Source organism: Onychomys torridus, chromosome 13 (assembly GCF_903995425.1).
Source record: "Onychomys torridus chromosome 13, mOncTor1.1, whole genome shotgun sequence".
Lineage (NCBI taxonomy): Eukaryota > Metazoa > Chordata > Mammalia > Rodentia > Cricetidae > Onychomys > Onychomys torridus.
The window spans coordinates 49782686-49902411 of record NC_050455.1 but is presented as its reverse complement, the minus strand read 5'-3'; the positions used below and the strand labels follow the sequence as shown (position 1 = coordinate 49902411).

The following is a 119726-nucleotide window of genomic DNA, read 5'->3' as shown; positions in this document are numbered from 1 at the left end:
CCACTGGGCAAATGATACAGATCTAAGATCCTTCTACTTACCTTTTAGCTTATATAAAACTCACATTTTAATATTTTTAAAGATTGTTTAGAATTTCAAGTGTATATGTGTGTGTACACATGTTTAATTTTATTTCTTAAAATTAACAAAATGGCCATTGTTCTGTCTTGAGATATGTCTTTTCTTTCCTCCTAATGATTTGTTGGGTGATAAGGTCCCATATAACCAGGCCTCTATACTATCGCTTCTAATGTCTATGGAAATACGTATGGTATTGATGGAACATTGAACCAAACTCAACTGAGCACTCTGATGTTTCCCTGACGTTTCTAGTATAAACAAACAATGCTATGATGAATATTACTGTAGCTAAATATCTGTTATCATGCAACATTAATTGGCAAGAATATATTTCTAGAAACGCTGCTGGCCTGAAAACCCCCGGTAGCATAATCAAACAGGTTCAGCAAGACTGAGTCCATATTGACACAATCTGCACTGATTTAGTTCACTCAAGGGCTAGTCTAGCTTCTCACTTAAATTTATAATTAAATATTTAAATTCAAATCTTTTCATTTCATCTCCAAAGGGGGATGTTAGGTCTTCTTTTCTGACTAACATATTGGTAGAAAAACCTACTGAATTTTAATTTTGAAATCCCTTTATTTCTTCACCCGGTTTACAAGCCAGCTGGGGAAAATGTCCCCCTTTGACACAATGACAGGGCTGAGAACGCATTTGAGTTCTACAGCGGTTTTGATTCATTTGAACAGGACAGGAAAATGAGTTTGCTGGGAAGGAATAGAGACCAAAGAACCTCAGCAAAGCCTGAGGGGGTGGCCGATATGGTGCAGTGCACCTTTAATCCCAGTCAGAGAGAATTCGAGGCCAGCCTGGTCTAGAGAGTGTTCCAGGACAGACAGAGATATACAGAGAAACCAACACTGACTCAAAAAACCAAACAAACAGAAAGAACCTCGGTAAAGACTTATAACGATGACATTTACTTGTGATGGACACATTCAGGAGCTGAGGCAAGGATGCTGCAAGCTTAAGATGTGGGAGACATAGCGAGGCCCTATCTAAGTATATGTGTATTTAATTAAAAAAAAGAATACACTCATGTAATCTCATATTTTGCATGAGCTTATCTTCCTACACATATATGTATACATATATTTGTGTATATATGTAGATAGCTTAGTAGCATGAGAAGCAGAGTTCAGATTCATAGTTCAAAACTTCTGTGAGGGGTTGGGGATTTAGCTCAGTGGTAGAGCGCTTGCCTAGCAAGCGCAAGGCCCTGGGTTTGGTCCTCAGCCCCGACCAAAAAAAAACAAAAAAAACAAAAACAAAAAAAAAACTTCTGTGAAAGTCAGGCAGATATGACAGGCCATCTGTACTCCCAGTGCTTTGGAGGCAGGACAACAGAGGATCTCTGAAGCAAGATGGAAAATTAAACTAGTCAAATTGGCAAGCTTTGGCTGCAAGTGACCTTGCCTCAGTAAATAAAGTAGAAGGCCGTTCATGAAGACACCTGGAACCAACTTTTATCTCCACATGCATCCTATCAAAGTATGCCCCCACACAGAGTGCCAGAAAACTAGACATGGGAAGCCTTGGAGATGGGGGAGAGTTCCATTTGTTGCTGTTCTAAAATGAGGTTCATTCACACCTTAGGGCAGAACACGTCAGTACTTGAGTTAGACGGTTCAGTAAACACTGTTAAGTGAGAAGGTGTGCTCTTGGGCCTGTACAATGAGGAGGCCAACCGTCTCCTTTCAGAGAGTGGAGAGGACAGGCAAGGGTTTTCTAACTCAGGAGAAGCCTGGGAGATAATGCTCGTGACAACTGCTTTTTTTTTGGTCAAAAGGAGTTTTGGGGAGTTGGGGAGATGGCTCAGCAATTAAGAGTGCTCTCTGGAAGACCCAAACTGGGTGCATAGCACCCACATCAGATAGCCCATAACTGCCTGTAACTATCTCCAGCTGCAGGGGATCTGATAGCATCTTCTGGCCTCCTCAGGTACCTGCACATGTGACATATACATAAAGACAAACACACATACACATAAATTAAAAACAACAACAACAACAAAATTTCAAGTAAAAAACAAAACAAAACAAAACCAGCCGGGCGGTGGTGGTGCAAGTCTTTAATCCCAGCACTCGGGAGGCAGAGGCAGGTGGAACTCTGTGAGTACAAGGCCAGCCTGGGCTACAGAGCAAGATCCAGGAAAGGCGCAAAGCTACAGAAAAACCCTGTCTCAAAAAACCGGAAGAAAAACAAAAACAAAACAAAAAAAACAAAAACCCATAGATTTGTTTTTCGTGAGTAAAGAAAAACCAAAAAATGCATTTGTTGTGTATTTCACTCATAGGTTAAATATAAGGAAATGTGTTTGACCTAAGAAGTCCTCATGAGCTAGGTCCTGGATTCAATGGCCAGCCCAACAAAAGCAGAAACAAAAGCCAGAAGAAAGATTACATTTAAGCTGTGGCTTTACCTAACCTTGCATATTTTCCTAACTGTTCCTGCTGTAATCTCCAAAAAGAGAAGTTGTAGCTTAAAGTTCTAGCTAGCTTTAAACATATTGTTATTTGCAGGCTTTCCGGATGATCGTATGGAGCCCTTCACGCACCTTCCTCCTACAGCGTCTTTTATCACTACCTTTTCATTGTGTGCACTCGGGGAGTCAGGCTTGACATCAAGTGCCTTTGCCCACTGAGTCACCTCTCTGTCCCCTTCAACAGCTTCTTAAAGTCGAGGTACAACAGAATTCAGGGGGCTAGATCCTCATCCGTGATCTTCAGCCCTGAACTGTCAGAAAACCACCAGGTCCTCCGACAGGAGCTAGAGCAGTAAGTGGGAATTAGAGGGGATGGGGAAGTCTGCTCCTCTCCGGACATTTAAGAAAGACTGCAATTGTAACTTCTTTTTCAGTATAATTTTCCCTGGAGGTGGGAGAGGGACACGGGTTAAACAACCTCTAAAAGTCCTTTTTGTTTTTCTTTTTGCCTAAAAATATTGCTTAATACAGAGGGAAGGAGAAAATGACTTTTACCGCTTAACACAATAAAGTGATGGAATTCAACAACGGAGATGCAGCCAAGTCTCTCCCTTCCTTCTCAGGATTATTCTGAAACAATGCCGGAGGTTTTGACTTGTTTGTCTGAAATGAATGTTCTGCAGTATAATACACAAAAGCTGGAAATACATGCTGACAACAGGGAGGTGACCTTCTCTGCGTCCTCCCTGACCGAAGTTAGGACTTGAGAGCATCGGATAACAAAGGACAGTGTGTGGTCACTGGGTAACTTGCTCTACCCTGCTCCCATAACTGCTTACACAGGACCTGACAATATTTGGATTATCAAATTATATTTTTAATAGTTTGACTCTGTGTATATGAGCCATTAATTCCTGGGAGTGTACTGCCTGGCACTTTGGGATGTTTGTTAGCAATTTTTATTGGGAAGACTATCTTTATATTCTAGAGTGTCTATGAGCCTTTCTTTCTTCAGTCCCTATTCTCTTCCATGGCATTGTTCACGAGCAAGGGCATGAATCTGTGCTCCCCCAGGACCCATGGCTCACTCTAGTAATCCACTCTTCTTTGTGAGACTAAATTTGGAGACGCTTGAGTTACCATTCCCGGAGAGAGCTGGTCCTAAAGCCACATCCTGTTAACTCTCAACTCTCCATGCTAATGCCAGGAGGCATTGATGTTTATCACAGGAAATGGAATGACGGCTCCATTTGGTGCCAGCTAAGATCAACACAGTTACAAGACGACTTTGTGCAGTGAGCACAGTCAGCGTGGTGATGTGGGTCTGTGGTGGTTTGGGTTGTAGGACCCTAATCCACCAAGACAAAATAGTCAATTATATTGAAATAGTCCTTTACACTGAAGAGTGTTTTGTAGTTTACAAACCCCTTACTTCCTGTTGGGCTCTGAGCTTGGTCATAACTCCTAAAAGTAATTCTTACCTATGCTGTCTCAGTGGGCAAATGAGAGACTTTCTACTTACCTGGTAGTCCGTTTAGCCCACATAAAACTCATATTTTGGTATTTATTAAAGGTTACTCAGAATTTCAAGTTCTATTATCATTCTTTCTTAGCTTACTTTTTTATTGCTTGCCCCCAACTGTGTCATGGACCACATCGCTCTGCATCTATTGAAATAAGATACTTGAGAGCACTTTGTCTCAACCATAAACCTCACAGAAATATGTGCTGCTGTGGTTATTATTAGACCATTCAACAAGCCAAAGGTGACATTCTCTAACCTCCTGGTGGGAGGAGACAGGCTGCCAGCTAAAAAAGGAATGCTACAATTTTGTTTGGTGTCTGAAATGAGAAAAGGCAGCAATGATGACATTTCCCCACCTTGCTGTCCACATAGACAATTCTTGTTGACAAGGTCCTTGTAGGTGTTTAAATGTGTCACAGGAAACAGAAACGAGAATTTTCAGCCTCTTCTAAAGGCCTCTGAACCTTTTTTTCTACTCAGTGTGATAATACTGGGTGTTCACATGGCCTACACCTGGACTGATTTTTTTTGTCCATGCTAAGGCAACCATTGTTTGCAAATACTTACCGCATTTTTTACAACATTTAAAAACTTCATACAATATTGTTTTACTGTTATGTTTCTTAGGCAAGGTCTCACTATGTAGTGGTTGGCCTGGAATTTACTATGTAGGTCAGACTGGCCTCAGACTCACAGAGATGCTCTTGCCTTTGCCTCTAGAGTGCTAGGATTAGAGGCATTTGGCACTACATTCAATCTATGTATAATGTTATTCTTATAAACATTAATTTATGCCATAAATATTGTATTTATTTATGGAATTATTATTATTTTTATGCACATTATCTTATGCCATAAAAACTGCATAGGAAAATACTTCCAATGTATAAAATTTTTTGATAGGACAGCTGAGGCTCATCTTCTACTTGAATTTAATTTTTTTTCCACATCAAAGAGCATGCTTTTCATTACTCAAGTCCCTCCATTTCAGGATTGCAGAACATACAAAGGAAGCTTGCAAATTCATGTGACAATTGAGTGAAGCTACAAAATCAGACATCTACTTAATAGATTCTAGAAATACACCACAAAAGGGACTCTTCAAGAACCCACACAGTGCCTTAGTTTTCAACATTTATACAATGCTGCCATCTTGTGGGTATTTACGATAGCCAGTCTTCCAGGACATGCATCACTAGATTGCCTAGCCGTACCTGAAGTCAAACATTAAATGCACAGATACGGGGCCGTTTGCACCCACTGAGAAGAAATGACCCCTGAGGAACTATACAGTGTTGAACTCACTTGGGAAGAAAATCATGATGTTTATAGAACAGGATAGACGAAAAAGACCACGTCAGAGCACAATGAAACACTATGCAGGAGGAGGAACCCTTTCTTCCTCTTAATGCAGTACCATCATCCCACTGTGTCATAACTACTGTGAAGTGCATTCTGTCTCTCAGGAGACCATGACTGATGAGAACGGCTGTCAAGTCTGTTTGTATTTTGTGACTTACATGAATGACGGACATAGACAGCAGAGGACCAATTCAAAGTCAGAGCTGAGCTAGTTTTCCAGACTCCAAGGTCAGTCAGTACTCTACCCACTAGACTACATATATTCATGACTAATAAAAGCATATTGGTGACTAAGAAGAATTAAAACATACTCAGCCTTCTAGGTGGCCACTAAGGAGGGTGGCCATTAGGCATGTGTCTTTGGCTGTGAGCACTGAGTTTATTTACCAACTATCACTGTGGACCAGTCACTATACTAAATGATAAAGCTCTAATTTCCTTGCATTTAGGAGGTTTCCAGGCTGGATTTAGACTCTTCTATCAACTAGATGGAAGCTTTCATTATTTGCTGAGAACATCTTAATCCAAGATATGGTCTGACTAAGAAATGCCGTTTTGTCTATGGCTTCAGAATTGGTATAAACTCAATGCATCCCACAAATACTATGAGGCAGCTTTATGATCACTCCATTTTGTAGCATTCTGAAGTTTATATTTTCCTTATACGTTACTTCTTTTTTTTGTCAATCAACTCTGTGAAAGACAGATTTAGCAGGGTGTGGTGCTGCATGCCTTTAATTCCAGCATTCAGGAAGCAGAGGCAGGTGGATCTCTGTGAGTTCTCTAGGCTAGCCTGGTCTAGAGAGCAAGTTCCAGGACTGCCAGGGCTACACAGAGAAACCCCATCTCTTCATCCTTTCTGTATTTAGTTGTTCGCTCAACCCTTAAATGTCCAGAGGATGGTTTCAGAATTACTAACTTATACCATGATGAAGCACAATCCTAATCCTAATTAGTCTTATCAATAAAAACCAGGAGTCAGATATCCGGGTGAAAGTTGAAAGACCAGAGAAGCAGAGCAGCAGCCACTAGAGATTTCTTACCTCTATGAATCCTCTGATCAAAAGGGGGCTGAGATCCTGTCTCCACCTCCTCAGTGCTGAGATTAAAGGTGTGAGCCTTCCAAGTGCTGGGATTAAAGGTGTGAGTCACCACCATCTGGACTCTAGTGGCTAGCTCTGCCCTCTGATCTCCAGGCAAGTTTTACGAGTCAGAACACAAACAAAATTTCACACATTTCCCCTTTTGTCTAAGCAAAAAGAAAAGGTTTTTAACTAACATAGAAAAACTATATACAATAAGTACAATAACTATATACAGATATATACAGGCAATAATTACATTAATAATGTCTAATTCATTGGCATTTGAAAAATTCAGAGAAAATACTCCATTATTTATCTTATCTTGGTGAGTCCAAAGTGTTGTACCTAATTCACCTTCTATCCTAACTTACATTACCAACCCCAAACTATCTTTTAATGTCTCTCAACCTTATACACTTTACACCTCTTTTGTGAGAGTCTTTTCTGAATTTGTTAAAAAAAAAAAAGAGAACTATAACTATGAAGTCTTGAACTCCATTAGAGACATGAGAAAGATGTAATAGTACCTGTGTAAACAGGAAGAGTAGAGTAAGCCACTTCCAAAACTAAGAAATGACAGAAACAGCTGGCTGCCTGGATAGTCACCCAAGGCTCCTCTGTAATGTTGGGGCATCCATCTTCAGCCTGCAGGTTTAGCATATCTGACAGACTTTATTGTGAAGCAGAATTTTTGAAGAACTGTCCCACCTTGTCTTGGTAAAGTTCTGCAGTCACTTTCTTTTCTGTCCTGCTTGTCCAATTAGGACAGCATACTGTCATCAGTCGAGGCAAGGATAACTTTTGCCACAAAGAAAGTAAACTCTATATGGAGTTTCTTCTATGCCCATCATCTTCTCTGTAGAGTAGATTGGTGCTACCAGGACCAGACATGTCTCGTCATTAAAAAAAAAGTTATTAAAACTTCTTAAATGCCATATTCTGTAGATCTCTGAAGTGTTTGAAGACCACTTGCCTATTTAAATTATATATCTGTCTGACCTTGAAAACATGCCTAACATGACTACAAGTTTGATTGTAATAGGTGACTAACTACTAACCTGCATTTCTTTATTATCCTAAATAGTTCATAATAATAACTTTCAAGGATTAGAAATTTACATTACATTGTTAGATGAGCTGTATAGGTACAATACCTTGAACAAGAGTAGAAACTTATGTACAGTATGTTCTTGCTGTAGTTAGAGTTTTTTTGCCTGGCCCAGTCAGGACAAATCTCTCTTACCCGCCAGTCCCATAGTCGCTCAGACCCAACCAAGAAAGCACATAGAAACTTACATTGTTTACAAACTGTATGGCTGTGGCAGGCTGCTTGTTATCTACTTCTTCTCTCTTAAATTAACCCATTTCTGTTAGTCTATACTTTGCCACATGGCTTGTGGCTTACCGGTGTCTTTACATGTTGCTTTTCATGGCGGCGGCTGGCGGTGTCTCTCCTGCTTTCTACTCCCCAGAATTCTCTTCTCTCTTGTCCCGCCTATACTTCCTGCCTGGCCACTGGCCAATCAGAATTTTATTTACACAGAGCGATATCCACAGCATCTAGCCAAAATAACCTTAAATTTGTATCAATATACACAAATCCATATAAATGTAAAATATTTAAAACTAATAGTTGCTTTTTTGGTTTAAAAGTAGATTCAATAATCTACCTTTTATCCTTTCATTTCTATAACAAATATACAGTGTAACAAAAATAAACCTCAAAATTGTATCAATAAACAAAAATCCAAGCCAATGTAAAATATTTAAAACTAATAGTTTCTTTTTAAAAGTAGATTCAATAATCTACCTATCTACCTTTTTTTTTTTTTTTTTTTTTTTTGGTTTTTCGAGACAGGGTTTCTCTGTAGCTTTGGAGTCTCTCCTGGACTAGCTCTGTAGACCAGGCTGGCCTCAAACTCACAGAGATCCACCTGCCTCTGCCTCCTGAGCGCTGGGATTACAGGTGTGCGCCACCACCACCCGACAATAATCTACTTTTTAATTCTATTTTTATACCCCCCCTTTTCTCTTTAGAATGAGATCCCTGAATCTAATCTCTTTTGTTCAGCTTTTTCTTGACAACAACTTGTAAACAACCCCCTCTAAATGATGACAAATATCCATAATTCACTAAACAACCAAAAACTGCCCACCCCACCTCTTGGGAATATGGGCACCATGTTCTTAAAATTACTCCCTGCTGTCTGGGAACAACAGCATCTTTAGAGGACCCCTGAAAAAACTGGGGTAATTGTCAAGTCCTGGGAGAGCTAACTGTATCATTTTATGTCCGGTCTCTGTGTGATGGGAAAGTGCAGGGCTTGTCTCAAGTCCTGGCTAGAGTAGTCTGTGAGGCTGGATCATCTCAGCCAGCCACCTTGAAATTGTCCTGAGCAGTTTGTAGAAAAACAAACCTACTGATTAGAAATTTAGTTTTTAAGACTTATTCATTTTATTTGATGTGTGTGAGTATTTTGCCTACATGTATGTATGTCTGTGCATCACAAACATGCCCAGAGGAGGTCAGAAGAGGACACCAGGTGCCCAGAACTGGAGTTATAGATGCTTGTGAGCCATGATGTGGGTGCTGGGTATAGACAGGGGTCCTCTGAAGAGCAGCCAGTGCTCTTAACCTTTGTGGCCATCTCTCCAGGCCCCCTCAAATTGAATTCTTTATGTAAAATAAATAAGAATATCCATCTTATCATCATATAAATTTACTTTCGTCATTAGCAAATGGTATGAAGTTTATACTATTAAAATTTATGCCATCTGATTTCTGACTGTGTTCATAGTGTGACTAGCCAGAGTTCTGCTACTGTGGCCATACCTTCCTCATCATGATGGTGTGTATCCCTTGGAACTATAAGCAGAATAAACCTCCCTTCCCTTCTTCTCTTTAACAAATTTATACCAATAAAAGTAAACGTAAACTAGGGGCTAGAGAGATGGCTCAGCAGTTGAGCACAAGCTGCTCTTCCAGAGGACCTGGATTCAGTTCCCAGCACCCACATGGCAGCTCACAACTGTCTGTAACTCCAAGATCTGACACCCTCACATAGACATACATGCAGGCAAAACACTGATACATGTAAAATAAATAAATAAATGAAAAAGTAAATGTAAACTAAAAGAATTGTTTTAAACTAAATTTCTTTATGATTTGTTAACCCATACATGTTCGGTTTGTGTAACTATTTTGTATATCTATATATCAAATATTTTAGGAGAAAGGGAGCCCTGCTTAAGATTCAGGCTTTGTGGCACATGCTTTTAATCCCTGCACTCTGGAGGCAGAGGCAGGCTGATTTCTACCAGTTCAAGGTCAGCCTGGTCTACATATAGAGTTCCAGCCCAGATGAAGGCCCAAACAGCAATGACTGACCTTTACCAACCTGGAAACAATTGCTTGGGCCAAAGCTGTAAGGCTTCCCTGAGTCTCAAGCCTACTAGCATACACTGAAAACTTCATACTCACTAAATCCCCACAATTGTGTGAGCCAAGCTGTTGAAATAAATCTCCTTCCTCCCCCCCCCTCTCTCTCTCTCTCTCTCTCTCTCTCTCTCTCTCTCTCTCGTGTCTGTACTTAATATCTACTGGATGTTGTCGTTTGGAGAATTCTGATTAATACATTGTTTTTAACCTTTTTTTCTTTTTTCTTTACTTTGTTTTCTTTTCCTTTTTTTTTTTTTTTAAGATTTATGTATTTATTATGTATACAATGTTCTGTCTGCATGTATGCCTACTTGCCAGGAGAGGGCACCAGATCTCACTATAGATGGTTGTGGGCCACCCTGTGGTTGTTGGGAATTGAACTCAGGACCTAGCAGTCAACAGCCACTGCTCTTATCCTCTGAGCCATCTCTCCAGCCCCTTGTTTTGTTTTCAAGACAGGGTTTCTCTGTGTAACAGCCCTGGCTGCCCTGGAATATGCATTGTAGACCCGGTTGGCCTCGAACTTACAGAGATCCACTTGCCTCTGCCTCCCGAGTGCTGGGATTAAAGGCGTGCACAACCACTGCCCAGCTCTTTTTACTTCTTGCAGATCACTGATAAAATGTTTTCTCCTTAGGGATACTCCCCCTAACATGATGCTTGGGCTTGATAGTTTGACAGGATTCCCAGTCACCTAGGAGACACACCTCTAGGTATGTCTGTGAGATTGTTTCTACAGATGACTAGTTGACAGGGGAAGACCTACTCCCCTTGTGAGTGACACCCTACAAAGTGTGGCCCAGATATAAAGAAGTCTGAGGAAAGAACAGTGTGAGCCTGCCTGTCTATCTTGGTTGCCGCCCTCCTCTGCTAACATCAGAATTCAGCGTTGTCAGCCTTCCAAAGTGGGTTCAATACCAGCTCCTCTCCAGAGTACTTTCCAGCTTTCAGCACTGGATAAGGACTTCAGAGACACCCAGCTTTGTGTTCAGGAGCAACCCATCATTAAATGGATGTGCTAGATACATGATCAGGTTCAAGTACGTCCTGAAGGCAGGAGTGAAAAAGTGGAAACGTGGCCCAAATGCTTATGGTTCCTCTTCCTGTGACGGCATCTTCTACCCCCAAGTCTGTGCCTATGTCCCCATGAGATGTGCGCTGTTGATTACTGAGGAAGAAAAGACTGGACTATAGATGGTTCTGAACACTACACAGGCACAGCTTGGAAATGGGCAGCTGCAATATCACAGAGTGTGTTGTGGTTTCAATGGGAAATGCTCCCTTACCATTAGTGCTCATGTTTGAACACTCGAAGCCACCACGCCCCCCCCCCCCCATAGTATTGTTTGGGAAGGTTATGGAACTTTTAGGAAGTGAAGCCTTGTTGGAGGCTGGGCAGTTACTGGGGACCTTGAGGCTTCATAGCCTAGGCCCCACTTCCTGCTCACACACTGCTCCCTGAGTACAGAGGGAAGGTAGCCAATCATCTTCCTGTTTCGGCCACCTTGCCTTCCCGTGCCCTGTCATGCCTTTCCCGACATGATGGACTGTACCTCTCCAAAACTGTAAGCCAAAACAAACTCTTTCTCCCATGAGTTGTCAGAATATTTTACCATAGCAACTATAAAGACAACATGAAACCACACTTCTGTTTTTAATAGGGGGGTAAATGGATCCCAAGAACACTGACCGCCTCTGTGGATTAATCCACTGATGAGTTCGTAGAAGAAGGGGCTGTCAGGAGGTGGGGTCTAGTTGGAGAGGGTGGGTCTCTGTTCTCGCTCCCCGTCTCCCTTCCTCTCTCTCTTTCCCCCACTTTTTCTTCCTCTCCCTACTGGTTTCTCATAGGTGAGCAGCCTTCCTTTACCATGAACTTTCCTCCATGATGCTTCTACCTTACCATGGGCCTAAAAGCAATGTAGTGAACAGCCGTTGACTTAAACCTCTGAGATCGTAAACACATAAAATGTCCTCTCTTAAGCTATTTGTCACAGCAGCAGCAGCAACAACAAACCTAATACACAGTACATCTTAGATTGTGGTGCAAGAGAGGGGGAATCGAAGAGAGGGAGGCAAGTCATAAAACGATTCCATCAACTGTACTGAATTACAATGAAGGGGTCATTTGGTGCATGTTCGCAGGATGACAGCTGTGTCAACTATGACAGCTCATCACCAGAGCCAGAGCCTGGTGATGGGATAGCCACACTGCCAGTGTTCAGATTGGAAGAGCAGAAAGTTTCTTCCTGTGGTGTGATTTCTTTGTGGACCTGATCCTCTGGCTTAGTGGTTCTCAATCTTCTTAATGTTGTGTGACCCTTTAATACAGTTCCTTATGTTGTGGTGACCCCCAGCCATTAAATTATTTTGTTGCTACTCTGTAACTGTAATTTTGCTACAGTTTAGCAGGTCCACCATTTCTAGGTATATTTAACTCCAAAAAAAGTATGATCTTGCAGTTTAAATATCTCTAAATGATACCATAGCTAATTTTGCAACTGGTTTGGGAGTTCTGTCTGGGTTCCTTTTAAGTTTCATATGCCTCAGGAAAAAAGAAGAAACAGCAGAGAATAAGGTAACTGTCTTTTGATTCTCAAAATATGTCCCATTTCAAATCACATCTCTCCCCGACTTCCACAATTCTTACTTTGTACTCTCTTATCCACCCACTCAACAAACACTAAGTCAGCACTCACTGTGTCTATGGCAGTATGCCAGGTACTGAAGAAATCCAAAGATCAATGAGAAGCAATCCTGAGAACATGCTTTTGAATTTTGAATGAGACAAGTGTATTTTTCAGTAGGTAAAATTTAAAGCTTGATTACTATTGAAGAAAGAAGTAAAGGAGAATTCTTTTTATCTTTGGGTTACTGTCAGTAGGGGCAAGGCGATGTTTTTTTTTGTTTGTTTTTTTTTGTTTTTGTAAATGTTCAAGAAATCACTAATAAACAAAAACAAAACACCCCAAAATTTGGGCCAAGTGTATCGTGCATACCTTTAATCCCAGCACTTGGGAGAGGCAGGCAGGTCTCTGAGTCTGGGACCAGCCTGGTCTACAGAGTGAGTTCCAGGTTAGCCACAGCTCCATAGTGAGATCCTGTCTTTGGATAAATATTACTAGGTAGAGCTGGTAAGTGCCATCTCCACACACAAGCTCAGGTTAGCCTGGTAATGTTCTGTGGTTTCACAGTAATTTGCGCTTCCAACTATGAGTTCGATGTCTAGGACAGGAGGCTACAGCTACCGGGAACCCTGTCTGTAGAATTAACTTCTGAGTCTTCAGTGTCTAGAAGGGACTCTTCTCACTGTGATATGAAATAAAACACCAGCATGTCCAAGAAGAGACTACTGGTAGCTTTGCAAGCACAGAGCCTTGGGGCAAGAGCCAGTGGTGTTCCACAGGGGGACCTCACAATTCAAGTCCCAGCTGGTTAGGTTTTTGGTTGACTTGACACAAACTAAGGTCATCTGGAAAGAGGGAATCTCAACTGAGAAAATGCCTCCATCAGATTGGTCTATAGGCAAGTCTGTGGGAGCATTTTCTTGATTAATGATTGCTGTGGGAGGGCCCAGCCCAGCCCTGTGGGCGGTGACATGCTTGAAACCCGGGGTTGTAGGAGAAAGCAGCTGGGGAGAAAGCAAGTAAACAGCATTCCTCTAAGGTCTCAGCTTCAGTTCCTGCCGCCGGCTTCCTGCCCTGCTTGAGTTCCTGCCTTGACTTCCTTTGAAGGCAGCCTATGATCTTGACATTTAAGTCCTCTCCCCAAGTTGCTTTTGATGCTGGTGTTAATCGCAGCCGTAGCATGCAGCATGCAAACTAAGACACGGCCCTCAAGCTCAGTGATTTGGGTCGCAGCACAGAGACCCTTTCCCAGGAGGAGCAGGCTCGTCCTCCCTGTGTGTGTGTGTGTGTGTGTGTGTGTGTGTGTGTGTGTGCGCGCGCCCGCGCGCGCCCGCGATCCGGCAGGTGAGTAGGCAGGTACGCCGCTGCCCCGCCCTCAACCGGCAGAGGCGAGGCCGGGGCACGCCCTCGGCTGCTGGGTGACTTAGGGGACGCGCGCGGCAAACAACCTGGCCTCAGAGTGGCAACTGACAAAGGCGGGGGCGCGCCCTGCGCGTGCACGGCAGGCAGCAGAGCCTCCCAGGGCCGTGCAGCCGGAGCCCGGCGGGCGCCGAGTGACACCGGAGGGCAACCGGCGCGTGCGCGGTGAGTCCAGCCCGGCGACAGGACGCCGCCAGGAGGGCTGCGGGGGGCGGTGGGGAAAGGAGGGTGGGGGGAGAGGGGGGGAGAAACAGCTGCTGGACAGATGAGGAGCGCGAGGTGGGGGGCAGAGAGGCGGGGTGCGGCCGGATACCAGACCCCAAGGTGCTGGGTCTCTAGTCTCTTAGGAGCTCAAGCCACCCGATCCAGGTGGCCTCACCGCGCCCCTTTCTGGGTGGGAAACAGGTCCAGGAAGGTATGCTGGGCTAGAGCAAATGATTACTGTTTCGCATTTTTTTTTTTTTTCTTTAAATCTCGTTGCCTGTATTGGATGTGAGGCGGCTTTTCATAAGACCCCATTCATTAAAACAAAGGAAAATCCAGGAAATCTCAAAGGAATCCAGGCTAAAAACTATACTTTTGAGTAGACCGGCAAGGCCAGGGACGAAAGGATCAGAAATCCGAGATGGGTTGACTGAATTGGCCCGATAGAAAAGTGGTATCAGAACTGGGTCCAGGAAGCAGAATTGTGGGTCCAGGAGGCAGTATTGTGGCTCCCGCGTGCTGGCCAGTTGGAGGAGGAGAAGCCCACCCCAGGCGCAGGTGCTGGTTCTTGGCCCTCTGGAGGTCAGTGGTCCAGAGGAACAGCTGTCCACTGAACATTCAGGCAGAACTTCTGAGAACAGTTCGTTCCATTGCAGAGAGGGAGCCGGTGGCGGGGTCGGCAGCATTCAGATCTCCTATGTGAACTGGGAAAGCCCAGTTCGCCCTTTTCCAGGCCCAGGGCCTTGCCTTCCAGGCTGTTTTGAGTGGAAAGTCTGGTCACCTGGCACGCAGTACATGCTCAACAGAAGGGCTGATGCTGATAATGCTGTCAAACACGACTGTGCCAGTTAGGAACGACCTGGAAGGAACTGGGCTTTATCCAAAGTAAAATACCATGAAAACTTTAAAAAGTGTGTACATGAGGAGAGCCGAGGAGGTCGCGCAACTCCGAAAGCCTTGCAAGCCTGAGAGCTTGAAATCGGATCCCCAACATCCACTTAAAAGCTGGCCCTTTTGGGAGCCAAGGGGTGGGGCAGGCAGAGATAAAGGGCTCCCTGAGGCTTGCTGGCTAACCACCCTAGCCAAATCAGGTTCAGTGGGAGATTGCCATAAAATAAGGTGGAGAGAGACCAGGAAGACATCCTACCAGGACCTCTAGCCCCCACTCACATGTACCACCCCAAAGACAAAAATGTACCCATGAAAGTAATAATAAAGTCAACACTACCGTGACTAGCAAAACACTGCACACACCCCGGTGAAAGTACCTTAAATAAGGGTGCAATGAAGAACTCCATTCATTATTTTTAATTATGTATGTGTTATGTATTTATTTAATGTATGTATGTATTATGTATTCATTTTAATTATGTGTATGTGTGTCTGTGCATTGGGTCTGTGCATGTCGGTACTCTCTGAGGTCAGGTGCCTCCTATCCACATGGAGTTACAGGTGGTGGTGAGCTGGATGCCATTGGCCAGAGCAACTGAACTCAGGTCCTCTGGAAGATCAGCAAGCATTCTTAACCACTGAACCGCCTCAGTGGGCCCTCAGTTTCCTCTATGACCCAAAGTCAAAAGTGAAAATGGAAAAGTACCAGATACTCTGACAAGGATGGTTCCTAGGCGTCGCTTGCCTCTTTCCAATGGAGCCAGAACCTTATGGTGTGTTTTTAAATGAGGAAAGGAGGACATGAACTGGGACCTGGCAGCACCATTCTTATTCAGACACACAGGCTCATTGAATTTCTTCCAGGGCACAGGATTCACCAACAGCTGGCTCGCATCTCCCTTGGCTCAGCGGATTACTGTGGTAAACAGTGCCTGGGTTGATTCTGCTCCAGCTCAAATCAATGGCTTTTTATTTAACTACGGAGGAGGGGGTGTGTCCGAGTGCTGTCACCAAAGCAGCATGGCATTTATCAAGCTTGACACTCCACAGCCTTATGCTTGTTTATTGACGGGCTGAAGAACTTTAAATCTGTGGATCTAGAATTATGAAGACACAACCTGGACAGACCCACTGATCTATAAAAAAGATCTGCTCTTAAAAAAAAATATACTGTATGGTCTCCTTTCTCTACCTTTCAGCCTTCCAAGGAGAGCCAGGAAAGGGCAAATAGCTGTTGTTGTTTAACTTGGGTTAAGACACATACCACCTGTCTGCCCTGTATTTACAAAGGAGAAGAAAGTGTGTGTGTGTGTGTGTGTGTGTGTGTGTGAGTGTGTGTGTGTGTGATGTCTTTGCTCTTTCCCACCTCTGTATCACTGTTTCCTTAACTCACAGGGGTCCCTTTTTCTTTGGCATGGTTATTTTGGTAACTTATGCTGTGATTTTGTTTCACGGTTGTTTTATTTTACTATGTTGTGTATATGGATGTTTTGCCTGCCTGTATGTCTGTATACCACATGTATGCAGTGTCCCCAGAAACCAGAAGAGGACACCAGGTCCCCTGGAACTGGCTTTAAAGCTAGTTTCGCACTGTCATATGGGTGCTGGAGATTGAATGCAGGTCCTCTGGAAGAGCAGCCAGTGCTCTTCATAACTGAACTGTTGCTCTAGTTCCCCCACCCCCCCCCCCACAGTTGTTTCTAACATTTTCAATTTTCTTTAGAGGACAATCTATAGCAAATATGCTTCGAGTTTCAACAAAAGTCCCCTCCTTACTTGATAACAGCTGTGTGCTCCACCACCCCTCCCCAAGACCCACTTACTCCATTCCCAGCAGAACAGAATTTCTCAAGAAATGATTTATAGAACACATACATCAAAAGCTCCTAGACATTTGCTAAGTTGCTTCAGCCTAGCCCACTGAATCAAAACCTTCTAGAGGGAGTTCTGTGCCTAATATGTATGTGTTTCTGATGATTCTCATACCCTGCGGTGACCTGTGTGCTGTGGGATGGTGGTTAGTGTGGAGGACTGTGCCCTCTTCTCTACATCCCTCTGTGTGGTTTACTTACTTCTGTCATGAACAAGCGCCTCTTCCATAATTTAAGTATTAAGAATTTAAATATCATACATTGAAATGATACTTAAGTTTTCAATTGTATTTTATAATTTTATTATAAATTTATTTAATTAATTAAATTACTATATAATTTAATTTTAAAGATGTTGTTCAAGAAAATAGACGAGTAGCAGTTATGTGCTTGAGAGGGTACTCACAGTTATCAACCTCAGAGAAAGGAAAAAAGATGGACTGTGCCAATGGTTACTAGGAAGCAGAGCAGATGAACTCACCACTGGCGGGAATGTCAAACCAGAAGACTTTACAAAGAGCTTAACATAGGGGTTGGGGATTTAGATCAGTGGTAGAGTGTAGAGTGCTTACCTAGCAAGCGGGAAGGCCCTGTGCTTGGTCCTCAGCTCTGGCAAAAAAAAAAAAAAAAAAAAAAGAAAAAGAGCTTAACATTTCCGTGTAAGTTAAGGAACCCTACCATGTGACCCAAACATTCCACTACTAAGTCCAGCTCTGTGGTAAGAGATGAACAAGTTAGGTAACAGGAAACAACAGGTTGTTTATCTAGTATGTTGGTAATCATACTGTACAAACATACCCATAACATATGTATATCCATATCAACATATGTATGTCCATAGCAGAATATTATGCAGTTGTAAAGAGTGGTGAGGTATGATTACATGCTCCTGCATGGTCAGATCTCAAAATAATTTTTCTGAGAGAAAGAGACAGATGCTGGGCGGTGGTGGCGCATGCCTTTAATCCCAGCACTCAGGAGGCAGAGGCAGGCGGATCTCTGTGAGTTCGAGGCCAGCCTGATCTATAGAGTGAGATCCAGGACAGGCACCAAAAAACTACAAAGAGAAACCCTGTCTCGAAAAACCAGAGAGAGAGAGAGAGAAAGAGAGAGAGAGAGAGAGAGAGAGAGAGAGAGAGAGAGAGCGAGCCAGAGAGAGTATATAGTATCTAGTTCCCTCTTGTATAAAATTCAAGGGGAATTGCTATTCCTTTTCTGACCTCAAATTTTCCAGTGTCTTCTGAGAAGCACCAAAGACTTGTATAAGGTCATATTAGTCTAACTCTGCTTGTAGCATGTCATTGACAACTTCATCATGGTTCTTTGTGTTCATCTATATCACTTATTCAGTTTATTAACAGCACACATATCATATGCTAACTCTAGAGCAGACAATAAATGATATGCTAATGAAAAAAAATAAGACACGGTCCCCTGCCCTGGAGAAGTTTATGTTTTGTTTTATGAACCACTGCATAATAAAACAAATAAATACATTTGTTATTGAGGACAGAGTGACTCCTTGGAAAGGGCATTGGAGTCAAGGAAGACTGGTCTAGATTTTGGCTTTTAATATCTATTATTATGTGTGTGTGTGTGTGTGTGCATGCACACCTACATGAAAATGCCCTGGTATGTATGTGGAAGTCAGGATATTACTTTTGGGAGGCAGGGTCTCTTGTTTCTGTCTCTGCATTATGTATGCCTGGAAACTCCCAGGACAGTTTCTTTATGTTGGCCGTCCTGGGAGCTTCCAGGTGATTCTCCAGGCTCCACCTTGCATCTCAACATGGGAGTACTGCGATTACAGATGACATGGGTTCTGGGGATTGAACTCGGATCACCAAGCTTGTGAGGTGGACTATGTTCCCAACCCCTCCTCACCTGTCTTTTAGGTAGAGGAATAAGGTGACCAATATCATGGTTTTCTGTTCTATGGGGTGGTGTGTGTGTGTGTGTGTGTGTGTGTGTGCTGGGCATCAAACTCAGGGCCCTGCACAGGCTAGGCACAAAACCTCCCCTTGAGCATACAGCCCAACTTCAATTCCCCCCTTAAGATTTTATCGAAGATGTATCTACTTTTACATTTTATTTATTTTTATTTGTATGAGTGTTTTGCCTGTTTGTATGCCTATACACCATGTGTGTACCTAGTGTCTAAGAAGGCAAAAAGGGGTGATTCATCCCTTGGGATTAGAGTTACAGACAGTCGTGAGCTGCCCTGTAGGTGCTGGGAATTGAACCGGAGTCCTCTGGAAGAACAGCCAGTGCTCTTAACAGCTCATCCATCTCTTTGGCACCTATTAAAGATATTTCTCAAAAATGAGTCCTAGCTGTCCCATTTAAAGACCATGGCTGCCATGCATCCAGTCAGGAGTCTGTCACACTCCTCCAGGAGGAAGGTGGAATTTGACCTCAGATGGTCCCTGAGGTAGGAAACATTGGAGGAATTAGTGGATATTGGTATATAGGACAGAACTAAAAAGTTTTACCAGTTCTTTTCTTTAAGAACTAAAAAAAAAAATAAAATAAAAAAAATTAAAAAATCTAATTCACCATTTCATAGGTGCCTACAATGTATCTTTTTTCCCCCTACAATGTATCTTGATCATACACACACCTAACTCTCCCTTCCACTCTCTAGAACCCAAACCCTTTTCCTACTTCATGTCTCCCTGGGTTTTTGGTTTTGGTTTGTTGTTGTTGTTTGTTTTGTTTCGTTTTTCAAGACAGGGTTTCTCCCTATTGTTTTGGTGTGCCTGTCCTGGATCTCACTCTGTAGCCCAGGCTGGCCTCAAACTCACAGAGATCTGCCTGTCTCTGCCTCCCCGAGTGCTGAGACTAAAGGCGTGCACCACCACGGCCCGGTTATCTCCCTGTTTTTTAATACTCCGTGGAGTTCAGTTCGTTGTGCCTGCAAGGGCATGGGTATGGAGCCATCCGTTGGAGCATGTGCAACCTGCCAGTAGCCACACCCCTGGGAAAAAGGGCAACAATTGCCAATAATTCTTCTAAGGGTGGGGAATGTTGACTGTTTTGGTCTTGAGCGGGTGGCCCACACCTGCTGTGAGTTTGTGAGTGCATATCATTCAGGCCCTTCCTGTCCAGAGGAGACTTTTCACAGCACTCCCCCCACCTCCAGCTCTTACTCTCTTCTGCAGAGGAGACAAAGCCCAGTGTGATAAGGATGACCCACTTAGGACTCAGCAGTCACTTATCCTCAGTGACCAGTGATGAGTCGCTGCGTTCACTTTGGCCCACTTGTAGAAAGAAGCTTCTCTTGCTAAGGTTGAGAACAGCACTAATGTATGGGTATAAACGTAAATATTTAGAAAGCAGTTTGACAACATGTTTATTTAATAAAGCAAAAGTAGTGGGTTCCCCACTAGAGCTTATGACCTTCTTAGCCATGGGCTTTTGACAGGCTTACCGTGCCAGGCCTTAGTTCCTATGGGGCAGGTATCACAGGCAATCAGAAATCAACTGGTCGCTCACTGTCACACCGCTGTTGCACCAGGGGGCACATCTTGCTTGGCAAGTTTTATCATTTTCTTTTTCTTTCTTTCTTTTTTTTTTTTTTTCAAGACAGGGTTTCTCTGTGTATTTTTGGCGCCTTTCCTGGAACTCACTTGGTAGCCCAGGCTGGCCTTGAACTCAAAGAGCTCTGCCTGGCTCTGCCTCCCCAGTGCTGGCTGGGATCAAAGGCATGAGCCACCACCGCCCGGCAAGTTTCATCTTTTTTTTTTTAGTGCACATGACTGCCTTTCACTGCATTTTTCCCCAGCTTCCACAACCACATTTTTTTTCTTTCTTGTTTTTAAGGATGTCCTGAGAGAATCACAAGACCTGGCTGGGCTGGATTGCTGGACTACATAGGCTACAGCATTCCTTTGATCTCCTGATGTGGCTGACTGTCAGGAAGGGAATGAGGATAGTCCGGCATGACCTGTTTTTTTTTTTCTTAAACCTTTTATTAGTCCGTGCTGACTCCCAGTGACCTGTTTCCTTTCAAGGGCTAAAAAACCATTTGTTTTAATCAAGTGGCAGAAATCTAGTTCAGTGTGCCTCAAGCCAAGGTGGAAGAAGAAGAGAAAAATGTATTAGCTCTCTTGACAATAAGACACAAAAAGAATCAGTCTCCATTATGACTGCATTGAGTTACATCCCCAGCACTCAGTCTCTCTCTCAATCTCTCAGTTCTATTTTTGAGGCAATAGTTGGAGTTTCAGGTTATAGCTCATAGTTCTTATTACCAGTAATGATGCTGCTGCTGCTGCTGCTGACGATGATTATCATTTTAGTCATGAGTAGCTGTTCTGGCTCTGTTTACCTGAATCTGAATGGTTACAACTAAATCAATCAGCAAATATCCTTATATAAATTTTCATCCACCTGGCCAATGATAATAACTAGTTTTCTAGTTTAACCAAAAAAACTAGAAAAAAACAAAAAAACAAAAAACAAAACAAACAAACAAACAAAAACAACCAGACGAGAGCTTATTATGTTCCAGGTACTCTGCTAGACATTCTGTAATGAAATCTTCCAAGACCCAATAAGGGCGGTTGGAGAAGCATGCTGGGAAAGCCAGTAAGTTGATCACAGAATCAAAATTTCAAATCAGCAGCTGGGCGTGGTGGAGCAGCACCTGTAATCCTGATTCTTGGGAGGGGGAGATGGAAGGAAGGATCAAGAAGTCAAGGCCAAGAATGGCTGTGTGGGAGCTCAAGTCAGCCTGGGCTATGTGAGACCCTGACTCAAAAAGCCTTAAATTTTTTTTTTTTTTTTTAAATTAGGTTTTCTTGGCTCCAGGCCTGGGCTCTGAGCCTTCAATAGTACCTCTCAGACAATCATTTTTAGGACCATGAAGACAGAGCAGGAACCCTCAAGTCAAGTGCCTGTTTGGAAGTATAAATATTTTTCTCTTTTATTGAAAATAGATTTTGTTTCTCTCATATGATGTATCTTGATTACGATTTCCCCTCCCTCTGTTCCTCCCAGTTCCTCTCCACCTCCCCTCCCATCCGGATCCACCCCTTTCCTGTCTCTCTTTAGAAAACAAACAAGCTTCTAAGGGATGATAATAAAATATACTGTAATAAAGTAAAACATAATAAGAAAAAAGAAAAACTACTGATACATTGGAATAGGACCAAACAAACAATAGAAAAAGGGCTCATTCACATACTCAGGAATCCCACAAAAACACTAAACCGTAAGCCATAATGTATACACACAGGACCTGTGGAGAAAGAAGAGAGAAACAAATATAAATAAAATAAGAATTAAAAATAAGATAAATTTAAAAAGAAAGAAAGAAAAAGGAGAAGCCCTGAGGTGACATTATGAGACAAGGAACAGACCTTCGCGTCTGTTTTCTGTTGTCCCTCTGCTGCCGGGCACAGAGCATGACTCTTAAGAACAGTTTTAGTTGTGGGACTTGAGAGATGGCTCAGCAGGTAAGGGCACTGACTTCGCCTTTACCAAGCCCAGTGGCCTCAATTTGACCCCCAGAACGCACTCAAGAAGCTGGAACAGCACTCATTGGGAATGCCCGCACTTCTGTGGTGGCTGGAAGGTGGAGATGGGAGACTCTTTGGAAGCTCAAGGGTCACCTAGCTTGATGTACAAGGCCTAGTATCCAACAACAGAGGCCCTGCCCCTCAAACGAGGTAGAAGGCAAGGACTGACAGCCGAGGCTGTCCTTTGACCTCTTTACCTGCGTGCACCTGTGTATACACACACACACACACACACACACACACACACACACAGGAATACACTTGGTAGTCATAACTGGGGTAGTTGTGTAATTTTTTCAGTCTCAGACCCTTCTGAGTTTGAGAGCTGGAAGCTTCTAGTATAGGATGTGACTTCTGACAGCTCTGGGGATCTTATCAACCATGCCCTTTAGCCAGGGTCCCCACCTGGCCACTTTTGTTTCTATAGGTGTTCATTCCCGTTATTCCTCAGTAGGTCTGTGTGAGGATGTCAGATTCCCTGAAACTGGAGGTATGGACAGTGGTGAGCTGCCATGTTGGTGCTGGGAATTGAACCCAGGTCCTCTGTAAGAACAGCCAGTGCTCTTAACCTCTGAGCCATCTCTCCAGCCCCTGCACACCATTTTATCATGTGATGGATTGCATTACCTCCACCTCAACCTGGATACAGGATTCCACCACTGCATAACGTTCCCTCATGTTTGTGGTAGTCCCATTCACTTGCCTTCTTGCCCTGTCCCTAGCCAGGCAGCCACTAATCTGTCCTCTCTCTCTGTCATTTCTGTGTCATTAGGTGGAATTACCCAGTACAGTGACATGCTAGGTTGTTCATTTTTTGCTTTTGTTTTTGTTTTTGGGGTTTTTGTTTTTTTGGTTTTTCAAGACAAGGTTTCTCTGTGTAGCTTTGTGCCTTTCCTGGAACTCACTCTGTAGCCCAGGCTGGCCTCAAACTCACTGAGATCCGCCTGCCTCTGCCTCCTGAGTGCTGGGATTACAGGCGTGCGCCATCACCGCCTGGCCTGCTAGGTTGTTTTTAACAGTGCCATTTTCTTGAGAGCCGACCAAGCCAATGCTATGCGTCAGTAGTTCATCCATGTTCATTTCTGGTCGTTCATTTCTGTCATTCAGCAGTACTGATGTACCAGTTTGCTCAATCATTCAGCTGTTAAAGGATTTTTTTTTTTGGTTTTGTTTTTGAGACAGGGTTTCTCTTTGTAGCTTTGCACCTTTCCTGGAACTCACTTGATAGCCCAGGCTGGCCTCGAACTCACAGAGATCCGCCTGGCTCTGCCTCCCAAGTGCTGGGATTACAGGCGTGCGCCGTTGCCGCCACCACCACCCAGCTAAGGACATTTTTATTGTCTTCAGTCACTGATATTGCAAATAAAGCTATATGAGTATTCACATGCATATTTTTGTATGATCTACACTTACTTTCTCGGGGTTAGGTACCTGGTGTGTGTGTGGGGGGGTAATAAGTAGATGTTTCATTTTAAAAGAAACTTAGACGTTATTTTCCAGAATAATGTACCCAGGAGGAGTTAGAGCCATGAGGAAAAGGCAGATGAAGGGTACTTGTGTTGGAATGTTCTAGATCTTGGCTCTGTCAACATCAGCAGACTAGACTAGTAGCTGTGTTGTAACTAGTTTTGCAACTGAACATGTGAGACATTGTATAAAGGGCCCATGAAACTTCTCTTCGTGTTTCTTTTTATAATTTAAAAATTACATGTATTGCCGGGCGGTGGTGGTGAATGCCTGTAATCCCAGCACTCGGGAGGCAGAGGCAGGTGGATCTCTGCGAGTTCGAGGCCAGCCTGGTTTACAGAGCTATTACAGGAGAGACTCCAAAGCTACAGAGAAACCCTGTCTCGAAAAACAAAAAACAAAACAAAACAAAAAAATTACATGTATTTATTGCATGCATGTGGAAGTCAGAGGACATCTTGTAAGAGCTGGTTCCCTTCTTTCCTGATACGTGTCCTAAGCATGGAACTTCCATCTTCAGACTTGGCAACAAGTGCCTTTACCCACTGAGCCACCTCACTGCTCCTCGGTTTCTTTGTCACTGCATGTGAATTTGAGCTACAGATCCAGCTCATAAGTTGTTGTTGTTGTTGTTTATTGTTAATTTACAGAAAAATTGAAAACTTTTCATTTTTTTCCCGTTAATTTTCAGTTTGCATCCAAGTTATGAGACTGTAACTTGGGCTGAGAAGTGGCTCAGCTGGTAAAAAGCATTTGTCCCCAGGCCTGACAGCTTTCGTATTTCCCCTCGGAAGGTTTGACATTTGAGTCTTCTGAAATAAATTGCCAATGGATCAACAGGAGACAATCTTCGCAGGTGTATTTATTTGGTCACAGTTTTAACCTGACATGGAGGCTCCAGATAGGGAAGCTATCTGACGTTGATACGCATGTCAAGATATGACTGGAAAGAACAAGACATGAGCCAGTAAGAGCACACCGAAGGGGAACCCCAGGAGGCTTGTTCAGGCTCAAGCTCTATGTGCACAATATTTCTCTCTCCAGAAATGGGACCAGATTCCTTTGCCTTTTCTGCACGAAAATTGCTATAAAATATTTTGGTTTTATTGGTTTCATAGTTTTCTTTGGCTTGTCTGGTGCAAATGCCCCCAATTAAATACCGAATTCAATACTAAGGTAATAAACCTATTCTCAAGATATTTTTGAACCTTCCGAACTTCTCTAGCCCTGACTGTTTTCCATTTTCATGGAGCCAGCTGTCAACTCTAGTATCCCTGCACCCCCCTTGAGGATCCCTTTGGCTCCTCTCCAGTATGTCAATCAATATTCTCCAGCTTTCTCTTTCTTGATTTCTTTCTTTGGTGGGTGAATTCTCCCCAGGACTCATCATTTCACGGAAGGAACTCGTTTCCTGCTAAGTTCCCGGTTGGCTGAGATTGGCCGCCATCATTTCCTTGTCCCCCCTCCACTGTGGGCCACAATGGCACCAGCTCACTCACCCCTGCTCTGATTTCGTTCCCTGGAGACTTCTCCCATGCTTTTGTAAGCCCTGCCCTGCAGTTAAAGTTACATCTGTTTCTGGCATCTCTAAGTGTTTGGTAGTAGAAAGGTTTTTCAGGTCATCTTGTTCATATGATTGCCCCATTTATATAGTTTTAAAATCTAGAGACAATGAATAGGGAGGAGTTTCAGAGACTCCAAGGGTGAGGATCAGGAATGTGTTTAGAAAGGAGGAATGCTGTAGGGTGGTGGCTTGGGGCGGGGCACAGCAGGTGTAGAAGCACAGGGGTGTAGAGACAATCACTGCCTTCTCTGGCTGGAGGGGAGAGTGAGAGGCTGAGCAGGAGGGAGCTGTGAATGCTGTGGGCATCAGGGAATGAATGCCATGAACACAGCTTGCTTCGGGGACTTTAACCCGGAATCACATCCTGGGCAATGAAGAGAGATCTCCGTTCAGAAAATGGTCCTAGAACCTTTCAAAACCACCTGGCAAAACTGGGCATGGTGTCTTACACCTTTAATCCCAGCACTCAGGAGGCAGAGGCAAGTGGATCTCTGAGTTCCAGGTCAGCCCAGTCTTCATAATGTGTTCTAGGACAGTCAGAACTTCGTAGAGAGACCCTGTCTTGAAAAACCAAAAAAAGAAAAAGAAAGAAAATCACCCGGCCATGGGCTTTATGTTGTGACTGAGAATGGGAGCCAGGAACTAGGGGGAACAAAGGGCAGAGGACTTAGCTGGTCCAAAAGAAATGTAGGTCAACAGCTACGCCACTCCTGGGCATTCACCAACAATACTCCGAGTCAGCACCTCCCAGAGATCCGTGCACACCAGTGTTTAATGTAGCACTTTTCGTGGTAGCTAAGTTATGGAAACAAGCTACATGTCCACCAACTGAGGAATGGCATGGCTTGGATACGGTAGGATTTTTTTCAGCCCGAAGGAAGAATGGAGCTGTGACGTCTGTAGGCAAACGAGTGCACCTGGGGCTATCACGTTAAGTGGGTCTCAGAAAGAAAGGAATCACCGGCATTCACTCACTCATGGGCCTTAGGTTTCATATAGGTACAAAGGGAAAGACACAATAGGGAAGGGTTGCTTGTTACTGTTTAAAATGATAAGTGGCGCTGGTTACCGTGCGGAAAGGTCAAGAGGCGCGAGCCGTGACAAAACCCAGTTTCAGAGCTTTATTGGGGGTGGGGTGGTGGATCAAAGAACCAGACCTGGGGAAGAAGCACATGCAGAGAGCGGAGAGAGGGAAAGAGAGAGAGAGAGAGAGTGGGGGCAGGAGAGAACAGAGCAGAGAGGAGGGGGAGTCTGTGTCTGGCTCTTCAAGGATTCCCGTGCACATGCTCAGTTAGGCTTATGGAGCTATGCCATGCATGCGCTGATTGCTGATTACTGATTGCGTGACCATCTGCACGCACGTAATCACCATTGCACACTGATGACGCAAAACCCCTTGCTTGGCTCCTGAATTGGCAAGTATAGTCATGCAGCTGGAGTGGGGGCAGAATCCTAACAGTTACGAGGAGGAAATGTGATCAGAATACATGTACATATCTGCACAGGCATGGCCTTATGAACCCAGCATAATATATTTTTAAAATTAATAAATGATTCTGGGTCAAACTGGGGGGAAAAATAAGAGAAATTTCAGGGAAGCACGTTGCCTGGGTCCTGGGAAATGAATTTCAAATGTCAGCAACGACCCGAGATGTTGTTTATCCTTTCATATTGTCAAGACACTGCCCACAAATGCCAACAGTTCATTGACTCTGTTTGCAGCTAATGATGTTTCAGCCCACTTGATGAGTAGTAGTCTTCAAGTTAGGGGCAGCATTTCCCAGGAGATGTAATGAGGAGACCTACCTTATAAGTGAATGGTTTGGTTTGTTTTCCCTAGAACCTGTGAACATGGCTGACTCTGAAGCAGAGGAGCCCTCCTGCAGGTCAGAGAGCCCTGAGGTGGAGGGCAGGAGCGCTGAGGACAGGTCACTGCTCCATCAGAGGCTGGCCATCAGAGAGCTCATTGACACAGAGTTCTCCTACTTGCACATGCTCCGACTCTGTGCCTCTGACATCAGGAGCCACCTACAGCAGGTACTGAGGCAGACCCTACCACCTATCTTTATAGGAGCAGGTGTGGCTGCCTCTGAGATCTCTCATTATTCCTGGGCGGGATTGTTGGAAAGGACCCTTGGTGGGTGGGAGCCTGACAAGCCTGGATATAAGCCCCAGGACTTTATTTATTGCCCCAGCAACCTTCAGCAAGCTCTTGAATGACTTAAATATGTCCAACTTATAGCCTATTGGCCATTTGAGGCCAAGGATAGCTGTGAACACAGCCCAACATAAAATGGTAAACTTACTTAAAACATGAAAATATCACTGTTGTATGCTTTTGTGACTCGATTTTATCATTTTTTTTAAGATTTATTTTTATATGTATGTGCTGCGTGCCATAGGAATATATCATAAGAACTCAGCTGATTATGGCAAAGTCACTACCTGGAGGGATCAAGGAATTCCTCCAGAGGAAGCCAAATTCCAAGGAGCTTTTGGTGTTATTTGGCTTGTTATATATCAGCTGTGTTCTGTTATGAGAATCTTGTGTGCCTTCATAGTTTTCCCAGTTGATTTTTTCCCTAAGAAGGGCTAACAGTGTGGATTGATCACTCTCTGGACATACACATTCAAGGTATTTGGAGAACAGCCCCAGGAAAGGATTTCTTTGGAATCAGATATCTCCCTTAGCCACTTTCAAGGACTAGCAGTAATTACAGCCCATATGCAACTCTCCTGATTTAAGGTAAATTCCACAAAGAGACACCGCCTAGGTCAGGTGGACGTTAAGTAATAGCTTTACACAATTTAGCTCAGACCCTCCCTTCTTACAGCCTTACTAACTTTATAGACCTCTAACTCCTTACCTAACCACTTCTAGGAGTATTTAGAGAACCTGTGCGCTAACAGCTATGCTCAGCCAGAACCCCAGTTCAAGCCCCCCTGTAATTATCATCATTGGCAGCATCCGGCCAGATCCATCCCCAGTTGGAGGAAAGTACCTTATCAGAGACACCTCTGTACTCTCTAAGAACAGACTTAAGCATCCAGGCTACCTGTTTGAGAAGGCCTGGCAGATGTGCCAATTAAGCTTAACTTCCTCCTTTCCCAAACCTTATCTCTAGTTCCAGATCTCCCTTTAACTATCACCAGAGGCATCTAGGTTTCCCAGCGACGGAACATACTTTCCCCCACCCTGCAGACAAAAATGGCAGATAGCTTGGACAGATATGAGCCACAGGAAAAAAGAAGTCAGTTTTATTTTCTTCCATTGACCTAGCAACTTACAGATTCTTAACATTTTCTACCAATCACGTTTAAGGTTATAGTTGAGTACATAAGATCCCTCTTCTTAGATATTATCCAAATTTAGCCTTTAGTTAATTCATTCCCCATTGGTCACTTCCCTTTGGGGTTGCAAATGATAATTAATGCTTATTGCCCCTCTATGTGATTCTTATCACCCCTCCATTTGACCCTGGAAGCCTGGCTTTGCATTGCCAAGGGATTACTGCTTGTAAGTGTATATATACTGGGATTCCCAGGGCACATGAAGAACAGAGAGAAAGAGAACAAGGAGGAATAAGAAGGATTTTGATCAGAGAGTACATGTGGACGAGATGGAAGATGAGGAAGAGTCAGATGGGGAAGTCCTATCTGGGTAAGAACAAGGTGAAAAGGACCTAGATGAGGCAGAATTAAGACGAGAGAATTAAGATAGAACTTAGAGGGAGCAATAGATAAGTATAGAGAGAAATCAGGCAAGAAAGGAGCTAGACACGAGAACAGAACTGAAGCTGTGTATATAGGATGTTATGCCAGAGGAATTAAAGCAAGTGGACTATAGAGCTTGGTGTGCTGAGATTCTATTTCCCGAAAATAGTCCTCGCTGTTAGGAGTTCTCTCTCTTGAGCCCCTGGGATGTTTAACAGTAAGGCTGGTCCCTCTATAATATTATACAAGATGTATGTGTGTTTACTATGTTTGTGTATTATTCCTTGTGTGTGCCTGAGGAGGCCAGAGAAGACATGGGATTCCAGGAGCCAGAGTTACAGATGGTCATGAGCCACCATGTTGGTGCTGGGAACCTGGGTCCTCTGCAAGAGCAGAAAGTGCTGAATTAAATGAGCTATTGGATAGGCGGGAAAAAAAAAAAAAAAAGAGTAGGAAGAAGCCCATAAAACCTTCAAGTCCAGGTTTAGCTCAGTGGTAGAGTGCTTGCCTAGCAAGCACAAGGCCCTGGGTTCGGTCCTCAGCTCCACCAAAAAACAAAACAAAACAAAACAAAACAAAAAACCCTTCAAGTCCACCTCCAATAACCTACTTGCTCCAGCAAGGCTTATCTCCTAAAGGTTCCATAGCCTTTTTAAATAATGCCCCCAGTTGGGGAAGAAGTGTTTAAACATTTGAGCCTTTAGGGAACATTTCACATTCAAATCACAACTCCCCCTGCCCCCCCTCCCCCATCATCATCAGCTTTCCTTCCATGCTGGACTTGATATCTCTCCTTTTATTGTAGACTAACGAAAAGGACTAACTTACAAGATTCCCAAATCTTTCCAAACATTGCATTGGGCAGTCAGTCTTGCCAAGAGCAGTAGGACCCCAGATAGCTGCGTCAGGATGGCTCCCTAAAGCCACCCCCCCCCCCCATCAGACCTCCAGTCTCTGCCCATAGCATTGTTGTTGCTTCCAGCTGCCACCAGGAGATCTGGATGTCCTGTTCTCAAACATTGATGACATCATCCAAGTGAGCAGCAGATTCCTTCAGGGACTGCAGGAGACGGCCTGCAAGGAAGAGGAACAGGCATACCTGATCGGTAAGCAAAAGGCCCGGTGCTCACTGCCTAGCTTTCCCTCAGCTTTGATCTTAGCTTGAGCTTACTGCAGAACTGGCCGGAGCTCCAGGGAAAAGCAGCAAAGCGGGAGTCCGGCATGCCAGAGGCAGCAGGGCCCTTGTAGGGTGTCTGGTCCTCTCAGCCTACTCAGCTCTCCCTCAAGATGAAGCTTTTAACACATGAACTTGGGAGGCTGCGTTGAAACCACGGTGCCTCCTAGTTTAGTCTCAGTATGGTACTGATTTATTTTTGTTTTTTTTTTTGTATGTATGACTATTTTGCCTGCATGCATGTCTGTGCACCACTTGAGTGCCTGGTCCCTGCAGGGGGGTGGCGGGGGGAAGAAGAAGGCATGGAGAATCTCCTGGAACTGGAATTGGAGCTACAGATGGTTGTGAGCCCTCATGTGGGTGCTGAGAATCGAACCCAGGTCTCTGGAAGAGTAGTAAGTACTCTTGACTGCTGAGCCATCTCTCTAGCCCCTAATTTTTGTTAATTAGCAGGTTTTATTTTTTAGCGCATGGTTAGGCTTATAGAAGAAACAGCCACGGTAACAAAGAATCAGAATTATACTATCCATTTACTTTTTTATAATTTATTTATTTTTATTTCATATACAGTCATATTTTGCCTGCATGCACGTCTGTGTGAAGGTGTTAGATCCCCTGAAACTGGAATTATAGACAGGTGTGAGCTGCCTTGTGGGTGCTGGGAACTGAACCTGGGTCCTCGGAAGAGCAGCGCAGCCATTGCTCTTAACCACTGAGCCAACTCTCCAGCACACACCGCCCCCTCACCCCGAACCTTGTTTTTAACAAAGCCATCTTCTCTGTCTCTATAGCACCACCCCTAATCCTTTATTCTTCCCATCCTGTTCCGGCTGCTCCCTGTAAGTAACTGGTTTCATATTTAAAGACACAGAACACTTTAGGATATTGCTCTGGGTCTGTTTCATCCCTCTGTTTTAGCTTTACTGCATTCGCTCTTGAAATTAAGCTTATGTGAGAACCCAACTCAAACCACGCCCATGGCTTCCCGCCACCATTGGTATACAAGCTGAGTGCCTGGCTGCGCCCCATTTACTCTGATGCCCCATGCGACTTGGCCTTAGCGTCCCATTTGTTTCCTTCCCTTTGTGCCTGGCCTACTCTGTTCCAGACACACCAGGGTCTGTGGCTGTCCTTGGGCCAGGGTTACCTGACTCTGGGCCTTGCCATTCCTTGCCCCCCACAAGCTTGGGAGTTGCCCCTCCTCCAAGCTTCCTGGGGCAGATGGTCAGTCACATCCTCTGTGGAAGCCTTCCTGGGGTAGACACCCTCCTCTGCCAACGCCACCCAGTCTTTGGTGTTTATCTGCCTTTACTCTGATTCCTGTAATATAAGTAATATAAGTCATCCTTTGGTGTCTGTAAAGGATGGTATTCCACGATACACACACACACACACACACACACACACACACCAGATGTTCAAGTAAGTCCCTTGTATAAAAGGCATAGTATTAACATACCTCCTGAAGTTCTCTTGTATACTTGAAATCATCTCTAGACCAGTTATGACATTTAGCACTGTGTAAGAGATGTACAGAAGGTTGTTATACTGTATTGTTCAGGGATTAATGATAGCAAGAAAAATCCTCACATGTTCAATACAAACACTCTTTTAAAGGTTGTTATACTGTATTGTTCAGGGATTAATGATAGCAAGAAAAATCCTCACATGTTCAATACAAACACTCTTTTATTTATGTGTCTATATGTGTCTGTGTGTGTCTATGTCACATGTGTTCAGGTACCCCCAGAGGCCAGAAGAGGGCATTAGATTCCCTGGAGCTGGAGTTACAGGTGGTTGTGAGCCATCCAGTATGGGTGCTGGGAACTCAGCTCAGGTCCTCTGAATGAATAGCAAGTGCTATAAATTGCTAAACCATTTCTCTAGCCCTGGCAAGTAGAAAACACTAAAATCGGGTGTTCTAGCACAATGTAATGCAGACACACTAATGTAATGCAGGAAAATATCAGAAGTCTTTGTTTTTCAGAACTCAGCCATTCTGTTCCTCTAAGAGCAGAAAACTTACTACACACAGTGAGGACACTGCAGTGTCTATCATGCAGTAGTCTCTAATCTGTACCAAGGTGTTGCAGGCAGTGTTCACTGGAGTTATGTGGCAAAGTGGGAATGTTGTGTGTTCAGAGCCAAGGCTATAGGGACGTTTCATGATGCAACACAGGTGGGTGTGTCCAGAAACACCTCAGATTCATTAGGGGTTTGCTTCAGAATTAGTCTCGGGCTGTCCTGTGTTTGGAACCTTTTACACTCCCCAAACTTTTCTAGACCCCACTTTCAGGTCTGTAGCCAGCCCCATCTGGGATCATGACCTACAGTTTAAGAACCTGGGCTCAGGGGTTGGGGATTTAGCTCAGCGGTAGAGCGCTTGCCTAGCAAGTACAAGGCCCTGGTTTGGTCCTCAGATCCTGAAAAAAAAAAAAAAGAACCTGGACTCGGCCTGGCAGTGGTGGAGCACACCTTTAATCTCAGCACTCAGGAGGCAGAGGATCTCTGTGAGTTCGAGGCTAGCCTGGTCTACAGAGTGAGTTCCAGGACAGCCAAGACTGTTAAATGGAGAAACCCTGTCTTGAAAAACAAAAACAAAAACCAAACAAACAGACAAAGAACCTGGACTGTTACTCACCCACTCAGCAACTTTATGAAACAGATGAAAAATAGAAACAGGAAGGCTAGGTAGCTTGTACACAGTGACAGGCTGGCAGCCTCCCATTCCAGGCAAGGGAGTTGAACAGTTTCCCTTGGTAACGCTTGCTGCTTGTTCGCCATCAGGTAACTTGTTCCTGGAATTCCAAGAGGAGTTTGAACAAGTCTACAAAGTCTACTGTGCCAACTACGACCAGGCCCTGCTGCTGGTCAAGGCGTACCGGGAGGAGCCGGAATTGCAGAAGATGATCCAGAGCATCATTGAAGCAGCAGTGTGAGTAACATGTCTGGAGACAGCTCCCAACTGGATCCTGCTCAGGTCTGCTGCTTCGGGGTTGTGTCAGCAGCCAGGCCTTTCTCAGTCAGAAAGGCCTTAACTGCCCAACAGTGCTCACATGGTCTCAAACAAGGCTCCACATCTTCCTAATGCTCCTGTACATTACAAGTAGTTACAAATACATAATCTTATTTTCTTTCTCTTTTTTAAAATTTCTCCCCTCCCCCTTGAGACAGTGTTTCCCTGTGTAGCTCTGGCTGTCCTGGAACTTGCTCTGTAGCCCAGGCTGGCCTCAAACTCAGAGACTCGCCTGCCTCTGCCTCCCGATTGCTGGAATTAAAGGTGTGTGCCACCATGCCTGGCTAAACGTCTAAACGGAAGCTGATTACTTCTATCTCTTTCTCAGAGGTCCTTCCATTTAAACACCTGTCATTCATCATCATTTGACCCTCAGCATCCTCTTCCTCCATGTGGTCATGCCAATTTGTTTAACCATGTCTGTGGGTAGACATTTGGTCTGTTACCATTCTCTCAATATTCTAAGCGGGGCTAGAGCATTTTTTTCTGGATCTGCAGTCATCTTACTCTGCTGCAAGGTACATTTTTCAGAAGTGGAATGGACACATTAAAGGAGTTATGTATGGATAATTTTGATCATTGAAACCTCCCCTGAAAGGCATGGCCTTTTCCGTTCCTGTCAACAGCAGTTGCCTGTCTCCCAGAGCAGTGTGCTCACCACCAACCTCGGGATGCTTGCCCTGGGTTAGGCCAGCATGGGATCTCTGTCTGGTTTTATTTTGCATTTATCTTATGACAAGTTGGCCATTTCTTTGGACATTTGAGGGTCCTTTACGGATATTTTCTTGTAAATCTTTCTGTTTCCTTTTCTATATTAAAAATGTGTGTGTGTGTGTGAAAAACAGGTTCTCAGCTGGGCAGTGGTGGTGCACGTCTTTAATTCCAGCACTCAGGAGGCAGAGCCAGGTGGATCTCTATGAATTTGAGGCCAGTCTGGTCTACAGAGTGAGTTCCAGGATAGCCAGGAATATACAGAGCTGCTCTGTCTTGAAGAAAACAAAAACCCAAACAAAACAAAACAGATTTCTCATTGTTTATTTGATTTATTTATTGTTGGTTCTCATCTGACCTTTTTCCTTCTATCACAAATTTAGTAATCCTTTTTTAAAAAATTTACATTTTTTTGACAATTTCATACATAAGTGTTGTATTTGCATCATTTCACCCCACCTTCCCCTGCCTTCAGCTTGTTCTGGGTCCCATTTAACTTCCTGTCAAACTCATGACCTCTTCTTCTTTATTATGGTTACATATATATAACACATATGTTACATATATGTATTATATATATGTAACAATAATATGTTTATATAACATGCATATAGATAACAATATGTATAGATAACAATAAAATAACATATGTATGCAATACACATCTATATCTATCTATCTATCTATCTATCTATCTATCTATCTATATCTATATCTATATATATCCTGCTGAATGGATTTAGTGTTGCTCATATGGATATGAGTTGAGATCATATGTATAAACAAGGGGTAAACTCTTGGGACTGGACAACCTATCAGAGGTTCACACCTGGAGAAGTCTGATTCTTCCTCTTGGCAGCCATTGGTTGCCTCTATCTCCTCATCTAGAGGGTTTTGGTTTTTTTAACGGAGCCAAGGCAGGATTGCTGTGAGTTCAAGGCCCACCTGGGTTACATAGCAGGACCAAAACTTGGCTGGGTATGTTGGCACACACTTCTCCTCCTCCTCCTTCTCTTCTTCTTCTTCTTCTTCTTCTTCTTCTTCTTCTTCTTCTTCTTCTTCTTCCTCTTCTTCATTTTGTTTTTTGGAGCTGAGGACTGAACCCAGGACCTTGCACTTGCTAGGCAAGTGCTCTACCACTGAGCTAAATCCCCAACCCCTGGCACACACTTTTAATCCCAGTACTCAGGATGCAGAGGCAAGAGGATCTCTGTGAGTTCGGTTCGAGGCCACCTTGGACTACATACAGAGTTGCAGGCCAGCCAGGGTTATGTAGCAAGACCCTTTTCATAAACAAAACAAAATGAAGGCTACAAAGCCAACAATGAAACCCCAGAAACAACCACAAACCTCCAAATAAATTTTAAAAAGCTTGCCAAGTGGTAATTGGTGGTCAGTTTTTAGAAACCAGGCTGGTGGAGGGAGGACAAAGGGGTCATCATTACCTTCCTCAGGTGTTCCTTTATGCCTGAGAGAAAGGAGAAAGAGGGTCGGAAACACTCGTGTGCAGGTGACGTCATTTCCTGTGAAGCCCCGCCCGCCAGCCTTTCTCATTCCTTATCTTCCACTTTTTAACCCCTGTCCTGCTATGAGTCTCTTTTTCAAGAACCCATGTCCAAAAAAAGAAAAAAAAAAGATATTTTCTTCTCATAGGTCTCGAAAATGTCGGCTTTTGCAGGGCCGTTATAGGAGTGAGGCAGATTACAGAAGCCGGGAAGCTAGAGCCCAGTGTAAGGGTAGTAGAGACTGTGGGAAAACAGAAACACATGACCCTGTGTAGAGCATGGCATGGCCTTAGGAGATTGTTGCTGTCAGTAGCTGTCAGATAACCACCCGGAACAGTATCTTAAAACAACATGTACTGGGCTAGTAGGGTGGCTCACTGGGTAAAAGGCATGTGGTGGTTTGAAAGAAAAATGGCCCCTATTAGGAGGCATGGCTTTGTTGAAGTGGGTGTGGTCTTATTATAGGAAGTGTGTCACTGTAGAGGCAGGCTTTGAGGTCTCATATATGCTCAAGATACTGCCCAGTGTCTCAGACAACTACTTCCTGTTGCCTGCAAGATGTAGGACTCTCAGCTCCTTCTCCAGAACCGCGTCTGCCTGCATGCCGCCATGTCCCACCATGATGATAATGAACTAAACCTCTGACACTATAATTGAGCCACCCTAATTGAATATTTTTCCTTTATAAGAGTTGCCGTGAGGGTTGGGGATTTAGCTCAGAGTTGCCGTGGTTATGGTGTCTCTTCACAGCATTAGAAACCCTCATGAAGACAAGGTACTTGCCTGCCGCCAAACCTGACTGCCTGAGTTCACTCTCCAGAATACAGTGGAAGGAGACTACAGACTCCCACAAGCTGTCCCTCTGGCCACACACATGCTATGGCTCACACATGCCCGCATACATGCACTCACAAATAAACACAAAAATATTAAAAATAAGACATTTACTTAGCTTACACTTTGCATATTATCAGTTTAACTGGGCTCAGCAAATGAGCCTTCCGCTCCTGGCTGAACATTCCCGTGTATCTGCCATCAACTGCAGGCCCGCTTTGCTGATTTTGCTGGGCTCCTCCAAGTATCTGAGACACAGGTCTGGTCATGTGGCCTGGGTGCTTCTTGCAGCTGTTTTGTTGATGGTCACAGGGCTCTAGGGCAAGGGGAAGGGCAAGCCATTGGAAGTCTCGGCCATTGAGATCAGTTTTAGAGCCAGCCCAGAAAGGACTAGGGAAATGGACAGCACGGGTTGAGGGGACTTCAAAGTCACAGGAAATGCAACATGTGAAGCCCTGTTCCTTTGCAAACCATCTGTGTATGTTGTGTCTAGGAATGTGAGTTCCCTCTGACCAGAGCCGCTGATGTTTCCAAAGCAGCAGAAACTTAGGTGGGACGCTTCCCACGTGTTCTGTTCAATCCAGCCATGCGAGAAGCAATAATGAGGTGGCGATGAGGCTGCTGTTTGCCCCGTTTCTGCAGGTCTGGAGCCAGGCTCGCAGGGTGGCAGATCTGGCTCAGCCCCTTCTTGTGAGAGCCATTTCTCATCTCCAACCCAATTTCCTTATGGGTCTTGTGGGAGTCCTAACAGCACTTGGTGGAGCGTAGACACACGGCGCTGGGGACACTAAATATGTCCCAGCTATTCTAGTCAGCTCAGCCAGGCAGGAACTGTGTCACACTGCAGTGCTCAGTCTTGTCTGCCCCAATGCCTCCTCCTTTTATAACAAATATCAGATAGATTTATTATCCTGCAATACATCCTGGAAAATGGACCCTACCTGTATTTGTGAACCGGGAAAAGTCAATATAACAATGACTATGATATGAAGGAGGAAGAGATGGAACGCATTCTCTGGTAAATGTGGGTTTCAGTGGGCACTCAGGTACCACAACTCCAGAAGCTATGAGGAAGCACTCTAAAATTAGCTTGCCTCTGTGCGTAGCAAGTTAGCTTGGAGGTCAGAAGAGAAAGTCCTGAAGCTGTTCTGCTTCAGAAGAACAAGCAAATGAAGGAGCGGAGGGGGTGTGTGCCCAAGGACGGCAACCCACAGGGCAGGCAGTCCTGACTTCCTTGTGTAGGAGGCACTAAAGAGAATACTTTAATAAATAGTATTCCCATGGCTTGCCCACCTGGGAGGTAGGGAAATGAGAACAGATGATATCCTTGCCAATAGCCCGAGTCTCACGTATAAAAGGCAACATCAGAATTCTGCCCAGTGTTGTGTTGTAACATGAATCCTAAAGGGTCTTATTAATAAAATCAAACCTGGAGCCAGGTATTGGGGTCAACTGTGAAAGATCAGAGAGACAGAACCAGCTACAGCCACCTCACCTCGTCAATTCCTCAGCTGATGCTGTTTCCTCAGACTGGAAGCCTCTGAATCCTCACCCAAATGGATTGAGCTGCACTGCTGCTCAAAAGCTTAAAAGTTTAGCCAAGCTCTAGTTCCTGGTCTTCATGTCTTATATACCTTTTTGCTTTCTGCCATCACTTCCTGGGATTAAAGGCATTCCTGGCTGTTTCCAGTGTGCCCTTGAACTCACAAGAGATCCAGATGGATCTCTGTCTCCCAAGTGATAGGATTAAAGGCGCATGTGCCTCCATTTTCTGGCCTCTGTATCTAGTGGCTGTTCTGTTCTCTGACCCCAGATAAGTTTATTCGGGTGCACAATATTTTGGGGAACACAATATCACCACATTGTGTTGTGTGACTGGACAGAGTCTGGAGTCCCAGAAGTATTCCGTTCTGGAAATCACAGTACATTTTTGAGGCCCTGTTGGGGCGCTGAGTGTTTAGAGGGACATATGAGATCCCAGGCTACTCTCTGTAGCACAGGTCTGTATGCAGGGTGTTGCCACTCCCAATTAGCTCTCTCTCTTTGCCTCCAACTTGCGGATCAAGTTGTGAGTTCTCAGACTCTTCCTGCTGCCATGCCATTGTTCTAACACTCTGTGAGCCCCAGGTTAATTTTTTTATCCCGTAATTTGCCTTGGTCGTGGTGTTTTATCGCAGTAGTAGAAAATTAAGACAGTGCTCAAGATTCTCTGATTTCAGAGTGTGTACTGATGCCTTTTCACCTTTGTGTGGATTAGCAGTCGGGGTAGCCTGTGCTTTAAGACAGAAACACAGACTAGGCAGGGAGCACTGTATTGGGAAGGACCTTTCACAGAGTGGTGTGGGAAAGGAGGCTGGGCAGAGGTCACTCAGCACTGGGAGCGCCAAAGTTTTAGAAGGCTTCCTGGTGCAGCGGTGTTTGCAGAAGGCAAATCACCTCTGTTTTCCGTTATCAACTAGCTGTATTTATTTTAAATATAAAAGTCATATTCAAATCATACTCAAATACGTGAAGTTTTCCATTGGCTAAGGTATTACCAGCCTCTGTTCAGTTTTCTTCACACACAAAGGCAGGGAGAGAAGCAGCTGGGGGGGTGTTGTTACTTTTTTGTTGTTTTTCAGAGACAGGGTTTCTCTGTGTAGCTTTGCACCTTTCCTGGATCTCACTCTGTAGACCAGGCTGGCCTTGAACTCACAGAGATACACCTGGCTCTGCCTCCCAAGTGCTGGGATTAAAGGCGTGTGCCACCACCACACGCCTTGCTGGTGTTGTTACTTTTAAAGAGACTCCTAAGCTATTCTAGAACTTTCATTTAATGGGAGCTGTGAATATTGTCTTATGACAGTGTAAAAAATTCTGCCATGGTCCTTCCAGGACAGCTCACACAGACTCTACTGACCCATTCTTTTATTGTTAAATATCTATCTATCTATCTATCTATCTATCTATCTATCTATCTATCTAAATCATAGAATTGCTGAACAGCTTACCTCTATCCTTGTTCACTTGAGCCAAGATTTCTGTGGGTAGATGTCATCTAGGCTGGGGTTGGTAGAGCAAAGGATTTGTGTATTTCAAAAATTGCCCAACTGTCCAAGATCTCAGCCAGTGACACTCCCATGAGAATGTAAGAGGCCCTCTTCTGTCACGCTCCCCCAGCCTTCCAGGGGCTGTTGTGCCATTTTTATCGTCTATATGAGAGACTGCATACAGTTTTCCTCCAAGTTACTTTAAGAAGGCTACAGATGTGAGTGGCTTTTTGTACTGGCTCCTTGATAACATTCAAAAGAAATGCAGGAGCCGGGCAGTGGTGGTGCACGCCTTTAATCCCAGCAATCGGGAGGCAGAGGCAGGTGGATCTTTGTGAATTCAAGGCCAGTCTGGTCTACAGAGTGAGATCCAGGAAAGGTGCAAAGCTACACAGAGAAACTCTGTCTCAAAAAACAAAAAACAAAAACAAAAACAAAAACAAAACAAAAAAGCAGTCATCTCTCTAGGGACCCCTTGGCCTCTGATTTGTACTATGGTGACATTTGTCCCTGGGAGGCAGCTGGCTCTTCCCCATGGATTGTCAGCATAGAATGGAGTTTCCAAAATGCCTGCCTGTAGTTAGAGTTTTCCTTCCTGGCCCACAGTCAGGACAAATCTCTCTCACCCACCAGTCCCACAGTCGCTCAGATCCAACCAAATAAGCACACAGAGACTTATATTACTTATAAACTGTATGGCCGTGGCAGGGTTCTTGTTATCTAGTTCTTCTATCTTAAATTAACCCATATCTATTAATCTATACTTTGCCACTTGGTTTGTGGCTTACCTGTACCTTACATCTTGTCATGGCAGTGGCTGGCAGCATCTCTCCACCCCCAGCCTTCCACTTCCCAGAATTCTCTTCTCTCTTGTCCCACCTATACTTCCTGCCTGGCCACTGGACAAACAGCATTTTATTTATACAGAGCGATATCCACAGCACCTGCCCACAGTTATCTGAGCTCAGGACACCCTTGGGGAGAGCAGATGGACAGTGCAGGCACAGGCCACCCACTGCCACCCTGGGGCTCCCACCTGCCATGTCTATTCTTGGCCTCTGAGCAGTCTCTTTCCAGAACATTTGGTCAGAAGGTTTTCCCTTGGAAAGGAGTTGAGGGCTCCATTATAGGGTTCTGGCGGCTGGCCCCTAGGAGCATTTGTGGGGCTTGTAGGAAGCACACTGAGGCAGTTAGGGGGTGGAGCTGGACAGTTATATGCCTGATGGAGCTGCTCCCCAGTTGCCCTTGACCTGGGGAATCCTGATGAAACCCCAGACACCCAGCAGTAGGAATCTGGTGGTGACCCATGCATTAAAGCCATTCCTCACAGTGTTTTTTAAAAAACATTTTATAATAAAAATTCCAAACTTACAGAAAATGAAGATGATGTGGTGAATATTCTCACACCTACCACCTTAAATGAGAGTTAACATATAAGCATCTATTTTTATATTAAACTATTTAAAGGAAATTGTGAGTTTTCCCCCATATATTCTAAACATGTTCCCGTGGTTTTTCAACACATTTTTAGATTAAAAATTTTACACTTATTCATTTATTTATATTTATTTAGTGCACGTGTGTGTGTGTGTGTGTGTGTGTGTGTGTGTGTGTGTGTGTGTATACATATATATGTAGAGATCAGAAGACAACTTGTGGGAATCAATTCTTTCTTCCACCATGTGAGCTTTGGGGATTGAACTCAGGTCCTCTGGCTTGGTGGTAAACACCTTTACCTGCTGAGCCATCTCGCTGGCCCTCAAATCTTTGAAAAGCAACAATCTATTTTGTTAAGTAAAAAATCAAGTGGATGACCTTTGAGAGTTGTTCTTGGGATGTTATCTGAGTAGAGATATAAAGTCACAGTTGAGGGCAGTTGAACATGTGAGTCTGGAGCCCTGGGGAGCAGATAGAGATGGAAATGGGGGCTGGGGTACATTAAAGCTGTAGGACCACATGAGGTCACCAAGGAAGCATGGGGAGGAATGCTCTAGCATCCAGCAGGAAGAGTAGCCCATGGAATGAGAAGACACTGGACACAGGGTCTCTGGGTCCTGCTGAGTAACACCTGCCGAGGAAGAGCATGTGGTCAGCCATATTTGCTCCTGAGAGAGAGAATAGTCCTTATAGATCACTAGATTTTTTATAGACAGGGAATCCAATCCCAGGAATGGTCTCTAGACTCTGTAAATTACAGAAAGGACCACAGGGAGACAATGAACTGCCTGATCTCACACATTGAGCTAAGGGCTGGGCCACTACCCCAAGCCCCCTAGTCCCCTAAAAGATGGTTTTTACCTGCCTAATAGCAACCTTCTCCCTCAGGCCTCAAGCTGGACCTTCAGGTCTCAGTTTCTTACTTGTAATTCCTCTGCAGAGGATTACCAAGTACCCCCTCCTGCTGCAGAAAATCCTGGAGAACACACCTATGGATGCCAGTGCCCACCCTGTCCTTCAGAGAGCTACTTCTGCCCTCCAGGATGTGAACAGCAATATCAACGAATACAAGATGCGCAAGGAAGTGGGTAAGGACTTGTGTGTAGGGGTGCATCAGGGACAGGATTTCTAGTTCCAAAACTCATCCTGCCATAGCTTCATCTAGAATGAGAATGTGGGGCTTAGGTGAAGTTCAGCTGATGGGGTGCTTGGCTAACATGTGTGAGGCCCTGGGTTTAATCCCCATGACTGCTGGGAGGTAAAATGGTGTGTATAAATGTGTGGGGTGCATCCACCTCTTAGGTTGCCACAGTAGAAAAGTTTGCAAAATGAAGCAGCGTAGCCGGACGGTGGTGGCTCACGCCTGTAATCCCAGCACTCAGGAGGCAGAGGCAGGTGGATCTCTGTGAGTTCAAGGCCAGCCTGGTCTACAGAGCGAGATCCAGGGCAGGCTCCAAAACTACACAGAGAAACCCTGTTTCGAAAAAAGAGGAAGAAGAAGAAGGAGGAGGAGGAGAAGGAGGAGGAGGAGGAGAAGGAGGAGGAGGAGGAGGAGGAGGAGGAGGAGGAGGAGGAGGAGGAGGAGGAGAAGAAGAAGAAGAAGAAGAAGAAGAAGAAGAAGAAGAAGAAGAAGAAGAAGAAGAAGCTACCATGCACCAAGAAACTCAGTTGCCCACTAAAAGCATGATCCTGGAAATTTAGCTCATGCTCACTTCTTAAAAAGTATTTTTTATTTTTATTTGTGTGTGTGTTTTGCCTACATGAGTGTCTGTGCACCATATACTTGCCTGGGAGGCCCAAAGAAGGTGTCAGATCCTCTGGAAGTAGAGTTACAGGTGGTTGTGAGCCACCGTGTATGTGCTGGGAACCAAACCCAGGTCCTCTGGAAGAACAGCCAGTGCTCTTTCTGTCTCTCCAACCCTCATGTTTAGTTTTAAGATAATTACCTCAAATTCCTAAATACCTGTGGGGCAGAGTGTGATACTTCCGTGCACATATACAATGTCCAGTGATCAGACGGAGTGGTGGTCAGTATGGTTTTTTTGTTTGTTTGTTTTGGTTTGGGTTTTCGTGTTTTTGTTTTTTTTGAGACCAGGTTTCTTTGTGTAACCCTAATTGTCCTGGAACTTGCTCTGTAGACCAGGCTGGCCTTGAACTCAGAGATCTGCCTGCCTTTGCCTCCTGAGTGCTGAGATTAAAGGCCTGTACCGTTAAGTACACACACACACAAACACACACACACACACACACACACACACACACACACACACACATACACATATTGAGCTGAGGATTGAACTCAGGGCCTTGTGCTTGCTAGGCAAGCACTCTACCACTGAGCTAAATCCCCAACCATATATATATATTTTAAGGCTACTTCTGCTATGCCTTTTTCCTTCCGCAGCATCTTATTTGATCCTTGCAGCTGCTGAGGTCAGCTCTGTTAGTCCCACTTGCCCGCTTGGTAAACAGAGTGTGTACAATTTGCTTGTGGTCACTGGACTGCAAGAAACAGAGTTGGGTTTCAAACTTAGGCCTGGGGTCCTCAGCTTTTCTCCCATGCTTGCTTCATCACCCGTGTGGAGAGGGAGAGGTGCTGAGTGAGGAGAGGGGAATATGGTTTTGGTGGGCCTTGATAAAACTGGCTGGGGGAACCCCAGACAAAATGTCCCTTTACACCTACTGTCTTACTCCCAGCAACTCTGCAAGATGGAGTCCTCATTTTACAGAAAGGAAAACTGGGGTCCCCGAGGAGTGGTGACCTGTTAAAAGTCCAGCAGGCAGAACACTCTTCAGCCAGGACTCATACCTGGGACAAAGAGGAGCCGGGTCCTGGGTTTCCCTTTGAGACTTACCATTCTGCTGGATGTAACTTGGTGGGGGCAGAGTGTCAAGTCAGGAGAATGTGGGGCTGTTGGCTTCCTGGGCCAGCTTCAGTCACCCACCGTGCCCTTTTCTTCGGTCTTCTTTCGGCAGCTTTAAAGTACACCAAGGTGGAGCAGCTGAGCCTCCGGGAGCGGCTGGCCCGCATCAACACACACACTCTTTCCAAGAAGACCACCAGACTGAGCCAGCTGCTGAAGCAGGAGGCGGGGCTGGTACCCAGGGTGAGTGTGTGCCGGTGGGGAAGACACAGGGATGAAAGCAGCGGGGAGGTGGCTTTGGAGAGTAAGACAGCTGAAGCTGAGAGTGAGGGACCGCCGAGGGGCACACCACCTTACTCTCGAGAGCTAGTATGGGGGGGGGGTGCTTTTTGCTTATAGAAGAGCTAGGCTCCGAGCGTGGGCAGAGCGCCAGTCTGAGCGGTTCCTAGTAGCTGCTGCTCAGGCGGAGCGAGTACTTCTTCCACAGCAGTAGTGTGGGAGCCACCGGGTTAAGTAGGCATTCTTATCTCATTTTCACACAAAGAAGCAGAGCCCCCCCCCCCCCCCCCCCCCCCCCCCCCCCCCCCCCCCCAACAGCCACACAGCTAGGAAGCAAGTGAGCCAGGACTCACACTCCAGTGTCTGATTCCGCGGTCTACCTGACCACGCTGCTGTTTGCTTTTGAGACAAGGCCTTGCTGTGCCATCCAGCTGACCTCATCATCCTCCTGCCTCAGTCTCCCAGGGGCTGGGCTTACAGGCACGAGCCACCATATGCGGTTTACACAGTTTTTTAACTGTCCCACTCAGATGTAGAACTGGGCGAACTAGCTTTCCACGGTCCCAGTGGCAGGGAGAACAGCTGCACACTGCCCCCGTGTGGATCTTCTGACCCTTACACACACGACTTTACTTAACAGACAGAGGACAAGGAATTTGATGACTTAGAGGAGAGATTCCAGTGGGTGTCTCTGTGTGTGACGGAGCTGAAGAGCAATGTGACTGCCTACATGGATAATCTGGAGGTGAGAACCCTCCAGAGTTCGAAGGCCAGGCCCACAAGCTACAGAGGTACCAGCTGCAGGGACTCTGGGGTGAGGGGTCACACAGGAGGGCTGGTAAGCACACTGTGACCCGTAGCCACAGAACTGGGGCGGCTAAAGGCAGCTTCTCAGCCCATTGGAGTTTTCCTGGGCCAGGGTCGAGGATCCCCCTGGAACTGGAATTACAGATGGTTGTGAGCCACCACATGGGTGCTGGGAACCAAACCTGGATCCTCTGCGAGAGCAGCAGGTGCTCTTAACCACTGAGCCGTCTCTCCAGCCCAGCCTCTTCATTTTTAATGCATTGATTTGAATAGCTCATTGGCTTCCAGAAAAACATGAATAGAATCTGTAGATCGTACCCAGGGTGGGCAGGGACAGAATGGTGTATGTGTTTGCTTGTTCTGGGGCAGTGTGTGGAGGCCCTGGAGAACTGCTTGGGAGGGCTGCTGAATTGGGGGTTAGGAGTAAGACGGCCTGAGTGGGACCTAACCACCTGTCTCTGTTGGCCCTGGGCTCAGGCTTTTCTCAGCTTCCGGCCACACGAAAGGAGTCTGGACATCCCCGGAGGACCTGCAGAGCAATACTGCAGCCTAGCAAGGGACCTTCAGCTGGGGGCATTCCTGCACTTTGTAAGTGGGATGTCTATCTCGCACGCCCCACCCCGCTCCCCATGCATGCATGCACGCTCCTTTGATAGGCAGGTGGAGGAGGAGCTGACAAGAGCAATATTTGGAAGTCAGGCACTTATACAATTGTCATATCCAGCAGGGAGGGAGTGCTATTCCTGCACTTACTGATAAAAATAGCCTAACCGATGTGCAGTGAGCTGCACCCTGTACCAGGCACCGTGCCCACCTCTTCCATTCTTGACCTCATTTACCCCTCCACACGTGCTTTGGGTGAGACACTATTAATAGCCCCATTCTGCTAATGGGAGCTCAAGGCCCAGAGAGCGCCATCTTCTGGGTCATTTACACAGATGGGGTTTGGTTCCCAAAGTATCGTTCTATGCAAAATCTATTTCAAGCTCTTTACATAATAACAACACTAAGAAGTGCCAGGGATTGAGAACTTCCCTGGGCTGCACTCTTGTCTGTGTACACTACATACCATCCCCATTTTCAAACCATAAGCCAAGACTCAGCCAGGTTAGAACAAAGGCTTCTGAAGCTTTTCCTTACCAACCTCATTACCTGAGGAACTTTGATGTGACCTGGATATACAGGTATATATAATAGGTATACAAATTTACTGATAATAAATTGTAAGGAATTTTATTTTAAAACAATTGTTTGGTATGCATATAATTTTACTATTGATTAAAGGTAAAAGCAAATCTGTACACTAATGAGATGGTGTGCTGTTTATTTTTATATAAGGAGTTACATCTTGGCCTATATTTGATACAGATATAAGATCTCTAGACACAGAACATCTCCAAAGGGTTTCAGAGTTGATGAACATTTTGATTTTATAATCATCAATGCTGAAACCATCACTTAACATAAATACACATGTCAGAATTAATTTGGCGTCATTGTATGTTCAGAAAACTTTCTCCATTGCCAAATCTTTTCAGCACCTGTATTCAGTCAGAACCCTACATGGATTGCAATCCACAGTTTAGGCAGCCGGAGATTAGGATACGCTACAAGTTATAGCTTGTCAATGGAGGGGGCCTGGAGCCCCAGCTCCCTGCCTCCAGCACCCTCCTGCCAAGCCCCTACCCTCTGCCACCTCCTACCCCAGCTCCCAAACTCCTCTCTCCTTGCAGAAGCAGCGACTGAAAGGCTTGGTATGGCAACCACTGTGCAGCCTGGCCAGAGCCCTGGCTGGCCCTCAGAACTTGATCAAGAAGCGTCTGGACAAAGTCTTGGACTTTGAGCGAGTGGAAGAGAAACTGTTGGATGTAGGCAGTGTGACCTACGAGGAGCAGGCGGCCCGGCACACGTACCAGGCACTCAACTCCTTGCTAGTGGCCGAGCTCCCACGGTTTAACCAACTAGTCATGCAATGGCTGAGCCACATCCTGTGCACGCTGGTGGTCCTCCAGAAGGACCTGGCCGATCAGGTGCTACGAAGGGCAGAGAGCAGCATGGTCCAGGTGAGGCTACTGGGACTAAGGCCGCTGTGGAGCCTAGTCAGGGCAGAACTAGAGATAAAGGGAGCTAAATAGGCTGCTGGGACCCAGGACCCAGCAGGGACCCTTGAGATGTCTCACATGCCTTTTCTCTCTGCTTCAAGAAAAGCCAGGCTGGACTCTAGGCCATCCTAGGTCATCCTGGGACTCAGGAGCAGAGAAAGTTCTGCTGAGAAAAGAGCAGCAGACCCATCCCTGGAGGTTATGACGAGATGGTGCCAGAGACAGGAGTCTCTTCTATCTAGTCAGGAGTAGGTGTGTCCAGCTGGGATTCCCACCAGCATTGCTAGCAGCCATTTCCTGGAGAGCACTTGTTCTGTGGCTGTTTGAGGCTGTTTCCACATGGTGCCTCACTCAGTCCTCAAAGCAGTTCTATAGGCGTGTGGTCCTTTCGTAATAAGCCAAGGCCCAGAGAGGCCAAATGGCTCCTGCAGATGCGCAGATGGCAGTAGGTTTTGGTCCCTGACCGTGTAGTGACTGAACCCTGAACACAGTGCTCTAGAGTCTTTCAACACGAACTCTCAGCTGAAGGCCATGAACAGAACTCAAAGAGCTCTTACACCAACCACCACGTGCAAACGCGCAGTGGAGAATTTAGGTCTGAGCTGGTACAGGAGGGAATTGGCAGCGGTTCCACATCTTACTCTGTGATGTCTATGTCAGAGCTGAATGGCTCACGAGTCAGGCCTTGGGAGCCATTTCCATGCTCTCCATTCCAACATTTGATTCCCCACCCCCGACTCTCCCTCATCCCCACTTCCTACCTCCCCCTCCCCCCTCCTGCTAACTTTCCAATCCAGGGCCCTCATCCCTCCCTCAGACACCGCTTGAATGTCGTCACTGTGTCTCTTTCTACTGACTCCTGTTCAGCTTGGAAATACCTCCTCAGCTGTCCCCCAGGCCTCTCTCAATGTCTGGCACACAGTGACAGATGAGCCAGTCCTTTCAGGAAGCATTCAGAATTCTTGCAGCTCTGGAGCAGTGGGAACTGTCCCCCACCCCACCCCTCAGCGCACCAGCAGAACTTAGGACACATTACTGCTTGGTGCTTACCAGAGCCTGCCTTCTGCTGGAGTGATGGGGAGTCATGGTTTCCCTCAGTGGGGGTGGGGGGCCAAAGATGTGAGTCGTTCCTCTTCTGGCCCTCAGTATTTAGTATATATGGAGCTCTACCTCCGGCATACTTTTGGAGTTCCAGTAGGCGCAGGGCTGTGCAAAAAGAAGGGTGAATCTGATTGGATAATCTTTTTATGATCTTCCTGTTCTTCCCTTCCCTACCAGTCTGCAGTGTGGGTGGGCAGGGCTAAGGATGTCAGTAGGGGGAGGTTTACAGCCATAGGAAGATGTGTGTGTGGTGGGGGGGGGGGGGGGGGGGGGAACGGTAGGGTTGTCTCCTGATTGGTCTGTGCTATGGACGCCCCCCCCCCCCAGGATTGCTGCCAAACCTCCCTTGAATGTGTCCGGTGGGCCACTCACCTGGCCTCACTCCTGTGAGGCAGTCTTCTCTCTGCAGCCCAGGAGAAAGGTTCTGCTTCATAAGTAAAAGCAGTGAGTCTGGCAATAACCCAGAGGGCCGGACACGTCTGTTGGCTGTGTGTGTGTGTGTGTGTGTGTGGGGGGTGTGTGTCTCACTCTTGAGCTGTCTGATGAAAATGTGGGAGAGCCTTAACAAGGTGGGGACCTCATGGGAGAACTCAGAACTCCCTGGGTTGTAAGCAATATAAGCCATGCTGAAGTAGCTGAAGCAGAGAGAACAGAATGACCTGAACCCGGGAAGCGTCAGGGTTCAAACACAGCCGCTTGTAGACCCGTAATGTCAGGACTCTGCCTTTCTCTCCATCTCCTGCCTGGTTTCCTCTCTGGGTAGGCTGGTTTTCAGGCAGGCTTTGTTTCTGGGTGGTGGAAGACAGGGAAGGCTTCAAGCCTGTACCTTTACCCCTTGGAATCTGAAGGAAGAGTAACACCCGTGTTCTGAGCCTTCACACACTGCATCTGACAGAAGGGGCCTGGCCCAAGTCCGTTGTTCTCCCTTGATCCAATCTAAGTAGCTTAGGGGAAGGGATGCCCAGACCTAAGACTAGCATGTCATGACGGCAGAGGTACTCCATCCCTATGGACAGATGCTTTCTTAATGGAAAGGGGGTTGGTAGGCAGATAAAAACAGCAGCCAGACGCCTGGGACTAGAGGGTAGGTGCCCAGGGATCCCTTGGCCCCTTCTCCTGCAGAGGCTCTGCTGACAACATCTTCCCACCCAGCTGCCTCACCACCATGTCTCAGAGCCGGACTTCCAGAAGCTGCTGGAGGGCACACTAGGCCAGACCAGCAGCCAGCTCCGCCTCTTTCAAGAGAACTTTGAGAAGGTGCTACCACCTCCCACCACTCAGGTGAGTGTCTCTCATCCCTCTGACGTCAGTGTTTTCCTGTCATGGGTGAAGCTTCATCCTCTCTTTTCTCTTATTTCTTTCCCCTGTTACACATGGAAACATTTCTTCTTGTCTCTCTTTCTGTGAAAACAAAACCCATATCCCAACACACACACACACACACACACACACACACACACACACACACACACAGGCTATCTTCCAATCCACTTGAACAACATACCTAGGCAGCCTGTGCTATTGCATTTTATTTTATGTTTTGTTGATGATTTTTTTTTTTTTTTTGGAAGCTGAGGATCGAACCCAGGGCCTTGGCCTTGCTAGGCAAGTGCTCTACCACTGAGCTAAATCCCCAACCCCTGTTGATTATTCTTTAAAGATAGATTTCCATATCCCTCGAGCTGGCCTTGAACTTGCTACATAGCTAGGGCTTAGTACAAGACAGCTGGGATAGGGCTCCAGGAACCTGGCAACATCTGTATTTGAGGAGACTGAAAGTGCATTTAGTTACATATGAAATGTGAAATCCTACACCAGCACCATGACTCCCCAAAAGGGACCAGAGGCTCCAGGGTGCAGAGAAACCAGTGAAGGGCCTCGCAGAGTGGGGCAGGTAAAGGCGGCCTTCATGGCTGTCAGAGGGCAGAGGGTACAGTGTAGAAGGCAAAGGGCAGTGGGCAGCCACTTGGGGGAGGCTACCTCCTGGGGCCCTCTATTCCACCCTCATTCCTCAGCCAGGTCAGCGGAGTTCTCACAAGGCTATGGGCAGCTAGGGGAAAAGGAGGTATGACTGCTTCCTCTTTCTGCTTAAAATCTTTCTTGTTGGAAAAGCGATTTATCCTTACTGTAGCAAACAATTACAAGTCACATGAAAACAAAGCAAAAAGAAGAAACCCGTGATCCCCTGTGTTGCAGTCTGTAAGGAGGGCACACCCCTCTCCCATCCTCCCTCCCTCCCTGCACCACAGACCTCTGAATTCTTCCCTGTTCTGACTGCAAGCATCAAAGCCAAGGGAAGTAGGGTGGCCCCGGACCGGGGTAGTCCTCGTTGTCTTTGTGTACCTTCTCTGGGGACTCCCAGGAGCTGCTCTACTCTGAACTGGTTGAGACTGGATGGATTTGAGAAAGAAGGCACAAAGTCTTAAGTCCCTGGTTTTGTGATTTGTAGTGACTGTTTTTTGTTGGCTTTTGAGACAGATCTCACTGTAGCCCAGGCTGTCCCTGAACTCAGATCTGCCTGCTTCTGCCTCCCGAGTGCTGGGATTAAAGGCGTGCATTCTGGTTCTTAATGCTGACTCTCCATCAACACTAGGACAAGGGTCTATGCCTAGATGTCCCTGATGGACTTGGATGTCTACTTGCCCTATACCTGACACCTCCGTACACCAAAACAGCCATATGCAATGCAGTGAGTACACACATGCATACATACAGTGTAAGTAGAGAGTAGATGTATGTATTCACACATTGCTTTCTCCTTGGTTTTACAAAAGGGGATAATCACACCTGAAACCCCTTCTTGATAGTACTTTTGGTGAAGAAAGTGAATGGAAAAACAAAGGAAATGCAGCTTGGGAATGAACTGAGATCCTCACTCCCAAATCTCTCTCCCCAGCTAGATGGTAACTTCTGTCTGAGCAGAACTCTGCTGTCTGTCTTTGCTGGACTGGTGTATACTGCACTGGTGCATAGTACCCTTGCTGCACCGGTGGACACTGTCCTTGCTGCACCGGTGGACACTGTCCTTGCTGCACCTGTATACAGTGTCTTTGCTGTACAAAATCTACTCTGGTGCCTTGCACACAGTAGGTGCCCAATACTTGTGGAGTGGAAGCTCGCTAGCTGTCCTTCATCCATGGTGTGCCAGAGGCTAGTATGGTCTTGTATTGGCCTCTGAAGATGCCAGATGGCTAAGGCTGATATACCATGAAGCCCACAGCCTGGTGTGGTTCAAAGACCCTGATAAGGCATTTCCTGAGGAGTGACTTAGCTTGGAGCTATGCACAGGATTTAGGGCCCAATCCTACCAGTTCTATAACTGACAGATATCCACACTTGAATTAATTGGAAGTTTCTTCTAAAGTGCCATTGGAAGCTGAGAGCCAGCCGTGTGGTAGAGGGCACAGTTGTCCCCATCAGTGGACCCTTCAGTGACAGCGCTAGGGCTGGACAGGATTCCCAGCTCTCAGCCCATGTTGACCCCAGCCTTGACACTTAACTCAAGCACCTGTGCCTGCCTCTGTCCTCTCAGCCGCTCCTCCCAGGCTCTGAACACCAGCTTCAGGCTCTCCTGACCAGATACAGCCCCGGGAAGCTATACCAAGTGACGGGCAACATCAATGGGGCTGCGACTCTGGACCTGACACTGCCACGGGGCCACATCGTGGCCCTTCTACAAAACAAGGACACCAAAGGCAACCACAGTCGCTGGCTGGTGGACTCAGGGGGTATGTGGGCCTCTGTAACCCCTTCATCTCCTTTTGAGAAAGCCAGCTGCCAGAAGCTGGTAAGGGAGGCATGGATGCTCTTGTGTGCCAATCTGGCAGTGCAGATCCGGGAAGGATGAGCCCAGTGACAGACGCAGTAGCTCAGTCAGCTTACAGTGACTCAGTGGTGCATGAAATGCTGATATGAATCAGGGTAGCCTCTCCTGTCCAGTTCGTGGGTGCTGTGTAAGCGAGACAAGCCTTAGAGGACTTACAACCTATTGGGTGATGCAGTGTGTGGAAGGGATGTGAACAGTACCTTGGAAAGTACAGCTGTGTGCTGAGAAGGGATGCTTGGATTGTGGCCACACTCTTAGAATCTGAAATAGGACCTGGACGGTAAGATCTCTACTGGTTATGCATGGCCTTGGCGTGTGCCACTAAGGCCTGGGGGTCATGTGTAACTGGGATGAAGGGAAGCCGTCCTGTGGGCCCAGAGGTGTACTCTGAATGTGGAGGTTGCACAGGAGTGTTGTCAGAGACCCACAGGCAGTCGTTTAATGGCTCCACAATGATATAATAGTTACTTAAGTACTTTTATGTGTGTTATAAAAAATGTGGCTAGTCCATAAGCTCATGGTTACATTGATACTATTGTATGGCAGAAGGCCAAGCTTTAAAAAGCAAGCCAGTTTTTTAAAAAAATCGGGTAGAGTAACGTATGGTGGTGCGTACCTATAATCCCAGCATTTGGGAGGCAGAAGCAGGAGACTGACCGAAAGTTCAAGGCCAGCCTAGCCATGTAGAGAGATCTAGGAACTATACAGTAAGACCTTGTCTAAAATAATAATAATAATAATAATAATAATAATAATAATAATAATAATAATTTTAATAAATAAATAAAATAGAAAGCATTACAGTTGAAAAACGTGTCGGTGGGGAAATACCACAGGAGTATTAGAGGAAGGTCTGGGGCTCTCCTAGTTGGGTGAGCTCAGGGAGCATGGAGCTTCTCTGAGCTCAGCTGCACAGGCATGAGACAGAGGCGGTGACAGTGTCACAGACTGACTCAGATTGGTGTCAAGACCGTAACCACCTGGGAAGCAGGAAGCGATGGATATTCACAATGGCAGCATCTGGCCAGTGCAAGGGTAGGTGCTGGTGAGAAGGAACGCAGAAGGACAGCATCACCAGTCAAAGGCAGTCCTGGTCCTGAGGGGAGCTGGGCAAACAGCCTTGCTCTGGGTGGCCACTAGAGGGCCATGAGCAGTAGTGCCACCAATGGGAAACAGTTGTCCCACCAGCCCAAGGATGAATTTCATCTGTCAGATGCTTCAAACCCTGTCAGCTGTCCCAGTGGAGAGAGCCTCTGCCACTGGGGATGAACAAGCAGCAGCTAGGAACAGTGAAAACAGAGTGGGGTGGTGGGAGGGAACCTGAAGGGTTCCTGATGACCTTGTACTATTCCCTTAATGCTGGGAAGCCAGGCACTCACATTACTAGCTTTCCCCACCACTGAAAGCACAGGGGCTGACTGACAGCTACTGAACGCTCTACGTGTTTCCTAGGTCATCGGGGGTACGTACCAGCAGGAAAACTTCAGCCATACCACCACATCATTCCCAGCGAGAAGGAGCCCAGGGGCCAGACAGACATACAGGAAGACTACTGGCATCCAACTACAGAGCCCACCCAACCCTCTGTCCCCACTGTCCCAGCCACAACCCAGGTGAGTCTGGGAGGGGGCTGAGGGCTTGCCTCCCCCATCTGCTTAGATGAGGGCTCGGGTTTTTCCTCTACTATTAAGGAGTCTGCTCCCTGTGGGCCCACCTCCTTGTGAGGTCAAGCTGTGACCAGTGATAACAGTGATAACTTCTTATCCTGGCCAGGGGTGGGACCCAGAGAGAGGGACTTCCCAGGTAATTACCAGGGAGTTAATCCAGCCCCTCCATCAGCCCAGCAGAGGGGAGTCCTCCATTCACTCAGCATTTATCAGGTATGGTACTAAATGAGGTGAGAGTGACAGACAGGAGCCATGGTCCTGCTCCAGCTTACAGCCTCAGGGAAACAGTGATTCGATTATCATCCGCGTGAGTAAATGCAAGGTTCCCTGCTGTGGCCAAGTCCAGAGTTCCAGGAATAGAGAGGCCTTCCTAAGAAGAATGTGTTTGCCTCACATAGGAAGGGTACATGGGAGTTAACTGGATAAAGGGGGTCAGGTGGGGTGCCTGGGGTATGAGTTCTCAGAGAGCACACACAGTCAGTACAGGAAGAGGCCCAGTGATAGTCGAGGGATTGATGAAACCAGAGCCTGGGGGCATAGAGATGACAGGATGTAGTGAGGTGCTCCCGGGGAAGACTGCAGGGCCAGGCTAGCAGGACCCTGTGGTCCTTGAAGAAGGTGCCAGTCTTCCACATGAAAGCAGTGGGGAGCACAGACACACTTGTTCGTGGAAGCATTATTCATAAGAACCCAAGTGTCCATCAACATAAACAGGTAAACCAGCTATGATACAGCCATGTGTTTTTAGAACTCTTTCCCTGGAGAGATGTCAGCAAAAGTCTACTCCCTCCTCATAGTTCCACCAAAGGCCAAAGTGAGGAACTGTGACTTTATTGGGCTTACATACAGGAGATGGATGAGCTGTTACTCTTAAGAATGTGGGTGACCCCAAAGCAGCTGGAAAGTCTCACTGCACTGTAGATGATGACTTTCCCAAAGCTGTAGAGATGGAATCCCCACTCCAGTTAACTGTGCGATGTCTACATACTTTAGCACCTCCAGACACCGTGAGGACCACATGCAGTTAGGGCAGAGTCACATCCAAATGGCTGTGGGGTACAGTGGGGTGGGGGAGTCGCTGGAATCTCAGATGAGGCTCCAGGGTTCTTCCTCACACTCCTAGGAACTTGTGTGGCTCTTGCAAGTCGCTACAGCTGCTCTGATGAAGACAGAAGTTCTTATTACTGGAGGATAGGGGTCTATGGCACCATGGACTATTATTTTGAAATAAAAATGAACAAAGCAGGTCAGTCAGTACTGGCATGTTATGACAAGGATGAGCATGCTAAGTGAAAGAAAGGCCGGAACACATGGGTAGGACCCATGGTTCAAATGAATGTTCAAACTGGATAAACTGGTGGAGAAAGAAAGTAGGGGTGTTTTGTTTTGTGTGTGTGTGTCTGTGTGTCTGTGTGTGTGTTGTTGTTGTTTTTCGAGGACAGGGCTTCTCTGTGTCATATCCCTGGCTGTCCTGGAACTTGATTTGTGACCAGGCTGGCAACAAACTCACAGAGATCCGCCTGCCTCTGCCTCCTGAGTGCTGGGATTAAAGGTGTGCGCCAGCACTGCCTGGCCACAAAGTAGGTTTTTGTTGGCAGAGGCCGAGGTGAGAGGAGTAGGAGAGATTGCTAGCCGGAATGGACTTTCTTTTGTCACGATGTATTTTGAAATGATGCAGTGGTTATCTGTAATATACTAAAAGCTATGGAATCGTATACTTCCCAGGGATGACCATTATGGAATATGAATGCCATCAAAAGGAAAGAAGGAAAAAAATAGAAAGATGTGTGGTAGAGGTACTGCTCAGTGGTAGAGTGCTTGGCCTGGGCAGAATAACCCTTCAGATCTGGGGAGGGAGAGGCTACCAAGGCCCTGGGTGCTCAAGTCCCCAGTGCACTGAAGGGTTTGGTTTTGCAGGGCCGGGGCCCTTGACCCCCTCAAGCATCTTCTTAGGGTATCTTGGGAGGACTGGGTACACCAGTAAAGCCAAATGGGTCCCGTTGTAGACGTTCATGGGGTCTGCTTTCAGCCACCTGCAGTCAAGGGAGAGCTGCAGAGAGGGATGAGTGACAGAAAGGCTTTGGACAGAGGGGTGGGGTCCAGAGGTGCTGAGGACAGGTACGGATGCCTTGGATCAGGGCACCGTGGAGCTGAGAGCCAGTGTCTGGAGAGGTACACAGCTCCCACCATACCTACCTCCTTCAGTGTCAGCCAGATGTCCTTTGCACCAAGGACAGCAAAGAATCCCCTAGAATCTCACTAGGGACCTGACTAGCCTACTCAGCGCCCCTCCCCCACCAAGCAAAGTGAGGTAGCTGCCATCATCCAGCTCTGGTAGATGTGAATGGAATCTGCAGGAAGCTATGCCTAGGATCTCAGTGGTCCATCTGGCTCTTCCTCCCTTTCTGGATTCTCTGTGGGACTCTTAGATTACCTTCCTATGATGCGTGTTGTTCTGAGGCTTGGCTATCATCAGTCACGCTACTGGTAAAGAGCTAAAGGAAGCTGCATTGGCTGGTCCCCTCCTTATTCTGCAGTAAGCACTGTGAAAAGCCTGCTCGGGCACTCATCGGTTCTGCTTGCTCAATAACCCAGAGGGTAGGATGCTGTTATTGACACTTGGAGATGATGCAGTGAGGTATAGAGAAGTCAGAGAGTGGTTTGTTTAATGCCCTCCCTTCTTACTGTTTTTTCCCCGTTCAATGCTTTGCCCTACAAAGGAACCATGTCTCCCAAACCTCACTACTCCTAGGTTAGAAACTGGGCTGGATCTGGGAACCTCCCTAGATCTGGGTAGGGAGAGGCTGCTGAGGCTACCCACTGATGTGGCCGCAGGGGTTCAAGGACACCTGTTCTTCCGGCAGGTGGTGGTACACACCTTTGATCCTTTAATCCCAGCACTGGGAGGCAGAGGCAGGAGGATCTCTGAGAGTTTGAGGCCAGCCTGGGCAACAAAGGGAGTTTCAGGACAGCCAGGACTGTTATACAGATAAACCCTGTCTAGGGGGAGGGAGCCCCTGTTCTGAAATCAGGCAGGCCTGACTTTATAGCTATGTGATTGTTGTAATTGTGAGGAGTTCCCTGACTTCTCTAAGTCTCAATTTCTGGGGAAAAAAAAAATGAGGGCAAATTCAGGAATGTAATTGTAAAAACCAAAGCCTAGAAAAGTGCTAGACCAGTGGCGGCCACACAGTAATTATCAGCCACAGTGCTGGCAGGCATAGTGTCTTTAGTGCTAAGAATGTGCTTGGGAAGTGATGTATGACCAGCAATAGAGACTAGAGTGTGTGAGAGAGTGGAACACCCTTGATGGATTGAGCTCCCCTATCTACCACCCTGAATGTTTCCCTGTCACTCCCATGTGTTTCAGGTGGTGGCAGCATACCCTTTTGTGGCCAGAAGCACCCATGAACTGAGCCTACAGGCAGGCCAGCCTGTAACCATCCTAGAAGCCCAGGACAAGAAGGGGAACCCAGAATGGAGCCTGGTGGAAGCCAATGGACAGAGGGGATATGTGCCTTCCAATTTTCTGGCCAGGACCCCGAGCCCAACTCCCTGGGGCTGGAGTCTGCCCTCCTAGCATGCCCTAAAGAGAGCCCCCCATTCCCGACAAAAGGGAGAGGCGTCAAGGCTGGGTGACCTAGCGGGCATGACTCGAAGCACGGTGGGAATGGGAGAGGTGTGAAGGGCATTCAGAAGGCAGCTGGAAGTGGTGACTGGGCCTTACAGAATGTCTGGTGTGGGTGGCCACAGTGGGTGGTGCCAGCATTGTCTTGTCTACACAAGGAAGCCATCTATCTCAATGCCACAGCTGATCAGTTAGGGCTTGCCACAGCTCAAAGCTGGTCCCACCTGTGCCTCTTGCCTCTTTCCTGTCTCGGATGAATGTTGCCTGTGTGTCAGGTCGTTGCAGGTCAGGGCACCCCTGAAGAAGAGCTGCCTGGCTTGGTAGCACGCTTCCCGCAGCACTGCCAAGAGCTACCATTGCTCCCTAGCCAATCTTTCTTGGTACCATGACTTAGCTACTGCAGACAGTGAGCTGTGGAGAATCCTGCTCAATGGGAAGCCCTGGGCCCAGGCGATCTCTGCTGGCTCTGGGAATGGGTATGACCTATGCACAGCTCTGGAATGTGTGTACAAACCCAGAGGTGGCTCCAGGGAAGAGGGGAATTTGAGGGTGGATTAGCAGGCTGTGGGAGGTGATGGTGTATTCTGCCGCTGTTTCCTTGGGACCAGGAGGAAAAGGGACTTGGCAGTCAGTCATGGAGGAAGCACTGTGAGATAGGTGACTACTCACCTGTTGGGTTGGGTAGGTAAGGAATGGATTGCTTTTCCAGTTCTGGGTTGAAGAGCCAGGGGAGCCCAGGTGGCCTAGGTTTGCCTCTGAGGGTCTGGAGGCCTCAGAGAGCTGAGGTTAGTGGATGTGGGGCCTTAGACATAGGATGTAACTGCAGTTTTCCACCTAGAAAGAACTAAGTCACAGGATACAGTGAGGATGACATGAGGCTGAGGATGCGGAGGCCCCTTGTCAACCAAGAAGTGTGACACCAATACCAATGTGGTTAGCAGTGTCAGGATGGCCCAGCCGTTGGCTGGCCTGGTTCAGCAGAGTGGAGCAGTCATGCTGCCCCCTCTCATGTCTGTGCCAACAGAGCCCTTTCTCTTAACCCCAGGCTCTGCCTCAGGGCCTAGTCAGCATGAATGAACATTTTGAGACGTGCCCTGTGAGGGGATTTTGTTTCTGTGAACATCATGGAGTGTGCAAGCTAACAAGCTTATGACATCACTAGGTGATGTGATCTCAGGGGACCATGACAAACACACAGCCATTGTCTGTGTCTGTAGCTGGCTGTTGCCTGGCACACGACAGGACTGCAGTCTAGGTAGCTCTTTGAGTCCCAATGCCTAGTACTTGGTGAGCAAGGCATTTCTCAAATCTGGAAACAGAAGCCCCTCCAAAGGAAATTTTGTTCCAGGATGGCCGACCCACTGGGGCCGTGCTGGGTGTGGTCACCCCTGGGCAATGTCCCTAGGTTGTTGCTTTAGGCCAAGAGTCATTGAAAGATCCAGAGACAGAGAGAGAGAGAGAGAGAGAGAGAGAGAGAGAGAGAGAGAGAGAGAGAGAAAGATCCACTGTGACCTTTGTACAGCTGACAAATTTGGAATCGGCCCTCTTGAGACGGTGTAAAACAAGTGGTTATTTCAGAGTTTTCAAGACTACATTCGTTTTACAGCTCACGTGCCTGTTAGCACTGGCTTCTGCAGGGCTCTCGAGAAAGACATCCTTGTCTGTGTCAGACGGTCTGTAATGTGCCTCCCCTGGGCTTGTTAAAGCACGAAGACGCGGTAGGAGGCAAGATCAAGACTCCCCAGTCCCGTTCCCAATCTCAGGTCCACGCAAGGACGCTCAGTTCACTTTTCCTTTCCATTTCCATCTCAGCCTCCTGATGAAAATAGGAAGCACAGACAAACAGATGACAAAGCAGGAACTGTCCTTGCAGCTGCCGCACGTTTTTCCTGACGGCTCATTGTGCACTGAGCCTCTCGCTTGGGGTTCTCAGCATGGCTGCTCACTGCAATTACCTAGGAAGCTCTAAAGTGCGGCAAACCGGGAGCCTGCCCAGAGGAAGCTGACGTCTTTGACCTGGGCATGGCTGTGGCCTTGGGCTTCAGGAAGGTAACCAGGTGAACGTCACATGCAGCCACCTTAAGGACCTCTGCCCTAGACACGCAGAGGTAAATAGCGAGGCCTGGGGGCAGAGGTAGGAAAGGTCTGACAGGTTGTGCTCCTGCTGAGCTTTGTGCTGGCTGTCTAAACAGGAAGCTTTAGAGGCCGTTTGAAATAGGACAGCCTGTTCTGTCAGGTCCCAGAATATGTATTTATTAAGTGCCATTAAAAGGGACCTGAACGAAATTGGATGTTCTTGTAGGCATAAGGGAGAAAAATGAAATACACTTAGAACCAAGGCTATCTCATGAAGGGGAAATAAAAATGGATTCAGGAAATGTGGGTTATGGTTTCTCAGACCAGGGGTGAGATTAAAAGTCACTGGAGAGTGAGAGAAGGCACACTGAGAAGATGGAGCCTGGCCTGGATTTTCTCCAGGGGACTCTGTGTAATGTGCCTTTTTACCCCCAATGCCTAGAGTCATTGCGCTGTGTCTTATTTATTTCACTCTTGGGCTGTCACGTGCAGACTCACCAAGATAGTTGCCTAAGAATGGAACAAAACTCCCAGGAGTTGAAGGATAGTTCACATGGTATCCTTGCTTCTCCAAGTGAAATCAGAACTCTAATTTAACCCTTGGAGCACCAGCGTAGTTTAGGACACAAGGAGAAGATTGTTTTATCCAAGGGGAGATGAATGAATTCTTGATGAATGTGATGAGCATGATGTGAACTGCCAGCAATAAAGGACTTTCTGTGACTCCTGCCATTGACTAGTACACCATTCATCCACCGATCTTGCTAGATTTGAAAATGGCACCTTGTTCACTCATGTGTTTACTTGAGTGTCGATGGCATAGATGCCAGGTGTCTAGCAAGACATCAGAGAGATGAGCTGTGTCATTTCTGAACCCACAGTCTGGGCAGGGAGGTGGACAAGTCAACATTCAGTTCTGAGTATGAATGTCAGGATAGGAAGCCCAAGGGAGGTGTTGAGCTCTGACCTGGACTTGGTGACCAAGGAAAGCTTCCTAAAGGAAATGATATATGACCTCAGACCCAGTGGACATCTGAGCTGACCACCGGAGCTTAGGTGGTCAGGAGGGCCAATGCAAAAGCTAGAGGCACAGCAGATCATAGAGCTGGAATACTACAGAGCCAGAATTCAGGGATATAAGGGTGTGGCAGAGGCAGTAAGAGACATGTGCCGGGCGTCGGTGGCACATGCCTGTAATCCCAGCACTTGGGAGGCAGAGGCAGGAGGATCTCTGTGAGTTTGAGGCCAGGCTGGTCTACAGAGTGAGTTCCAGGAAAGGTACAAAGCTACACAGAGAAACCCTGTCTCAAAAATAACTAGAGAGAGAGAGAGAGAGAGAGAGAGAGAGAGAGAGAGAGAGAGAGAGAGATTACTCAGGGGTTGGAGAGATGGCTCAGAGGTTAAGAGCATTGACTGACTGCTCTTCTGGTGGTCCTGGATTCAATTCCTAGCAACCACATGGCGGCTCCCAATCATTTATAATGAGATCTGACTGCTCTCCTAGAGGTCCTGAGTTCAATTCCTGGCAACCACATGGCAACTAACGACCATCGATAATGAGATCTGATGCCCTCCTCCGGCATGCAGAGAGAACACTGTATACATAATAAATAAATCTTGAGAAGGAGAGACAAGTTAGTGAAACCAGCAAGGTAGAGCACTTCAGGTTGTGCATGGGAGCCACTGACGCAGTTGACAGAGAGGAGTGAAGTGCTCAGGGCTGCAGTCTTTGGGAAACCACCTGGCCTGGCTCTGGCTACATGCCTGATGTGCCCATAGATGATTACACTCTACAAGGACAGGGCGTGCTATCTCCTTCAAGAACCTTCTAAGCCTCTGTCATGGGCCCCAAGTTAGAGGTGCCCAATACATATTGCATAGATAAATGTCCCAGAAGGTGCAGGCACACTGAAACTCTGACTTTATGAAATTCCCCTCCAGGCTGGAGGTATACCAGGGTCATGCAGCTTTCTGGCCCTGCGGGGCTCAGTGCTATTGGCATCATAGAACTCGCTTGGACCAGGCTTAGAGGTGCCCAGACTAGGGGGAGATTTGAGAAGGCCGTGGTGGTCATGAGGAGCTTGCTGGAAGAGATGGGGGTAGATTAGGGATCTTGTAGGGAAGTAGGATTGGGAAACCAAATGGACGAGAGGTTGTCTCCAGGTAGAGGAAGCCTGGTCTTAGGAAGCCCAGCGCAGACACATCAGGGCAGATGTGCACACAAACTCACAGAGACTGTGACAGTATGCACAAGACCTAAAGAAACTCAAGCCAGATGAAATCTCAGCATGGAGGAGGGGAAGTGGGCACAAAGTCTCACCCCTAACCAAGAAGCTATTTGAAATTGATAGCTGTTAAGAGTGGTAAACATCAGAGCTAGGAGGTGGTGGCACCTGCCTTTAATCCCAGCGCTTGGGGGCAGAGGCAAGTGAATGAATCTCTATGAGTTGGAGGCCAGCCTGGTCTACAGAATGAGTTCCAGCACAGCCAGGGCTACACAGAGAAACCTGTCTCAAAAAATCAAAGATGGGGGAGGGATCAGTTTTCTTCAATAAAGTGACATTGGATAGATCAACCACACTCAGGAATGGTTGGCCAACACAAATCAGTCTCTATGGTTGGTTGGTGTTTTGCTTTCCTTAATTTTTATTTTATTTATTTAATTATTGAGGCCAGGTCTCACTATATAGCCCTGGCTTTCCTGGGACTAATCTACCTGCCTCTGCCTCCTGAATGTTGGGGTTAAAGGCATGTGCTACCATGCCTGTTTTTTTTTTTTTTTTAATTAACTAACTAACTAATTAATTAATGTTTAAATTTTTCTTTTTTAGTTTTTCAAGACAGGGTTTTTTTGTGTAACAGTGCTGGCTGTCCTGGAACTCACTCTGTAGACTAGGCTGGCCTCGAACTCACAGAAATCTACCTGCCTCTGCCTCCCAGGTTATGGGATTAAAGATGTGTGCCATCACTGCCCAGCTGTTTGTTTGTTTGTTTGTTTTTTAAGGGAAAAAACATGAAATGGGTGGTTAGGGAGATGGGAGATGATATGGAAGGAGCTGGTTTGGAATATGTTGTATAAACTTCTCAAAGAACACATAACAACATTAAAAACAAGAGGCACGCCTGGTGACACACATCTCTGATCCCATCACTCGGGAGGCAGAAACAGGTGGATCTCTGAGAGTTCAAGGCCAGCCTAGTGGACAGAGTGAATTCCAGGACAGCCAGGCTACACAGAGAAACCCTGTCTCAAAACAAAACAAACAAACAAAAAAGAATTAAACAAGAGTCTGAGAGACATCTCAGCAGTAAAGGACACTTGTTCTTACATAGGACCTGAGTTTGATTGCCAGCACTACATGGCAACTCACAACTGTCTAGTTCCAGGAAATCTGACCTCTGAGGACACACAGGTGATACACATATACATGCAGACAAAACACTCTCACACACATAAAATAAAATAGATAAATCTAAAAAACACTTTTAAAGAATTAAATGAGTGTCTTGAAAAACAAACGAATTAAACAAAGAATTAAATGAGACAAAAAGAAAGAGCGTGAACGGTGTCGGGGGTATTGATGCCAATGGAGGAAATGTGTGAATTGTGACCACCAGGGGGCAGCAGGGCTCTTCCATTCATCCATGGAGGTTTGGGGGGGTTTGCACCTTTGGGGTCAAACTGAAATGCCTATGCAGCTAGCTGGGCAAACGAGGCAGAGACGAAGCCTGGGAGAGGGACATTAGGGAATAGTGAGGACTGCATCGGATTGGAGCTTGCCCATCACATCTAAAGGGCTGCAGCTTCCTGGCTCCGAGCCAACGGCTGCTATGTCTGCCTGCCTGTCAGTGGTGGCTTCAGACCGGCTGACTTTTTCAAAAGAAGCCAGAAGCCGGAGGTTTTGTTTGGCTCTTGGTATTTTTGCTTGTTTCATTTTGTTGTAACCCAGGCTGGCCCCACGCTTATGGCAATTTTCCCTCCTCAGCCTCCGAAGGGATGGGATTCCAGGCATGCGCGGCCATGCCCAGCCTTGTTCTCCTTTTCATATGGAAATCTTTATGTGGTCTACAACAGGCCCACCTTTGTACCTGTGCCTGAATGTGGGTTGACTGCCCTGGGTGGAGAATTTTTTCTCTGAAGAAATAGTTTCGTGTCTTGACTTCACTGGGCATGAATGTCTCTCTCCCTCGGATCTCTGGGAAGTGTGATTTCCCTTGATGTCATACGATTATTCCTGATGTCAAGTTTCTGTCAGCTCCTTGCAATTTCCAGCTGGGGCCACAGAGAGCTAGTCACCAAGTCTCCCTGAGAAAGTGAATGGCACACTGATCAATCCCCATGCCCAGCACTTGGCTCGTCTATGCTCAACAACGTAATGGTCATAGTTGTGGGGAGATGTAGGACATTTGTAAAGGTTGTAGAGCCTGTCTGCCTCCTGTAGGTGGCAGGGCAGGGAGGAACAGCCACACCCCTGTGTAGAAGCCCCTCTCTGTGTGCTTGTCATTGGGTCCTCAGGGATCTGGGTCTCTTTGGAACCCGAGTGGCATCTGAATGAACTCTTCACAGTGGCTGCAGGCTGGGGCCATCCCTGATTCCCGGCGTGGGTGGGTGGGGGAGGCTCAGGCAGAGGGAACACAAAAAGTGCAGCTGTGCTTGCTGAGAAGCTTGCTCCAGTCCGGTGTCCTGCCCTGGCAGATATGAACTGCAGGAAACCTTTCCAAGGCTCCTTTGCCCTCTGCTCAGCTGGTAGGCACGGGAGGCCCTGGCCAGTGGGAGGAGTCAAGGTAACCCCTGCCCATCTCGGCTTACCTGATGGGGGGTGGTCCTATCTCATGGTCCCTAGTCACTCTGAACAGGCCTGGCTATGCTTCCAGTGTCTGTTGTGTGGCTCCAAATCCTGTGCTACCAGAGGGACTCTCTTCTCAAGGTTCCTCAGTCCGGGTGCTCAAATGCCACGCTCTTGCTAATCGCTGGAGTGTATCTTTCCCCCTGTAAAATCCACTGCCTATGATAAATTCCTCCTAATGGAAAAACACAACAGAGTAGTCTCTGGTTTCTGCCTAGACTGATATATCACAGAAGCCCAGGTTCAAGAAGAGGCTGGGTCTTCAACTACTTAGGCCTCTCAGATTAGCCTATCCTATGAGAGAGATAGGGGGGGGACCTTGACCAGCTCTGCCTGCACTGTCCAGGGCCAAGGGAGCATCATCCCTCTTTACCTGGAGCTACTGAAGTGTCTTCAGCCACAGTCAGCTGAGTAACGGCTGGAGGAATCTGCTGAGCTGGTCCCGACTTAGTCAGCTGAGCCTATCACCGCCGAGCCCAGGGCAGCTAGTCATGAGAAGACTTATGGGCCACGGTGTCAGGACAGAGTTGTGGGTGAGGCCAAGCTCTGGAGGAAAGACACAGGAGGGGCAACGAGCCCCAGGTCCGAGAGAAAGGAAGTACGGCAGGCTTCTGAGCAGAGAAGGGGCTGCTTGTCTTGATTCAGGGTCTCTGGCTCCTGGGTCCATCAGTAGAGTATCAGAGCAGGCCAGTGTGTTAGTAGCCTTAATTAGCTTTTCCTCATCACTCACAGGGCTCTGGGGAAGTTACATAAGGGAATCTCTGTTATATGATTAATCCGGAGCCTGTCACATAGAGCAACAGTCTACTTTTTATCCCCCCTGGAGCTGGGGACCGAACCCAGGGCCTTGCGCTTGCTAGGCAAGCGCCCTACCACTGAGCTAAATCCCCAACTCCGAGCAACCGTCTTAAAACAAACAAACCTCAACAGCAACCATGGCAGCCAGCCACTGTGGAGTTCTTTCTGTAGGTACCCCAAGAGACAGGCCTTGGGATTGAGCTCCGGGCCTCTCCCCTGAGGCAGGGCCAAGCTCAAGCATACAGATCTACTTGCCAGGGCAAGAAGGGTTGGGTCAGGAGAAAGAGCAGCTAGAGCAGGGGGACACTGTGACCTTTGGGCACTCTCCCCAGGGATGGGGAACAGCAGGTGTCCAGAGGACGCAGCTGCAATGGGACATTTGGGGACAGGCATTTCATGGCATCCAAACAAGACAGAGGTCAAAACCAGGTTTCAGCATGGGCATCAGGGTTCCAGGCTTTGGGCCACAGTTCAAATAAAAGGTTATAGGGGATGAAGGCGACTTAGTGATGCCACCATCATGTCGGGAGATGGCATTGAGAGAGGGATCCAAGGCTGGGGTCCTACTCTCTGTGCAAGGGACTTTGTATTGTCCCTGGAGACCAGCCTGCAGCTGCCCCCAAACCCTTGCATTTGGGGACAGGTTGTTTTTCAGAGCCAAGGAAGCTGGCTAGGGGAAATAGTATGGGAATAAAGAAATGGAGCCAGCAGGAGCCCTGATTTTTTTTTTTTCCTATGCAAGATGCTTGTGCTCAAACCCCAACCCACAGTTGTGGGGGGCTGAGTAACCTCTTTGAAACAAGTCTCTTAATCTCCTTTAAAAACCTCATTTTCCTCTGTGCAGATAAGTCACAGTTACTGAAGTGTTGAAATGGAATAAAGCATGGTATTCCTGGGGAGTGTGTCTTCTACACTTAGGGCTTAATACTCCCTGGTCGCTCCCTGGTCACCAAGCCCTTTCCAGCTTCACCTCCAAGGATCACAGGCTCAGGACCCCCACACTGTGCATCAAACTAACCTCGACACCTTTCCCCTGGTGTCCCTGTTCCTGACCACTCACACTGCTATGCTGAAATGCTGCATGAATGTAGAAGTCTCCAGAGGCCAAGGGTCGTTCCCCTGGGAAGTAAGTGTGCCCTGTCCTCAAATACTCTGTGACTCAAGTCAGCCATCTTGGGTTGTTCTGGCCTTTGAAGGGCCTCCTCAAGCTGCTGATGGTGCAGTTGTAGACAGTTTTGCTGTTGTGGAAGATGGTACGGAGAGTGTGGTGATATATTGTGTATCCCAATAAACTTGCCTGAGGGTCAGAGGACAGAGCCAGCCACTAGATTAGATAAAGGGGTCAGACAAACGATGGCACACACCTTTAATCTGAGTGCTGGGAAGTACACACGTCTTTAATCCCAGGAAGTGGTGTCTGGGCAGAGAAAGGTATATAAGATGTCAGGAAACAGGAACTTACTCTCTTTAGGCTGAAGATTTCCTGGAGGTAAGAACCAGTGGCTGGCTGCTTTGCTTCTCTGATCTTTCAGCTTTTACCCTGATATCTGGCTCTGGGTTTGTTGGTTTGGTTTGGTTTGTTTGTTTTTGTTATTTATTTATTTTTTTGTTTTGTTTTTTGGGTTTTTTTTTTTTTTTTTTTTTTTTTTTTTTTTGAGACAGGGTTTGTAGCTCTGGAGCCTTTCCTGGAATTCACTCTGTAGCCCAGGCTAGTGTTGAACTCACAGAGATCCACTTGCCTCTGCCTCCCAAGTGCTGGAATTGAAGGTGTGGGCTACCACCACCCAGCTTGGGTTTTTTATTAAAAGACCATCTAAGACTCGAACAACAAGAAAATCCTTCCTTTCCCCTGCTTTTTGGGGGTTCTGGTTTTTTTTTTTTTTCAAATTTCTTAATGTTTTTATTTCTCTTTTTAAAATGTCTTCTTAAAGTCTGTGGGCTAGAGCAGTAACTGTGAAACACACACACACACACACACACACACACACACACACACACACACACACGGAAAAATCTCAACATCTACACATCTACCCTTTGCCCCTCACATACTCTTTGCCTCATCTTCTAGGCTGGAGATTCCCAACCAAGTGTGGCACATCCCTTCAGGACCATGTGTCCCCTGTACGCCCCATCCTCATGACAGCCACAGTCAAAATCACCATATCTGCATTTATTTCTATAGTTCATGTTGTAAAGATATTTTTCTTAGCTTACTGAAACATGCCTATAATACTTATTTACTAAAGTGGAATACTGAATTATAATTCTTTAACTTTCTCCACCCAGAGGATGTCAGACTCCCTTAGCCCTCTGAAAGTTACAACATTTAGAGATGCCTCTCCCACACCGGGACCCCCAAGCTGCACAGTCCTCTCCTCAGGAAACTGTGCATGCCACTAACCAGGGACATGCTCCTGATGCTTCTCTGTGTCAGCTCTCTCTACTCAGTTCTTCCGTGAGTCCTTTCGGCTCTACCTTCCAAACCTCCAGAGATCATCCCACACCCTTTCCACCTGCACACTCTCCACTGCTTTCCCCAACACCTTCTTCCTGGACTTGAGCAGTGGTCCCTGATGGCCTCTGCCTCATCATGTCCTTCACTTTCACCTCACTCCTCACAGAGTCACCAGACTGCTTTCTACAAAAAAAGTGAATTAGAGACTGCCTCGCCTCTGCTGAAACTGAACAAACTCCAAACTCTTCCCTCCGATCCACAAGGCTGTCACGGGAGGGTCATCCCACGCCGTGTGCACAACACACCCAGCCCACGGTGTCATCCCGCCTGTACTGTTCTCTTCTTGCTCACGCTTCTGTGGTCCTGGTCACTCCAAGTCCAGCTCTGACTCAGGACCTGTACCTTAGCAGTCCCCTTCCCTCACACACTCCTCCCTCATAAAGTGATACTGAGGTGGCGGACACTGTGACCCTGGGGCACTTTTTCAGGGATAGGGATAGTAGCAGGTGTCTGGCGGTCAGACTGACTACTGAGTCTGAATGTCCTGCCTTCCCCACCCATGAACTATCAATACAGAACAAACTATTTTTTTTTAAAATTTGGTAGTAGTTGCCATTAGTTTGTTGTGTGATTCCTCTGTTAGAAAACAGTTCCCTGCACCAGGTGATGGTGGCGCACGCCTTTAACCCCAGCACTTGGGAGGCAGAGGCAGGCGGATCTCTGTGAGTTCGAGGCCAGCCGGGTCTACAAAGCGAGTTCCAGGAAAGGCGCAAAGCTACACAGAGAAACCCTGTCTTGAAAACAAACAAACAAACAAACAAACAAACAAAAACCCAAAAGAGAAAAAACAAAAGAGAAAACAGTTCCCTGAAAGTAGGACCATCATATCTTATTCAATGCCAAATTTAAATAATCTGGCATACAGGCTTCGACTGAAAAATTATCCATCATTTATCTGCCATTTAAGCCTATACCTAGTGCCTTGTATTTTAAATGACAACCCTACTCAAGGCCTGTGGGGCCATGTCTTGGGGCCACGCACCCAATGGAAAGAAGTTGGCATGAAACAAGAAGGTGAACGGGATGAGAGGTAAGCAGAGTCACTGCTGGACTCTGATGTCATCCAAGTCTCAAGTTAGCTTGGCCCCTGGCTTGCCTGTGGTTTGTTTTTCAGGTGTCAATAAATTGCCTGGTTGATCAGAAAACCATCTCCCCAATTTCTTGAGCATTTGTACATCCCAAGTACTGAACCAAGTGCTTCAGATGCACAAACTCACGTATGCTGTCACCTCACAATGATGCTCAGGGTGCTATTGCACACCCGCTCCAGAGAGAGAACTAAAGACTGGGGACTTTAAGTAGTACCCCACCCCACCCTCCACCCCCCCCCCCATCCCCCACTCCCCACCCCCGGTGCCAGAGATGCTAAGCAGCCGAGCCAGGACTGAGCCTCGGGAGTCAGCTTGTCATTGCCAGGGCTCTTGGCTACACCATGCACTCACTGTTGCTTTATCCACAGAGTTCCAGGCCATGGTGGTGGTGCACAGTTTTAATCCCAGCCCACTGGGAGGCAGAGGCAGGCGGAACTCTGTGAGTTTGAGGCCAGCCTGGTCTACAGAGTGAGTAACTTCATGGCAGTTGGGTGAGGTAGCCTCAGCAGAAGGACGAGCTCCATCGTGGGTTCAGAGCCTCAAGAGGCAGGATGGCGTGCGGGCTCGGAGCCAGACCACAGGTCAAATCTAAGTTCCCCTAAACCACCCCATGACTTCAGAGTAAGTTCTTTACCTCCTCTGAGCCTGGCTTTCTCTTATGTAATTTGAGCTGATGATAAAAGTAGCTAGTCTTGGGGTGTTATGACTCTCTCTCTCTCTCTCTCTCTCTCTCTCTCTCTCTCTCTCTCTCTCATGAGCCCTTAAAATATTAACAGATACTTACTATTATTTTTTTATTCATCTCTTGCACCCAGCATAGGGTCTGCCACAAAGCAAGTGCTTGGGTGGCTTTGGTGGGTGAGGATGACGTGGGAGAGTGTTAACTAGGATTGTTAATGTTGATTTAACACCTACCATATCCAAGCGTTGTGCTGAGCACCTTATATGCATCTCAGTCTCTAGGATACCAGTGTCATATAGGAATTGCTAGCTCCCATTTAAAGACGAGAAAACTGGGGACTGGAGAGATGGCTCAGAGGTTAAGAGCACTGGCTGCTCTTCCGGAGGTCCTGAGTTCAATTCCCAGCAACCACATGGTGGCTCACAACGATCTATAATGAGATCTGGTGCCCTCTTCTGGCCTGCAGGCATACATGCAGACAGAACACTGTATACATAATAAATAAATAAATCTTAAAAAAAAAAAAAAAAAAAAAGGTGGCGCCTTATCTCAGCTGGTCTGCCCGAGACCCCCTGAGCGTGAACCCTAGTCCCTCGTGCGGCCCCATTTCCACTCTGACCAGATGAAAGAAATGGTCGTGAACCAGGAGAAACTGGGCAAACTTCAGGCACAAGTGTGCATTGGCCGAAAAAGACCTGCTCGCAGAAAGAAGAAGGTAGTTCACAGAAGAGCCACAGGAGATGCTAAAAACCTGCAGTTCTCCTTAAAGAAGTTAGGAGTGAACAATATCTCTGGTATTGAGGAGGTGAACATGTTTACAAACCAAGGAACAGTGATCCGTTTTAACAACCCTAAAGTCCAGGCGTCTCTGGCAGTGAGCACCTTCGCCATCACAGGCCACGCTGAGACAAAGCAGCTAACAGAAATGCTTCTCAGCATCCTAAACCAGCTTGGGGCGGACAGTCTGACTAGTTTAAGGAGACTGGCTGAAGCTCTGCTCAAACAATCCATGGATGGAAAAGCACCACTTGCTACTGGAGAGGAGGAGGAGGAGGATGAAGTCCCAGATCTGGTGGAGAATTTTGATGAGGCGTCTAAGAACGAGGAAAACTGAACTGAGGTGACTTCTGAAGAAGGTGACGCCTGTAGAAGTTACAGGAGCTGCTGTTTGATATCATGACTGCTTTTTAAAATGCTTTTGTTTATGGATCTGATAAAATCTAGATCGCTAATATTTTTAAGCCCGAGCCCCTTGGACACCACAGTTCTTTCAGTTTTTGCTTAAACACAACTCATTCTTTGCAGCAAATTAAGCTGAAGAAGACTGGGAATAAAGTTTGGAAAAGAGTTAATAAAATTCTTTGCCTAGTTAAAAAAATAAATAAATAAATAAAGGTGAGAGAACTGAGACTTGAGGACTTGAGGCAATCAAGCAACCAGAAAGTCATGGAAAGAGGCCCAGAACTGGCATCTCAGCTCTGGTCTGTGGTTGTGTTGGCTTTGATGAGGCTAGAAAGGAGACCGATCACACGGGCAGCCCCCTTCCTGTGGGCTTAGCTTTGCCCTCAGTGTCTTCCCTGGCATCCTCATGGCCCTTACACATGGGTCTCCACAGCTTTCAATGCACTGTTGTCCCATTTGATGAGTATGAAGAATCCCAAACTGCGAAGGAGTCCTGGAGGCCAGGGACGTGTCAAAGGCCATCTAGTAGTCAAGAACAGTGCCGGATTTGAACAGACTTTCCATCTGACTCCCACTCCAGTCTGTCTACTGTCCCCTTGGAGAGATTCCCCACAGGATGACAGCCCTCCAGTAGATCACCAAAGCACCTGCCTTTTCTTTCCCCACACTCTGAGGTTGGGTTTCATGAGGACTCCCGTCGACTCCCACATGGCCTGTGTGTATTTCCCACTTCCGGTTCCTTTGCCTACCTTCTAATCTTCAGAGGACCACCACCAGGTCTGCCTCGCATATGCAGATTCACTATCATTCCTTTCAGGGCTCTTGACCATGGATGGCCGCATGCTCTGGCTCTGGTTCTCATCCTCTCCTTGAACTGTGATCCTTGGCTGAGCAGACTCGTCTACACTGCTGTTTCTGGCCTCTTCACCACACATTCTTGCTTCAGAGTGAAACAACCGTATCCCAGCTTTCTCACTTTAGGCCCCTCTGAAATCTCAGTAATTGTAGCTTCCTCCAGGAAGCTTTCCTTGCTTGCCTTAGGCATCCTTCCTATGTGAGTGTCTATGGGGCTCTTCTCCTTTTGGGGTGAAATTTTCCTTAACGATCTCTCCCACGGAGCTAGGGCAAGGGTTTGTCTGATGGCTCAGGCTGCAGCCCTGGTGCCTGGCATCCTGTCTGGTACATGTATATGAACAAAGGCAGTAAAGATTCTACCATTGCCACCACCCACCATTTAGCACCAAGCTATGTTTGCTGCCCAGAGTAGGCTCCCAAACACATTCATTGCCTTCAATGGAGGAATGAATGAATGAGTGAGTAGTACTACAGATCAACCCCCACCCTGTCTCACTGTTTTCTCTTGACTTTGGGACCTCTTCCTGTTTCAGCACCCTCTGGCAGAGTAAGAAGGATCCCAAGTTCATGGTTGACTACTGGGGGGTCTTGAGTGGAAATACTACCTCTCCTTCACCAAGAAGACTTTCAGGCCACCGAGGCCTTTCTCGCTAGCAAGGGAGGAGGGAGAGTCTGGGCCTCAGCCTCATTTCAGAATGGCCTTGATCGGCCCTGAGCTGACTAATAAACTGTGAAATTGACTTCATCCTCCACCAAGTCTCCCCAGCCAGCCCGTCCCTGTAGCATCTCCTTGTGCTCCAGCAGATGCAGTGCGTACTGACATCTCCTCCGTCACCGGCAGACTGGAGCGTCATCAATGCCCACGCAGCCCCAGGGCCCAGTGCTCTGCAAAGCCCACAATGTTATTTGGCCAGAGGCCAGGCAAGGCTTTCAGAGCCAGAAGCATCCAACAGGAGTGTCTGCAGTGCCTCTGAGCCAGCCATCAGCTCCTTCTGTCCTTGTTTACTCCCTTGCTATGGGCTTCCTGGGTAGGGTGGGGACCAAAGGTATCAACCCCAGGGGCTTGCAAGGAGAGTAAGGGAGACCTAAGTGCCTTGGGAGGTGATGGATGCTATTCTAGCACAATAGAGACCATTTTGGGGTCTATTTAGTTTATTTACTCCTGCTGAAGATTTTCGAGGGAAAAAGAGATTCCATGGCTACAACATGTCCTAATCCCCTATCTTGCCTCTGGATCGGAATTAACTGGAGATGAAAGAAATACATATTGTGAACCTAGTACCACCTCTTCCTGCTTAGCACCCATTTGCTTCTTCTGTGTTTCCTTAGGGAGGCATTCCCAACTCCCCCTAAATCCACAAGGTTTCAGGGGAGATCCTAACTTGAGGGCACAAGTGTGACCTAGATGCAGCCAATCCAAAGGAAGGTGACAGTCCAAGGCCAGAGCCAGCGTGTAGCAGTAGCCCCCAAGATGAGTCACAGCACGGGAGAGAGAAACGCCCTCCTCCCTCAGAGGTCCTAGGCTGGTGGCTGTCAGCTTGGAACTGCCAGCTTCGAAGGGAGCCAACACAGAGGCGAATCAGGACAAGAGGGAGGGGCCGCTGACAGACTCAGGGGCCGCTGACAGACACATGCAGAGACAGGCTGCATGCTGCTGCGAACAGGTTGGATCCAGCCTTACCTTAACCTCAACAATAAATTCTGGTTTTTTTTTTTTGTTTGTTTGTTTGTTTATTTTGTTGTTATTTTCACATCAGCTCATTTGGCTGCCACCTGGGTCCTATCAAATTGTGAGTCCTGTAGATAGAGTCGAGAATCCTGCATTTCTCCAAAAATTCCACAGGACATCCTGAAAAGTGTTGCTCCAGGCTGGGACTGATTAGGGGCCAGTGAGATGGCTCAGTCGGCAGAGGTTCTTGCCACCAAGTCTGATGACTTCAGTTTGATCCCTGCAACCCACATGATGGAAGGAGAGAGCTGACTCAGTTCCACTGGCTTCCCCACAGAAGCTGTGGCACCCACCCACTTCCTCATCCACCCACGCAATAAATAAACATAATAATCGGAAGTTTAAAACAAGACAAAATACCTAAAGGAAGTGAGTTTCTCCAGAAGGAAGAGGACCAGCATTGCTGGGGTGTGTCTGTCCTAAGGCTGCGCTCCATCTTCTGCCCTAGTGTTGTTCTAGAGATATTTACTTGGGTTAGTCACTCTCATTGAAAATTTCCTAGGAAGAGCAAAGGATTCTGTGGCCAATGTTTTGAAAGTATTACTAGGAGACGAAGGAAGCTGTAGGAGGTGGAAACCACTTTAGGCCATCAGGGAGTGGCCTTCAAGGAGACGGTGTGATTCCAGCCCCTTCCTTTTGTCTTTTACTTCCCCAGGGTGATTGGTTTGCTGTCTCCTATGCCCCTGCCATGATATATTATCACAGAAACAAAGCAATGAGGCCACTGGATCATAGACCGATAGCTCCCAAACCGTGAGCCCACACAGTCCTTCTCTAAGCTGATTGTTATAACAACTTGTAATAAAGCCACATACACGATCTCCTTCATTCCCTCTTCAGTAGCTGTGGGGCCTTGGAAAGAAAATCAACTGTCAGAGTTCAACCGCCTCCCATGGCTCCTGTCTTCCCAGCCCTCCAACACTGCCCATAAGGCAACCTGAAGAAACCTTGCCCTTAGACACTGCCAGGCTCTTTCTGACTTGGTACAGCTCACTTCCTGTCGGATTCATAGCTGGTCACTGGGTTGCCAAGAGGGCCAATACTGTGGCAGGCATGTGCTGTGGCTACGAGGCACTTGTTTCCCTGCTTCTGATGATAGAATGCAGCGCACTACCCTTAAGGTACCCCACACCTCCACTCTCAAGCCCTGTGGTATGAGCAACCTAGACCCTATGGGGACCCATAACTCTTATGGGGGTCTTCTATAAGGAAGAGTGTGCCTGGGCTGTATGACACTTCTTCCACAAGATTTGATTTGTGATGGACAGCATCCCTGGTCTGTTCTTGTGAAAAGCCAAGTCTTAAGCCTTGGGCTCAGAGCCTTGAGTGGGAGTTTCATTTTTGCCAGCTGCTGTGTTTGAGCCTGGTGCTTTTAGTGACCATCTTGAAACTTCTTGGAAGAAAGCAGGTCTTGGAATGGAATTGCTACAAGAGGCGGAGAGACCCTAAACTCCTGGGTCTGGCTGAGACCGATGCCAGAAAACTCAAGATATTTCAGTCCTGTGAGTTGCAAATCTCTTTGATGGTCAGTCTGTCTTGGTGCTCTGTCCTTGTAACCAAAAAGCAACAGAGACAGCAGGTGGCTTTGGTGCTGCTTTCTTGTGGCAGGGGCAGGGATGTGTGAGGGCTGTGATGGGTGATAAGATTAGAGAAGGAGGCTGGTGTCACATGGTCAGAATTGGACAACCCTTAGACAGGTCACCTGATCTTTGAGATCACTGAGAATGTAGCCTTTCCTGATGCCAGGTGAGCCTGGGACTTGCTAAACAGGATCTCTGCTGCCCCAAGGAATCCATCTGTGCTTCCAGAACTGCTGATAAAGTTGGGTTCTTGGCCCGCAGCAGGACCATCCTCCAGGGACACTTTGGCCAGAGGAGAGTTGGTGAGTTGTGCATAGCTGAGGGTATTTGGAAGACCAGGAGCTGCTTCTATTTATTAACTGGGGTGATGCGGGTGTGGGAAACACTAATATATCTTACAAGAAGGATTGAAAATGCCATCCAGTAGACCCATGTTTCTCTTAGACGGCCTAGAATAGGCCACAGGCTGGTCATAGTGATGGGACAGATATCCTTTGCCTCTTTACACAGACCTACTTCTTTATTTTTTTTTTTTTTAATTAATTTCACTTTAATTTGCCAGCCTTGCTCCTGTGAGAATGGACTGGGTGCTGCAGCTCAGAAGCCTGCAGTATCAGGCTCGTGCGGCAAGAGCTTTTATCTGCTTGGCCATCCTGCAGCACATGCGCCAACCTGCTGTGGCTATTGCTCTGTATGCTGTAAATAAAATGCTGATTGGCCAGTAGCCAGGCAGGAAGTATAGGAGGGGCAAGCAGAGAAGAGAATTCTGGGAAGAGTCAGGGTCGTTGGCCAGACACAGAGGAAGCAAGATGTAAGGCAGAACTGAGAAAAGGTACCAAGCCACGTGGCTAAACATAAACAAGAATTACGGGTTAATTTAAGTGTAAGAGCTAGTCAATAATAAGCCTGAGCTACTGGCCGAGCAATTTTAATTAATATAAGCTTCTGAGTGATTATTTTATAAGCGGCTGCAGGGTCTGTGGAACTAGGCAGGACACAGGAAAACTTCAGCTACAGCCCAGGACAGGTCCAGGACCACCATTCCTTCTAGCTAACTCTAAACCACAAAAGAAATGCTTAATTCTTCCTAACCATAATTATTGACTGTGACATGATGGACAGAGTTAGTCAATGTCCTGAAAAAAGGAGAAGGAGGAGGAGGAGGAGGAGGAGGAGGAGGAGGAAGAGGAGGAGGGACTGAAGTGTATACAGATTAAGTGACCTCCCCAACGTCATAAAATTAGTGACCAAAGCTTTGAGATGGAGTACTCTGTACCTTTAAGCCTGTACCAAGGGCTGGCAGACATTTTCTGTTAAAGGGACAGGTAGGGTTTTGTTTTGTTTGTTTGTTTTGAGACATGGTTTCTCTTTGGAGCTTTGGAGCCTTTCTTAGAATTCACTCTGTAGTTCACTCACAGAGATCCACCTGGCTCTGCCTCCTGAGTGCTGGGATTAAAGGCGTGCACCACCACCTCCTGGTTGGTGACTTGTAGGATTTTTAACACTGAGGATGGCTAGACACAGTCTCTGCCATAGCTGCTTCCATTGCCGTCATGGCAACCTGTATATGCGCTCGTGTGCTGTGTGCTAGCGCAGGTCTGTTTGAGGCCTTCAGGTTGCACATCATGAGCTACTCTTCTCTTGACTCCTTCCAACTGTTTAAAAACGTAAGTCAACTACGCTTTGTTTGTTTGTTTGTTGTTGTTTTTTGTTTGACTGTCTGTGTTTGTGACTCACATGGTCTTGCTATATCCGTCAGTCCAGCTGCAAACATGTGATTCCCTGTGCCTCAGCCTTCTGAGTCTCCGGGATTACAGATTTAAAATCTGTTCTTGACTCACGTGCTGTGTGCACGGGTGATGTGTGGTGGCCGGACTCTGCCCTGTGATGATGTCCCAGATTCTGACACTTTCCTTTACCATCTTCATTTCCCAGCAATGAGTTGAGGAAGTTAAAGACTTGTGCAAGGTGTCCAGGGAGAGGCGGGGTCAGAATTTCTAGCCCTTCTAAGTCAAGAGGACTAGCTGAACAGGCAGGCAGGAGGCTGGACTCAGCACTGTCTGGTTTACCTTGACTCAGTCAACCCACCAAGAGCTGACAGAACTTCCTTACTACCCCAGGAACTAAGTACAATAGCCTAGGGACCTGTTCTGGTTGGTGTGTGGGGGTGTGTGTGGGTGGGTGGGTGGGTGTTCATTATTGTTTGTTTGTTTTGTATTGTTTTTCAACTTGACACAAGCCACAGTTAGCTGGGAAGAAAACTCTTAATTGATAAAATGCCTCCGTCAGATTGGCCTATAGGCAAGCCTGTGGGGCATCTTCTTGATTGATGATTAATGTGGAGGGCCCAGCTCACTGTGGGTGGTGCCACCTCTGGGAAGATGTGGAATGTGCAAGAGCAGACTGATCAAGCCAGGAAGAGCGAGCCAGTAAGCAGCATTCCTCCATGGTCTCCTGCCTTGGTTTCACCTGATGATGGGCTATAACCTGTAAACTAAGCTGATTTTGATCATGATGTTTATCACAGCATTAGAAAGCAAACTAGATCAGAGCCCCTGCCCCACAGGCCACTGAAGTCTCATTTCATACCCACCTGGGACTTGCAAGCAACATAAATGCTCTGCATTCCAAGCCTGGAGCCAGAGCCCTAGCAAAGCCCAAAGGATGCTTTGTGAATCAGAAATCTAATTAATCTTATCAATAAAAACCAGAAGTCAGATATTGGGGTAAAAACCTGAAAGATCAGAGAAGCAGGAGAGCAGCCACAATTGCTTCCTACCTCTACTGTTCCTCTGTCCAAAAGGGCCGATCCTCTCTTGGCCCCACCTCATCACTTCCTGTCTCCTCTCTGCACAGACCTCCAGACCTCTATGGTTAACTAGTGGCTAGCTCTACCCTCTGACTCCAAGCAAGCTTTATTTGTCAGAACACAAACAAAATATCACACGACAGCTTTGCCTGCATCTAACCTTGTCAACTACAGCCACTAAGTGAGGAAAGATGCAAAGGTCCCTGCGATGTCACCTGTGAAAATAATTTCAGCTCTGGTCTGGTTGGGGAAGGACAGGGGGAGTGAACAAGAGGGCAGAAGAGACCCAGACAGACCCAGAAGCACACAAAGTTGGGAGTTGTAGACACATACATGTACACCTGTGAACACACACTTGGGCACACACACTCAGACACACTCACATCGAGGTTGTTTAAGAGCTGTTTCTCAGCTGGACATGGTGGCTTATGCCTATAATCCCAGAACTCAGGAAGCTGACAGGATGGTCACAGGTTGAAGCCAGCCTGAGCTACACCAAAAGATGCTGTCTTAGAGATGAATTGTTTTTCTGAATCAAAACCCTATTACCTTTTTTCCTAACTCTGTAGAAACAAACAAACAACAATAACAACAACAAGCCATTATTACAGCCAGAAACCTTCCTGGACTTACTGATACGTTTCTTTTATGGGTTCCTACACCCTTAACGTCATTCAAACCAATGGGCAAGGTCCTTAGGTGAGCAATGCGAAGACCACTTACCTGAGAAGGCACGTGGGGCTCAGAGAGTTCCAGAAACTTGTTCCAGTAGCACCAAGTTAATGGCTAAGCTAAAACAAGGATCGTGGCTCCTAAATCTGGGGCTAGGGCAGTAGCCCAGAACAATTGCCTAGCATGTGTGAGGCAAAATCTCAAAAAACAATCACCATGACAAAAGGGGTGGGCTGGTGAGATGGCTCAGCAGGTAAAGCACTTGCTGCCAAATTTGACGACTGGAGTCCAAACCCTGGAACCCACGTGGTCCAAAAAGAGAACTGACTCCCAACTCCAGAAAGTTGTCTTTTAGCCCATTCATACCAGCACCTGCCCCCATCCCCACACACAAATAAGTGGATAAACAAATAAATAAATGTAAATTTGAAAACAAAACAAGCTGGGCGGTGGTGTCTCACGCCTTTAATCCCAGCACTCGGATCTCTGTGAGTTTGAGGCCAGCCTGGTCTACAAAGTTCCAGGAAAGGTGCAAAGCTACACAGAGAAACCCTGTCTAGAAAAAGAAAAAGAGAAAGAAAAAGAAAAAGAAAAAGAAAAAAGAAAGGAAGGAAGGAAGGAAGAAAGGCAGACAGAAAGAAAGAAAGAAAGAAAGAAAGAAAGAAAGAAAGAAAGAAAGAAAGAAAGAAAGAAAGAAAGAAAAAGAAAAAAAGGCCCAAAGGCTTCTGGATCCCAGAGCAAGATATGCCTAGGGGATACCACAGTGACTAAAGCATATATGTATTAAATAATCTTCCCAAAGTCACTAAGTGGAAGATTGTAAACTTGAATGTAGTTTCCACACTCACATCTGAGCCGACAAAGGTGAGAAAGCTTCACACGAGTTTGAAGCTCTTGATTGGGGGTTGCACAGCTTCCACTCTTCCCCGAAAGGACACCATGGGGGTGCCCATTTCCTCTCCCCACTTCAGTAAGTGAGGCCCTGAAGTCCGTGCTTGGCCAGGAACCGACAGTGGCATCTTACGTTAACGAGAGCCAGGCAGTGACCGTGTAGTGTGTGTCCTAGTAGCCAAGCAACACAGAAAGCTATGAGATGGACTGCGGGGCAGCTGGGTATACTGGAGACAACAGAAGAGTGGTACCCAAGGGATGGAGGCTGATGGGTCTTTTTTCCACCAAGGATACTATGTCACACAAATCTTTAAGACTTAAATTGGATGACTTAAACTTCCTCCCACCACTTCCGGGAATACTTTCCCCCAACTTGGGATCCCTCTCTCAGGGCAACTCTGGGGTGATTACTTAGTTTAATTTCCATATCTGGAGGGAAATAAACTGATCTTTGGGGCTGCAGCTCTGGGTTCTGCCACATGAGGGCCTTGTTGAAAAGACATAGCTTGGTTGCCTGGTTCTCATTCCAGAAGCCTGGAAATAGTCAACAGTGCCTGTGGGCCCAGCCTAGATGAAGTCCCTATACCCTTAGGATAGTGTGTGTGTGTGTGTGTGTGTGTGTGTGTGTGTGTATGTGTGTGATGCTGGGGACGGAGCCTAGTGCTTTATTGGTCACATAGTATACTTGGTTATCTTGCATTCGTTTCTCAGAATGTTTTATGAAAAAGAATGGGGGTTAGGGATTTAGCTCAGTGGTAGAGTGCTTGCCTAGCAAGCACAAGGCCCTGGGTTCAATCCTCAGCTCCATATAAAAAAAAAAAAAAAAAAGAAAAAAGAAAAAGAAAAAGAATGGAGATCTCCCGTATAGCTACGCTCACTCCATGGCCACACAGACCTGAACATTTACAGTTATAGCTCTTTACTTACATATAAACCACTCTGTACTTCTCCAGGCTTGCCAGCAGCAAGCAAAGGAAGCCAGGTCAGGACAGGCTGCAGGCTGGGTGGCAAACTGTACCTGGGAGCGGCAGTCCCTCAGCTCTGACCCTTTCTGGGCTGCCAGGGGAGAGCTCTTGATTGGAGTCTTACAGCCCCCCTCCTCCTAAAGACACCCCACTCCACAGAGGAAAATGGCTGCTCCCCACACAGCACTGGACTGGGGAGTGGGAGGGGGCATTCTGGTTCCTGTACCACACTTCTGACTTCCGTCAGCTGTATTCACAAGAGTCTGACCCTTCCTTCCTCTCTCACCTCTTGGGAGTCAGGTCAGTTGGTGACATGTAATCTCAAATGCTCTTTGCCAGAACTTTGAGTCTGGCAGTGAGAACGGAATGGTTTCTAGCCAGTGGCTTTGTGGGGACAGCCCTTCTGGAGAGCTGTGTAGAGCATCCTGACTTAAGGATGCAGGCAAAGGCTGTTTTTCCTGTGTCCTGAATTCTGTTGACCAAGCCTTATCGTCCAGTCTCTCACCGATGTGGGAAGCTTCCCCTGTTCATTAGTTTCTGGAGCTTGTATCAGGAATCCTGTCTGACACAGTCTCCCAGGGGAGAAGGCCTTGCCCTCCTCTTCTTTCCAATACTCGCTTCTGCTTGTTCCTCAGGAAGACAGTTTGGGTACCCAAGAGGAAACACCTACCTTGGCCTACATAAAACTGCACAGGCAAAACACGACACGAAACAAAACAAACCTAAGGTAATGTGCTTCCTAAATGTTGGCAGTGACAGCTGGGCTGGTGAGGTTCCTGGGGCGACATCGTGGCTCCCATTTTGTTCGTCGTCACAGCTTCCATCACAGTTATAGACAGCAGCGTTTATGTGTGTGTCACCTCTACCGCAGTCGGAGAGCCTGAGACATTGAGAAAGGCAGTGAGGGCTGCCAAGCGACCTGTTCCGTGTCCTTGAGGAGCCTTGGCTGGCACTATGGCGCTGCCTGCTGCCATTATCACCCACTGGTTTGGGTGTAGTTATTGACACAGCCAAGGGCTGATACCTGAGTTGACTTAGTTGTATGTGTGACTCAGGGCAAGTCCTTGGTCCCAGGGCCCCCAGTCTCCCATGCACACAGGAGGGGATGGGACAAAGTGACCTCTAAGGATCTGCTGCTCAACCTTGGGCCTGTTGAAAGAAGCACCCAGGGAATGAGCTGGAGTCACAGTCTAGGGCCCTGGAGGCACAACAAGATCCCACACAGTCAGCTCTCTGTTGATTGCACATGGCACATAACCACCCAAAATGAGGTAGGATAAGTGTGGGGCAGGGGTATTGGCTCAGAGCACTGAGAAACTTTGGATTCCAAGGGGCTGGGCGCCAGGAATAAAGGGAGCCACAGGGATTCACTCATATCTCTTGTTGCTTCATCTCTGGTCATGTGCTCCCCATACCTGCCAGCAGATCTCATGCACTCAGAGAATCCACTGGGTGGATTCTGGTGACAAGCCTTCCTCTACCCTTGGAGTTGGGATGCAGGGGAATTACAAAGGTGGTGGCTAGGAGTGGTTCTTTGTGGGGCACACCAGGAGGTTGTTGCCGGAGGTGGAGATCATGATGAGGAAGAAAGACCCACAGAAGTCCCCTCCGGTTCAGCAGGAGTTCCTCAAGAGTGCCCTGCATGGGCATCCTCATTGAACAGAGTTGTTGAGAAAGGCAAACACATAGGCCCAGCCCAGTGAGAGCTCAAATTCACCCTGAAGCTGAAAAGTTCTGCAGAATCACAGGGATGTTACCATGTGTCACACAGACCACAGCCGTTCTCTGGGGAGGATTCTTGATGCCAGGACTCTGCTTCTAAACAAGCTGGGTGTTTAGAGAAGATCTTGCCACATAACCCAGACCAGTCTTGAACTTGCAGATTCTTATGCCTCAGCCTTCCAAGGACTGACATTACAGGTGTACACTGCCACACAAAACTTCCAATCAACCCTTTCAGGATAAAGAGGAAGGAGGTCCCTTTAGAAAATGTTTCCAGTGTTGGAAGCTATGGCTCAGTTGTTAAGAACACTTGTTGCTCTTCTGGAGGATGCCAGTGTGGCTCCTAGCACCCATGTTGGGTAGCTCACAACTGCCTGTAATTTGAGCACCAGGAGATCCAATGCCCTTTTCTGACCTCCATGGGCTCCTACACACAGGTGGCATTCACTCTCTCACACACACACACTCATGGACACAAACACACTCACTCATGGACATGGACACACACTCATGGACACATGGACACACACACACACACACACACACACACACACACACACTTAATTAAAGAATCTAAATTTCCCCCAAATGACCACACTAGAAGCCCCACTGGAAAGAAATCTTGTCCTCCACAATTCCTGACTTACCACATGCTGTGAACAAGCATGTGAGCAGGCGCTCCGCCAAGAATGGCCTGGGAAGAGGGACTTGGGAGAGGCAACTCACACCAGCTCAAATGAGCCGTGAAGGTGAGGGCAGCGGTAAGCTGTGGATTTTGAACCTGGAACTTCCTTCTTGCAACAAATTAATCTGCCCACCCTTAGGGTTGGTTCTCCCCAGACAGGGAAAACCATGGGGGGAATTAGACATGGTTTTAAAGTTATTTTTGTATTTTTCTCATTTCAATCAGACACAACCCTTGCAAAGTGCGTAATCAACAGAAATAGAAATATGAGTTAGGTGATTGTTAGCAGAAAGACAAATTGGGAGGCTGGTAATGTTTAAAAGGACTGTAACTGGGTAGGTAGGTCATGGCAAACAGGCATGTAACTAGGGGGATGATTAAGTAGAAACAGAACCAGGAAGGTAAGTGAGAGAAAATTCAAAGAGGGAAACACTGAGGGTCGGATGGTAGACCTGGGTGGCCGAGCTGGGATTTCAATCCAGGGCTGTTTGGGTTAAAAAATAAGATCTTTACATGTACGTGATGCCATACATAGATATCAGCAAAGCACTTATGTGAATATATATTATATTAATATAATATATTATTAATTATATCAATCACATATTATATTGTTATATTATATTACTAATCATTAATTATATTATATAATAAAATATATTAATTATACTATTAATTACATATCAATTATATAATAATTCTATAAATATATTACATATTAATATGTTATTACTATATCAATGATATATTATTAGTTGACAGTATATTATATTATATATTATTTTATATATTTAGGCTTACTTGCGTGGCCTTCTGGGAAAGGCCTCATGTCTAGTAGGGGGAGAAGAGCTTGGGGAGAAGTTTGCAGGCAAACCCTCTGGCATCACAGGTTTGCAGGAGGAACACTGGCCTGAATCAGAGCCAGGCCACTGCTTAGTCTTGTGACCTCCAGCAAGTTATTAGGGTACTAGGTCCTTAGTCTCTCTTTCTGTATAATGGGATCACACTAACAGGTCCCTAACTTCTTTTCAGCTGCACAAGGATGTCCTGGGGGAGGTCCTAGCAGAATAAACCTGTTTTCTGGGATCCCAGGGCCTGCTTGCCACGCCCCTGTATCCCCCATGCTCCAGCCCCTGTACTTGTTACAGCCATGCTGGTTACCACGGAATGAGTCCTCAAGGATCCCTGAGATCTGTTTTCAAGCCTTAGACAATCATACAGGAGGTCTGACGTTCACAATCTTAGAGGACTGAGAAGATTCTAGAATTCTGTGTCTCCATCATCGAGGGCTGCAAAAGCGGACTGTGGTGATTTCATCAACCTTTACCTATTCCCTCTAACTGGGCGTGGTGCTAGTGAGCAAAGAAGACAGAGGTGAAGGGGCAGCACCCTAGCGTTAAGGGGGAGAGCCACTGGTGGAGCATGAGCCTGTCCACAGCTCACACTGATCAGTGAAATGAGAAGTTTGGGGAACCAGTGAAAGGGTTCTTATCCTGGGCTGGCATGCAGGAATGAACATTCTCACCCACGACTGCAGGACTATGCAGCTGTGAAGCTTTCTCAGAGAGGAATTGTAATATCTTCAAAATTTTAACAAATGTACCTCTTTTAAAATGTATTCTATCATTTTATGTATATGGGTGTTTTGCATGTATATCTATGCACTGTATGTGTATTGGTGTCCACAGAGGCCAGAAGAGGGTGTCAGATCCCCTGGAACTGGAGTTATAGATGGTTATGAGCTGCCATGGGGATGTTGGGAATCAAACCCAGGTCCCTTGGAAGAGCATCCAGTCCTCTTAACCACTGAGCCATCTCTCTAGCCCCAACAAATATACCTCTTAATCCAGCAACTCCAAAGACTGTCTTCAAGAAATGCTCCCCTTGGACCATCGAGAGGGGAAAATGGGCTTGCTGCCAAGCCTGAAGACTTGAGTTTGATCTCTGGGACCCACATAGTGGAAAGAGAGAACTGACTCCTGCACATTGTCCTATGACCACATTTGAACACACAGCAAATAAGTACAGAAGTGAATAAATATAATTGAAAATTTAAAAGGAATCGAGCTGTTTTCCCTGTACACAAGAGGCAAAGCAAGGCCCCTCATTGGTGTGCTGGTGGTGTTTGCACTGATTGGGGGCAGCTAGCAGCCAACCACCAGGAGATGTGTGTAATGACATGGCATATGGGATGGCATGGAAAACTTCCCCAGGGCTACATGGGAAAAAAGCAGATCTCAGAATATAGTTGGTTATCTCACCGCCACAGTGAGAAGCTTCCAATACACCACGATGGTTCTACAGAAAGGAAAGACAGGCGAGGACAGTGATGGGGGGCTGTGTAGTTGGAGTTTTTCTGCCTGACCCAGAGTCAGGACAAATCTCTCTTACCCGCCAGTCCCACAGTCGCTCAGACCCAACCAAGAAAGCACACAGAAACTTACATTGCTTACAAACTGTATGGCCGTGGCAGGCTGCTTGTTATCTACCTTTTCTATCTTAAATTAACCCATTTCTGTTAGTCTATACTTTGCCACGTGGCTTGTGGCTTACCAATGTCTTTACATGTTGCTTCTCATGGCGGCGGCTGGCAATGTCTCTTTCCAGCCTTCTACTTCCCAGAATACTCTTCTCTCTTGTCCCACCTATACTTCCTGCCTGGCCACTGGCCAATCAGAACTTTATTTACACAGAGCGATATCCACAGCACTTCCCCTTTTCTTTTTTTTTTAAGGAAGGCTTTAACTTTTACATAGTACAATTACATATAACAAAACAATTATCTAGCAAGAATTACAGTTATAATATTAAAGAAGATATCCTATCTATCTTATATTTGTGAGTCTAAGGTTTTATATCTAACTTATCTTTTATCATAATTGAGGAAATTATAACTATCTAGTCTTCAACCACTTCAAAGACCTCAGAAGGATATAAGATTACCTGAGAACCGGGAGAAGGATGCAAGCATTTTTCAGGAGTCTTGCAAGAGTAGACAGAGACAGCTGGCAGCCTGGACAGTCACTTAATGTTCCTTAAAGTTGGGGCATTTGTCTTCAGCCCACAGGGCTAGAGTCTCTCGATCACTTCTCTCAGTGTCCTGTAGAATGTCTGGCAGTTTCCTCTGCGAAGCAGGAACCTGAAGGACCATTTTGTCAAGCAAAGTTTAGTGGTCACCTTTCTATGGGTCCTGCATGTCCAGTCGATCAAGCAGTCCAGGCAAGAACAGTTTCTTGCCCAAATGGCTACTTTTGCCAAGGTGAAGATAAACTCCATGAAGTGTCTCCAATGTCCATCCTCCTCTCTGAAGTAAATTGGTGCTGCCAGGAGCAGCCATGTCTCACTGTCCAGAAAGTCTAAATTTTAAAAGTATTTTAAATGCCATATTCTGTAGGTCTTTGAAGTATTTGAAGATTACCTATCTATCTGAAATATCTCTGTGTATACCTAGAAGACTTAACTAACATGGCTACGAGTATGATTATCATAGATGACTAATTATTAATCTATTTTTAATTATCCATTACAATTTAAAATGAGCTATACAAACATAATACCTTAAACACGAGTAGAAATATACACACAGTATAACAAAATTAACTTTAAGTTTGTATCAATAGACTAAAGTCTATACCAATGTAAAACATTTTAAACAAGTTGTTGCTCTTTAGAAGTAAGTTCCTTAATCTACCCTTTTGTCCTATTATATCTGTATCATATCCCCTTTTCTTCTTTAGAAAGAGATTGCATTTATAATCAACCCGATTTAAATAAAAATATTGGTTTTTCTCTGCCCCACACCAGAGAGCTCTTCTGATTTGGGACACAAGAATCTCTTAACCTTTTCTTTTAACAATACGTCTGGGTTTAGAGAAGGAGTGAGCCAATTCCATCTCAAAAGCCAGCTTGATAATTTTGGGAATGTGGGCGTAGTTTTTCTTACTACTTTCTGCTGGAGGGGGGCGCTGTATCTTATGGGGACACAAAGAAAATTTTAGAATTATGGAGTAGTCCATTAGGGTGAACCTCTGAGCCAGTTGCCTTGAAACTATTCTGGATGTCAGATCATCTGGGCCATGGTGTCATCGGAGACCTTTCAGGTGTTCTTGGCTGATCAAACCTGATGTATCTTAATCTGGAACAAATCCATAGCCTCTGGCTTTCTGTGGAAACAAAGGCAGAGACTCCTTTCCAAAGCAACATATCCTTATATCCAAATTTTGAAGTCAAGGTACCTTTAAAATTTACATACTTGTTTAACTCAACAGCTTTTACGATCAAATCTTTTTCTCCAGTTAAAAATCCCAAAGACAACATAAACCAGATTCTCTGTGTAATATCCATCTTTGTAAGACTGAAACGCTGCTGTGGCTGCTGGCTCCGCCCACCTCAGCTTCCCAACATGGCGGCGGTACAGTTTACTGCCAGCTCTGGGTCTGGAGCCATGTGTACCATCAACTATCAGAAGCAGTTCTATCAAAGCAGCACATAGCCCAGAAACTCTTTTTTTTTTTTTAACTAGCGAAGGCTAAATCCACCATGCAGCAGAGTCAAGTGCTGCTTGTAGATTCCTCACTCCTGCCACACTGCAGGTCAGACGCTCACACCAGGAACCCGCCATAGTAGCTCAAACCGGCAGGCTGCCGCTAACTTGAGAGAGACAACTAGGAAGCTGTTTTTAGCTCTGTTTTAGAATCTTTTTTCTCAGGTTTTAGGTGGAAACTCTTGCCCCACGTTGGGCACCACTTGTAGTTGGAGTTTTTCTGCCTGACCCAGAGTCAGGACAAATCTCTCCTACCCGCCAGTCCCATAGTCGCTCAGACCCAACCAAGAAAGCACACAGAAACTTACATTGCTTACAAACTGTATGGCCGTGGCAGGCTGCTTGTTATCTACCTTTTCTATCTTAAATTAACCCATTTCTGTTAGTCTATACTTTGCCACGTGGCTTGTGGCTTACCAATGTCTTTACATGTTGCTTCTCATGGCGGCGGCTGGCAGTGTCTCTTTCCAGCCTTCTACTTCTCAGAATCCTCTTCTCTCTTGTCCCACCTATACTTCCTGCCTGGCCACTGGCCAATCAGAACTTTATTTACATAGAGCAATATCCACAGCAGGGCTGGAAACTGGAAGCTTACGTATTTTAAATGAGAACATAGAATAGTGCAACCACTTAGGGGAGCAGCCCGGAAGTCCTTCCAACAGCTATGCACAGAATTACCATGTATGTGGCATGTAATTGAAATCCCAGCACTGAGGAGGTGGAGGCCGGAGAGTCACGGGTTCAAGGTCATCCTTGGCTCCGCAGGGAGCTGGAGCCAGTGTAGGCCACATGAGACCTTATTTCAAACAAAGCAAAATAAAAATCATCACCATACAGCCTATTAATTCCACTCCTCGATATATAGCAAGCACAAACAGGAACATGAACTCATACATGAATATTCATAGAAACATTATTATAATAGCCCAAAGTATGAGACACTCTAAATGTCCACAAATGGATGAATGGGTAAATAAATAACTGCATAGCTACAAAATGGAATCTTGCTCATTCATCTTTAAAAAAAAATAATGAAGAGCAGAGACATGGTACGCAGACAAATCTTGACAACCCTCCTAAGTGAGACGCCACTCACAAAAAACTCTGCATGAGTCCATCTATATGAATGCCCCAAACAAGCAAATCTACAGGCACAGAAAGCTGAGCCATGCTGGATTGGAGCTGGAAGGATATGGGGTGGGACATAGTTGAGGGGTAAGGAGTTTGGCAGATAAGGTCCAAATCTGTAAATATACTCACCCCGAGTTTTATGCCTAAAGTCAGTAAGTGACATGGTGTGCTATCTATGTCTCAGAAAAGACCAGATAGATGCAGAGTTTTACAACGACACATTCCACAGTAGCCCAGTGGCCTTCAGTCAGTGATGGGCGGAAGAAATTATGGTGAAGTAGACCTCCAGAGACTAAAAGAGGATGCCTGTGTGAATGGGTATTGCATGGTCTCCATGACATATCACACATTAGGCAAGGCAAGGTGCGCAATGGATTCCTCCTGTCCCATGCAGAAAAGACTGGGCAGTGAGAGTGTCTGTGCATCTCATTAGCTTGTCTGTGTCTAATGCGTAGACTAGACGTTAACAAAGTACAGCTCCCACGTCAAGTGCAGCCTGCTGCCTGTCATGGTATAGTCATCAATAAGAATGCTATTTAGAGTTGATACACAATCAGAAGCGGTCAGCTGGGAGATACAGCCTGGTAGTGGGGCACTTGTCTAACAGACACATGGCCCTAGGCTCAATCCCTAGTCCCGAAGCATCATAGTACTCAAAATAAAAATTTGTGTCTACAAATAAAGTTTTATTGACATATAGCCATACTTATTTATTATGTGTTGTCAATGGTCGTTTTCTTAATGATAGACTTGATTAGTTCACCAGAGACCATGAACCTTCAAAGCCTAAAATATTCACAACCAGGTACATTATAGACAAGGTTTGCTGACTCCTGGACTAACAACTATGAAAAGAAATGCTGAAGCCTTTTGTCCAGTGGACTGAGCTGGCTGGGGGTTGAGTTCCTAGCGGCAGAGGTTGAAGAGAGCTAGCTCACTCTGTACCCTTTGGACCCATTAAAGAAGTCAACACAAGATGAATGTAATGGTAAGACAGTAATCCCAGCATTTTGGAGCCGGAAGCAGGATGATGGACAGTTCAAGGTTAGGCTCCATAGATGGTACATTTAAAGACAGCTTGGGCTACAATGATACTCTGCCTTAAAACCCAGCAACAACAGAAAATGTCAACACAGCTATATATCTCTGTGTACTTCCACATTAGGACATGTATATACACATACTAGAGATGTGTTTTTGTTTGTTTTGAGACATGGTCTTATTATGTAGCTCTGGCTGGCCTGGAACTCACTATGTATGTTGTAGGATGTTCTGTATGTTAAATGTGTTGCTCTGATTGGTTAATAAATAAAACACTGATTGACCAGTAGCCAGGCAGGAAGTATAGGTGGGACAAGCAGAGAAGAGAATTCTGGGAAGTGGAAGGCTGAGGCAGAGAGACACTGCCAGGCGCCAGCATGAGTAGTGAGAATTAAGGTACCGGTAAGTCATGAGCCATGTGGCAACTTATAGACTAATAGAAATGGGTTAATTTAAGTTATAAGAACTAGGCAGGTGGTTGTGGCGCACACCTTTAATCCCAGCACTTGGGAGGCAGAGGCAAGCGGATCTCTGTGAGTTCAAGGCCAGACTGGTTTACAAAGCAAGTTCCAGGAAAGGCGCAAAGCTGCACAGAGAAACCCTGTCTTGAAAAACCAAACAAAAAAGATATAAGAACTAGATAACAAGAAGCCTGAGCCATTAGGCCAAACAGTTTAAATGATATAAGCATCTGTGTGTTTATTTTATAAGTGGGCTGTCGGACTGCTGGGCTTGGCAGGACCTGGAGAGAAAACTCTAGCTACATATGTAGACCTGGATGGCCTCAAACTCACGGAGTTCCCACTGTCACCCAAGTGCTGAGACTAAAGACATGTGCCATCAGGTCCAGTGATATATGTATGAATATTTTATATGTGAATATTTTATTCATAAAATATATATGAATATTTTAATACCTGTACACCAAATGGACAACCGAGGGTTCTTTGAGAGAAGAGCTAGCTGAGAAGGAGGAAATAAAGTGGTTTCAATTATGTGTGTGTGTGTGTGTGTGTGTGTGTGTGTGTGTGTGTGTGTGTGTTGTTGACATATTTTTAAAAATTTAACATTTATTAGGGTATATATGTGGACAAATTGCAGGAGTCAATTCTCTCCTTCTACCATGTGGGTTCTGAGGGCTGAATTTGGATCATCTGGCTTGGTGGTAGGTTCCTTTGCAGGCTGAGCCATTTGAGGATCCCATCTATTGTTGATGTGTTATAAGGAGAATCACGTATGTATAGTGTGCAGTTAAAAATAAAGATGTATGGGTGGTTCACACTTTTAATCCTAGCACTCAGGAGGCAGAGGCAGGTGGAGCTCTGTGAGTTCAAGGCCAGCCTGGTCTACAAAATGAGTTCCAGGATAACTAAGGCTGTTATACTGAGAAATCCTGTCTTGAAAAGACACGAAATAAAGAAATAGAAAGAGAGAGACAGAGAGAGAGAGAGAGGAAGGAAGGAAGGAAGGAAGGAAGGAAGGAAGGAAGGAAGGAAGGAAGGAAGGAAGGAAGGAAGGAAGGAAGGAAGGAAGGAAGGAAGAAGGAAGGAAGATGTATGAATGTGGTAACATTTGTAATCTAAGAAATAAAGCTTTCCTGAAGATCAGAGGACAGAGCCAACCACAGAGTTAAACATAGGGGCCAGGCAGTGGTGTCACACACCTTTAATCCTAGCTCTCAGGAGGCAGAGATCCATCTGGATTTCTGTGAGTTCAAGGCCATGCTGGGCTACATGAGATTGATCCAGAGTAGGAGAGAAACAGAGCCAGGCAGTGCTGGCACACGTCTTTAACCCCAGTATTTGGGAAGCACACACACCATTAATCCCAGCACTAGGAAGGTTGAGACAGGGAAGTGAAATGGCTGGGTGGAGAAAGGCATAGAAGGCTGAGGAGACAGGAACTAAAAAGCCTTTTTGACTGAGGACTCCGAGGCATTCAGTCAGAGGTTTCATGGAGCTGACGAGGTGAGAGGTGGCTGTGACTTGTTCCTTTGTCTCTCTGGTCTTTCAACATTTACCCCAACATCTAGCTCTGGATTTTTATTATAAAACATTTAGGATTCCTGCAACATATCTTCTTTTGTTTTTTTGGTTTTTCAAGACAGGGTTTCTCTGTATAGTTTTGGTACCTGCCCTGAAACTCTCTGTAGCCCAGGCAAACCTAGAACTCACAGAGATCCACCTGCCTCTGCCTCTCAAGTTCTGGGATGAAAGGCGTGCGCCACCACTGCTTCCTGCGACGTATCAATGTCTGCTATGGAGACTCATGCCTGTCATACAAGTACTGGGGAGGTGGAGACCCCCCCCCAAAAAAAATCACAAATTCTAGATCAGCTGGGCTACATGAGACCCTGTCTTAAAATACAAAGCAAAACAAGAAGGAGGAGGAGGAAGAGGAGAAAAATCCACCACCACCACAACAAAAATGCATTCATTAACACAAACAAAAATGGTTCTTGCTTTGGTAGCACACATATTAAAATTGGAATGATACAAAGATTAGCAAGGCTCCTGAACAAGGATGTCACAAATTTGTGAAGCGTTCCATATTTTAAAAGAAGGAGGAGGAGGAGGAGGAGGAGGAGGAGGAGGAGGAGGAGGAGGCAGCATCTGTACAGTGACTATTACACTTTTAGAGACCTATGTTCAGCCACATTGTAGGCTCTGCTGGGTACAAGCTAGACCCTAGTATAGAGCATGGACCACTGAGGCCTATCACAGTTATAGAGTAAGTGGGAAGGAACAAAGAACGTGTGTTAAGAGGAAGATGTGGCTGGGCAGTGGTGGGGGTGCACGCCTTTAATCCCAGAACTTGGGGAGCAGAGGCAGGCAGATCTCTGTGAGGTCAAGGTCTACAGAGTGAGTTCCAGTAAAGGCACAAAGCTATGCAAAGAAACCCTGTCTCAAAAAACCAAAACAAAACAAAAAGCAGAAGATGTGCACCCAGAAGGATGCACACTTAGGGAAGGGTGTGTCTGGCTGTGCTAGAACAACCCAGGAAGATGTTAGGCCCAGAATGGCAGAGCAGGGACATGACCCACACTGCTGCCTCAGCCCATGGCGGAAGCTGCTGGTCTGCAGAGCCATGATTAAGGGGTCCCAGCCTCTCCCACTGTCCATCCCCCATAAGGTTCCTGCTTTGGTTTGTCCTTCACAGCTTCCTGGAGGACAGCAGAGGAGTCTAGCTGGATGCTGGCTCCAGCTTCTGCTGGCTGTCTTGTCAGTAAGCACCGTCTGTGGGGCCCTTCATCTCTGGGAATGAGGGAAGACTCTGCTCACAGGGAATCCAGAATCCCCTACCAAAGGACCAAGCCTTGGTAGCTGCAGCAGAACAGCCTGGCTCTAGAGACAGCCAGCGTCGCACATGGATGATGGAAGACATCTCTTCTGTTTGCTCTCATCCCTTTTCCCTGAAATTCTTCAGGCCTGTCAACACACACACACACACACACACACACACACACACACACACACAAACACGCGCGTGCGTGTGCGCGCGCGCGCGCATGCCTTTGTGACTGAAATATAGTTGGGCACCCTGAATTTATTATCATCATCATCATCATCATCATCATCATCATCATTATTGTTATTTTGTTTTTCAAGACAGAGAAACCCTGACTGGAATTCACTCTGTAGTCCAGGCTAGCCTTGAACTCAGAGATCTACTTGCCTCTGCCTCCTGAGTGCTGGGATCAAAGCCATGCGCCACCATCACCCTGAATTCTTTCTCAGTTCAAGGAGCACAGATGGAACTGAGCCGATCCTGGATACAAGATTGGGCCAATCAGATTATTCCATTCCCCTGGTCACTGTGATTGATTCAGAGGCAGGCACGTGCGCATGTGTGTGTGTGTGTGTGTGTGTGTGTGTGTGTGTGTGTGTGTGTGTGTGTGTCCATGAATGGCAGCCCCAAAACTTTTGCTAGTGCTCTCAAGAGAGGGGCCTGAGGTTGTTATAGGAGGGTTTTTGCCACTAAGCAGAGCAATCTAGCCTAGGAATAAGGTGTGCAGAAGCAAGAGGCTCTGGGAGTGAGAGACCAGGTCCTGATGGTCCTGTTTAAACTGGTTCTGTTCTGCCTGAAGTCCTTACCTAGCTCTAGCCTCCTCAGGGGAAGGAGCATGTGACACTCTCTTCGCTCAGGCTGGTTAGCATTGGCAAGGGTCATGGCTGCTACTCAGGCTTGGTGAAGCCTTGGCTCTGAACACTTCCTGGAGGTTTTCTTCACACCATCTGTACTTTGCACACAGGTCCTCTGTGGCTCTTCCTGGGCTGTTACCTGTCTGGAGGCAGGCTGCTTCTTAGCCTGCTCATTTTCAGCCCTGGGTGAGGTGCCTGACCTGCTGAACATCTGATTCCTCTGAATTCTAGCCCTTGATTCTCTCTCTCTCTCTCTCTCTCTCTCTCTCTCTCTCTCTCTCTCTCTCACACACACACACACACACACACACACACACACACACACTTGCCGCCCTTTGTGACTGAAATACAGTTGGCCACCAATTTTGGCCTTTCACCTTTATTGAACATTTCCTGTGTGACAGACTCCATGCCAAGCACACTCATGGATAATCTCCTTCAGCCTCAATAACCTCTTCCACAGGTTTTATGATTATTATTCTCATTTTCAAGCCATGGGAAGCAATAGCTTAGGAAGATTGACATCAAACAGCCAAGTCACTCCAGGACAAAGCAGGCCATATGAGGACTGACCCCAGGGGCTTGCTCCCAACTCCTGAAACTGCTTCTAGCCTGCATGGGCTCCACGATCACCTAAGCACAAATGTCCATTTTAGAACCTTCCCTTGCCAAACACAGGGCCAGGCCTTAGTTAAATGAATGCCTCCGAGGACATTGAGACAGGATGGACACTGAGGACAAAGAGAGAGAGAGAAAATGAAGCAATCTTTAGGCCCTGGGTTCAGTCCTCAGCTCTGGAAAAAAAAACAAAAAAAAAAAAAAAACCTTCATTCCACCTTCAAGGGTGGCATGTGAGCTCTGAAAGGTGAGGTCTGCAAGCCAGGGTCCAAGAGAGAGAGAAATTCAGATTCTATGAGACTGCTCCATTTTCTCTCTCTCTCTCTCTCTCTCTCTCTCTCTCTCTCTCTCTCTCTCTCTGTGTGTGTGTGTGTGTGTGTGTGTGTGTGTGTGTGTGTTTGTTTTTTTTAAGACATGGCTTCTTTGTCTAACCTTAGCTGTCCTGGAACTAACTGTAGACCAAGCTGGCCTCGAACTCAGAGATCTGCCTGCCTCTGCCTCCCGAGTGCTGGGATGAAAGGTGTGTACTACCACTGCCTGGCAAATTTTTTAAGTTTTAAAAGAATTTTATACAATATATATTGATCATACTCTTTGCTCTCTCCTAACTCCTCCCAGATCCACCCACCTATCCGATTCCATGTTCTTTTGTTCTTTAAAAACAAAACAAACAAAAAAACCAAAAAGGCTCGCTCACACACAAACAACATGAGATCTGTTTTGTATTGTTCAGCTACCCCTGGGCATGGGGCCTGCACTGAAATGTCACTTCACTGAAGAGAACTGATTTTCACTCTCCCAGCAGGCACAAATAGCAAGCAGCTTCTTGGCTAGGGATGGGACTTTGTACCCATCCCCCCTTCTTAGTGCTGGGGTTTGTGTGGCACCAGTTTGTGCAGACCTTGTGCATGCATTACAGTCTCTTTGAGTGCATATGTGTATCTACCCAGTCTGGCCTTGTGCATGCATTACAGTCTCTTTGAGTGCATATGTGTATCTACCCAGTCTGGCCTTGTGCATGCATTACAGTCTCTTTGAGTGCATATGTGTATTCTGGCCTTGTGCATGCATTACAGTCTCTTTGAGTGCATATGTGTATCTACCCTGTCTGGCCTTGTGCATGCATCACAGTCTCTTTGAGTGCACATGTGTATCTACCCAGTCTGGCCTTGTGCATGCATCACAGTCTCTTTGAGTGTACATGTGTATCTACCCAGTCTGGCCTTGTGCATGCATTACAGTCTCTTTGAGTGCATATGTGTATCTACCCAGTCTGGCCTTGTGCATGCATTACAGTCTCTTTGAGTGCATATGTGTATCTACCCTGTCTGGCTCTTACAATCTTTCCTCCTTCTCTTCCATATACATCCCTGAGCCTTGAGAGGAGATATGCTGGAGAGATGGCATAGTGGTTAAGAGCACTGGCTGCTCTTCCAGAGGACCTGGGTTCAATTCCCAACACCCATATTGCAGCTCACAACTTCTGTAATTCCAATTCCAGGGGATATGACACACTCACATAGACATGCATGCAGGCAAAACATCAATGCACATAAAATAATAAATTTTTTAAAAAAGCACATCCAAAGTCCCTCACTCTCTGCACACTGTCCACTTGAGGGTCTCCCTGTTAATTACTAGCCTCTGCAAAAGGAAGCTTCTGACGAGGGTTGAGGGAGGCACAGATCTATGGGTACAGCAGTATGTCACCAGGAGTCGTTTGGTGCTATCATCATTTAACAGAACAATAGTAGCAGATTTTCCTCTAGACTCATGATCTAGCTAGTCTCAGGCTCTTGGCCTCACTGCGCAGGCTTCCTCAAAAAGCTGAAAATCAATTTACCACAGGATTCCCTCTATATCACTCTTGGGCATATACCCAATGAACTCTACGTCTTACTACAGACATGCTTGCTCAACCATGCTCACTGCTGCTATTCCTAATAGCCAGAAGTTGAAAAACACCTGGATGTCCATCAACTGATGAATGAACAGTGAAAATGCGGTGCATTTACACAACGGAATATTATTCAGCTGTTAAAAGGAATGAAGTTAACAGGTAAATGGATGGAACTAGAAACAATCCCCTTGAGTGAAGAAATCCAGACCCAGAAAGACAAACATTGCATGTTTTCTCTTTTAAAAAAATGTGTTATTCGTGCATCTTACTTTATGTATGTGTGTTTTTTCTGCATATATGTATATACACCACATACATGCTCCATATCCACTGAGATCAGACTGAAGAATAGAATCTCTGGAAAATGGAGTTATGGATGATTACAAACTGCTGTGGCGGTGTTGGGAATCGAACCTGGGTCCTCTGCAAGAGCAGCAAGTGCCCTTATTCTCTGAGCCATCTCTCCAGCCCCAAATGTTTTCATTTATCTGTGGACATTAGCGTTTAAGCTTTAGATATATGTGCGTGATCTAGAACACCCAAATACATTAGATAGATAGTAAGGGACCAGGTAGGAGGAGGGGGTCTCCAAGGAAGAGGGAATGGAATATAGTGTATAAAGCCATAAAGAGGAAAGTGGAAAAGGAGAATTAAATAGAGCGGGTGTGGGAAGGTAGGGTCAAGGAGAGACTATAGGGAGAGAGAATTAACACTAGAGGTCTTTCAAAAAGCCACCTACTATTGTGGAAGCTTCCTAAAATATACACATATATCAAAGGAGTTTAAATGAAGTCACCACATAATGGGGGACAATACCCCAACTAGACATCATATACTACCCAATAAACTCTCAGGACCAGGAATGTGCCAACTATTTTTGAGTTGTTGGCCAAAGGAACACCATAGAGAGCCTCCCTAAACATTAGAGGTCAAAGAAAGTGTAACATGTTGATAAGGCCCTATTGCCAAAGATACCACATAGATATGTGTGGAACATGGAGAAATCTAGCTAGTACCCAACTGGAAGCTTCACCCCTACTGACTAGGGCTCACAGTGCTGGGAGGTGTTATACACACCACCTTGAGGAGAAAAGTAACCATCAATCTCACCCAACTACAGATACTATGAGCGACAACAGCAACCTGCCTGCAAGATAAGCCCACTGGTGCCACGGTGGTACAAATGATGGAAATCACCAACACTTTCGGATTGGATTGAAGACCCACTCCGTGAGCTGGAACCTATAATTGACACTGTTAATGAGGCCCCAAACCAGAGACTAGACAGGTCATGGTTTCCCTAGAGGACAACCTACTACAATTATTCATTTTTCCCTTGAGAAGGAATGGTTCTCATGGCATTAAAAATGAAAACCGAAGCTCTTATAAAAATTACATTTATTTAGGGTTGGGGATTTTGCCTAGCAAGCGCAAGGCCCTGGGTTCGATCCTCAGCTCAAAAAAAAAGTTACATCTATTTATTTATTTATTTATTTATTTATTTATTTGTTTGTTTATTTATTTATTTATTTCACTATTCATGAAATCATCTTACTGTCCCTCAAAACTCTTTATCTCAAAACAACAACAAAAAGAGTCTTACTATATAGCCCTGGCTGAACTTGTGCTTGCTAGGTTCCCAGGCTAGCTTCAAATCTGTGGCAATCTTTCCATCTTTTTTTTTTTTTGAAACAAATCTTCCCATCTTAATCTCACCAATGCTGGGTTTCCAAGCATGTGTCTGTCACCACGCCTGCCTGTTCTACTCTCTTGCTACCAGGCTTTTGGGATGCTGCTGTGTCTTCTCCTCCCTTCCTTTGCCTGATGGACCTGTGCACATCCTTAGGCACAGCCTCTCAGTGCTCACCTGCTCTTCTTAAGTTGTCTTGATCTTACCATTCACGCTGTATTTGATATGTTTGGTTTTCACCACTACACTAGGAGGTTCCTGCAGGATGGCAGATGTCTGGCTCTCTATCATATTCTCAGAAGCAGACACATTATAACAATTCATTGAATGAATGAATGAGTAAGTGGAAACTAAAAGAAATCAACCAAAGCAGACACCCCACCCCCCACACAAAAGTATAAAATACAAAAATTAAATGCTGGGCATGGTGGCTTATGCCTTTAATCCTAGCACTCTGAAGACAGATGCAGGCAGATCTCTGTGAGGCCAGCACAGTCTACATAGTGAGACCCTGGTGGCTTAAAAAGGAAAAGAAAAAAGAAAGGCGTGAAAACCCGAAAATTTGGGGCAGGTGTAGGTGCAGTTATTTATAGTGATTTTTATAATCACTAGATGACACACTGCTGTACATTCCGATTGGGGAGGATGGTAGGGGGTACAGGCATAAGATTGGCAGGTGGCTGGGATAGGGTAAGAAGTCTTGGGCTTCTGATCTTCTCCAGCAGGGGGGACTGCAGTTTGCATATGTGCTCAGGTGATTGGCTCACTGTAGAACTCTACCCCCACCCAGGCTCACATCCTCAGGGGGTTACAGTATCAATGCTTTTCCACATCAAAAGTGGGTTTTGTTAACGTTATTTTTTTGGTAATTGCTTGGAATGAGTTGATGAATTGCTTTTTCTTCCTGCTGTGTAGGAATTGGATGGACTTTGTCACTTTTGGCATCTGAACCATATTTTTTTTTTTTTTGACAAGAACAAACACAAACTTATATGTCTACTATCTCATCACAGCCCAAGTTAGCTAAATTTTCAAGGAACCACATTTTATAAAAAGCCAACTCGTGTGTGTGTGTGTGTGTGTGTGTGTGTGTGTGTGTGTGTGTGTGTGTTTCTGGGGATTGAACCCATGCTAGACAAACACTCCGTCACTGAACTACTCCCCAGTCCAGGGTTAATGTTTCATATTACTTCCTGAGACTCACAAGGCACATAACAAATAACAATAATAACAGAAAGACAATGTTGGGGTTGACGAAACAGCTCAGTGGGTAAGGGCACCAAGCATGACGACTGAGGTGGATCTACGGTACCCCAGAGGAAAGGAGTGCCAACTCCCAAAAGTTCAAATTCAAGTTGTCTTACGGCTTACACACACACACACACACACACACACACACACACACAATCAATTTGATTTTTCTGATTTGCTCTGCTTTTTGAGACAGGGTTTCTCCATGTAACAGCCCTGGCTGTTCTGGAACTCACTCTGCAGATAAGGATGGCCTAGAACTCACAAAGATACGTCCACCTGCCCTGCCTCTGCCTCCTGAGTGCTGGGATTAAAGGTGTGTGCCACCACTACCTGGCTTAATTTAATTTAATATAATTTTTTGAAAAGTAAATGAACCTAAGGCAGGAAGCTAATGGATAGCTGGCGCACTCACAGAGCCCTACACTCTAATTAGAATAAAAGTGTGCCCTACAGAATCTCTTTTCTCTGGAAGCTCATAAAAACCCCTGTTTGGCAGAGGTTCAGTACTTTGGAGCCTGTAAGAAGTCAGGAGTTAGGGATTGGCCTGGCGAGGTTAATCCTTGACTCCAGTAGGTGTTCCCATGAGGCTCCTAGCTTCTCTTTGCCTTTCTTCCTTATCTGCCCAGCGGAGGCAGTAAGGCTGCTGGGCTGGCCCACTGAGAGAGTGTTGAGTATCCTCTTTGCACATGTATTTGACTTGGAGCTGGTTCCAGACCAGCAGAGAGCCACAGAGCCAGTTACAAAGGCCTCTGGCAATCGTTCCTAGCTGGGCTCCCCAGTTGATGCCAGTCTTGGCCCACGATAGCCTTCCTATCTGAGCGGTTTGGGAATTACTTAGAAACAGTCTTGTTTGTACTGCAATTCAGCCAGTATGACAGCCATAAAGATTGCTTTGTGGCCCCTTGAGCGGTTGATTGGAAGGTGCAGAGGGAAGCAGAGGCTGACTCAGTTGAGGCTTTGGCCCAAGGTATCCAGAAAGAGCACACATCACTGGTGAACTTGGCTCGCACTGGGTGGGCACTTGGAGGCTTGGGTGGAACATTCACCCTCCATGTGCTGGGTGTGTGGCTGTGTCTCCTGTGTGTCTCTGAGTGTCTATGTCTGAGTCTCCAAGTGTGTCTTGGAGTGTGCCTGTGCATCTGGGTGTATCTGTGTCTCCACGTGTGTCTGTGTCTGAGTGAGTGCTGGGTAAAGGGGCACATATGAACCATTAAGCTTCACTCTCTCTTAGCAGACCCAGATCAGTTTGGTGCTAAGCTGTGTGTTAGACTTGGCAGGGATTTCATGGCTCTGATGTTAAAGACATCGGCAACAAAAAGAAAATCAGCAAGTTGGACTTGATGAAATTTAAAAATTTTGTGCATCAAAAGACCCTTTTTCTCAACAGCTGTGATTAAATCTATATTAAAATCTTTTAAAAAATCAACTTTGCCTCAAAAATCAAACCAAAACTACTCAAAACAACAAACCAAACCAACCAAACAAACAACAAAACAAAGACACTATCGATAAAGTAACAAGCCAGGCACGGTGGCTTAGGACTGTAATTCCAGCACCTAAGAAGCAGAGGCAGGAGGATGGCTGTGAGTTTGAGGCCAATTTAGTCTATCTACACAGTAAGTTCCAGGCCAGCAACTGTTTGGTGAGACTCAACTGGAGAAAGAAAGGAAGAAAGGAAGGAAGGAAGGAAGGAAGGAAGGAAGGAAGCAAGGAAGGAAGCAAGGAAGAAAGGAAGGAAGAAAGAAATAGAAGAATAAAACTACAGTCCAACAGTAATGGTTATACAGAGAAACCATGTCTAAAAAAAAAGAAAACTAACAAACCAAAAAAAAAAAAAAAAAAAAGAATGAATCTACAATTCCCCAATATGAGAGAAAATATTTACAAATCATATATCTGATAAGATACTAACATTTGGAATATATAGAGAACCATAGAAATAAAGACAAAAACAAAGCAGCCTAATTTTACAATGAACACAGTGTTTGAGAGTTTGCCAGATAGTATATGCAAATGAGCAATGAATACATGAAAAGATGCTCACCCTCATTAATCATTAGAGAAATGGAAAGAAAACCACCAAGCTAGCCGTGGTGGCACAGCCTGTAACCTCAGAGCCCAAGGCAGAGGCAAGAGCTCATTCCTGGCCAGCCCAAGTTCCATAGCCCCAAACTCAATATCATCCCCCACCTTAAAAAACAACCTACAGCTACCTCACACACCAGGGTGGCTATTGAAACCAAAAGAGGGGGAAAAACAACAACCCAGGTATCATTGGGGGGGGGTGGGGGTGGAGAAGTTGGTAGAAATAGGAAAAGGCCTAGCCACTGTGGAAAACTTTCTCAGAAAGTTACAAATAGAATCACCATAGGCGCCAGCATGCCCACTTCTAGATAGATACTAGAAAGGCTACACAGCCGTCTACCAGGGATTTGTACACTACCCTCCAGCAGCACTGTACACAATAGCTAAAATGGAGAAGCAAAGCGTGGTCTACAGCATGAGATGGTATGATAGTCAGCCTTAAAAAGGAAGGTGGCTACGACCCTGGAGGACATTGTGTAAGTTAAATAAACAAGTCACACACACAAAAAGACAAAAACCATATAATTTCACTTACATGAGGTACTTAAGAGTAGTCAAGATTGTTAAGACAGACAGGTTACTAGGGGCCTTTGGGAAGGGAATGGAGTTGGGTTTTTGTTCTTTTTTGTTTCTCTGTGTAGCCTTGGCTGTCCTGGAACTTGCTCTGTAGGCCAGGCTGGCCTTGAACTCAGAGATCCACCTGCTTCTGCTTTCTGAGTGATGAGATTAAAGGCGTGCCCCATCACTTGGCTTTTTTAAAATGTATTTTTATGTATATGGGTGTTTTGTCTGCACACCAGAAGAGAGCATTGGATCCCCTGAGAATATAGTAATAGACAGTTATAAGCTGCCATGTAGGTGCTGAGAATTGAATTCCAGTCCTCTGGGAGAGCAGCCAGTGTGGGTTTGTTTTGTTTTGTTTTGTTTTTTCAAGACAGGGTTTCTCTGTAGCTTTGGAGCCTGTCCTGGACTAGCTCTGTAGACCAGGCTGGCCTCAAACTCACAGAGATCCTCCTGCCTCTGCCTCCAGAATGCTGGGATTAAAGGCATGAGCCACCACCCACCCAATAGGAACAGGGAATCTTAATCAAGAAAATGTCTCCATGAGGTGTATTCAATACATCTATGGGGTGTATTCTTGATTAATGATTGGTGTGGGAGAGCCCAGCCCACTGTGGGTGGTGCCATCTCCAGGCTGGTGGTCCTGGATTCTGTAAGAAAGCAGGCTGAGCAAGCCATAAGGAGCAAGCCAGTAAGCAACACCCCTCCACAGCCTCTGAATCAGCTCCTGCCTCCAGGATCCTGCCCTGTCTGAGTTCCAGTTCTAACTTCCTTCAATGATGAACAGCAATGTGGAAGAGTAAGAGGAATAAATAAATAAATCCTTTCCTCCCCAATTTGCTTTGGTCATGGTGTTTTATCACAGCAATAGATACCCCGGCTAAGACAGATAGCTCAGCACATAAAAACTTGCCAGGCCAGGTGGTGGTGGCACATACCTTTAATCCCAGCACTCAGGAGGCAGAGGCAGGTGGATCTCTGTGAGTTCAAAGCCAGCCTGGTCTACAAGTGAGTTCCAGGAAAGGCACAGAGCTACACAGGGAAACCCTGTCTCGAAAAACCAAAAAAAAAAAAAAAAAAAAAAAACCCAAAAAAACAAAAACAAACAAACAAAAAAAAAAAATTGCCAGGCAAGCCTGACAACCTGAGTCCACCCCTGGAACCCAGGTTAAAAAGTTGATGTGGTGTCTGGCGTTTGCAATCTTGGCACTCTTGTGGAGAGACAGGAAAATTGGCTGATGAATATACTGGACAATGGCAGAAATGAGACAGGCTGACTAAAACAAGGCTAAAGGAGAGAACTGACTTCCCAAAAGTTGTCTTCTAACCCCCACACATGTGGCATGACATGGACGTGAACACACACACACACACACACACACACACACACTCACACTATAAACAAGTAAATAGATAATTCATCTTTTTTAAAAAGCGATTCTAGCCACGAGGTGGGGTTTGGGGTGGTGGTGCACGCCTTTGATCCCAGCACTCTGAAGCCAGAGGCAGGCAGATCTGAGTTTAAGGCCAGCCTGGTCTACAGAGTGAGTTCCAAGACAGTCAGAGCTACACAGAGAAACCCTGTCTGGAGGGGGGCAGGGTATGCAGAGTTGGGGAAGCGATTCAGTATTAAGCCCATTGTCATTGGCTGTTGTTCAAATCTTAAATGATCTTTTAATAAAAACAAAAAACAAAAAACAAACAAACAAAAAAAAAACCCAGAGCCAGGTAACAGAGTGAAAGCTTAAAGATCAGAGAAGCAGAACAGCCAGCCACTAGTTCTTACCTATACAAAATCCTCAGTCTAAAGAGAACGAGTTCCTATCTCCTCATGCCTTACATATTTTTCTCTTCCCAGGCATCACTTCCTGGGATTAAAGGCATGTGTGCTTCCCAGCACTGGGATTAAAGGTGTGAGCCACCACTTCCTGGCTCTGTTTCCAGTGTGGCCTTGAACTCATGGAGATCCAGATGGATCTATGCCTCTCGAGTGATAGGATTAAGGGTGTGTGCCACCACTGCCTGACCTCTATGTCTAATCTAGTGGCTGGCTCCTCTGATCCTCAGGCAAGTTTATTAGGGTACACAACATATCACTACAGCTGGTAATGGAGTAAGAAGTAAGACACAGTGTCTGGCCTCAGAGAACGTGCAGTGTAGTCAGGAACACAGAGTCAATAAGCCAAGAAGATAGGGGTGCAGAGCAGGTCCCTGTGACTTGAGTGTCAGCTGACACCCTGCGTCCTTGAAGATTAAGAATTGGCCCGAGTGTACCCTGCCCCCAGCAGCTGCTCAGGGCCTTCCAGAGGCTCTTACAAGTTCAAAGTCAGTTCAGTCTATTCCCTGGTTCTCAGGCCCGGGGCTCGGCGCTCCCTGAGGCTGTGTGGTTGAAGGGCCACCAGACCTTGCTCTTCTTCTTGTCTTCCGCAGAATTCAGCGGCAGCCATTCTACCAACAGCTTGGTCATCACGGCAAACAATTGGAGCTTAAACCTGGCAGGCCTCAGCCCCCTTTCAGAGACCGTCATCGGTGTGTGGGTACCTGGCCTGCCACCCTCAGAGCCCTCTTATCTGGACCACCCCATGACTGTTGGCTGTTTTTCTGAATCCTCCACCCCCACCCCTCCTAACCCTTGCACGTTCAATGCACAACATTCAATGCACGTTGCATGCACAACAAAGACACGCACAACTAACACTTATTTCCAACAAGCCAAGTAACTTCTTTCGAGAGGCCTTCTTAGGTTCTCACTGTTTACCACAGAGGCAAAGCTATAAGCCCTGGTAGTCTCAGCCCGCCGTCTCTTCTTTTCTTATGAGCCGAAGACAAGAAAGCTCACTGGGAATCTTTTCCCCCACACTCAGGAATTATACCTTCCGGCTTAGGGGCCAGAAGTCATTTCCATGAGTTTGAGTTTTAAAAGATGTTTTCTGTCTCTGCTTCAGTTATGGTGGGCACTCTTCCAGGCATTCGTTTAACAAACAAATGGACTTAACACAGGCAGGTTTTGTGTGGACTGGAGTGATCTCGTGTGGCTTTATGGGAAGCGTGGGGGCTGACCCAGGACTTTACAGCTTGGATAAGTTAGATACGTTAGCAGAAGTTCAGGAAGGGCAGGGCAGGTCATGAATGGGTATGGGCATTGGTTGGCGCCGAGAACTCACCATCTCCATGTGGTCAATGCGTATGAACATCCCACAGAGAGGTGGTCCTGTGACGGACACTCCAATAGATGACAGACATGAAGGCCTCCCACATAGTATGAGAGATCATGAGAGGAGGAGGCATCCCAGGAAGACCAGGGGGGCTCCCAGGTGAGAGGGCCATTTCAGCTGAGGAGTGTACGGCGAGGCTGCTAGCGGGGTGTGCTGAGCAAGCAGGGCAGGAGAAGGGCCATGGTCCTGGGAACAGAAAAACAGGCCCAGGCCTTTGAGCAGGTGAACTCTCAGCACCTGGTGGGTATTTACAGCTACTGAAGGAACAGATGTGGGAAGCTGAGGAAGGCCAGGGAGGGAGTTACAGGGAGCTTGCAGTGAGAAGGGGAAGACAGGAATTAGCCTCCGGGTCTGCTGAGGTGGCCTGAGCTGCGCTAAGGACTGATGCTGCCGCAGAGAATCCTGGGGGGGGGGGGGGGGCGAGGGGGGACTGAGGCTCCTTAGGTTTGTCTGAGAGTGAGAACAAGGCCTCTGTGAGGTGGAGTCCAGGTGAGCAGGCAGGTAAGCATGATGGGCGGTGGAGCTTTTGCTCGCAGTGAGAAAGAAGGCATCTCTTTCTCAGCCCCTGGAGGCCTCAGGGAGAAAGCCTGGCCGGCTGCGGAGAACATGCTACATTCATTTTCGCGGCCGTCTTCTACTTAGAGTCAGTGAAACCAGATTTCCAGTTGAGGCAGTGACACTGACGTGTGTTTTTAAACAAAGGCTGAGGGTAAGACACGGACTGCCTTCAAAGTACTCTGGGGAGTTGGAGACAGGTGAGTCAGGTTGTTTTGGAAGAACAAGGAGGATGGAGTTGGAAGGCCTGTGGTGTGTGTGAGTGTGTAAGCACTGGTTCTTGTGTGGTATGGTGGGTGCCATGGCTGGGAAGAGGCTTCAGGATCCTGAGAGGGAGGCCAGTGAGGGGTGGCTCTTGGGATCAACCTGTTTCAAAATGACAAGAGGAAGTAGTTTCGTGGTGACTCTCCTGATAGGTCAGATATGAAGTGGAGTTGATGATATGGGAATAGGCAGTACATTATTATTATTTTTTCATTTTTATTATTATTACTGTTGTTGTTCTAAAACTTTTTTTCCCCTGGAGCTGAGGACCGAACCCAGGGCCAGCCAGCGCTCTACCACTGAGCTAAATCCCCAACCCCTCCAATAACGTTTTAAAAGAAATGAAGCCTGCGAATATGGCTCAGCCTATCACATGGCTAGCATGCTCAGCTCTCAGTGTCATGATCCCGGATGAGCGAGGGGAAGGGGAAGGGAGAGAGCTTCTTCAGAGATGAAAGGATTCCAAGTAAGCTGAACAACTACTGCCAGGCTGGGTTTGTTCTCCTCGAGTGGTGTCTTAAATCAAACCTCAGGAAACTTTGGAAGGTCTGGTATCCCTAGAGTCAGCGCAGTGGAGTCCCTTGAGTGGGGCAGACAGTCCCGGCCTCCGTCAGCAAGGGGAAGCAGCTCCAGGGCTGGGGATTGCCACTGTTGCAAACGTGAGGACGTGGAGTCTTGTCCATGGGGGCTTCCTCTCGGGAACTTTCCATCTTAGTGTTGGCAGTGTGTGTGTGTGTGTGTGTGTGTGTGTGTGTGTGTGTGTGTGTGTGTGTGTTCCTGCCTGCGGCCCTATTGCCAGACTGTAATTGGAAGGTTTCCTTCAGAGCTATCAGATAGTCACCTTAGTTTAGCCCGTCTGTGTTTACTTGTCATTTAAATCAAGAGGACAGAGCATGGCATCCCGTGGGAACACCTTTCCCAGCAAGTTCGGCCTGGTCAGTCTGTGGTGAAGGAGGAAGTTTGCTGCAAAGGCCAGGGACAGGATCCCACTCTCCTGCCTCTTCACGAGGCACCAGACAGATGCATTAGTGCAGGACTGAAAATGTGGAATTGGGAGGAAATTGGCCTTTTCTTGCCCCTGTGACCTCATAATCCGTAAAAGGGATTAAAGAATGAATGTTTTCAAAATGAAAGCTCAAAGAGTTTTAAATGGCCCTGAGATCAAAATCGAAAGCAATGTTTAAGGAAGGCTGCTAGGATCCCATTAACTACCTAAATGGTCCCAGGGCAGAAGGGTCAGGATTAAGAGGGCTCCTGTGGTTCCCTGGGTCTCTGATGGAGGGAGATAGATTGCCCAGGTTCAGTCTCGTTAGTAGGTTGACTAAATGACTCAGGCTGACTAGTTTGCATAGAGAACTACCCATGGCTGTGCTTTCAGGATTGGCTCATATTCTGTCTGCCACTTCATAACCATGTGACACCGGGCAAGTCAGTTCAATCCCACGAATAGGGGTAATCATGGCACCTTTGGTATGGGGCTGTCAGAATCACCTGAATGGATACATATAAAGTTCTGGAGACTGTCCTCCATGCTGTGCTGGTGTATGCCTTTAATCCCAGCACGAAGGAGGCAGAGGTGGATGAGTATGAGCCGGGCTTCCACGGCAAGTTCCAGGCTAGCCAGTTCCATATAGTGAGACTCTGTCCCCAAAAGCAAACCAGTGTTCTATACATAGTAGGTACGCAATAAAGATCAACTCTCAGCTGAGGCAGGAAGATCGTGAGTTAGGGGCCAGCCTGGGCTACATAGTGAGGCCCAGTCTCAAAGAAACAAATTCAGCGTTTGGTCTGAGGATGGAGCTCAGTCAGTAGAGTTTTCACCTCGTGTGCATGAAGCCCCCACATGTTAGTAATCTGAACACTTGGGAGGCAGAAGTGGGGGAATCAGAAGTTCAAGGTCATCTTCAACTACATAATGAGTTTGAGGCCAGTCTGGACAGCATGAGATCCTGTCTTTAGCTTTAATAATTATTCCTTTGGCTTTAATAATAATTTATCTTGCCTTCCCTTTCTGTAATAGCCCAGTTCTAAGAATAAAGAAGCACTGTAAATTATTTAGAGGGAAAATATGATTGACTGCTACTAACCAATTAAATATATACTTATTATAATGAGATAATTTCCAGAAGACAAGTGTCATCAGTGAGCTTGGGTGCTCCCTCCTTCCCTGTCTCGGGCATGCCTCTAAAGATGTGTGATATCTATTTATTCCCCCAAGTGCCCTGAACTCCAGAGGCCTTACTGAAGTCAAATGTGTCTGATTTCTGCTCTCTCCAACAGGCAAGTAGGAAAGACTCTTTAAAGAGTCATCACTGTGTCTATTTGTTTCTTTTGAAAACTCTGACAAATTAACCGCCCACTGCAAAATTATAATTATTGTCTGAAGGATTATACTTTGAAATGCAATAAACTGATGGTGTGAATTTGTAGAGAAACTCAATTTCTACATAATACATTTTATGTCCCTAAGTTAATACCTTTTGACCTAGATAGAAAGGGATTGCACTCATTTTAATCCTTCTTTAACTTTGTGTCTACCCCACTCTGTCTCTCCTAATGCAGCAGAATATTCCCACAGGGTGTTCATACTGGCAGCAACCTTCCCTTCCGCTCTGGACACACATCTCTCCCCTTCGTTAAAATCAGCTTTTGGCTGGAGGAGTCAATGTCCCAGAAAATAAGGACATGAAGGGGTGGTCTGGGAACCTTCTGGAAATGAGATCCATCCATCTCCCTGACAGAAGTCCCTGGTCTCTTTTCAGAAAGGAAGGCATTTCCTTTTAGTTGTTATGAAGTGGAGTGTGGTCCACCCTATCTGTAACCCTTGCATTTGAGAGACTGGTAGAAGGGTCCTGAGGTTGAGGCTAGCCCGGGCTCAGGGTAAAATCATGTCTCTAAAAATGAAAAACAAACAAACAAATAAAAAAACAAAACAGGGGTTAGAGAGATGGCTCAGTTGTTAAGAATAATCCTCAAGTAGGGGATTGACCACCTTCTTCCGGCCTCCATGGGGACATATATATATATACACACATACCCTTTTTCAAAAGCCTACAAGACTGTAAGATGGCTGAAGGGATAGAGTTTGCCAGGCAAGCACAAGGACTGAGTTCAGATCCCCAGCACCCAATAAATGCCGGGTGAGCACAATGGCCACCTTTATTTCCTGTGTTTAGAAGGTGGAGGCAGGGGATCCCTAGAGCCAGCTGGCTAGCTAGACTAGTTCACATAGGTGAGCTCTAGGTTCATTTGAGGAACCCTGTGAATAAGGTGGGGAGCAATGAAGGAAAATTCAGTGATAGATAGATAGATAGATAGATAGATTGATAGATAGATAGATGATAGTAGATAGATAATAGATAGATAATAGATGATAGATAGACAGATAGATGATGATAGTAGATAGATAGATGATAGATAATAGGTAGATAGATATATAGATAGATAATAGATTGATTGATAGACGATAGATAGATGATAGATAATAGATAGATGACAGATAGATGGACAGATAGACAGATAGCTAGAAACAAGTCCAAAGCTACACGGAGAAACCCTGTCTCAAAAAAAAAAAAAAAAAAAAAAACCCAAAAGCAAACAAACAAACAAACAAAAGAAATAAGCTGGGCCTGGTTGTGCACACCTTTAATCATAGCACTCAGAAGACAGAGACTGGGCTACATAGTGAGACCATGTCTCAAAAAACAAACAGACAAACAAAAACCCCAAACAAAATAACAATGGCTAAATTGTAGAGTTTTCCTTTCCTCTGAATGCCCCACAGCACAAGTCCCCATTTTACCAGGGAGGGACGGGTGCAGGTTGTATCGGATGACATCTTCTCGGCCAGGTTGCTGTGAGTGCCAGCTGGGGCAGCTCTGTTTTGCTTCCCCAGCCTGAGGATGAACAGATACTCTTCTGGACCAAGCGTTTCTTTGCCTATGTGATGGGATTCATGATCACATATAACGAGCAGGCTTTCCTCAAGACACCACGTGGAGATGTGCTGATGGATGGGCAAGTGCTCTATAAAATACTAAAGCAGCTAGGCAGGAAAAGTAGGAAGATCAGATGCACAGTGAAAGGAAATGCTATTGAATGGGTTAAAACAAAACAAAGCACAGCCGTGTATTAAGCAGCTACTATGCATCAGCCATTTCACACATACTCCTGGGAGTCCTCAGCACCACTCTCCAGAGACCTTTCCCAATCTCTTGCTGGGGGCAGGGCATCTTGCCAGGAGTCACATGGCTTGTGTGCTGTGGAGCCAAGATTTGAGTCAGCATGGCAGGGTTCTCCTGCAGGCGGTGCAGAGGGCCTGGGTACGCTGGGGAGAAGGTCAGGAAAATTAGAAGGTGAGGAGTAAGACAAGCAAGCATTCCCCGGTGGATCACTCAGGCCAAGACAAGGCCCAGAGGGCTCCAGAGAACTTCTCAGAAGAGAGGCAGGAACTAGAGACAATGACTGATGATTTTGTAAGCATTTCTCGCTCTCCATGGCTTCCCCTTACTGGTTCTTCCACTTCTCAGGCTTTTTGCCTGTAGGAAGAGGCAGCGAGACCTATGCCGCTCATATTTATTAATGTCCCACTGGGGTGCCGGGCAAGCCAAGGGCATGGACCTAGCTAGACACATCTCTTCACAGACAGAAGGGAGAGGGCCTTTGAGTCCTACTCGGCGCCCATGGTAGGAGAACCCCAAATAGCAAGGGTTGCCAGAAAGAGAAAGGGAAAGCTCATGGGTCTCCAAAGCCTTCAGAGAAAAGGGGAAGAGAGGAAGGGATGTGAGCACCACCAAACCTCTGAGCTAGGGTAGGCAGAGAAGGGTGAGGACTGCCCTTGAACTGGTCTGTGTCCTCCCTGGCCTTCCAGGCCTTCAAGTTTCTCTTCCTCCTCCCTCCTCCCTCACCCTACTCCACCAGGGCCCACCCGAATTCTTAGGGAATCATAGACTAAAAATAAACATTCGCCACCAGACCAGGGCACAAGGGCGAACTGGTTCAACAGAGGTCTGTAGACAGTGAGGTGGGTATGGAACAAGATGGAAGAGTCCCCAGACTGCTCCCCCCCAGCCCCCAGCTGGTGATGAAAATAATTCTTCCTTCAGTGTGGCGCTTGGAGAGCTAGGCTTGCCTTCAGCCCTGTGACCTTCTATGGCTGGGGACTATTTGGATCTCCAGTAATGTCACTGTGCCTGCTGGAGAGATAGACATGTGGCAAAAAATAGCTTCACCCCCTTGCAATATTCCTACCATAACTGGACACGGCAAGTCTTTATCAGCCCAAAGGCATTTTCCTCACTGGAGCAAAGGTGCTTTTCTGGGAACGCAAACCCCGTGACCCTCCCGCCTAGGGTAAGCATAGTGGGGCTCCCGTTACTGATAGCATGGCTGGAATCCTTCGGAAGAGAGTCCAGCTTCAGGAATGGGAGGCAGGGTGAGAGGTGGGGGCCCATGTCAACTGGCAGCACACATCTGTCATCTAAGGAACCTTCCTGGGTCTTAGCTGTCCTCTACTCTCCTGCCTGTGTCACTGACAGACGTGAGCCCTCTCCTGAAACTCACTTGATGGATACAGGGAATATTATCCCTACGAGTCATTGCCTACACTTTTGACTACAAGAGTCTGTGGGCCAGAAGACACTTGCTGGCCTCGTCTTAGCTCCATATTTAGCCATATAGAGGCTGTGTCTCCAAGGCAAGGGGCCTGAGCTTCTAAATATTCCTAGCAGCACTAGCTTTCCTGGGCTGAGCTCTGCTGATAAAGAGCAGTGAGTGGGCTTATGCCCTTACGTGACTGCACATGGCTAATCCCGCTGAACCACAATCCTGGAAGGCCATATTAGACATTCCTGTCCACTTTACAGGTAAAATGACACAGGGTAGATAATCAAGCTGCCTGACCGTACATTCAGTGTAGATGATGACGCTAGGCTACTGGTTTCTATCAGTTCAGCTCCAGGCCACTGAGCCCTAACCTGAAACAACCCAATTCAAATGGAAGGGGAGGTGGTTGTTATGTCAGTGGCAAAATCTTGAAGTGTTTGCCTGAGGAACTGTTACTGCACTGTGCTCACTGTCCTGTCCACAGCGCTGCTGCAGATCACTACAGGGCCTTTGAGCCACCCAGACCTCCGGGACTTTGCATGTGTACAGTGCCCTCTGCTTGAGATTCTCTTCCCTGGCTCTGAATGGCCAACTTCTGCCCACCCTGGAGGTCTCAGCTGAGCAGTGCTTTCTGGCCAGGTTTGGTCTCACCACACCATATTGTTGACTATAACACAGGTGCTCTTGAAATCCATGCAAGAAAATCATTTTGTGTTTACTGTCTATAACTCTGGCGGTAATGTAAGCAGGAACTCACTCAGGTCTTCATGCAATTTAGCCTATCTCCCCAGCACATAGTAGGTGTTTAGTAAGTACATGTGAATGAAGAACTGTGGGAGCAAAAGACCAGTTGAGCACTAACTGGATCTGGCTGGTAGGAAGCAGCAGCTGGGGGTGACCCGAGTGAGGGGTACTAATGAGGCTGCTGTGGGAGACAAGGAACAAGAGAGGACTGAACAGTCTGTAATGGACTGGATGACCCTAAGACCCCCACCAGTGTTGCAGATGTCAGGGTCACACTCCCTAGGTGCCCCACCCTCCACCTCCTGTTATCCCTGAGCTGTCAATCAAAGTAAGCTTCACAATGTGAGTTCTGGACCTGATGGGGCAATGGCTAACAGAATGGGTTTGAAATGGTGCTGGTGGAGGCTGGGATTCCTGCCATCTCCTTTCTTCTTTGCTTATTTCTGTAATGACTCCTTCCTCCTTCCTCTCTTTCTTCCAATCAAATGTATTCTTTCTTCTGTATTAGGCTCTCTTCATAAATGTATGGCATGGAAGTGTCTCCCCTTTAAGAAATTCATAGTTATGGGTAAAGGAGAGAGAGAGAGGAGCTTGGGTATGACGGGATAAGCTAAAGCAACATGATCATTGCTTGCTTTTAATTACCGTTATTTCTTTAATTAGCATTCAGTGAAATTGACTCTTTGTGCTTACCCAGTTCTGTGAGTTTTGACATAGGGTGTAGTTTTTATAACCACTACCATAATTGGAATTATAGATCCATTTTGTCAGCTGAAAAACTCCTACAGCCTTTCCCGGCCCTACCAGCTATGAGATCTTCATCCGTCCCTCTAGTTTTGCCTTTCAAGATCATTTGGTACAGCTGTGGTGGCTCTTTGTGTAGCCCTGGCTGTCCTGGAACTCGCTCTGTAGCCCAGGCTGGCCTCGAGCTCACAGAGATCCGCCTGCCTCTGCCTCCCAAGTGCTGGGGTTAAGGGCGTGCGCCGCCGCCGCCGCCGCCACCGCCACCACCCAGTTAGATCTCTAATTTTGATGAAGACAATATTAGTCAATTTTTTTCTCACCTAGATTATGTCTTTGATGCCATATTTAACAGCTCACCTGGTATCATTATTTGTTATCATCTTTTTTTCTGCTTGCCTATATTTTATAGCCAATTAGTAGTTACTATAGTCCTATGAACGTGCCACTATTTCTATTTAATTTCAAATATTCCAGATGGTGAAACAAGAGGCACAAAGAGCTGAAATCAACTCCCCAAGACTCACCCAGCTTTTTCCAGCAGACCCTGGAGCCCAAGCCTGTCCTCCTTACCTCCAGATCAAATTGAGGTAGGACAGTAGGAACGCTCCTTGGGAACACATGAGGGCCAGACCCAGTGACAATCACCCCTTTTGTGTGCAGTTCTGAGCTTAGATGTCACCGCCTCAGGGATCTTCCCTTTCAATCCTTTGTCTCTCCTCTCTGCTCTCCACTCCTCCTGTCTTCCCTCCTCCCACCCTCTTTCGGTGAGCATGAATATCTCTGGGTGCAAGATCTCTCTATCTGGAGGTGGTTCGGTCCCTCTTGTTGCTCATTTTCTCTGCATATTTTTTTTCTCCCTCACTGGAAGGTCAATAGGGTGAGGGCAAGGACCTTATCTTCTCACCTCTTTATCTCCAGCCCTGAGCCTTGTGCCTGGCACAGGGTGGGTGATCAATAAGTGCTTGTTTGTGGACATTAGTGGACAGATGAATGGGTGGACGAGTGGGTGGGTAAGCTTCTTCATGTGTGGGGGTTGGCTTCTTGAAGGAGTGGTAGCCTTGGAGCTAAATCAAACTGGATAGAAAGAATGGAAACTGCCTTCCATAGGGATGCACTCATCTGTGTGTGAGCATTTGTACAACTTTAAGGAGAAGACATAGAGTATCTACATGAAATTCTCTGAGAAAGCAACTCAAGAAGCTGCAGTACTAATTGTTTTCCAGAGGAAGAACTGGGCTAGGACATTAGGGAGAGAATGAGACCAGTTTTAACTATGTAACCTTAGGATATTTGAGTTTCTGTCATGTGCATATCTTCTATCCACCCATCCATCCATCCATCCATCCATCCATCCATCCATCCATCCATCCATCTACCCATCCATCCACCCACCCATCCATCCATCCATCCATCCACTCATTCATCCATCCATCCATCCATCCATCCATCCATCCACTCATCCACCCATCTACCCACCTACCCATCCATCCATCGATCCATCATCTATCTTTTTATTTTCTCTCCTTTCCTTTCTTCTCTTCCCTTTCCTTCCTCTCTTTGTTTCTCTGTCTCTCTGTCTGTCTCTCTCTCTCTAACACACACACACACACACACACACACACACTTCCTCAATGCTGAAAGTGAAACCCAGGGCTCCGCACACACTAGATAGGTACTTACCACTGAGCTATACCCCAGCACCATCTATTTCTAAGGTAATAACAGTTGTTTAAGGTTTCTTTTCCTGAGGAGCTGAGCAGCAGAGCAAAGCAAAGAGTTAATCAGGGGAAGCCATTGAGAAAGCAATTAACTCCTTTCACCCAGGCCAGACTTTGTAGGAGCTAAAGCAGGGCAAGAGTAAGTGCAAAAGGTTTCCCAAGACTGGCTGGGAGGGAAACACTGGAGCTATTGTGAGGGACAGTGCTTATTGGCAATCTATCTGTATTCCTGCAACAAGTCAGACGTGAAGGGGAGTCGGAATCCCATCAAACTCTTCTGACACAGTTACTAGACAATGTATCACCCTTGTTTATTTTTATGTGTCCAGGGTGATCCAATGTTATCAAACCACAAGTATTTCTCTCTGTCTCTGTCTCTGTCTCTGTCTCTCTCTCTGTCTCTCTGTCTCTGTCTCTCTCTGTCTCTCTCTGTCTCTCTCTCTCTCTCAGTTTTTCAAGACAGGATCCCTCTGTATAGCCCTGGCTGTCCTGGAACTCAGTTTGTAAACCAGGTTAGCCTCACAGAGATCTGCCTGCCTCTGCCTCCCGAGTGCTGAGATCAAAGGTGTGCACCACCACTGCCTGGCTACTCTTTAACATGTCTTTTCCTTCAGATGTTTTAGTGATAACCTTAGACTGGCAAGCATGAGACTACCCTACTTCTTTTAGTAGGTACACAATATACAATAGGATTGGCAGAAGAGCAAAGTATTGTTTTTCTTGCTATTATAGAGATGTCGCAATGAATATAGGTACCTCTAGCTGTTGATCACCCATTTATCTACCCACCTACTTACCTACCTACCTACTTATCTATTCACTTACCTACCTACCTACCTACCTACCTACCTACCTACCTACGGACCAGTCTACATTTATCTGTCATCTATCTACCATGTAGATCTATCATCCATCCACTATCTGTTAATGATCTGTCTATGGATTGATTTATCATCTATCTATTATCTGTCTGTTATCATCTATCTTTTTATATAATTACTTCCATTTCTAAAAGTCAGCATACAGCCGGGCGGTGGTGGCGCACGCCTTTAATCCCAGCACTCGGGAGGCAGAGGCAGGCAGATCTCTGTGAGTTCGAGGCCAGCCTGGTCTACAGAGCGAGATCCAGGAAAGGCGCAAAGCTACGCAGAAAAACCGTGTCTCAAAAAAAAAAAAAAAAAAAAGTTAGCATACATCCCCAGTCCTCACACACTTTTTTTTGTGTGATGATATTTTGGAAAATTTTTGTAAAGGCTGTAATGTTTCACAGTCTAACAATGGATATGTAAAGTTATTTTATGTTGTTATCAGCCATAAATGTTGCTAGTTTTCCCTTTTTGTGAGTATCAGAAGATATACAGGAGCTCCTTATTTAAGTTCTATCTCTCTACTTACATGTTTATTGCTGACTTTCTTTTTTGTTTGCTAGTTTTTCTTACATTTTATTAGCTATGTGTGTGTGTGTGTGTGTGTGTGTGTGTGTGTGTGTGTGTATGTGTGTGCATGTGTGCATGCTTGTGCCCAGGAGCCAAGGCACACAGTGGAGGTTGAGGGACAACCCATGGGATTCTGTCCCTCCTGCCGTGTGTGTCTCAGGGATTGTACTCAGGTCATCAGGCTCTGATGGCAAACGCCTTTTCCTGAGGAGCTGGTTTTGCTAGGCCTGTTCATTTTTGAGATAGAGTCTCATGGGTCTCAGACTGGCCTCAGACTGAAGATGATCTTAAATTCCTTCTCTTCCTGCCATCACTTTCTGAGTCCTGGAATTATATATAGGCTTCTGCCACAGTGCTTTGTTTCATGTGATGGTGTGTTTCGAACCCAGGACTTTGCTAGGCAAGCAGTCTGCTAACTGAACTAAAGCTCTGGGCCCTGATTTTTGTCTCTCGAGATAGAGTCCTGCTATGTAGCTCAGGCTGGCCTCTACTGATATTCCTGAATTTCCTGTGTGCTGGGCTCATAGCAAGAGTTTCCAGCCCCATGCTTGTTGCTCATTTTTATTTCCTCTTCTGAAAACAGTTCACAGCCTTTTGCCCATTCTTCCCTTGGCCATTCACGGTTCTTCCATTTACTCTTTAGAACATGTTTGTACCAGGGTAGTAAACCTTTGCCATATAAAGTTGAACTATCTTCTCCCGCACTCCTATTTATCTTTTGGCCTTGTTGGTGATGCCTTTTATTATACAGAATGTAATCAAATCCTTGCATTTTGCCCTTTATAGTTATAAATAGCCACAGATGTTTGTGTAGCTCAGTGGTTTCCACACTTTCCTAACCTTAGGATTTAATGGAGATGAATGGAGGTCTCTGGGGTGGTAATTGGGGTATAGCTCACACTAGCTCTTCTCTGGTCACTGACCTTATACTTTATATCACCTTCAGTGCCCAAGTAGAGGAGGGCCTAGCTCTGGAGCTGAAGTGACTAAGTCTGTCACTAAGGTCTCTGGGCCTTGGTTTCATCTACAGGATAGGCATTTAGGAGAGGGTCTGCCCCAGGATTATGGCTAGGCTTCAGTGTGCACATCTGGGTGTGTCTAGTCGGCACTTGCCTTGAACTGAGTGCTGAGTGAGGCAATGTGTGTACATGTATTTCTATGCGGTCCTTAGGGTTCCTGTCTGCCTGAGAGGCCAGTGTGATCTCTCTGCTTTATGGAGGAAGCTTAGGCCAGACAGCTTAGATAACTGACCTAGAAGCACAGTAGGGAGGCTATCCAGCATCCGGCATCGGTAAGAGAAATAGTTAACATGATGAAGTTGAGATTCACAACCTGTTCTCTGTGTTTCTGTGTGACTTGAAGATCATCATCGTGTGTGTGGTGTGTGTGTGTGTGTGTGTGTGTGTGTGTGTGTGTGTACACACACGCATGCGCGCGGGCGCACACACTCAAATGTACATGCACGTGATGTATGTGTGAAAATGTATGACATGACCCGTGTGCAGAGGTCAGAGGACCACTTTGTGGAGTCAGTTCTCTCCTTTAACCTTCACGTAGGATCCCGGGATGGGCCTCGGCTGTACCTTTACCCTCCGAGCCATCTCACTGGCTCTGACTTCAAACTCTTGGTGGTTTCTTTACTCACAATCCTTGCCACATGATGATCACTGGACACCGGCTAATGTGCCTGCTCAGTTTAGGTGAGTATGGCCATCCCAATCTGAGGTTGTCTACTGGTTGACCCAACAATTGACTCCTAGTCTTGGTTGAATGCAGCAAGCACTGAGGTCAGGAGAGGCCTTTCTGAAGCAACTTCACTGACCTCAGACATAGTGTGAGCAGAGCAGGCCAGATGGAAAGAGCTTGGTTGTCCCCAAGACTGGGGAATTCAATGTGATGGCTTGAATATGAAGTGCCCCTAAAGGCTCATGTATTGAAGGCTTGGCCCCAGCTGTTGACACAGCCACTGGGAGGTGATTGGAACAAGAAAGCTCTGACCTCCTCCATGGATTAACCTATTGACTTCATAGGCCATTTAGGCTATCAGGGAGTGAGGCCTAGTTAAAGGCAGTGCATCACTGGGGCTGTATCTTTGAAGGGTGTTTCTTTCTTTTGTTTTTGTTTTTGTTTTTCGAGACAGGGTTTCTCTGTGTAGCTTTGCACCTTTCCTGGAACTCACTCTGTAGCCCAGGCTGGCCTCAAATTCACAGAGATCCACCTGCCTCTGCCTCCCGAGAGCTGGGATTAAAGGTGTGTGCCACCACCACCTGGCTGGAAGGGTGTTTGTGTTTCTTATCCCTGACTCTCCTCACCTTCTGCTTCTAGGCCACCATGAGGTGAACAGCTTTGCCCTGTGATGTCCTTCCCTACGCCACGCTGCTCACCACAGGCCCCAAGATAATGGAGTCTACCAACAAGAGACATTTTCTGTGAGCCAAAACAAACCTGTGCCCCTTGAAATTATTCCTCTCAGGGATTTCGCCACAGCAGCAGCAGCAACAACAACAACAAAAAACTGACAGAGTTGATACGGCAGGAGATCAGACTTGGGAGGCCACGTTTGAGAGGGGTAGGGGGTGGGCATCAGTGGTCCAGACCAAGAAGTTTTCAGACAGCCTTGGATCTGGGACAGGCCACTGTGACCAGAGACACTGACTACTAGTATCCCTGTTCTTGCCTCCTCTGAAGTACATGATGGTACCTCTCCCTTGCTATACTTCTTCAGGGCTCTCCCCTGGCCCTAAGGTGAGAGTTTTTAGCATGGGACACTGTCAGGTCAGGAAGAGTATTGCCATCTCTAGTGTTTTCAGCCATTGGTGGACTCTATGTTTAAATCGGGTGAGACTTTCTGCCCATTGGCTGCTCTGAGTCTTTCTGATTTCTAGCTGTAAACAGGCTTGGTTTGTCCTGGGCTTCCCAGCATGCACCTCCAGAGTGTGCCTCAGCTTTCAGGAAGGTGTCGTTAGACCAGGGTGAGCCACCAGCAGTGACCTCACATGACCTTTGCTCCTACCATCACCTACCCTTTGGCAACAGGCTTCGAGCCCAGGGCAGAGGGGACTATGTGTGCCTTCCCTCTCGTTGTTCCCCAGCATGGGGCATTTGAGGGTTGATCAGCTTGTTCCCTGATCTCCCAGCTCCCTGCTCTCTGGAGTCACGTCAGATGTGTCCTCTGAGCCCTGTTCCTTCTCCATCTGGACTAAACCCATGAGTCCCAGCCAGTGACCATGAAAGCTGTGTCTAGCTTTGTCCATAGTACACACCCAGCAAGACCAGAGTCCACTGGGTGTTTAGGGACATGCTCCATGTTTACCGAATCCCTTGAAAATACTCGTGACCACAGCTGACCCCACACCTACTTTCCAACTGAATTTTGGGCACAGTTACAGGCAAACCAGATATCAAACCTGCACCCTTCTCCCAAAGGACTGTCAAGGGTCACACATAGCAGCAACTCGGTTTAAAATGATGTTACTACATGAAACCCTTAGGGAGGCAACATTCCCTGGGCATGGAAGCCACCAGAAGCCTTTCAATGTGAAATGCCTTTTGCAGAACAATCCCTAGCTAGGAAGCCATTCCACTGAAGCAGGTGTGTGTGAGCAAAGATGAATTCAGGAAGAGGTCTAAAGAACTGCTCGGCACAGTCAATATTCCCAACAACAGGGGGTCAGCTAAACATGGAAATCCAGACACTACCCTCCTGCTCAGAGGAAATGTAGGTATGCTCTTATAGACATGGTCTTAGGTCCACAGCATGCTGTGTGCCTGTTAGGAGCTCCCAACAGCAAGTGACAGACATTCTTCTCCATGGGGGAGGGTTTGTCGTCGCATGGAATCTGAAGGCATGTTGGGTAACCAAGGAGGAGGAGAAGCCCAGGGTGACCAGACCTAAAGACCCCTTAAAATCCAGGACTCTCCAGGACGCCTTCTCCATCAGCTGTGTTTGCCTCTCTGTACACATCAGCCCCCCCCCCCTTTTTTTTATGGCAGACCACAGTGTCCATTGAGGCTGGAGACAAGGGAGAGCATCTCCCAGAAGCTGTCTCTAATGCAAACTCCATGAATCCTAAGCAAGAAATACACTGGCCACCTCAGGTCGAATACCGAACTGTGCTGAGTGGAGCAGTCGGGAGCTGTGATTGGCCCAATGTGAGTCAAGACTAGAGCAATCAACTTTGACCTACTATGGGGAATCCTAAA

The 119726-nt window shown here is 46.4% G+C and overlaps 2 protein-coding genes and 1 pseudogene across 4 annotated transcripts; all 3 read left to right on the top strand.

Moving 5' to 3' along the window:
* The first annotated feature begins 13662 nt into the window (after positions 1–13662).
* Positions 13663–59984, top strand: Arhgef37 (Rho guanine nucleotide exchange factor 37). Of its 3 annotated transcripts, XM_036204953.1 has the most exons (13): positions 13664–14128; positions 27323–27519; positions 30179–30302; positions 33158–33305; positions 41791–41990; positions 43879–44009; positions 44686–44790; positions 45330–45440; positions 46586–46915; positions 49208–49336; positions 51588–51783; positions 53334–53494; positions 56919–59984. In XM_036204953.1, the coding sequence occupies exons 2-13, from the start codon at positions 27334–27336 to the stop codon at positions 57126–57128; spliced, it is 2031 nt and encodes a 676-aa protein (XP_036060846.1). In that variant the 5' UTR covers positions 13664–14128; positions 27323–27333; the 3' UTR covers positions 57129–59984. The 3 variants fall into 3 exon arrangements, with proteins under 3 accessions (XP_036060847.1, XP_036060848.1, XP_036060846.1); XM_036204954.1 differs by lacking the exon at positions 44686–44790 and having other exon boundaries at positions 13663–14128; XM_036204955.1 differs by lacking the exon at positions 51588–51783 and having other exon boundaries at positions 13663–14128; positions 56919–57033.
* Positions 59985–69810: 9826 nt separating this feature from the next.
* LOC118595020 (transcription factor BTF3-like) lies at positions 69811–70556 on the top strand. The gene has a single exon (XM_036205283.1). The coding sequence runs from the start codon at positions 69811–69813 to the stop codon at positions 70300–70302; it is 492 nt and encodes a 163-aa protein (XP_036061176.1). The 3' UTR covers positions 70303–70556.
* Positions 70557–91451: 20895 nt separating this feature from the next.
* On the top strand, positions 91452–91549 carry LOC118595071 (annotated as a pseudogene).
* The last annotated feature ends 28177 nt before the right edge of the window (positions 91550–119726 follow it).

Bases quoted from the DNA above. Each gene is read 5' to 3' on its own strand.
- Arhgef37 (XM_036204953.1), top strand. From the start codon at position 27,334: ATGGCTGACTCTGAAGCAGAGGAGCCCTCCTGCAGGTCAGAGAGCCCT. The intron at 27,520-30,178 runs GTACTGAGGCAG...TGTTGCTTCCAG, and splicing joins TCAGGAGCCACCTACAGCAG to CTGCCACCAGGAGATCTGGA. The intron at 30,303-33,157 runs GTAAGCAAAAGG...GTTCGCCATCAG, and splicing joins GGAACAGGCATACCTGATCG to GTAACTTGTTCCTGGAATTC.
- LOC118595020 (XM_036205283.1), top strand. From the start codon at position 69,811: ATGAAAGAAATGGTCGTGAACCAGGAGAAACTGGGCAAACTTCAGGCA.